This window comes from Pongo abelii, chromosome 14 (genome assembly GCF_028885655.2).
Source record: "Pongo abelii isolate AG06213 chromosome 14, NHGRI_mPonAbe1-v2.0_pri, whole genome shotgun sequence".
Lineage (NCBI taxonomy): Eukaryota > Metazoa > Chordata > Mammalia > Primates > Hominidae > Pongo > Pongo abelii.
In genome coordinates this window covers 67,509,474-67,653,652 of record NC_071999.2, presented here as the reverse complement: position 1 = coordinate 67,653,652, position 144,179 = coordinate 67,509,474, and the positions used below count along the sequence as shown (strand labels likewise).

At 35.8% G+C, this 144,179-nt stretch overlaps 1 long non-coding RNA gene across 2 annotated transcripts; it reads left to right on the top strand.

The window, feature by feature from the left end:
• Positions 1–75,568: 75,568 nt before the first annotated feature.
• On the top strand, positions 75,569–129,960 carry LOC129049549 (uncharacterized). 2 transcript variants are annotated; one of them, XR_008512719.2, is made up of 4 exons: positions 75,569–75,833; positions 94,172–94,236; positions 97,362–97,404; positions 129,563–129,960. It is a non-coding gene; the product is annotated as an uncharacterized LOC129049549 (long non-coding RNA). The 2 variants fall into 2 exon arrangements; XR_008512718.2 differs by lacking the exon at positions 129,563–129,960 and adding an exon at positions 122,148–122,436.
• Positions 129,961–144,179: the final 14,219 nt, after the last annotated feature.

Below are 144,179 nucleotides of genomic sequence, written 5' to 3'. Positions count from 1 at the left end.
AGAAAGTGATAGGCAATTTAAATATCTTACAAAAATGTACTCAATTGTTTCTCAAAATAAATTTAGGGGATAGGTACTCATGGTGTTTTTATTTTAAGATATAAACTGAGTAACACACACTTTAGATAACTTGCCCAAGATCACACAGAAAAAAACATAATAAAATGAAAATTTAAACTCCAGATAAGTAGTTCACAACTCCAGAGCCCAATCTCTTCATTAACACTATGAATGGAATGATACAGGTAAGTAAGTGTCAGATACCTGTAATCCCATATGAAAGGATACATGCTTCAGACACTGGGCATCAGGGATCTTTTTTGGAGACTCTAATGCAGCATTGTGGTTGAAATAACAACTAAGTAAAAAAGAGGAAGTCATTACAGTCCAAGGGACAGTGTGGCCCAAGTCATTGAGTCTTAAAAGAACTTAGAATGTAAAAAATATGTATGTGTTTAATACTACAAGCTTAGAATACAAGAATAGCAATATGTTATTAACACAACAAACCAAGAACAAATAAACTATGGATTCTGGAAATAAAAGTTCTCAACTGTACCCAATCGACTCTGAGCTGTGTCAATTATTTATTTGTTTTTAGGATTTATTTAACTAATATTTATAATTAAATTATACATCAATGCTAATGAGTATGCTAATAGATATATCTAATTTACGAGTTTTCTTAATTGAATATAATAAAAAATGATGCTTGGGAAATTTAGTTTTATGCAATAGTCATGATTCAAAACCTAGTACCTAAAGTGTTTAACCCCCCAAAATAAAACAGCTTTGAAAATAAAATGACAAATTGAGGATTTCAGGAATTCATAAATTTATGCATGAATGTTGGTGTGACTATTTGAATAAGTAATCAAGAATAAAATATTATAAAGATCATTTTCCTAAATTTATATTAACACCACATATTTTTATACATTTATTTTATAAATTTATATAAAGAAAATGGAATAAAACAAATTTATAAAATTCAACAAAACCTCCTCAGGTAAAATGTGTGTTAGTTTAATTCCATTTAAAATGCTATTTGAAACTGTGCCAACCTTACTTAGTGAAAAAATTGGCATGTAGTTATAAAAGGGTTTGTATATTGAAAATTGTTCTTAAAATGACATTGCATCTACAAGTGCACATTCTTGGTTTTTGTTAGTTTGCTTGTTTTGTTGTTTTTTTTTAATTGAGATGGAGTTTCACTCTGTCTCTGTTGCCCAGGCTGGAGTGCACTGGCTTGATATCAGCTCACTGCCACCTCCACCTCCAGCGTTCAAGCGACTCTCCCCACCTCAGCCTCCCAAGTAGCTGGGTTTACAGGCACGCACCACCACACCTGGCTAATTTTTCTATTTTTGGTAGAGACAGGGTTTTGCCATGTTATCCAGTCTGGTCTTGACCTCCTGACCTCAGATGATCTGCCCACCTTGGCCTCCCAATGTGCTGTGATTACAAACCTGAGGTACCACTCTTGGCCCACAAGTTCGCATTCTCTACATAGTTACTCACCTCCTGACTTTGCTTTTGTGTATATAAAATAAACATTTAAAAAATATAGCTATTCTATTCTGGATATCAAAACTTTTCAACTTTAAACTTTCTGCTGCAAAAGTATCACTTCAATTTTTATAAATTATTTCTCTATAATTTTAAAATGTTGCAATGTCATCAACTGATTATAAATGGGTAACTGATAAAATAGGTTGAATCAACTGTAAGATTTGAGGGAGCTAATATTTTACTATAGCTTATTCAGTATACACAAACACAGGCATGCAAGCACATAGAACTTAAGTTCAGTAGTACTGTTTTTATTTATGTTTTGTTTGTTCTCCTCATTATTTGAATTGTTGCCATAGCTTTCCTAGGTAAATCAATGGTTTTTAAAACTAAAGCATCGATTCCCTAATTTCAATGCTGTTTTTTTACCTTTTCATCACACAGAGTATTTGATTTTTAAAGGCTTTTATGACTACATTGTTTTTTCTCCACACTTTCTTCTTCTGTTTGATTTTATCTGTAAAGTCATCTTTCTCATGCTTAACTGATGGCGTACCTGCCGAATATGATTCTTTTCACATTGATATGTAACTGAAGGTGTGCATTTTCACATACACATAAGGATAACTAAAATATCATATGGTTTCTGACATATCTGGGATGGCTTCCTTGAAGAAAAAAGTATATAATTCATGAATTTAGAATAACACATATTTTAAGAGTTATTTTCAGTTATTTATTTTTAAATTTAGAGCATTCTATAAAACATAGTATGAGATTTATATTATTGAAATAGCAATGAGGATGGAAGGGAATTACTACGATCAGATGACTGAACCCAAAATCCAGAAAAAAATGACAAAAGGGGGAGTCATGGAACACCAGGAAGAAGAAACTATATATAAAGAGTCAGGAATATGAGTATATCAATATATAATATAGTATCTTTTTTCTCATGAGTTTATATATCATATTTATTAATTGAAACAGAATGTATAATACTATCTGATACTCAAGACAATGATATTTAAATATGAGGAAGATAAAAACTAAATGGAAGTGAGTTTTCTGCACATTACTTAGAGTGGTAAAATGCATATGTATATTGTAATACCCAGAGCCACCACTATAAAAACTGTACAAAGAGATACACAACGGTCCCTTTGTATTTATGAGAGATTGATTTCAGACCCTCCCTTGAATCTCAGAATCTAGGGATCCTCAAGTCCTTAATATAAAATGACATAGTGTTTGCATATAACTTACACACATTCTCCTATATACTTTAAATCATCTCTAGATTACTTACCATACCTAATAAATTGAAAATGTCATGTAAATAGTTGTTACACTACATTGTTTGGAGAATGACAAAAGAAAAATGTCTATAGGTGTTCAGTACAAGTGCAATTTTTAAAAAATATTTTCCATTAATGCTTGGTTGAATCCAGGAATGTGCAACCCACACATACGAAGGCTGACTGTACTCAAAAACACCATAAATAAATGAAGATAGAATCATGAACAAAAGATAAGTTCAATGACCTCAGTAGCATTGATATATTAACATCTAAATGTGCCACTTTTTTATTATATATTGAGATCCAGAGTAAACAAATATATAATAAGAAAGTGGCACATTTAGGTGCTAATATATCAATAGTTACTTTAAATGTAAGTGGTCTAAATACACTAATCAAGAGACAGAGATTAGCAAAATGAATATTAAAGAATGACCAAACTGTATGTTGCTTACAAGAATTTTACTTCAAACTCAATGGCAAAGGTACCATACAAGTGAAATAATGGAAAAATATACAGCAAGCTGTATACAATATAACATAATGCATTATATATATAATATAACATTAATGCATTAACAAATGAGGCAAATTGTTAGGCAAAACAATCCCAAATGTGTACCTATGAATAAAACAGATCCACAGAATATATAAAGAAAAGCTGATAGAACCGATAGCAGAAACAGAGGAATTCACAGTTACAGCTGGAGGACTTCAAAGACCCCCTGTCAGCAATTAAAAGAACTATTAGACGGAAATTCTACAGATATAGAAGAGTTAAATCACACAATCTACCAACAGGATCTAATTGACCTGTATAAAATAACCCATCCAATAACAGCAGATTTGTTTTTAAGAGCCCTGTATTATGGGTTGAAATGTAACACTTCCCTTTACCCCACCAAAAAAAAAAAAAAGAGTTGAAATCTTTTCCCCCAGTACCTCTGAACTTTCAAATGTGACTTTATTTGAAAATCGGACCATTGCGTAGATAAAAGTAGCTAAAATTAAGCCACAATGGAGTAGGCTATGTTCCTGATCCAATATGATTGATATCTTTATGAGAGAAGTGACATAGACAGGAACACAGGGAGAATGCCACATGAAGACAGAGGATAAGAGTGATACATCCACAAACCAAGGAAGGCCAAAGATTGCTGATCAACCATCAGAAGCTAGGAAGAGCCAAGAAAAGATTCTCTTAGAGATTTTGGTTGGAGCATTGTACTGCTATTCTAATTTTAGACTTCTAGCGTTCAGCACTTTCAGATGATACATTACTGATGTTTTAAGACACTCAGTTTTGTAGTAATTGTAAAATAATTACTGTTAGGAAATGAATGTACCTTGAAACATTAAACAATATTAAGCATATCTTAGGTCTTAAAACAAACATTATAATGAAATTTAAAAGAACTGAAATTATACAGTGTGTTCACTGATAATAATGGAATTAAATTATAAATTGATACCAGAAAAACAATAGGGAATTTTTAACCTCGTAGGAGTTTTAGAAACACACTTTTAAATAATATATGGGTCATAGGAAAAGTCTTCATTAAAAGAAAATATCAGAACAAAAGTCAAAACAAGACTTATAAAATACATGAGATTTACATAAAGGAGTGTTAAGAGGGAACTTTACAGCACCAAAGACTTACATTAGAAATGTGATATTTGGGAGACTGAGGCAGGAGTATCCCTTGAACCCTGCAGTTTGAGGTTACAGTGAGCTATGATCATGCCACTATACCCCAGACAAAAATTGCAGAATGAGACAAAAAAGAAGTGAATTCTCAAATTAATACCTTCAGTAACTTAAGTTCTTACTTCAAAAAACTACAAAAAGAAAATTGTAATAAACCCAAGTAAGCAGAAGAGAACAACAAAGATAAGAGTGTGAAAGGAAAATAAACCTTGGGGCCCCAAAATCAGGAAGCTAAAGGGAAAAGTCAAGCTGCGAACTGCTTAGGACAAACCTGTTTCCCATTGTATTTAAAGTCACCCCTCTGCTCACTGAGATAAATGCATATCTGATTGCCTCCTTTGGAGAGGCTGGTCAGAAACTCAAAAGAATGCAATCTTTGTCTCTTATCTACCTATGACCTGGAAGCCTCCTCCCCGCTTTGAGTTGTCCTGTCTTTGCTTCTAGTTGTCCTGCTTTTCCAGACAGAACCAATGTTCATCTTACATATATGTATTGATATCTCATGTCTCCCTAAAATGTATAAAACCAAACTGTGCTCTGACCACCCTGGATACATGTTGTCAGGACTTCCTGAGGATGTGTCATGGGCATGCGTCCTCAACCTTGGCAAAATAAAATTTCTAAATTAACTGAGATCTGTATCAAATGTTTGGAGTTCACAAGAGCAGAATTCAAAGAAACTGAAAATAGAAAACAATCAAGAAAAGTAAATAAGCAAAAGCACAAATGTACAAAACAAATCAATAAAACTGATAAACTTCCAACAAGAATAATAAACATACAGTTAGTAAACACAAATGTCTATATTAGGAATAAAACAACCATATTAATACAGGTTCTACAGCTATTAAAAGAAAAATAAGTGGATATCTGAATAATTTTACACTCACAAATTTGATAATTAAATAAATTGTACCAATTTCTTGAAAACTATAAGCAACAAAATTCAACCACGATGAAATACATAATATGACTAGAGTTGTAACCATTTAAAAATATATTTGTAGCCTGGTGTGCTGGCAAATGCCTGTAGTCCCAACTACTCAGGAGGCTGAGGCAGAAGGATTCCTTGAGCCTGGGAGATCAAGACCAGCCTGCACAACATAGCTAGACTCCACCTTAAAATAAAAAAGAATTTGTTATTTAAAAGATCTCAAATAAAGAGACCTACAGGCTGAATGAGTTCACAGGACAATTCTACCACACATTTAAAGGAAAATTGACAGCAATTTTACACAATTTTTTCAAAAAATATTACACTGTAAACCAAAAATAAAATTCTAAGCCCCCAACCAACTGAATGGACCCTTCCTCTGGGCCAAAGGTGTTACAAAGTAAACCTGAAACAACAGTTCAGGCCATGATGGGAATGGGTAGTTGGACATGCCTCATTATATCCTTCTCCCTCTGGAATTCTGACCGGCACAACTGACCAGGATTAACACTAAAACAGAGACCTCTGACAGAGAAGTCTCTTTGTAACAATAAGATACCAACATGACAGAAGGTCCTAAAAGAAATCAAATGATTTTACCCCAAAATATATTTCTTTGACATGTTTTGAAATGGTCCTGAAAAGCTATCTCTTGTGCACAAAGTGTACATTCTGTGGGTAATCCCCTTCCCCTTACAGGTATTTTCCCTGATCTAGGAGAGAATTAACTAAGAATCTGGAACCTTTTTAAGTCCGATAAGAAATACTTACCATCTATTCCCTATGAAGCCTGCTATCTGGAGGTTTCATCTGCATAATAATGAGAGGTGAAGCCAGCTGGACTTCCTGGATAGAGTGAGGACTTGAAGAACTTTTCCTTCTAGCTAAAGGATTGTAAATGCACCAATATGCACTCTGTAAAAATGCACCAATCAGCACTCTGTAAAAATGCACCAGTCAGTGCTGTGTGTCTAGCTAAAGGATTGTAACCGCACCAATCAGCACTCTGTAAAAATGCACCAATCAGTGCTCTGTGTCTAGCTAAATGATTGTAAAAGCACCAATCAGCACTCTGTAAAATGGACCAATCAGCACTGTGTAAAATGGACCAATCAGCAGGACAAGGGCAGGGCCAAATAAGGGGATAAAAGCTGGCCACCCCAGCCAGCAGCAGCAACCTGCTCAGGTCACCTTCCATGCTGTGAAAGTTTTGTTCTTTCGCTTTTCACAATAAATCTTGCTATTCCTCACTCTTTGGGTCTGCACCACCTTTAAGAGCTGTAACACTTGTGCAAAGTCCGTGGCTTTATTCTTGAAGTCAGCAAGACCACAAACCCACAGGAAGGAAGAAACTCTGGACACATATGAACATCTGAAGGAAGAAACTCCAGACATACCATTTTTAAGAGCTGTAACACTCACTGCGAAGGTCTGCAGCTTCATTTTTGAAGTCAATGAGACCAAAAACCCACCGGAAGGAATAAATTCCGGACACAATAAGAACCTTGGTCTCCACAACTCCTTATCTTGGCATTCCCTTGCATTGATTGCAGGACTTTAGATAAACACTTTCAACCAACTGTCATTGAGAAAATCTTTGAATACACCTGTGACCTGGAAGCAGCTCCTTCCCACCCTGCACAATCCCACTGTTAGTTGTTTCACCTTTCCAGAACTAACCAATGTATATCTTACAGGTATTGATTGATATCTTATATCTCCTTAAAACATATAAAACCAAGCTGTAGGCCAACCACCTTGGGAACATTCTTAGGATGTTCGTTCTGAGGTTGTGTCATTCATACAAAATATAAAATGGCTCAGAATAAATCTCTTCAGATATTTTAGAGATTGACTCTTTTCATCAACAACAAAGTTGAACACTTCACCATTTTTTTGAAGACAGTATTACCGTCATATCAAAAGTAGGGGGAGAGAGTACAAAATAGAAATTAAAAACCAATATCTCTCATAAATTTCAACATAAAAACCCTCAACAACATATTACCAGACTCAATTTGACAATATATAAAAAGAATTATACACCATGACAAAGGACAGTTTATCCCAGATTTTCAAGACTGATCTAGCATATTAAAATTAACCAATGGGCCAGACACAGTGGCCCATGCCTGTAATCCCAGCACTTCAGGAGGCCGAGGTAGGTGGATCACCTGAGGTCAGGAATTCAAGACCAGCCTGACCAACATGGTGAAACCCCATCTCTACTAAAAATATAAAAAATTAGCTGGGCTTGGTGGCATATGCCTGTAATCCCAGCTACTTGGGAGGCTGAGACAGAATTGCTTCAACCCAGGAGGCAGAGGTGGCAGTAAGCCGAGATCACACCATTGCACTCCAGCCTGGGCGACCAGAGCAAAACTCCGTCTCAAAAAAAAATAAAAATTAACCAATGGACTCCATTATATTGGCATAGTAAAAAGAAAAGTTGTATGACTATATTAATATATTCAGGATATAATTTGAGAAAATCCAACACCCATTCATTATGTAAATTGTAAGCAGGTTAAGAATAAAGGGAGATTACCTCCATTTAATAAAATGTGTCCAAAAAAAACCTTCAGATAAAACCACACAATAATGAAAGACTGAATGTTTTTCCTCTAAGAATGAGAACAAGGCAAGGATGATAACGCTCATCATCACTCTTTCTCAACTTATCGCAAAACATTCTAATCAAGGTGTAGGGAAAGATACAGATTTAAAAGGAAGAAATAAAGCTCTATGTGTTTGCAGATGACATGATTGTCTGCATAAATAATCCCAATAAATTTTCAAAAACTCAGAGAACTAATAAGTGATTTTAGCTGTGTTGCAGGACATGAGACCACACCCCCAAATTAAACAGCTTGCCAAGAATGAAATTAAAAACACAATGCTTCTACAGTCATTCCAAATAAAATTAAATACTTAGGTTTGCATTTAGCAATACATATATAGGATTGCGTGAAAGGAAAATATCTTGGCCCCCCAAAATCACCAAGCTAAAGGGAAAATTCAAAGCTGGGAACTGCTTAAGGCAGACTGGCCTCCCATTTTATTCTAAGTTATCCCTCTGCTCACTGAGATAAATGCATATTTGATTGTCTCCTTTGGAAAGGCTAATTAGAAACACAGAAGAATGCAACCATTTGTCTCTCACCTGTCTGTGACCTGGAAGCCTCCTCCTTGCTTTGAGTCTTCCTGCCTTTGCTTTGAGTTGCCCCGCCTTTTCACACCAAACCAATGTACTTCTTACATTTATTGATTGATGTCTCATGTCTCCTTAAAATATATACAACCAGGCTGTGTCCCGACGACCTTGGGCACATGTCATCAGGACTTCCTAAGGCTGTGTCATGGATGTGCATCTTCAAACATGGCAAAATAAACTTTTCTTTTTTTGTTGTTTTTTTGAGATGGAGTCTTGCTCTGTCGCCCAGGCCGGAGTGCAGTGGCGGGATCTGGGCTCACTGCAAGCTCCACCTCCCGGGTTCATGCCATTCTCCTGCCTCAGCCTCCCGAGTAGCTGGGACTACAGGCATCCACCACCACACCAGGCTAATTTTTTGTATTTTTAGTAGAGACGGAGTTTCACCACGTTAGCCAGGATGGTCTTGATCTCCTGACTTCGTGATCCACCCACTTCAGCTTCCCAAAGTGCTGGGATTACAGGCGTCAGCCACCACGCCTGGGCCAAAATAAACTTTTCTAAATTAACTGAGACCTGTCTCAGGTTTTCTGAGTCCAGAGTTGTCAAGCTTACAATTACAAAATGTTCATGAAACAAATCAAAGAATATTTAAATAAATGGAGATACAGATCATGTGTATGGATTGGAAAGCTCAACAAAGTAAAAGTCAATTTCCTTAAACTAATCTATAGGTTGAATGCAATTCTTGTAAAAATTTCATCAAAGTTTTCGTAGACATTTACAAGTTTTTTAAAAAAATCTATTTGAAAAGGCAAGGGTCCTTGCGCAAAAACTCTTGGCAGAGAAAAATAGAGTAGGAGTAATCACTGTACCTGATACCGGGGCTTGTTATATAGCTACACTAATCAAAACAGTGTAGTATTGGCAGAGGAATAGGCACACAGATTGGTAGAACCGAATAGAGATCCTGGAAAGAGATCCACACAAATACGCTAAACTGATTTTTGATAAAGGTGCAGAAAGAACTCAATGGATAAAGAATGGTCTTTTCAACAAATAATACTGGAGCAATTTGATATCAATAAGGGAGGAAAATAAAATGTGACCTAAACTTTACATCTTATACAAAATGTTAATTGAAAATTAATCACAGAACTAAATGTAAAATGTAAAACTTTGAAATTTTGAAAAAATGGAGAATACCTTTATGTTATAGCGCTAAGTGAAGTATTCTTACTTGATATCAAAAGCATGATCCATAAACAACAGACATTTGATAACATGGATGACATTTCATAACATGGATGACATTTCATAACGTGGACCTCATCAAAAATGAAAATTTTGCTCGGAAAGCTCATGTGAAGAGAATGAAAAAACAATCTACAAAGTTAGATAAAGTATTTGCAAACTACTTATCTAATAAAGAACTAGTTCTAGAATATATATTGAGAAGTATCGAAACTCAACAGTAAAACAATTTTAAAAAGTTCAACAAGAAATACTCAAAAGATAGAACAGACATTTCACTGAGAATGGTATATGGATGTCAAATGAGCATATGAAAAATGTTCAATTATTTTACAAATCAACAAATGCAAATTAAAACCAAAATGAGAACCCTATTAAATATCACACCTATCAGAGTCACTGAAGTATAAAAGCAAAAAAAATAATAATGACACCACCGTATGCTTGTGAGAATACAGAGAAATTGGATCATTGATACATCATTGGTGGAAATGTAAAATGGTATTGTCTCTCAGGAAATGTTTGTCTGCATAAAACTAAATATGCAATTACTATGTAACTTAGAAATTGCAGTCCTGAACATTTATCTCAGAAGAATGAAAACTCATTTTTTACACAAAAACTCGGACACAATTGTTAATAGGAGCTTTATTTATAATAGTCTAAAACTGGAAAACAAAACAAAACAAAAAACGTGTCCTTCAACAAACCATGGTACATTCATATCACGGAATATTGCTCAGAAATAAAAAGGAACAATCTATTGACATACACAAAAACTTTCATTAATCTCCAAGGAATTATGCAAAATTAAAAAGTCAGTCCCTGAGGGTTACATAATGCATGATTCCATTTATGTAATATTCTTGAAATGACAATTATAAAACTAGAGAAGAATATAACTGTTAAAATATTTTAGATTACTAACCTCGGATAGGCAAATAAATTAGCAAACTGGCAAAATAAGTATACAAGGTCCTACAGAATAAATAGAATATAATATGCTTCAAGATAATTCCAATAGCTCAAATAAAGCCAAAAATAAACAGAATTTATTTGAGATAATTATGTAAATACAACCCTTTGTATGATTGGTTTAAACTATTAATATTTCTATTTAACTCCAGGTATTTTTCTTTTATATAATTTGCTTTCATACCTTGAAAATGCAATGAATATAATCATTACTATTACCTGCAAATAGAACTATATAGCTTGTGTATTCAATAAATCTTGAATAAACTGTGATTAAATATATAGCAAATGACATTTGTTATAGAATCCATTAACTTAATAACTAGCATCTTTAACCAACACAATAGATCACTCTATTCTCTAAGGAAAATGAGAATTTTTTTGTATCTTTAATTGACTCTTATAATCCTAACTGTTCTTCATCTGAGAGTAAAAATAGGTCAGGAAAACACAAAATCTTTTAACATTTGAGTGAGGAATACTAAATAATTTTGGAAAATGATGATTTTCTACACCACACTGTGAAATTATGTGAAAAATAAGTATAGGAAAACAAACATTTAAAAAAAACTTACAATTACAAACTTTAATTGAAATAGGTGATTTCAAACATATATTGCTTAGTGGAAATAGCAAAATGCAAATAATAGATTTATTATGAAAGCTGTTGTTAAAAGGGAAAATTATAAATATATCATCACATGTTTATGGAAAGAAACACAGGAAACATAAAACAAAACAATAAATTGGATACTAATGTGAGACATGGGGATATAGTGGAAGGGAAAAAGGGAAGGATGAATGATTTCTTTCTAAGTACAGCTTTTTATGTTGTTTTGACTTTTTGAAGCATGCTAATGTGTACATCAACAAGAATGGAAAACAGAAAAAAAGAGAACTAAAACCAAGCAAGTCAACCTGAACCCAACAGTTTTACAAATGAATAGCACGACCACACTAAAAGGGTGGTGGTCAGGGAAACAATCCAATAGCTTTTAAACACATTAATTTCATGTTTAAACTCAGTTTTTGTTTTTGATATTGGTTATTTCTTGAGGGGGTGGCCACTGCAATCAAATTCTAAAACATTTAAAAAAATTTTTTGTGGTTGTATGGGTAAAGCAATTCTGACGTTATTTTAGGTGTGTTATATCGAATTGAACAGATGATAAAATGGGTTGATGTTTGAAAGAAGAGTTCACACAGTGGAAGAAAGGAAACTATGGAATTGTGAGCATGGAGTGTGTGTGTGTGTGTGTTTGTATGCATATGTGTGGGTGTACACACATACATTTGTACAATTATATCTGTACACATATCTATTAAAATTTATGTATAGTATATACATATATATTTCTTAGCTCTTTCTAAGAAAGGATCCTTGATGTTAGGACAGGGGAGATACAGGAAGACTTTGGAATATCATTTTATGCCAGAAATCAGAAATTAAGGGAGTTAAAAAAAAATGTTGGGGAATGCGTGTGAACCACCTAGAAGATGCTTCCACTATCCAAACCTGGGAAACATTTAACATCATAATGATGTGGACAATAATAAGCTATAAATGTTTCAAAAATAAGAATTCTTGTGGACATATCAAGACAGATATAGATAGATAGATAGATAGATAGATAGATGATAGATAATAGATAGATGACAAAATTTTTTAAAAATTAGATTATAGAATGCTGATTGCTGACTACTGAATGTGATAGCAATGCTGTAATTGGAAGATCATTAATTTGTAAGCACTACTGTAAAGACTGGTATAGGTAAGAATCATCAGTAATTGCTAAATCCATGGGAGTGATGGTGAAGATAATTGGATAATATTAAAATGTCTACTCAAACACCGCTTTTACTACCCAGTGTATACCTGGGATAACACCTAGACCATGTGGTCTAAATAAACATCACCAACAAGGGTAATATGGATACTGTGTGCCTTCCTTCAATTTCTCACTTCTTTCAATTCTCCAAAATTCAGGTAGCATAATATATCAGCACAAAATATTATTTGACAATATTGCATTCTTTTAATGGGATTCAGTGCATTTAGAATCACGTTCAGATTCCTTAATAAAGCATACAAGATATTTCAGGATCTAGAATATTTCTGAATTGCTTCAGATCTGTTTTCTACCTTGGTGTATACTGCAATAAACACTGAATGTCTTTTTGTTTCTAGAATCTGTCATGTTTTTCTCTTTTGCATTTTCTCATATAGATGTCTCATATAGTATTTTTCTCACATTGCGTCTTAGTTCATTTGAGCCTCTACAACAAAATGCCATATACTGGGTAGCTTATACACAAGAAAAGTTTATTTCTCAGAATTCTGGACGTTGGGAAATCCAAGATTATATTGCCAGCAGATTCAGTGGCTGAGGACAGCCTGGTTTTTGGTTCTTAGATGGTGTTTTCTTCTTCTTCTTCTTATTATTATTATATTTTAAGTTTTAGGGTACATGTGAACAATGTGCAGGTTTGTTACATATGTATACATGTGCCATGTTGGTGTGCTGCACCCATTAACTTGTCATTTAGCATTAGGTATATCTCCTAATGCTATCCCTCCCGCCTCCCTCCACCCCACAACAGTCCCCGGAGTGTGATGTTCCCCTTCCTGTGTCCATGTGTTCTCATTGTTCAATTTCCACCTATGAGTGAGAACATGCGGTGTTTGGTTTTTTGTCCTTGCAATAGTTTGCTGAGAATGATGGTTTCCAGTTTCATCCATGTCCCTACAAAGGACATGAACTCTTCATTTTTTATGGCTGCATAGCATTCCATATTGTATATGTGCCACATTTTCTTAATCCAGTCTATCATTGTTGGACATTTGGGTTGATTCCAAGTCTTTGCTATTGTGAATAGTGCTGCTATAAACATACGTGTGCATGTGTCTTTATAGCAGCATGATTTGTAATCCTTTGGGTATATACCCAGTAATGGGATGGCTGGGTCAGGTGGTATTTCTAGTTCTAGATCCCTGAGGAATCGCCACACTGACTTCCACAATGGTTGAACTAGTTTACAGTTGCACCAACGGTGTTTTCTAGCTGTGTCCTCTCATGGTAGAAGGGGCAAGGCAGCTATCTGAGGACTTTTTAATAAGGGCACTAATCCCATTTATGAAGAGTTCACCCTCAGGATTTAATCCCCTCCCAAATATCCTATCTTCTAAAACCATCACATTGGCATTCAAGATATGAGTTTTGGGGAGACACAACATTCAGACCTTAGCCTGTAGAATATTCTCAAACAGTATTCTTCTGTCAAAAAAAAATCTTTCCCATACTCTTCTGGGGCTTATCATTTGTCTAAAATTACTTTTTTATTCCATTCCCTTTTTTATTTTTTATAACTTCTCTGCAATGAAAACCTACATACTTTCCCCAAATACATTTATAAAATTTTATTTTTAAGTTGACAAATCAAATTGGATTTATCACATACAACATGATGTTTTGAGGTATATAGAAGTTGTAGAATGGCTAAATCTACCTAATTAACATGCATTACCTCACATAATTATCACCCCTCTTTAACCTATCAGTGAGGGATGTGTAAGCTTGAACACACAACACCCAAACTGGAAAAAAATGAAATTGACAGAAGTTAATTTGTCATATATACTCACAGCCCAGAGGCAGAGGACACTGCACACCAGGTGGATTGCATTTGAGAACAGAGCAAACAAGAGGAGATATATGAGGCAGACATTATGGCATTAAGTAGTTGAATTTTCCTTGGTCCTATGGGAGAATGTGATTGGTTTGTTTGAATAGCTCTGCATCCTGGTGGGAAACAGAAATACAATACTCAGGACTAAGTAGGAACGTCATCTGGTCTGTTTGAAAAAGAGTGTGGTTTGGTCATGGGACCTTATCTGCAGAGGCAAAGTGGGGAGAAAAACCTGCAGTTACAACATTCAAGGTCCTACCAGTTCTACCATGTGAACTCAGCCCCAATCATTACCCATTTGTATTAGTCCATTTTCACGCTGCTGATATAGACATATCCAAGGCTGGGAAGAAAAAGAGATGTAATGGACTTACAGTTCCACATGGCTGGAGAGGCCTCAAAATCACGGTGGAAGGCAAAGAAGAGCAAGTCACGTCTTACATGGATGGAGGCCGGCAAAAAGAGCTTGTGCAGGGAAATTCCCCTTTTTAAATCATCAGATCTCGTGAGACTTATTTACTATCAGGAGAACAGCACAGGAAAGACTTGACTCCATAATTCAATTACCTCCTACTGGGACCCTCCCATAACATGCGGGAATTCAAGATGAGATTTGGGTGAGGACACAGACAAACTGTATCACTATTCAATAAACATTTGTAAATTTTTACTTTCCTTTCTCTCCAAATCATATTACCCCTTTGAAAATGCTACTGCTAGCCAACTAAGCTATCCCCTGGACTCCTAAATCTCTCTGTGACCCCACTCTCCCATGCTTCATAAAAATAGTATTTTGGACTTTTCATTATAGAAAATACATAAAGTCAAAATCTATGTTGAATTTACCAGTACTTTCAAATTAAATATTATTCTATTTACCACAATATTGTCCAAGACATACTGATGAGTCATTTAACACAGACAACCTATAATGTTTGAGATAAATTTATTAAGTAATAACACTATCAGTACCTAGGGTTTCAGTTACTTTAGCTTCCTGAGGATTTTTTTTTCTTAATCTCTAAAAATGTTAACCTTTAATAAATGTTTCAAAGCATACAACCACCCATTCATCCAACCAACCAAGAACAATAACAAAAGAGGCAAATTTGCTAGTAGTTTAAGAAATAAAATACCTGGGAATGAATAAAATCCATTATCCATCTAGAGAATTGGTAGATACTGATCTAGAATAATGTCTTAGTATATACATTAAAAAGATATACAGAAAATCCTGATGAAACAAATATTATATGGAAACATATTTTAATTTGTGTACAAGCAGTTCTGTATTTTTAAATAATGAAATAGTGAGAGTTATTGACTCCGAACAGGATGTTATTGATAAACACATTCAGTGAACCTTTTTAGGAGAGAAAAATATTTGTGTTACAAACAAAGTTTTTGCTTTCTTTTGTTTCTAAATTCTTTAATTCTATTTTCATCTTTTGATACTGGTGTTTCAAAATTTGTGTTAAATGCTGCAACATGTAACAATATATTTGTCCTTGCAACATGTATGTAAATCATACGTGAAAACTTTATCATGGCGCTTTCTATTGCTATCTTAATTGATAATAATTAACAGATAACTGCTTTCTTTCCTCAAGAACATGTCTAATGGATTTTGATTTTCTATTATTTGAAAAATTCACTTCAATTTTTCAACTCTACAGAAGTTCTGAGTATGAGTTGAAAACTATTGGCAATACTACATTTGATTTGTGTATTATTTATGGTGTTTGAAACCTCAGATGTGACATTCACAGCTTTTCTCAGTATGATCACTTTTTAATAAAGACTTGAAACACATTTGATTTGTGCTTTGAGGGAAAAAATTAAAATATATTTTTTTCAGATTAAGTTTATTGACATTTCAAAGACGACATCTTAGAAAAAACTTTCCTTTCAAGTGTTTTTTAAATGACATATCTTCCACTTTAATTTGTCTTTGAAGTGATCCTCAAATGTACTGTTATTAAATCAAGAATATTATCATAACTTGACCAATTGACTCCTTCAAAAATGCCCCAAATTCTATCTCTCTCTCATTCACTAATATTTCATTAAATAATCAATTAAAACATTTCTATCTGGACATAATATTATATTAATTGTTGAGAACAGAGTGGCAAATAAGTAGGCATAATCCATTTCTTGAGTAAAATCACTTGAAATATTAGCTCAAAGATAAATTTCATAGGAAGCAATCAATCAGCTTTGAATTTTTTTATTAATACATCCTAATTGTACATATTTATGGAGTACATGTGATATTTTGACACATTTATACAATGTACAATGATCAAAGCAGGGTAATTAGGACATACATCACCTCTTACTATCATTATTTTGTATTGATGACATTCCTAAATATTTATTCTAGCTATTTTCAAATATACATAAACGATTATTAATTATCATAACCTCACTGTAGTATTGAACAATAGAATTTTCCTTCTATCTAATTGTATTTTTGTATCTATTTACCAAACTCTCTTCATTGCTCTCTCTCCTCCACCCTTCTCATCATTCTTTACTCTCTACCTTCACAAAAATAAGTTTTTTTTTTTTTGGTTGGCTGGGTCTCACACCGTGAGCTGGAACATGTGATATTTGTATTTCTGTACCTAGCTTGTTTCATTTAACATAATGCCCTCCAGTTCTGTCTATGTTGTTGCAAATAATATTCATTCTTTTTATGGCTGAACAATATTCCAATGCGTGTGTGTGTGTGTGTGTGTGTGTGTGTGTGTGTGTGTCTAGAGGTATCCCTCATTTTCTTCATCCATTCATCCACTGAACACTTAGGTTGTTTCCATCTTTCGGCTATTGTGAATAGTGCTACAATCAACATGACAGTACATATACTTCTTTGATATAATGATTTCATTACTTTTGGATATATTCCTAGCAACGTGATTATTGGATCACGTCATAGATCTATTTTTAGTGCTCTGAGAAACCCCATACTGTTTTCAATTGTGGCTACTCTAACTTACAGTCCCACCAACAATGTACTAGCATTTCCCTTTCTCTGCATTCTTGCCAGAATTTGTGATTTATTTTATATTTTATTTTATTTTATTTTATTTTATTTTATTTTATTTTATTTTTTTCTGAGATGGAGTCTTGCTCTGTCACCCAGGCTGGAATGCAGTGGCACAAGTTCGGCTCACTGCAGCCTCCACCTCCCAGGTTCAAGCAATTCTCCTGTCTCAGCCTCCCATGTAGCTGGGATTACAAGTGCATACCACCACATCTGGCTAATTTTTGTATTTTTAGTAGAGACAGGGTTTCACCATGTTGGCCAGGCTGCTCTCAAACTCCTGACTTCAGGTGATCTGCCCGCCTCAGCCTCCCAAAATGCTGGGATTACAGCCGTGAGCCACCACGCCAGTCTTGATTTTTTAAATCTTTTTGACAATGGCCATTTTTACTGGGATAAGATTATATCTCATTTTGGTTTTGATTTGCATTTTCCTGATGATTATTTATGTTGCGCATTTTTTGTACACTTGTTGGACAATTCTATGTCTTCTCTTGGAAAATGTCTATTTAGATCATGTGCCCATTGTCTACTCAGATTATTTGATTATTTGCTATTGAGTGTTTGAATTCCTTACACATTCTGGACACTGATCCCTTCTCAGATGGATAGTGTATAAACATTTTCTCCCATTTTATAGGTTATCTCTTTATTGATTGTTTCATTTGCTATGTAGAAGCTTTTTAGCTTGATGTTCTTCCATTTCTCTATTTTTGCTTCTGCTGCATGTGATTTTGAGGTCTTACTATAAAATTATTGCCCAGATGAATTTCCTAAATTGTTTTCTCAATATTTTCTCCTAGAAGCATCAGGCTTTAAGTATTTAACCCATTTTGAGTTGATTTTTGCATATGATAAGAGATAGGGGTCCAGTTTCATTCTTCTGCATACGGATATTCAGTTTTCCTTGCAACCCCTAATTAGACTATCCTTTCCCAGGTGTGTGTTCTTGGCACCTTTGTCAAAAATGAGTTAGCTGTAAAGTCATGAATTTATTTATGGTTCTCTATTCTGATCCATCAGTCTATGTATCTGTTTTTACAACAATACCATGCTATTTTAATTACTAAAACTTTGTACTATATTTTGAAGTCTGGTAGTGTGATGTCTCCAGCTTTGTTCTTTTGCTCAGGATTGCTTTTTCTATTTGGGGTCTTTTGTGATTCCACATGAATTTTAGGATTGTTTTTCCTATTTCTATGAGGAATATCATTGGCATTTTGATAGGAATTACACTGCATCTGTAGATTGTGTATTATGGATATTTTAACAATATTAAATATTCTAATCCAGTAGCATGGGATATCTGTCTATTTCCACAGTGTGTTCTTTTTCATTTCTTTCATCAGAAATTTTTAGTTCTCATTATAGAGATCCTTCACTTCTTTGATTAAATTTATTCCTAAGTGTTTTATTTTTTGTTGTTATAATAACTGATTTCATTATTGATTTCTTTTTCAGATTGTTCATTGTTGGTGTATAGAAATGTTATTGATTTTTGCAAACTGATTTTGTATCCTGCAAATTTACTGAATTATTTAACAGTTCTGACATGTCTTTGATGGAGTCTTTAGGTTTTCCTAAATATAGGATCATGTCATCTTTGAACAAGGATAACTTGACCTTGACTTTTTCCTATCCAATTTGGATATCCTTTTCTTTTATTGTTTTGGTTAGGACTTCTAGTACTATATTGAATAAAAGTAGTGAAAGTGGTCATCTTTGTCTCCTGCCAGAAGTTAGGGGCTCTTCATTTTTCCCCCATATTAGCTTTGGGTTTGTCATAGTTAGCCTTGGTTGTTTTGAGGTATGTTTCTTCTATAACCACTTTGTTGAGAGTTTTTATCATAAAGGGATATTGAATTTTATTCAAAGCTTTTTTCAGCATGTATTGAATTAGTTGTATTTTTAAAAATTCTGTTAATGTGATATATTTTGGTTATTGAATTGCATATGTTGAGCCATCCTTACATTACTGGGATGAATCCTACTTGATTATGATGAATGATTCTTTTATTGTGTTGAATTTGTTTTGGTATTATTTGGTTGAGGAGTTTCGCATCTAGTCATCAGTGATATTGGCCTGTAGATTGTTTTTGTGTGTGCTTGTCCTTGTTTTATTTTGGCATCAGAGTAATGCTGGCCTCAAAGAATGAGTTTTGGTTTTCCCTCCTGTGTAATTTGTTTGAAGAGTTTGAGTAATATTAGTGTTATTTCTTGTTTAAATGTTTGGTAGAATTCAGCAGTGAATCCATTAGATCGTCGGGTTTTCCTTTGATGGGAGACTTTTTAATATTGCTTCATCTTATTACTCATTAATGGTCTCTTCATGTTTTCTATTTTTTTTCATGATTCAATCTTCATAGATTGTATGTGTCTAGGAACTTGTCCATTTCTTCTAAGTTTTTCAATATAGTTGTTTATAATAGTCTGTAATGATCATTTTTATCTTTTTGATATAATTTGTAATGTTTTCTTTTATGCCTCTGAATTTATGTCTTCTCTTATTTTCCTAATGTAATAAAGATTTGTCCATTTTTTAAACCTTTTCAAAAAAACGGAACTTTTTTTTTATTCTTTTGTATTTTGCCATCTCAATTTCATTTATTTCTACTTTGATCTTTATTATTTCTTTTCTTCTATTAATTTTGGGGTTTTTTTCAAGCTTTTCTATTTTCTTGAAGCACGTCATTGGTTGTTTATTTGAAATCTTTCTACTTTTTTGATGTAGGTGTTTATTGCTATGAACTTCCCTCTTAGACCTGCTTTTGCTATATCTCGTTTGGTATGTCATGTTCTCATTTTAATTTGTTTTGTGGAATTTTTAAATCTTCTTTTAAATTTCTTTCATGATCTATTTATTGTTTGGGAACAAGTTTCATTTTCACAAATTTTTATATTTTTTCAATGTCCCTTTGGTTATAGATTTCTAGTTTTATTCCATCAAGGTCAGAGAACATACTTGATATAATTTTGATTTTTAAAAAATTTGTAGGAGTTGTTCTTTACCTAGCATATGGCCTACATTAGGGACTATTTCACATGATGTTGAGAAAAAAGGTGTATTATACAGCTGGTGGATGGAATCTTCAGTAAATGCCTGTTAGGTCCATTTTGTCTATAGTGCAGTTTAACTCTAGTTTTTTTGGTTATTGTTGATTTTATGTCTGGATGGTATGCCCATTGCTGAAAGTTGGGTATTGAAGTTTCCTACTATTATGATATTGCAGTCAACATTTTTCTTTAGGTCTATTAATATTTGTTTTATATATTTGAGTGCTCTGGTGTTGGATATATATAAAATGAACAATTGTTAATCCTCTGGCTGAATTGACAACTTTATCATTATAAAATGGGATTCTTTGTATATTTTACTCTTCTTGACTTACAATCTATTTTATCTGATATAGGTTTTACTACTCCTGCTCTTTTATGTTTTCATTTGCATGAAATATCTTTTTTGATTCTTCACCTTCAGTCTGTGCATGTCTATACAGGTGAAGTGAGTTTCCTGTAGACAGTATGTATTTGTGCCTTGTTTCTCTTTATTTATTCAGTCACTCTATACCTTTTAATTGATAATTTTAATCTATTTACATGCACGATTATTATTAATGGGTAATGGTACAATATTGCCATTTTGGTTTTTGTTTTCTGGTTGTCTTGTAGCTCTTTCATTTCTTTTTTCCTCTGAGATTAAGTGATTTTTCTCTAGTAGTACATTTTGATTTTATGCTAGTGCTATTTATTTTTAGTGTATCTATTATAAGTTTTAGCTTTGTGGTTACAATGAAACTTACAAAACATCTTTTAATTATAACAGGTTATTTTAAACTGATCGGCATAACTTTGATCACAAAGAAAAGTAACAAAAAAATCTACATTTAACACAGCCTTTCCTGCACATTTTGACTTATTGTTTCAATTTAAATTTTATATTTCTTATCTTATAGCCAATTGAAGTTATTGTTAATTTTAATTGTTTAATCTTTGCACTTAAGACACAAGTGGTTCAATTCCTCCAATTAAAGTATTAGAATATGCTAAATTAGTCTGTTTTATTTCTTTTACTAGTGAGTTTAATACCTTCAGATTTCTTTTTGGTACATATTAGCGTCCATTTCTTCCCGATTGATGAACTCCTGTTAGTATTTTCTGTAAGAGAAATCTGGTGTTGTAGAATTCCCTCAGTTTTGTTTGTCTGAGAAAGTTTTTATCTTGCCTTCGTGTTTGAAGGATAACTCTGCTAAATATTATATTTTTGGTTGGCAGTTTTTGCCTTCAATACTTTGAGTATAGCATTCGATTTTCTCCTGACCTGCCAGGCTTTTGCTGAGAAATTGCTGAAAGCCATATTGGAGTTTCATTGAATGTAATATGTTTCTTTTCTCTTGCTAATTTGAGTACTCTTTCTTTGCTTTTGAATTTTGCTAATTTGATTATGATATACCTTGGGGATTTCCTCTTTGGGTTGAATTTTATTGGTGGCCTTTATGCTTCCTGTACCTGCATGATGAAGTCTGTCTCCAGATTTGGGGATTTTTCAGGCATTATTTCTTTAAATATGCTTTCTAGGCTCTTTTCTCTCTTGTCTCCTTTGGGGATTGTTATGTGGAGATTAGTTTGCCTGATGGTGTCCATGATTCTTACAGGGCTTCTTTATTCTCTTGTTCTTTTTTCTTTTTGCTTCTCTGATTGGATAATTTCATATGTTTTAAGATCATGAATTATTTCCTGTGTTTGATCAATTCTGCTGTTGAGGCTTTCTAATAAGTTTTTCTATTCAATTATTGTATTATTTATTTATAGGATTTATATATATTTGTTCCTGTTTATTTCTCAAATTTATCATTTTGTTCCTAGATTGTTTTCTAAATTTTATTTAATATTTTATTTAATTTCTTCTCTGCATTTTCTTGCGATGTCCTGAACTTCTTTAAGAGGTTAATTCTGAATTCTCTTTCCAGTGTTTGACAGATCTTCAATTCTTCTGGGTCCCTTGCTGGAGCTCTGTTAGTTTACATATTCTTTGTTTTTTTACACTGATGCCTGCAATATAAGGAGACTGCCACCTCTTCCAGGTTTTGCAGGTGTTCATTGGTGGTGGTAGACCTTAATTACTTAATATTGGAACTTAAACAGTAGCCTGCTGTTTCTCCTTGTTCTAGGGAGGACTTATAGTGAAGATTAGAACTGAAACATTGCACTAGAGCAAATCATTGCCCTGCTACTGTTTTCTGGTCTGGGAAGACTTATGGTAAGCAATGGAACTTGAACACTGCTCTGGAACTAAATTGCTGCCCTGATATTTTTTTTTTCCAGTTTGGAGAACACTTAAGCAGCCACCAAAACTTAATTCAAACCTTTTAGTTGTTTCCAGCCCAGGGCAAGGCTCCATGCAATCATTTTGGCTGTGTGAAAAATTATGCCAGGGATTCAGGCCTTTCCACAGATTGTGCCCCCTGCAGGACTATGGCATCAGCCAGTCCCTTCAATGTGGTGCCCCTGTTGATCAGAATTCAGAGTAGCTACCAATATCTCTGCACCAGTTGCTGCACTCAGTGCCCTGTTCTTTGTCCTTCATACAGTGCAAGAGGTTCAGCTTTCCTGGTACTCCGAATGGCTCCTGTGAGATAGGGCTGGTGTGGGTTCCCCGTGAAGATTTTCAGACTGAGGCAGAGATCAGGTGTTCATATCAAATTCCTTTTTCTCATCTTTGAAACCATGGGATTAGGGAAATTGTGAGTGGTAATATGCTGGCTTGGAGGAGGGTCAGCACCAAATTAAATCATCTTTTGTTTTACTGATTATGGTTTCTCTTGATGCTGTGGGCCCAGGAGGTCTCCCCTGAGTTCTGATTAACTTATGGTGGTATTCTTGTATTTGAATAGTTTCTAGCTTATTTTTGTTGAGTACGTGCATCTCCTATTCTGCCATCTTGTGAATGTCACTCTGAATTATTTACTTTACATGGGGAAGACACAATATTGAGTAAGAGAAAGCATACAGTTTGTAGAAATTTCAATAATACTTAGGAGGACATGAATTGGATACATTCAAATATTCACAACATTGGGATACATAGATCTCACATAAATATCCGGTTCTCTTCTTATCTCTATTAGTATTAATTGGGGCTCTTTAAAGTCAAGAATATCATAAAATTATTTAATTGTAAGGTATGCCACTTTATGTAATTTGTATCTTGCAATATTTCGCTAGAAACACTTTAAGAATGAGCAGAACTCACCACATTTTGAATAACTTTAATTTTCTCATGCTGCCATTATGATGATGATGATGTCCTGAAAGTTTGCATAGTGTTTTCAATAATAGGCTGGAATTATAGTTGCTCTGATACTCAGCAGAAAACAAAGAATTTTAAGGAATTTGCAGTATTTTAAATTTCCCTAGTGAGGTCAGTCAGCAGAAAGCAACGTAAGCAAAAGTAAACAAAAACATAAAATAAAATAAAGAGTAACCAATGAAACAAAAAACACGTGAACATGTCTTTTAAAAGAACATGTCAAAATGGTAGTCTATTTTCAACAAATACTATCTATTTCTGCTTATATAAGGCTTTTAACAGTTGTGGAAATTACTCTGATTATGGCAGCATCAATTCCACCGGGATAAGAGGGGAAATGGAATAGTTGGATAGTTGGTAGATCACATAGAAACCATCTAATCATATGGCTAACTTCAGGGACTACCAAAAGGTGATTGTTTAAATATGATTACAGCATTTTCTTACACAATTATATAGGGATATTTTATTTCAGCTTGAAGTTACTTTTTTATTCTTTTTACAGTGGCTTAATTCACTAAAAAATGAATTCAGAAGACAAAGAAACTAATTGAAAAGTGCAAATGTAATTTAGAGGGCTGAAATAATATTTTGGCAGGCTAAATATAACTCTCACAGTGATTTGAATGAAGAGCTCCAAGAGAAATTGTCTGGGTGCAAAGTAACCCCAAACAAATTTTGTGAATGCATTAGTCAAGCAACATAAATGCAAAATGAAATTGACAAATTCAATACGGACTTATTCCCCAAGCATATTGGAAAGTAGATACTGTGGGTTAGCTTTAAGTGACTTATGAGATAGGGATTCCATCTATTTTTCCTATATTCTCCATTTTATGGAATATTTTAAGGCAATTCTACAAATGCTACAGATTTATATTGTCTTTTCTCAATACACGAAGCTTATATTTATTTTTAAATACAATTATGATGGTTGCTCTGGAGAACCTCATAACAGTTATTTTGCAAAATAGTATTTAAATAGGACCTAAAATAACCATATTGTCTGGTGGTTTCACAATTAAGATAGTTTTATAATATGTAAAATACAAGTGGAAGTGTATCAGAATCACCTTGTCTTTTACATAGCACATATGATTTCCATTCTCAAACCAATTCTAGGTTTGGCGCACTAAGAATTAATGACCTCCCCCTACCAGCACATCTTCCTTCTTTCCTATAACAACTCAGGCTGTATATAATTTACTTTTCCTAATGTATAATGGCCAGGGAAAAATAAGTTGTGAACAAGTTGTGTAGATCTTTTAAGTCTGTATTTAATGAAATGTAATCAAATAATTAGGTTGTATTTTCAAATTCCTTCCTGTAGAATTTATTCATCTAATAAGAACTGTACAAAGTAGTAACTGATAAGATTGTTGGATTGAAATATTAGGAATGATTCATTTTCAAAAAATTTGTTATTCTCACCATTTTTTCAATATCTCCAGTGTCCACGTTTTTGTACATGATCTATTTTTTGGCTTATAGCCAGAATTCAAATACTCTCTTCTGACAAAGATGCTTTGTTGATTCAAACTTTAGTTAAGCTCCTGAAACTTCTCCTGGGCCCATCTGTGCACATCCTCGTAAAATCCAAACTTACCAAGAATCTCCTATCCTATTTATCTGATCGTCCTGACATCTGATGGGCTCCTCATCCTCCACCATCACCCAGATGATATCTAATCACCCTGGCCTGTCTTCAATCAGAATCTTATTAACGGTTTAGCTAGAATCCTCCCTTACGTCTAACACTTCCTTTTAGAAATTTTCTATCCATCAACCCTCTCCTTGCTATGAATTCCCATTTGTGCATGCTGTATTCAGAATTATATCTACTTCTATACTGAGGTGTCTTTTCCCTTCTTGCAATAGCTCTGAATAATATCTGCTTCAACTGCTTTAACTACTATCCAGCTGTAGTTTCTCTTGAAAACTTCATAACATATAAGCTGAGTAAAATCAAGTCAGTTAGCAAAATATAGAGAATCTCAGTTTTCTCATGTATTAAAAATAAAAAAGAATAATTGCAAAGCATTATAGTGTAGTTTAAATGCCATTAAATATATGGAAATAACTATTAGAGTTAAATTTATATCATCCATTAAAATAGTTTCCTTACTTTGTTTTTACCATCTAACATTTCTTAAAAATTCTGCTCAAATATCACACCTCCCTATCCTGATTTAGCATCACCTCATTAGCACTGTCAAAGTATTCCTTATAAATATAATCTTATAAAAACATACCATCATTGTTTTATGTTCTCCTCTCTATAACTAGACTAGAAGGATTTAAGGGAAGAAATATGAATTATCTATCTTCCTTTCTCCAATTACTGGTAGGATATCTGACATATTTTTAGGATTCAATTCAGATTTTTAAGGTTGAGTAAATGAATAAATAAATAAAATGACTTGAACTAAAGGAGTTGTCATGTATACTTAAATTCTGGAATTATTTCAGTTAAGAGGAAGCATACACAATAACTAACGAGATCACATCCAGAAATTTAAGACCCAATTCGTGTATTCCAGAAGGTTTCATGGGGTATACACAAGGATGGAAATACAACACTGAAGCCCCAGGAAAGACTATCATCATGGAAATGGAAAGTTGTGGGGTGGGGGGAGGGGGGAGGGATAGCTTTAGGAGATATACCTAATGCTAAATGGTGAGTTAATGGGTGCAGCACACCAGCATGGCACATGTATACATATGTAACTAACCTGCACATTGTGCACATGTACCCTAAAACTTAAAGTATAATAATAATAAAATTAAAAAAAGAATTATATTGGAAAAAATTTGACAAGAATAAATCATTCATAACTTCCAGTTATTTAGAAGTCATATATGTCCAAATAGAATCCATGTGTGTAGTAACAAGTAAACTTTGGTGTTATATTTAATAATGCCTTTTATAAAATTAAGTCTAAAATATTTTTTATTGCTTTCCAATGAGAAAAAAACTTGTATCTACAAATTTTGAAAAAAAATCAGAATTGCCACTAGTGGATTGCAAATTCATCAAATATTGTGTTAACCTTAGTTCATAGAAATTAAAGTGAAATAAAACAGTTTTCTACTTTCAAGGAATGTCTTAGCAGTAAGTCTTTCTCCTCTATCAGCTGACCATGGGAAACACTACATGAGGAGTGGTTGATGGAAAAGTATAGATGCAACCTGGTGTGGAACTCTGGGGAAACCTGTTCATCTAACCTACTTGCATCCTCAGGACCTTCTAGTTGTAATCTTGTACTTTAATTATGTCTCATGGTGGGGTACTATATTAAGGCCCGATAGCAGACCAACTGCTGCTTTCAAAAGGCAAAACCTTCTCAAAAATCCTAGGGTTGTGCTCTGTACCTGTCCTATCAGGATTTGTCCCAGGTTTCACATATCCTTCCTGTCACAATGAATACCATTGCATTTGCAAGTTCAGAGGCACAATTGCATAAGAAGCTTAGAATGCAACTGAACCCCTCTTTCTCTGAGCCATAGTAAAAACTGGCATCCTTCTAAATCACAAAACAAATGGAACAGAAAAACATTGCCATAGGCAGGCTATGATGCCTCAAAAATCCACAAAGCCCCGACAAATGCTATACTTTTTAAAAATTCCAGGTAAAAAGAGGTTTAATAATTTTCCTTAACCTATAATGCCATATGACCAAGACTATTATATTCGTAAAGTTTAATTCAGTTGCCCATAATTTTTATCTTCCATTCTCTGGCATACAAATTTGCTACTTCCCTTTGCCATAATTTATTAATATAGTGCAATTATAATTAATTACAGTGCTATCTAAAACAATGGAATTTATTTAGCTGGCTAAAGGATGTCCTGCAAAACATGAAAATAATCAGTTTCTAGGGATTATACAGTGACATGGAACAAAAGAGTTAGACTAGGCACCTGTCAGAAATGTAAACCCACACTATTGTCCTTCTCATGTAATTGCAAGCTTCTTTGATCCTCTTCATTGATGGTGATTGAATTTTTTTTTCAACAGTGGTTATATTGGTCTGTTTCAGTAAAGATACCAAGTTCAGCTTAAACAGCTACCATTGAGGTTGACCTCGGATTCCATGGATAGTAGTCCATTGTCATCTTGTATAAGCCATCCATTTTTGCAGAGAAAAGTAAATTGAATATAGGTAAGCCACTCATGTGGTCTTCAAATTTTTTATGCTGGAGCTAATTTCTGCAATTCTACCTAGGATGTGGTATTGCTTCAGCTTTATGATGTTGAGCATGGTGGGGAGTATTTTTTTAGGGACTTCCTGTCGGTGTTTCCTACCATAATTGTTTTAAGTAAAAAAAGAGAGAGATACAATTATGTGAGTGCCATAAGCTATTAAGATTACCTGTCCCAAGCCCTAACATCCACAATCTTTACGGAACTTAAATCAATAAACAAAAAACAAATAAACCCATTAAAATGGGCATAGGACATGAACGGATACTGCTGAAAAGAAGACATCCAAGTGGCCAACAAACATATGAAAAATGCTCAGTATCACTAATCATCAGGGAAATGCAAATCAGAACCACAATGAGGTACCATTTCATACTAGTCAAAATGGCTGTTATTAAAGAGCCAAAAACAAAAGATGCCGGCTAGACTGTGGAGAAAAGGGAATGCTTTTACACTTTTCATGTGAATGTAAATTAGTCCAGTCACTGCAGAAAGCGTTTTAAATGTTTCTCAAAGAATTTGAAACAGAGCTACCATTCTATCTAGGAATCCCATTACTGGGTATATACCTAAAAAAAATAAATTATTCTATCAAAAAGACACATGTACTCTTCATCACTGCATTATTTACAGTAGCAAAGACATGGAATCAACCTAAGTGCCCATCAGTGGTAGACTGAATTTTAAAAATGTGGTACATGGCTGGGCATGGTGGCTCACACCTGTAATCCCAGCACTTTGGGAGGAGGCTCAGGTGGGCAGATCATGAGGTCAGGAGATGCAGACCATCCTCGCTAACCTGGTGAAACCCTGTCTCTACTAAAAATACAAAAAATTAGCCAGGCGTGGTGGCAGGTGCCTGTAGTCCCAGCTACTCGGGAGGCTGAGGCAGAAGAATGGCGTGAACCTGGGAGGTGGAGCTTGCAGGGAGCCGACATCACTCCACTGCACTCCAGCCTGGGCGATAGAGCAAGACTCCATCTCAAGAAAAAAAAAAAAAAATGTGGTACATATACATCCCGGAATACTACGCAGCAATAAAAAGTAATAAAATCATGTCCTTTGCAGCAGCAACATGGAAGCAATCGGAAGCCATAATACTAAGCAAATTAATGCAAGAACAGAAAACCAAATACTGCATGTTCTTATTTATAAGTGGGAGCTAAACGTCAAACATACATGGACATAAATATGGAAACAAAAGTCACTGCAGACTACTAGGCAGAGAAAGAAGGAGGGCACAGGTTGAAAAACTACCTATTGGGTACCATGCTGACTACATGGGTGACGGGATCTGTACCCCAAACCTCAGCATCACACAATATTCCCATGTAACAGACCTGCACACATACCTCCTGTATCTAAAATAAGTTGAAATTAAGAAAAAAAAAGATTATTTGTCCCATGAATGGACTAAGAAACTATGTGAACCCTAAGTGAGGTGAACTTCAACCAGAACTCTAAACACCATCTGGCTTTTAGAAACCCCAATCTAACTGGGAACCATATGCATTGTGGGTTCCCCAATATTAGTGTGGTTACAGAACCTGTCTCCCACAGCCCTTGAAAGGTCTGGACATTCCCTTTCTTTGATTCCCTTTCTTTAACTCTGGTTGAAAGCTACAAGTATCTTTGGGAAATAGGAAACATTTACAGTATGCATTGTTTTTTTAAAATGTAGAGATTATTTTTAATGGTGGAAGCCAACACATTGACACTTGGATAGAAGAAGGCAGGATTCTGATACAGAACCAAAAGAGAAGGCCACCAGGCAAAGCCGCACAGAGTTGCACCTGAATGCAATGTAACAACAAGTTGTAATTGTACGAGACAGCTTATGAGTAAGTGACAGGGGTTTATCTAGGTTTCCAGACTTCCCTTTGGACTCGCTAATTTGAATAATTTAATAAGCCCTAGGGAAGAGAGGCTGCCCTAGTTGTCTGGCACTGGTCTTGGGATGATTAAGATAGGTGCATAGTGACCTTGGATTTGAGAGCCTGATAAGGACAGTGGTTGGGGTATGAATTTACTATTTGGAGAACTGACCAGCTTGGATGAAGACAGAATTTGTATTTATGTATTTACATATATTTATAGTTACATTTACAGTGATATTTTACAATTTTTTCTTAAAAGATCTTAGTCTCCCTCTTAATCAATGAGATCTAGGTTTAAGAACTGGCTGAGCTCTGGAAATTGAGGAGATTGGGCAAACTAAACTTCTATGGGCTTGGAGAAAGCCCTGGAAGAGAATGAGAAATGATAAAGTACTCTGGTTTAAGATAAAAAACCTGCCAGCTATGAGGGGAATCTAACATTTTATGGAATCACCTCCTACAGATTTGGTTCAAATCAGAGCAAGGTTGAAATGTGGTAAAAGCACTATGAGGCCTCTGCTACAAAGGCCTTCCTAGTCCTATCTTAAGATGGGGCAAAAATGAGAAAGAGGTTTAAGTGATAAGTGAATTTCTTTGTCTGTTATGAAATGTTGAAATGGGAGGAGTTCCCTTATCCCCCTCAGAAGGTATGCGACAAGGGTGCGGCTTGCCTCTTAGGTGCCCCCCTGCTCAAACGCCTAGGGAGAACGCCTAGGGAGAGCATGCAGATGGGCAGGTTGCGGGGGCTGTTTTGGGGGTCTGGACCCCACTGCAGAGTCTAGGATTGAGTGTTTATAGCTCCTGAAGCCCCAGTGGCCATGTGTTACAGTGTGCTGTTTCAGTTTTGCAATCCGCAGGCGGCTTGTGTTAATCAGCTCAATTAGACTCCCTCTGCTGGGGTTTCGCTGGTATGTGACCTTCCCCTAGGAACACTTGACTGGTAAGGAAAGAATGCTTCAAGTGAGCGCGCATATAACTTCAGTAAACACCCTGCACATGCGGCCCCTCTCAAGTGCTGGCAGGCCACTGAGCATGCGAAATGCTAACGTATAAAACCTCAAGTCAAAGGTCAAATCAAGTACTTGCATCACTCAAGTTGCCCTCTTGGCTCTCTTCCAAGTGTACTTCCTTTGGTTCCTGCTCTAAAACTTTTTAACAAACTTTCAATCCTGCTCTAAAGCTTGCCTCAGTCTCTCCATCTGCCTTATGCCCTTTGGTTGAATTATTTCTCCTGAGGAGGCAAGAATTGAGGTTGCCGCACATCCAAACTGATTCACCGCTGCTAACAGTTGGAGCAAATGGGATAATTCTTTCGGTTATCTTCGTTATTCATACGTATCGGGACTGGATCAGTCTGGATGCAATCATCAGTTGTTAAGAGAGCTTAAACTACAGATCAGTCATGCCATGGAATGCACTAACTTTGCACGTGTGGTTATGTCGTTAGATTAAATCTGTTAGCCTTTTAAAACAAATAAATGTTACCTTTTCAGTATACATGCTTGTTTCCAGAGCTGCATAATCTTTTTATTGTTCTTTTCCTGTTCTTGCTAAAGACTTTCTGCCTTTTAATGAGAGGAAACTCCAAGGCTGAGATGATATTTTTAGTAAAAAAACTTTTTTTCAACTAGGCTCAGCAATATAAATTCAGATCCCTTTTCTGATGGAGAACATTGAGGTCTTCCCCACTATTCTGTTTCCTAATGTGCTCCTGTGCCTCCCTGTTATTACACAAACTTGTAGGAGGCACAAAACCACAGGTTTGAAGGAAATGTATGAACAAATAAGTAGAATTTGGAGGAAAGAAGGGTGAATAAAGGAAGTTGGGGAACACATGATTCTATGACCTCTGTGAGTATTGTGAACATAATTACAGAGAATGACCAAAGCTTCTTTTCAGAAGGGTTCAGTCCCATAAAGTGTATAATTGTTAATGATAAGTCATTAGGGTAACACTCTTAATAGACTACATTCAGACCAAAGTGTGCTTCTAAACAGAGAAACTGAAATGCGATGGAATTAAACCATATATTAGAAAAAATTATTTTAGATTAATATTCATTATTCCTACACAGGACATTTTCTCCTGCGGTTGCTTGAAAGCCTTTGAGTGGAGAGAATACTCTCACTTTTTACTGAAAAAAAATTAAAAAGGAGAACATTATTAAAAGTAAAGTAATAAACATTTATTTATTTATTATTTTTTATTACACTTTAAGTGCTGGGATACATATGCAGAACATGCAGGTTTGTTACATAGGTACACATGTGCCATGACAGTTTGCTGCACCCATCTACCCATCATCTACATTTGTATTCTCCTAATGCCATCCCTCTCCTGGCCCCCCCACCCCGCTGACATGCTCTGATGTGTGATGTTCCTCACCCTGTGTCCATGTATTCTCATTGTTCAGCTCCCACTTATGAGTGAGAAAATGGGATGTTTAGTTTTCTGTTCCTGTGTTAGTTTGCTGAAAATGATGATTTCCAGCTTCATCCATGTCCCTGCAAAGAACATGCACTCATTCTTTTTTATGGCTACATAGTATTCCATGGTAGTAACCAAAACAGCATGATACTGGTATCAAAACAGATATATAGACGAATGGAACAGAACACAAGCCTCAAAAATAACACCATACATCTACAGCCATCTGATCCGTGATAAACTTGACAAAAACAAGCAATGGGGAAAGGATTACCTATTTAATAAATGGTGTTGGGAAAACTGGCTAGCCATATGCAGACAACTGAAACTGGACACCTTCTTTAAACCTTATACAAAAATTAACTCAAGATGGATTAAAGATTTAAATGTAACACCTAAATCCATAAAAACCCTAGAAGAAAACCTAGGCAATACCATTCAGGACATAGGCATGGGCAAAGACTTCATGACTAAAACACCAAAAGCAATTGCACAAAAGCCAAAATTGACAAATGGGATCTAAGTAATCTAAAGAGCTTCTGCACAGCAAAAGAAACTATCATCGAGTGAACAGGCAACTTACAGAATGGGAGAAAATTTTTGCAATCTATTTATCTGACAAAGGGCTAATATCCAGAATGTACAGGAAACTTAAACAAACTTACAAGAAAAAAAAAAAGTCAAAAAGTGGGTGAAGGATATGAACAGACACTTTTCAAAAGAAGACATTTATGTAGCCAACAAATATATTTTAAAAAGCTCATCATCACTGGTCATTAGGGAAATGCAAATCAAAACGACACTGAGATACCATCTCATGCCAGTTAGAATGGCGATCATTAAAAAGTCAGGAAACAAGCCAGGTGCGGTGGCTCAGGCCTGTAATCCCAGCACTTTGGGAGGCCCAGGCGGGCGGATCACGAGGTCAGGAGATGGAGATCATCCTGGCTAACACAGTGAAACCCCGTCTCTACTAAAAATACAAAAAATTAGCCGGGTGTGGTGGTGGACGCCTGTATTCCCAGCTGCTGGGGAGGCTGAGGCAGGAGAATGGTGTGAACCCGGGAGGCAGAGCTTGCAGTGAGCTGAGATCGCGCCACTGCACTCAAGCCTGGGCGACAGAGCGAGACTCCATCTTAAAAGAAAAAAAAAAAAAGTCAGGAAACAAATGCTGGAGAGGATATGGAGAAATAGGAACGCTTTCACACTGTTGGTGGGAGTGTAAATTAGTTCAACCATTGTGGAAGATAGTGTGGCGATTCGTCAAGGATCTAGAACTAGAAATACCATTTTACCGAGCAATCCCATTGCTGGATCTATACCCAAAGGATTATAAATCATTCTCCTATAAAGACACATGCACACGTATGTTCACTGCAGCACTATTCACAATAGCAAAGACTTGGAACCAACCCAAATGCCCATCAATATTAGACTGGATAAAGAAAATAAGCATTTGTTTTTCAAATAAATTTATAAACTGTACAGTATATGTAGTATCTAGTCTATATAGTATATAGTATAGTATATAGTGTGAACATGTATATACACACAGAGTTTTAGAAGAGCAAAACGAACATATATATATACACACAGAGTTTTAGAATTACACTAGGAAAAAAGTAATGGGCACTTAAAGAGGTACTAGCTTCTCTATGTAGCTATTATGGTAGGCTTCAGTATTTTGTGAAATAATCACATTTGTATTTTGTTTCCTTTTTAACTCAACTAATAGCTGTAGTCTGCATTTTACAAAACTTGTTAGAAAATCTACATTTTTACTTTTTTTCTTTTGAATTTTTTATCCTTTTTTTATGAAGCTTTTTATGAAGCCATGACAATCTAGAAATTCAGGGTTATTTAGTCCAAAGAGGTTAAGATCTCCTTCCAAAGTGAGGAAGACGGGAGCTGATAAAGCCAACACTATCGATACTGTTACTTTTGCCATGTAACGTTGACATTAAAAATTAATCACATCACTCATGGAAGCTTATTCAATAGTCTTTTGAGCTTTCTCTGGGCCAGGACTTAGAGCCTTCATTGGTGTTTTCTAGTTTGATTTTAAGATTAGATCTACATTAGTTCACATGTGGCCAGTTACTGTGGTCCATACACAATCTGCAAATGGTATCACCTTTTGACTTCAGCCAGAGTCTCCCACCTTAACCGGATACCAAACTAAAATAAAACAAGATTTTTCTTTTTATTTTCTGAGCCCAGGTTATCTTCTAGAATGCAGCTTCCTTTATATTGAGTTACTCTATGAGGGCTTCATAACAAGGATTCTCAACTGGGACTATTGTAATGCATTGAATGATATTGGCCATCAAAAAGGAAGTTACAGTATTGTTTTATTTTCTGTAGGGGAATTCTTGTCACCTTATATAATTTGCATCATCTGTTCACTAGAAACCAACTCTGATCTGCCAGTGTTTTGGATAAGAGATTTTGTTGGGTCACATCTCTTCTTGTGCTTGTTTTCCTTGCTTATTATAACAGGGTGTAATTAAAAATAATTTGTTCCTAGAGTGTCTCTTTTAACTTATAAAATACAAAATAAAAATAATTCTTCCTGTTTCTCTGTATGAAACTTAAGTAGATCCTATAACTTTTATGGATTCTTTTAGTTTAACCAAAATTCCTATGGTCACCACAAATTACAAAACACATACTCAATTCAGTAATTACAACTCTGTTCTAATATCTTTAATTAGCCCTTTATGCTTCAGCGAACAAGAAGTTTTCTTCTTTCCCTTAGCCAGGCCCATGGCTCGTGGGAGTCAGACTTTGCAGAAGCCATGGGATTGCTTTCCCATTTTTCGCTCACTTCTTCCACTACTTGATGACTCTTAACTGTGACTCTTCCAGGTGAAATGGAGGGCAAAGAAAGAAGAGAAATAACATTGTTGGGGAAGTATGTACCTGACTGGCTCTCTGGGTTAGGCTTGATATTGACTCTTTTTTTTTGGGGGGGGTGATTTTATGCACATCCCTTGTTGAAAACTCAACCCATGCTTCAGATGGCCGATCCCCTACAATTCCTAGATTTCCAGTGTTTATTTCCACACAGACTTTTCTGCTGTGGTGCATTGTGCAGGAACAAATATACAAATATTTTCTTTTGTGTGTGTGTGTGTGATGGAGTCTCACTCCGTCACCCAGGCAAAAGTGCAGTGGCACGATCTTGGTTCGCCGTGACCTCCGCCTCCCGGGTTCAAGTGATTCTCCTGCCTCAGCCTCCCGAGTAGCTGGGACTACAGGCTTGCACCACCATGACCGGCTAATTTGTGTATTTTTAGTAGAGACAGTGTTTCACCATGTTGGTCAGGCTGGTCTCGAACTCCTGAATTTGTGATCCACCCACCTCAACCTCCCAAAGTGCTGGGATGAGCCACCGCTCCCGGCCGCAAATATCATCTTGATGCTTGAAGAGACTTCGATGGTAAAATCACAAACATTAACATGTTGTTACACACATGCACACACGTGCACACAAACATGTCATTAATAAAAGCACCAGGGTTGATTCATCCAATAACATATAATTTGTTTTAAGGTTACAGGCTCATGGTGTTTATAGTCATGGAAACAATGGCATATTTTTTGAAGTTCTTCCTGGCTAGGCCCTCTGTTGCATAAGCTGTTTTCTGTAATCCTGCCCCTTACATTGAACTTGCTCAGTCTATGTTGATTCCTAGTTGCACCGTGAAATCTGATGAGGCTGTACAAGATCCAATTTTATTCCAGTTGTTTTGTCATTCCACTTCCTCTTCTCTTTACATTTTTCTTCCAGTCCAGTGGCTCTTAATCCTCACTACACTCTGGGATCATCTGGGGAGATTGTGGCTCAGTTTTCACCCAATGTGTTGGTAGTTAATTGTGCTGAGGTTGAACCCTGGCATAAATATGTTTTTAGAAACTCTTCGTGTGATTCCAATGTACATCCAAGGTGAGAACTACTACCTTGGTCATTCTTCCTGATTTTTGGTTTTATTCTGATTTGGCATTTGCTCTCCTGCTTCATAGTAAGAATCACTTGCTTTTAGCAAAAAATTTCACCCTGATGTTGTATTTCTCAAAAAGTAAAGATTCGTAGAAATATTATGTGTTATACATCTATCTATCTATCTATCTATCTGTCTGTCTGTCTGTCTGTCTGTCTATCTACCTACCAATCAAGAGAGAGAGAAATGTGGTTGCAATAATGACATTTTTATATGTCCAGACTCAAACCATTACTCCATCTTCCCTTAATTCCTTTAAGTATTCACTAAATTAATTCTTTTTCATATATTAGGGACTTAATTGTGTCCCTCCAAAGTTCCTATGGTGACTTCCGTCCCCATTTTCTTAGAATGTGACCATATTTGGAGACATGGTTTTTAAAGAAGTAAGTAGGTTAAATTGGGTCTTTGAGATGAGCCAGATTCTACTATGACTAGTGTCCTTATGGAAAGAAGGGATTTAGGACAGTTATATGCACAAGTAAGCACCATGTGAAGACATGGGAAGAAGGTGGCTATCTTCAAGCCAAGCAGAGAGAATTAAACCACTACAGTCAACACCGTGATACTGGACTTCTAACCTCCAGAATTGTGAGAAAATTAATTTCTATTGTTTAAGCTACCCAATCTTTAGTACTTTGTTATGGCAACCCTAGAAATCTAACACATCATATATCTCAACTACTATTTACCTAATTCAGGCCTTAACCATTTCAACCAGGATGATTGTATTTGACTCTGTATTCTACCCCTAGTCCCAAGGATACTTTGAATTCAGTCTCCAAAATACAGTCAGAATGATCTATTGAAAATACAACCACAACTGCTATATCATTCCTACTTAAATTATTTGAGTGACCTATCTTCCAGTCCATATATTGCTATCTTGATTTTAAAATTCATTCTCAGCTGTTTGCATATGTGTATGATAAGCATGTTTATAAAAATTTTTATAGTAATTATTCTAAACTCTCTGTACATTATTCTCCTTTATATTTTTTTAAAATTAAGTTTATTGAAGAATTATGTCAGAAAAACTTAATATCACTCTCTGCAATGGTCCTAGTTGAGTCAATATAGTCACCATGGTACTAAAATATCCTGTGTATAAATCAGTTATTATATATATTTAATAATTAGAGTTATATGTTTCTATGTCTATTTTGACTTGCAGATTATACAATTTTTAAGGAATCAATTATTTTAAATTCATTTTTATAGTACCCAGTAGACCCCAGAGTTTAATGCAGTATTTACAGTAAAAGCATTTACTATTTGTTAAAGAAATTTTGGGCTCATTTGTACAGTGTATGTTTAATTGCTAATGTCACAGATTACATACAACTCCTAACAGATAATACAACCCCGAGGTGACTGCTGAAAAACTTTCTTTACATTTTACTTTGAGAGCACATGACCTTTACTAGGGATAACATAAACTAATATGGAGTTTATTCTGTTAGATGTTATCATTCAGTGAAAGAAGATAATAAATGTATGTTACATAGAATGTAAGCCTGCTGAAATTGGATGAAAATTTGAGCACACACTGCATTTGAGTATGTATTTTTGCTGAAGGACTTTTCATCTAGTTGTCATGTTTATTGATTACAAACTTTTAAAAAGATTGATTATATATTTTAAGTCTTGTATTTTACATTAATCCAGGCTAACAGTAACCAATAACATAAATCATATTATCTTGAGTCTTTCTGGAGTATTTTGGTATTTATTCCTCCACTTCTATTGAGGATTGCTGTCTTAAAAGCAAACAAACACAATAAGACAAAATAGCAAATGAAAAAGCCTTTTGAAAGCTTTTTTTCCTGAGGGAGTTTTGATGAAAACACTGCCCATTACAACACAGTGCTCTATTAAGTTTCCCTATAAAGAATGATTTATGCACATCCACTTTCATCAATTTGGCAAATATTTATTGTTTCCTGTAGACTTGGCACTTTGTTTTACATCTCAAATACATTGATAAATTAGATAGTTTCTACTCTTTGAAGCCAAAATTATAGAGAAGGGAACAAATATATGAACTAATAATATGTAAGGAGAAAATATGTAAATATTTACAGTGAGAAGAGATAACCACTGAGTAATACTTTATATTGGGTATTAAAGATGATATCTCTAAGTAGATTTAAAGATTATATTTAAACTGAGGCCTAAATGTCATGAAGGAGGCAGACATACAAAGGTTACATAAAACTCATTATTGACAAATGGAGTTATTAGTGCAAGGTCACTAAAATGGAAAAGAGTTTGGCATAACTCATGACAAGTTAGAAGACCAGAATGTGTGGCTCTAAGTGGGAGAAAGGAAGAGTGGCAGAAGTTCAGATCTCAGAGATCAGCTGAGAGAAGGTCAGGTTTGACATTATAGACCTTGGTAAAGAGTTGGGAAGTTATTCTAAATGGGATGGGAAACCATTGTGGGATTTTCAGCAAGAGACATGACAAGATCTGATTTCCAATTTTAACAGAACTCATTGGTTTCTCTGTGAATAACAGATCTTATACAAGCAAAAATAAAAGAGAAACCATGATGGCTCATTTGTGGTTAGCACTGGATAATATTCCATTGCCTGGATGTACTACAGTGTATTCATCTTATTTATCTACTTAATGAATAAGATAATACAATCAATATATTATTTCTAAGTTTGAGTAGCTATGAAAAAAGATGCTATAATCACCCAAATGCAGATTTCTGCCTTTGTAAGTTTTCAATTTACTTGAGTAAATGCCAGAGAGGTTACTGGGAGTCACGCACAGCATAATGACGTTTGAGTTGATGATAGAGCATATATAGAATGATGGTCCTTAGATTATAATGGAGCTGAAAAACTCACATCATTTAGTGATGATATAGCCATTGTAAAATCATAGTGAAATATGTTACTCAAGTGTATGTGATGATTCTGGTGTCAATGGACCCACTAAATTGGGACTCAAATAAAAGTGTAGCACATGCAATTATATACTGTACATAATACTCAGTAATGATCGCAAACAACTATTCTACTGATTTGTGTATTTACCATACTAAAATTTTTATAATTAATTTACTGTGTACTCCTTCTACTTATTAAAAAGAAGTTAACTGTAAAACAGCCTCAGGCAGGTCCTTCAGGAGGTATTCCAGAATAAGGCATGGTTATCATAGGAGATGACAGTTCCATGCATGTTATTGCCCCTAAAGACCTTTCAGCTGGACAAGCTGTGGAGGTGAAAAGGAGTGATATTGATGATCCTGACCCTATACAGGCCTAGGTTAATGTGTGTTTTTGTGCCTTAGTTTTTAACAAAAAATTTTATTAAAAAAACTAAAAATAGAAGAAAAGCTTATAGGCCAGGAGTGGTGGGTCCCGCTTGTAATCCCAGCACTTTGGGAGGGCAAACAGGTGGATCACCTGAGGTCAAGAGTTTGAGACCAGCTGGCCAACATGGTGAGACCCCATCTCTACTAAAAATACAAAAATTAGCTGGGCGTGGTGGTGTGTGCCTGTAATCTTAGCTACTCGAGAGGCTGAGGCAAGAGAATTGCTTGAACCTGGGAGGTGGAGGTTGCACTGAGCTGAGATTGCGCCATTGCACTCCAGCCTGGGCAACAAGAGCAAAGCTCGATCTTAAAAAAAAAAAAAAAAAAAAAAAAAAAGAAAAAAAAGAAAGAAAAAAGCTTATAGAATAAGAATATAAAGAAAGAAAAATTTTGTACTGCTGTGCAATGTGTTTGTGTTTTAAGCTAAATGTTATTACAAAAGAGTAAAAAATTTTAGAAAATTTTAAAAGTTTATAAAATACATTTAGTATAGTCTAATTGTGCAGTGTTTACAGAGTCCACAGTAGTTTACAGTAATGTTCTTGGCCTTTGCATTCACTCACCACTCACTCACTGACACCCAGAGCAACTTCCAGTACTGCAAGCTCCATTCATTATAAATGTCCTTTTCAGGTATACTATTTTTTAATACATTATACCTTATTTCTACTGCAAAATGTTTACGTTTTGATATGTTTAGATATACAAATACTTATTGTGTCACATTTGCCTACAGTATTTGGTACAGTAACATGTTGTACAAGTTTGTAGCCTAGGAGCAATAGGCTATATCATATAGTCTAGGTGTGTAGTAGGCTATACCATCTAGGTTTCTGTAAGTACCTCCTATGATGTTCACACAACACATTCCTAAGAACAGAGTTACATCATTAAGCAATACATCGTTCTATTTATTTTTTAAAAATATTATTTGAGAAAATTCTACAGGATCAACTGTGTTTGTTTCTACTATGCAAGAAATATTTTGTGTTCATGAAAGATGTAAATTTTTATCCTTTTAGTGATATTCCTAGTATATGTATTTTTTATTTCCCTTTCTTTTTTCCTTAAAAGTGCTATAAAATCCTGAAGCTGGTTTTATTTATCACATGACTACTATAATGAACTATCCATTTTTCAGAAATTTTAAATAAAATTAAATAAAAGGATGATTTTGACATTGTCAAAACCTAAAAACAAAGGGCATCTTAATGTTAAGCCTATGACTCTGACGAAATTAACTTGACATAAATGATAGGATGAAAGCCCAACTGGAGGGAGTGAAGGGGGCCTGAGAAAGCGTTGTTCTTAGACAACCCAAGACAATTTGCACTGAAATGAAAAGGAAAGAATTCAGAAGATAATTATCTTGATTATCCTTTTCTTTTTTTCCTCTTTTTTTTTTTTCAGATAAGAGATACCAGAGAACAGTATTTGTTGTTATAACTACATGGCAAGCCTTTTTTTTTTTTTTCTGGAGAGCTGACGCAACACCTCTTTATTAACAATGAGAACTATCAAAAAGATTGTTTATTATTTTCATTTTGACTACCAAAATAACCAAAGCCTATTTTAAGCTGCATTTTATAGCAATTGAATTCAAAATTGTTTTTCCTATAATTGTGATCAAGTTTATCTCTAAGTTAAAAACTTACTCTTTTTTTTTTTAATGAAAAATGTTTTGTTTTAGGGACATGGACTTGCTATGTTGCTCAGACTGATCTCAAACTCCTGGCATCAAGTGATCCCCCCACCTAAACCTGTGGAGTAGCTGGGATTAGGTGCAAGCCACTGTGCCTGGTCAAGAAATTATTCTTTAATTCATGTTATTTTCTGATCATTTTCCTTTAAATTTATATTTTATCATTTTGCCATATGTCTATCTATAATAGATGGACATATAATATGCCATTCCACATATTTTAAGAAACATGACAGAGCATAAATAAATTAATGTATCTTGAAATGTGATCCTTTCTAACATGTAATGAGGTAGAAAAATGGAAGGCATCTGGAGGTCATTTCAGGGGCTGATCATCTAGGTGTCCCTTGATATTGGTGACTGTACTTTGTAATTTACTGAAAGGGATTGTTGCACACTAGTCTCTTTTCAACTGTACCTTCTGAAATATAACTGGATGCTAAAAGAGTTTCCATTTCTTCCTCGTTTGCTTTTCTGTCCTACCAGTCTCACCCAGTCTAAACACATATGAGGTTGAGACGAAGGTTTAAAAATGTTTATTTCTCTTGTTTACCTATGCTGGCTAAGACTTCCAATATTATGTTGAATAAAAGTGGTAAAAATTGTTAAAAAAAAAAGTCTTTTACAGAGGGTCCATCCATATCTCAACACATAACAGAATAAAGTAAGAACAGAGATTTTTTTTTTGTCCCAAGCGTGATAGTTCTCTTTCATGAAACTGTGATGCAGATCTACTTCTTAAACATAAGAGTGATCCATGTGAATACTTCTTTTGTTCAATCTCTCACTCTCTCCCTTTCCTCTCCCTGCAAGGACAGGTAAAATGAGAATCCCTTAGTATAACTTTGATGTGGAAGCAATAAACCTGCAATTTCTGTGCTAAGCAATATTTAACTCTTTCTTGGCTTTTAAAAAAATATCCAAGGTGAGCAGTGCACAGTATTAATGGTATTATTTTAGACACTCAATATGGTGGTTAGATAGTTGATAGATAGAGAGATCGATCGTTAGATAGATAGATAGATGTACACACTATTTATCACTCAAATCATATACTTTGTCATATTACTTAAGCCAGTGAGGTGAGATTATTCAACACAGACCAGACAACAAATTGTGCTTTTTCATTTGATCTTTCCTATGGAAATGTCACCATTTAGCCATCCAGAATAATTAAGCTTAACATGACACTTCTGCTTAAAATATTTCTGCTGTGCTGCTTTTAGGATAAAGAAAAAAGCCTTTGGCCATGTGTGGTGGCTCATGTCTGTAATCCCAGCACTCTGGGAGGCTGAAGCAGGAGGATTGCTTAAACCCAGAAGCTTGAGGCCATTCTGAGCAACATAATCAGTTTCCATCTCTACAAAAAGTAAAACAATTAGCCAGGCGTGATGCCATGTGCCTGTCCTCCTAAATACTTGGGAGGCTGAGGTGGGAGGATTGCTTAAACCTGAAAGTTGAGGCTACAGTGAGCTGTGATTGCTACTGCACTCCACCCTGAGCAGCAGAGCTAGACCCTGTCTCAAAAAAATTTTTTTAACCTGATGTAACAAGGATACCTTTAATCATCTTCATCCTGCTTATTATTCCCACCTTAATACTTACTACTAGGTTCTTTCAAATGATAGGCTACAGTAATATTCAGTTACATTTCATTCCCTTAAAGGGCCATGCTCTATCTCAGTCCTAAACATTCAAACATACACTTGCCTTGGACTTCTAGTTTCTTGTTCTTGAGGTCTCGGCCAAGTCATCTCTTTACATGGGAAGACTTTTCATAATGTATCTCCCCATGACTCCTCACCCATCATCTGAATTACATACCCCACCTTTATGCATATTCCTATTACACTACTTCATGTACTGTATTGTAAATCTACTTTTTACTTAAAAATATTTTCATTCCCAATATATTTTGAGGGACAAAACTGTTTCCTTTATGGTTGTATCCCACATCATCCAGCAACCAGAAAATGAATATTAAAAGAAAAATTAGATGAATAAATAGCTTCAAAATTTATTGAGTAAAATCATGTAGAGAACCAAGACAAGCAAATTCAGTAGTACATTCCAGGCATACTGCTAAGAAAATAGACATATAATTTAGAAAAATACCTATTTCTCTTTCTAACCAAAGCCTTTTTTTCTTCCCACAGGCTGAAATTCTTTCATTTTTCTATGGCCTAAGTTTCTATCTGTAAAAAATCTATTAGTAATTCATTTAGAAGGAAACAGTAATATCTTTCAACATTCAAATTCCCATAGAATGATTAGGCTTAGTATTTATTCACTGCCTGTTTTCAATTGCTTGTCCTGTTGCTTTTCTTATAATAAAGGGATTAGGAAGTTTAAGACGGCTCAGTATTATGATATAAACTGAAATCTATAGCAACTTAAAAGGAAATATTAGAAAACTATCTTTCTGTTATTGAGATTCAAATATGTTAAAGATATTAAATATTTCATGTTAATAAAGTTATACAAATTTTCTCATTGGGATATTTTTCCCAATTTATAAAATGTGTATAGATATCGATTTTTTTCCTTGGAACAAAATAAAACTAATTTTATAAACTTGATATTTGTCAAATAATGACTTAACTTGAAACGTATTTATTTACCCTAAATTAACACTTATTAAAACATAGGCTGGGTGCAGTGGCTCACACCTATAATACCAGCAGTTTGGAAAGCCAAGGCTGGAGTATCACTTGAGGCCAGGAGTTCAAGACCAGCCTGAGCAACATAACAAGACCCTGCCATCTCCACAAGACACAAAATAATAACAGCAATAATAATAATTATCACCAAACTTCTAGCAATGAATTGAAATCAGCTGCAATGCAATTTTGATGAGCAAGAATGCATATAGGCAAGAAAAGATGATCAATGAACATTTTCAGGCATATAATATTATAGTAGGAGAATGACCTAAGGAACTCTGGACTTGTAAATTTTGAGAAGCCTAGGAAGGCAGCATGATGTCAGGCTCCTATTACCCACCTCGAAAATTTTAAAAGGTTGTATAAACTCTCCTCCTTGATCATTTTCAATCCCTACTATATGAAAACCACTGAATATCAGAGCATGAATTCACCAATTAAAAGACCACAGTAAAAATAACCTTGGGGCTGGGCGCGGTGGCTCACGCCTGTAATCCCAGCACTTTGAGAGGCCGAGGTGGTTGGATCACCTGAGGTCAGGAATTTGAGATCAGCCTGGCCAACATGGCAAAAAACCCATCTCTACTAAAAATAAAAAAAATTAGCCAGGTATGATGGCACGTGCCTGTAGTCCCAGCTACTTGGGAGGCTGAGGTAGGAGAATCGCTTGAACCCAGCTGGTGGAGGTTGCAGTGAGTGGAGATCACGCCATTGCGCTCCAGCCTGGGTGACACAGCAAAGCTTCCTCTCAAGAAAAAACAAAACAAAACAAAACAAACAAAAAAAACACCTCTGGATCTAAGCTCTAACAATTCAAAAAATGTTGAATCATCTACTCCAGCTTCAGAAGCACTTAACTTGTATCTAGTATGTCTACTCATACAATGGACTAATTAGTTGAAATATAATTCTCTTTCTGTCAAAGGAAATGAAGAAAGGAAATGAAGAAAAGGAATGACTTTTTCTTTTCTTAACATTTTAATTCAAAACTTTGTGTTTCTATGTCCAGATTTGTAAACTATTCTTGGCTAATGAGAGTTTTAAAAAGAAAAGTCCTATAATAGATTTGGCCTTTTAACCTTCAATCAGGCAGCTTTATTTTCAGATAATTCTTCTTAAAATATCAGAATTACTCTGAACAAGTCTTTTGATTGAATATTTCATAATGTATTACCACTTCCTATATCAGGATATAATTCTAACTTCTTTTTGAACTTGTTTAGTTTCTCCACATGTGGATAATACCTCTAGATTATCACATCTAAATGTTCTATAATGAACAAGACAATGGGAAAACTTCCTTTGTGATGGTATGCTATTAAAAATTTACAAATCTGCTTCAGGGCATCAGCAGAAACTGCGAAATTCTTTCTTAATGCTGTAGATAGAAGAGTGGTCAAAATACAGCATTTCAAGTTTTTGTCTTTTAATTCTGAGTGAATGAACTGGAGCCAGATTTTTGTCTCCCCATTCCACTAAAATGGCTCTCTCAAGAATGCGGGTAACTTTGACATTGCTTTAGCCAATGGTCCATCCTTAATCCTCATTTTATTTGAGTAGTCACCCATATTTGACCAGAATTTCAGCATCAAATGTCCAAAAGCCTAGTATTGTTGGCAATTTCTATTAAAAATCTAGTAAGAATTAGAAGCTTAACGTATCAAAAACTTATACTTTAATCTTTTAACCAAAACTTGTTTACCCTGCAGATTTTCTCCCAAGTCAGTTAATGACAACCCACTCTTCAAATTCATCATGGAAAAATTATTGGTGTCATTTTTCCTTGATCTCTTCCTCTCCCTTGTCCCATGCTATCTATCAGAAAATTTGTGGACAGTATTTTCAAAAATGTTCAGAATTTCATCACTTCTTACTCTGCCAAGTTTATCCTCTGGTCTAAGCCACGAATGTTTCTCATCTAGATTATTGAAAGGCCTTAAAAATTTTCCTACTTCTGTCACTTTCCAATTTCTGCATGGCTTGCTATCTCACTTCCTTCAACTCTATACTCAAAATTTACCCTGATGGTCAAACTTTTCGTTTAACTTTGTTTAAAAAATTCATCCAGCTGCTCCATACCAGGCACACATACACACACACACACACACACACACACACACACAGACAAACACAAATACATATACATATACATCACATTATATCACATTTATCTGCATTTATTATTCTCTGCAGCATTAACTAATATCAACAGGCAGAGGAGAAATAGCTGTTGAATGTCTGCCAACAAAGAAGGAAGTACAAAACTCCAAATCCTATATTTATTTTAATAGTTAAAACTATCTGCTAGTAAATTTGCCGTTTAGGATGAAAATAATACATTACTTTAAGTCATGTGCACACACATGGAATGACCTTGCAGAGCCTCCTCCATGCCTAATTAAATTTAGATAACAAGAATCTAGACTTGGATCTAGACTGAACTTTCATATTGTAATGAGAAGAGACTATTAGGGTTTGGATAAGAATGAATGTATTTTACATGCGTGAAGATTATAAACAAATTTTAAGCCAAGAGTGAACCTGTGTTGAAATAAAGATGACTAGAACTTCTTTGACACATTCCCACTGAAATATGAGGTGTATTTTTCCTCCTCTTGAACCTGGTCTTGCTCAATGACTTGTTTTGACTAATAAAATGAGCAGTCATAATGTTTACAATGTGAGGTAGGGATTTAAGAGTGTGCAGCTTCTGTCCCTGCCATCAAGTTCTTGTTTTGAGAACCCAGACACGGAAGACGTGAGGAAGTCCAAGCTCCAACATGTAAAGGCCCATGTGGAGGAAAACTGAGCCCTTTGGTCTATAGGCCCAACTGAGTTCCTAGCTGGTGTCTGGCTGCAAATGCCAGCTCTGGAATTTAGGACATTTTGGAGAATTTGGAGAGTTTAGAGAGTTTAGCCATCCCATCCCTTTAGCTAACACCACATACAGCAAAAGCATTGCCAAGTCAACTCAGAAATATGAGATAAAATAAAATGTTGCTGTTTGGAGCCACTATTTAAAATGAATATTTATTACACGGTAGTGCATAACAACAACAAGAAAGCAAAATGTGTTGTTTCAAAAACCCAGCACCCATTCTTTGGTTTCTCTGCTATCTTCTAGAAACATGGTATCTTTTGGTAGATCCTCTACAGCCAGGTTAGAGATGAGAGAATAGAGACATATAATATTGTAAGGTATTTATTTTAGGAACCATACTTTAATGTAACATATATCTCTTCTTCCCAAATTTATTGACCAGAAATGTACAAGGCCACACACAACTACTAAGAAGTTCAGCTATTTAGTCTAGCAGTATGCCTGAAGAAGCAAAGAAACATCAGCATCCTCCAATAGGATAGAAACACAAGGAATTATACTACATTCTTTTTCATATCTACAGGAAGCAAGAGTGTTTGCAAAATATGATGGTGTAAATATTAAAGTAGGAATCTTAAGGAAATTATTATTAATTTGAAATAAATCCTTATTAGAATGAATGAGAAATGACTTTGGAGGCTTTTGTGGAATCCAGTTGTTATTATAGATTTTGCAATGGCACTGATATGAATAGTTCTCACTTAATAAATATTCTACTTTGTCACAAACAATTTGAGAAAAAATAAGAATCTGACATGGAAATTGAATCAAGGTTTTGGAAAAAGATATGGGGATATTTAAGGAACAGATGAGAGAATTTTATTAGCTAGAAAGTTAACAGGTCATGCCTATTATAATATGACCTTTCAGAAAAGATAATAGAGACAAGGGACACAGAGATTAGTAACACAGACTAATACAAATGAGATAAGTTAAGTGATAACAAATAAAAGAGATACATATTTGAGGGCACAGTTAATTATTTTAGAAGTATAAAAGTATAGTGGATGACCAGGTCTTGCAAGTATCTATATCCACAGGTGCCTGAACTGGACTGCAGTGGAGTGCAGAGAAAGATCATATACATGAAGACATTGCAAAAGTGTAAGCTTAGTTGTTTTATAGATTTTGTATATATATATATATATATAGAGAGAGAGAGAGAGAGAGAGAGAATTCAAGATTATTCCAAGACGTATGAAGAGTTTTGTTACATATAGTTTCAATTTTAATAGAAGTAGAAAAGGTAAGCATATAGGTAACTATTTTTAATGTGGTGAAATGTCTATGAAGAAAGAGATGCTTGATATGACCCTCCAAGGAAGAAATTGTTTATCTTTAGGTGGTTTAATGATGATCTAGAAATTATAGCAGGAAATCAGGGCATGGTAACCTAATAAAAATGGCAACTTCCAAGCCTCAATATAAAGTAACATTGGAATTGTGAAGTGTGTGTGTATGCCGGTGGGTGTGCATATGTGTGTTTGTGTTCCTGCATTGCATTATTAGTGCTTTCTTAATAATATTTAATGAAACTTGAAATCAGAATTAGAAGAATGAGCCTTGGAATGGAATTTATGACAGATTAAACAGAGAGAACTCCATGTAGATTCACCTCTTCAGAGCTATATTTTAAATTTCAAGGAGAGGTATGAGTCCTGGGATTTACCTTTCCCATGGATATACTTATTTACACTCTAAATTAGAATAAGAACTCATGATTCTTCTTTTGGAGGAAAGATTTTTCTCCCTTTCTTTAGGGGCAAGGGGAGCAGCACTTATCTAAGCAAAAAGATTTCATATTTTCATGTTCTTCATCTGTGGTACAGACTCTGACATGTGTAGGATGCCATGGTTATCAGCACCTTGCCCAAGTAATAAGAACTGAAGGCAAAAGGAGATGGCACAAGTTTTATGTAAGAATCAATAATTAATATATCTAATACAGAAACCTTATATCTACATTCACAATAATAATCATAAAGTAGACCTTAAAACCTAATAATACAACAGCAGAATACTAAGTTTTATTTATGACCTATAGGAGGTGGGAGAATCCTGTAATATGAAGTCAGGAATATACAAGAATGTAACTAAGGAATAGGAACTCTGAAGATTAGTATGAAATGTTTTGAAATGGATGAAAAAATAGATAAAGATAGATGTAACACAGAAGTGTGCAGACGTAAGACTCTAAGGTGGAATAATCTTAGGAGTGTTTAAATATTGATGGCTTTTGAAAGTGTCCAAGGTATGATATAGAATCAAATAAGCTGTATTCAAATTTTCAACAAAAACCGATTCATAAACTTGCTAAAAATCAATTGTAGCAAACTGAATGTTTTTAAGAAATTATGCTCCTAAACATGACTTAGACAGTGGCACAGAGGTTTAGACTCTGTATCCTGACCTTGTAGTGAAACAAACACTGATTTCTACGGTGGAACAATAGGTTTTGCCTGAACTTCGTTATTCTTCAAAGGAAATCCTAGTCAGATACTAACATATTTTGAGAAAATAAAGTTCATGTTCAAAACTGGATTAGTAAATTTTTGCAATAGTGAAGAAGGGTGGGAGCAGTATCACAGACTGGGAACCTGGAGAATGACATGTACTATTGTACCTCTAACTTTGAGCACAAGATTTCTATTACAAATATGGCAATTTTATAGCCTGAACCCACTAGTTATTTTCAGAAAATTATATTTGTATAGAGTAAGATTCCTTTATTTGGATTTCACTTATTCAGAACACCACATCCTTCCATTCTGCCAGTAAACTAAGTACATGAAACTCTCCAATCAGGAAAAACTAAAGAGACTAAGTTCCTCAAGCCAGCTTCACTCTGTACTACAATCATCAAGCAAATGGGGGGGATGTTTAAAAATGAAACAAGAACTGCATTTTCTTAAAAATCACTCTAAACTAATTCTATAAGGTTGTTATAATGAACTAATGAGCCAACTTGTTGAGGTGCTTGGAACCATTCTGGCACAATGTTGTGCTATGTGTTTGTTGAATGAATACAACCATGATGAGAAGTTTGAATTTTTCATCTGAAAAGTCAGAGGCAACTGTTAAGTTCATAGCCCATGGCTTTGAGAGGAAGATGCTCCTGAGGTTTCAGTTTGTAATTGTGAGTTCTCTATGAGAGTAGCTGTGTATGTGGTGTGTGTGTGTGTGTGTGTGTGTTTTGTTTCTTTAGATTTAATTTTTCTAAATAATTTTTTAGTTTCATACCAAAGTCTCATTATTTAAAACAATACATCAGAGAATACATTCCAGTTTCTGAAATTACTGAGTTCAATGTCACAATTAGCATCTGTGATAAAGTTTTATATGCTATTATTTTAAATTAATAGAATTCTATATTTAATACCCTGCTATAGCTATTTAAAGGATTTATAATGTACTTCAAATTGTTTTAAAATTTGAATTAATTACCAATATAATAATTATAAAGAAACACAGGGAAATATATTTAGAATGTTTTATGTATTTTATGTTAAACTAAATACAGACATTATAATATAAATGAACTTTAGCCTTTCTTTGGAGAAGAGATGTGAACACTAACTTTGTTAACTGTAGTCACATGTTGTACGATAGACTTCTTGAATGTACAGTTAATAATATATTAACTATATATAAACTAATATATTCTTGAAAAATGTTGAGACTGGATATAAAATGTTTTTACCTCAAAAAAATGATAATTATGTTAGGGAAAGCTAATTAGCTAGATTTAGTCATTCCCCAATGTATATATACTTGAAAATATTATGTTGTACATGGTATGTACATATACTTTTCTCTGTCTTTTCTTTAGAAAGTAATTTTATTAATTAAATTTTGTATATGTTAATCAGAATTTTAATATAGTTTCAAATAATGGTAATCAATGTTTCTTAGGCAGGAAAAAAGAGAAGTCTTTAATATGTTATATGTCCTTCAACAAAAAGCATGAAGTCATTAAGAACCCCAGTGATTCAATTTTCAGTGTAGTGCACTGTGGTTTAGTTCCATAATTCTCATTATGGCTAATTGGCATCAGGCAGCTAAACTTGCTATACTACACTAAAAATGAAATGAGTACAATAGCAAGCTGTGCATATACTTCAAATATGTTTAATATCCTGTTGCTGTACTTAAGGTTTACTCACCAGGGAGGTTGTTGTCTTCTAAATAGTCAGAAAGAAGAAAATAACTTTGAACTTTCTAATTTGAACAGTAAATGTGCACAGAGGAAAATAGGCTATGTGGACGAATGACTTAAATGTCCCCACAAACTAACCATCTACACGAAAATACCATATTATCTTTCAATTGCTGTATAATTACCATAAACTTAATGATTTAATGATTTAGTAATACACAATTATTATGTCAGTTTCTGTGGGTAAGGAGTCTAGGCATGGTTTTGCTAGGTCTGCTGCAGAGGGTCTCACAAGGTTGAAATTAAGGAGTCAGAGAGGCTACATGTTCACTTCGAGGTTTAACTGAGACAAATATCCCTCCAAGCTCATTTAGACTACTGGCAACATTTATTTCCTTGTTCTACAACTCAGGACCTGGCCTCTTGCTGGCTTCTTCAGGAAGCACCCTCATGTCCCAGAAGCCATGAACAGTTTCCTCTCATGGGTGAGTCTCACCCAAGCCTCTCAAAACATGACAGCTTGCTTCTTAAAGGCTAAAAAGAGAATAGCTGTCTTCAGTATTCTAAAATGAAATCTTCTAATTACAAAATGTGACATAACCTAACCCTGGAACTGGCATTCCCATTATCATTGTCATCTATTAGCTAGAATCTAATTTCAGGTCCCACCACAATTAAGGGGAGAGGATTATACAATGATTCATTGGAGTTCATCCTATGGAATGCCCACCACAAATGTCAACCTGCTTAAGACTACTTCTTTACTTCTTTATTCCATATTAAATATAGACTCATCATTTCATTTAAAACTTTTCTAGCCGGGCACTCTGGCTCACGCCTGTAATCCCAACACTTCAGAAGTCCGAGGCAGGAAGATTACCTGAGCTCAGGGATTTTAGACCAGCCTGGGCAAGGCTGGGCGCAGTGGCTCACGCCTGTAATCCCAAAGCTTTGGGAGGCCGAGGCAGGTGGATCATGAGGTCAGGAGATTGAGACCATCCTGGTTAACACGGTGAAACCCCATCTCTACTGAAAATACAAAACATTAGCTGGGCATGGTGGCGGGCGCCTGTAGTCCCAGCTACTGGGGAGGTTGAGGCAGGAGAATGGCATGAATCCAGGAGGCGGAGCTTGCAGTGAGCCGAGATCGCACCACTGCACTCCAGCCTGGGCAACAGAGCCAGACGGCGTCTCAAAAAAAAAAAAAAAAGAAAAGAAAAAAAAAAAAGAAAAAGAAAGATCAGCCTGGGCCACATGGCAAAACCCGTCTCAACAAAAATACAAAACAATTAGCCAGGCGTAGTGACCTGTGCCTGTAATCCCAGCTATTCCGGAGGCTAAGGTAGGAGAATTGCTTGAGCCAGGGAGGTCAAGGCTACACTAAGCGGTGGTTGTGCCACTGCACTCTAGCCTGGGTGACAGAGACTCTAGCCTGTCTCAAAAAAATAAAATAAAATAAAATTCAATTATTTCACTTCTTTCCTTGAACTTCCTGTTTTATTTCCTTATAATTTTCATCTTTTTTCTCATTATGATTTTTCATCTTACTTTCTTGACATAAATGCATGAATTATTTCTCTTAAAAGGCTTATTAGAGAAAATATTTCTTCTTAATCCAGCTATCTTTCCTTGTATGAAATTATTTCTATAAATCACCACAACACATTGGATAATTGGATAAATTACCACCTCTCTTTGTCAAACACACCATGTCTCTAAAACAACCAAGACTATTCTCTTTCAATTATTTGCTAAACAGGTCAGTGTTATGTGATGATACCTGGCCAATACGACAAGGTTTCTGTGATTATTTATTACAGTTAACACTTAATACATTGGATGGTATTTTAATATGAAGAAGTCGTATGAACACCACTAGGTAAATGGTTAGCTGGGTAAAAAGCGTTTTTTTAATTTACAAAAATTACGTATGGATATCATATCATTATGAAACATGGATACTATGGAAAATTGTGTATGAAAGAATGAATTGACTGACACATGCTTACTTTTAGTATAAACATGGATTTATATTCAGAGACATCAATATTTTTGTTATATATATAAATCATTATTGTCAACATATGGTTTAACTTTCATTTCTAGAATCAACAACACTAAATTGAACACAGTTTTATTTAAATCAAAGTGTTGTGGGAATCAACAGCCAGTTTCTTTAGTTGTATGGTTGTTGGAATATTTACCCGTTGGTGTCATTTCTTATGGAAATTATCAACATCAGAATTTGACAGATTTTTTTGTATTTAGAAAAGATTACTTCATAAATTAATATGTCCTAGTTATTGCTACAAATAGTGCAGTTTCACTTGAGTTCTTTATCACAATCTTGTTGCAAAGTTATTATCCCAATCCTGCAACCCTATATGTCACTGTTGCTTTTAAGGCCTTCTTTTTATGATCAAGTCATATCTAAAACAGTACTTAACAATATATTGTAGTAATTAGACATTCTACAATCTATCATTTTTAAAACATTCAATATTTTTCCTCTAAATAATTGGGTCTTATGATGAATAATTTCCTTATTTTGAAAAAGATTTCAATGTTTAACAACTGGGCTTACTTTGATAACCATAAATAATAAATAATAGATAATGATATAAAAGTAGGCACTATGCGATCTTTATATTCAGATGATAATAGATAATAAATATATTTAAGTGATTTAGTTCAAATAGCAATTTGATTCATTAGAATTTCATTGTTAGTTTATTCTATTTTGCATTCATAACAGATATTTCATTGTTATATATATATATAACAGATATTTCATTGCATTCATAACAGATATTTCAAAGCTGGTCCATAACTGGCCAGCTTTGGAATTTAGTGACAGAATTTAGTCACAGAAATTCTAATTACTTCAAAATAACTTTTCAAAGACAAACATGTGCTAATGACCAAAAATAAATTTCTTAAAATACAGAAATTTTTTTTCTCTTTTATGACAGAGAAAATTATTTCCTTCTTTTTAAATTAATGAATAACAAAATTTTAGACTAACATAAAATTGATAATATATATGTTTACATGGTAAATTATTGCTACAAGACATATTTCCATCTAAAGATCTGTATACTATTTCCCAAAACATTATAAATTAATTTCCAACTTACCTATATACTTAGATGTTTTAGGGAAATGAAGTAAATTCACTATGATATTATTTTTTCAGAGAATAGTTATTCATAGCCCTGGAACTCTTGTAATAGTAAATATTAAAAAGAAAAGCATATACAAATATTACCATGCTTAAATAACTCTAGGCATTCTATGCAATTGTAGTAAACAGTGAGGCTGGAAAACTGCTTATTTCAAGAGTCATACTCCTTTTATTTTAAGTAAGCCTTTGGCTTTGAACTTCTAGAGAAGCTAGAGTTTATCTCATGCAAGAGGAATCAAGGATTTAATCTTCACTATAGGATTTAAAACACTTTCAAGGGAAAACATGAACTTCAAAAATGCATCACGCTGCCTGAACTACCCAGGAGTGGTTTTCTTAAGTTATATGAACACCCATACAGTGAAAGTAAATACTAAAAAAAATCTGCTATTCTCATATACTCCTGACTTTAAGTAGAAGTTTGTTTTTTAACATTGCATAAACTGCATGGATAGGTCATTTGATTCTGCCAAAATTATTATAAGAACTGGATTAGCTTGGGGATTCTTAAGCAGTGCCTCAAGAAGAAACTTACAGTTTTTTTTCCTTATAAAACAGTTTAAAAAATCTATTCTGCTATGACTGAGATGGAAACTTTTATCTAACCAGTGTTTTAAAACTTTAAAACCAAATATATTTTTAAAATAGCATAACAACTAATTCTGAAAACAAAGTGAATATTACCTCATCTGAAAATTGTCTCATCAAAATATTGTATAACATTTGTTGCATGTTGAGGAGGAGCCAAGATGGCCGAATAGGAACAGCTCCAGTCTACAGCTCCCAGCATGAGCGACGCAGAAGACGGGTGATTTCTGCATTTCCATCTGAGGTACCGTGTTCATCTCACTAGGGAGTGCCAGACAGTGGGCGCAGGTCAGTGGGTGAGTGCACCGTGCACCAGCCAAAGCAGGGCGAGGCATTGCCTCACTCGGGAAGCGCAAGGGGTCAGGGAGTTCCCTTTCCAGGGGTGACAGACTGCACCTGGAAAATCGGGCCACTCCCACCCGAATACTGTGCTTTTCCGACGGGCTTAGGAAACGGTGCCCCAGGAGAGTATAGCCCATACCTGGCTGAGAGGGTCCTACGCCCACAGAGTCTCGCTGATTGCTAGCACAGCAGTCTGAGATCAAACAGCAAGTCAGCAGCGAGGCTGGGGGAGGGGCGCCCGCCATTGCCCAAGCTCGCTTAGGTAAACAAAGCAGCCTGGAAGCTTGAACTGGGTGGAGCCCACCACAGCTCAAGGAGGCCTGCCTGCCTCTGTAGGCTCCACCTCTGGGGGCAGGGCACAGACAAACAAAAAGACAGCAGTAACCTCTGCAGACTTAAAATGTCCCTGTCTGACAGCTTTGAGGAGAGCAGTGGTTCTCCCAGCATGCAGCTGGAGATCTGAGAACGGGCAGACTGCCTCCTCAAGTGGGTCCCTGACCCCTGACCCCCGAGCAGCCTAACTGGGAGGCACCCCCCAGCAGGGGCAGACCGACACCTCACACGGCCTGCCAGGTACTCCAACAGACCTGAAGCTGAGGGTCCTGTCTGTTAGAAGGAAAACTAACAGAAAGGACATCCACACCAAAAACCCATCTGTACATCACCATCATCAAAGACCAAAAGTAGATAAAACCACAAAGATGGGGAAAAAACAGAGCAGAAAAACTGGAAACTCTAAAAAGCAGAGTACCTCTCCTCCTCCAAAGGAACGCAGTTCCTCACCAGCAACGGAACAAAGCTGGACGGAGAATGACTTTGACGAGCTGAGAGAAGAAGGCTTCAGACGATCAAATTACTCTGAGCTACGGGAGGATATTCAAACCAAAGGCAAAGAAGTTGAAAACTTTGAAAAAAATTTAGAAGAATGTATAACTAGAATAACCAATACAGAGAAGTGCTTAAAGGAGCTGATGTAGCTGAAAACCAAGGCTCGAGAACTACGTGAAGAATGCAGAAGCCTCAGGAGCCGATGCGATCAAATGGAAGAAAGGATATCAGCCCTGGAAGATGAAATGAATGAAATGAAGCGAGAAGGGAAGTTTAGAGAAAAAAAGAATAAAAAGAAACGAGCAAAGCCTCCAAGAAATGTGGGACTATGTGAAAAGACCAAATCTACGTCTGATTGGTGTACCTGAAAGTGACAGGGAGAATGGAAACAAGTTGGAAAACACTCTGCAGGATATTATCCAGGAGAACTTCCCCAATCTAGCAAGGCAGGCCAACATTCAGATTCAGGAAATACAGAGAACGCCACAAAGACACTCCTCCAGAAGAGCAACTCCAAGACACATAATTGTCAGATTCACCAAAGTTGAAATGAAGGACAAAATGTTAAGGGCAGCCAGAGAGAAAGGTCGGGTTACCATCAAAGGGAAGCCCATCAGACTAACAGCGGATCTCTCAGCAGAAACCCTACAAGCCAGAAGAGAGTGGGGGCCAATATTCAACATTCTTAAAGAAAAGAATTTTCAACCCAGAATTTCATATCCAGCCAAACTAAGCTTCATAAGTGAAGGAGAAATAAAATACTTTACAGACAAGCAAATGCTGAGAGATTTTGTCACCACCAGGCCTGCCCTAAAAGAGCTCCTGAAGGAAGTGCTAAACATGGAAAGGTACAACCAGTACCAGCCACTGCAAAATCATGCCAAAATGTAAAGACCATCGAGACTAGGAAGAAACTGCATCAACTAACGAGCAAAATAACCAGCTAACATCATAATGACAGGATCAAATTCACACATAACAATATTAACTTTAAATGTAAATTGACTAAATGCTCCAATTAAAAGACACAGACTGGAAAATTGGATAAAGACTCAAGACCCATCAGTGTGCTGTATTCAGGAAACCCATCTCACATGCAGAGACACACATAGGCTCAAAATAAAAGGATGGAGGAAGATCTACCAAGCAAATGGAAAACAAAAAAAGGCAGGGGTTCAATCCTAGTCTCTGATAAAACAGACTTTAAACCAACAAAGATCAAAAGAGACAAAGAAGGCCATTACATAATGGTAAAGGGATTAATTCAATGAGAAGAGCTAACTATCCTAAATATATATGCACCCAATACAGGAGCACCCAGATTCATAAAGCAAGTCCTGAGTGACCTACAAAGAGACTTAGACTCCCACACGTTAATAATGGGAGACTTTAACACCCCACTGTCAACATTAGACAGATCAACGAGACAGAAAGTCAACAAGCATACCCAGGAATTGAACTCAGCTCTGCACCAAGCAGACCTAATAGACATCTACAGAACTCTCCACCCCAAATCAACAGAATATACGTTTTTACAAGCACCACACCACACCTATTCCAAAATTGACCACATACTTGGAAGTAAAGCTCTCCTCAATAAATGTAAAAGAACAGAAATTATAATAAACTATCTCTCAGATCACAGTGCAATCAAGCTAGAACTCAGGATTAAGAATCTCACTCAAAACCGCTCAGCTACGTGGAAACTGAACAACCTGCTCCTGAATGACTACTGGGTACATAACGAAATGAAGGCAGAAATAAAGATGTTCTTTGAAACCAACGAGAACCAAGACACAACATACCAGAATCTCTGGGAGGCATTCAAAGCAGTGTGTAGAGGGAAATTTATAGCACTAAATGCCCACAAGAGAAAGCAGGAAAGATCCAAAATTGACACCCTAACATCACAATTAAAAGAACTAGAAAAGCAAGCGCAAACACATTCAAAAGCTAGCAGAAGGCAAGAAATAACTAAAATCAGAGCAGAACTGAAGGAAATAGAGACACAAAAAACCCTTCAAAAAATAAATGAATCCAGGAGCTGGTTTTTTGAAAGGATCAACAAAATTGATAGACCGCTAGCAAGATTAATAAAGAAAAAAAGAGAGAAGAATCAAATAGATGCAATAAAAAATGATAAAGGGGATATCACCACCGATCCTGCAGAAATACAAACTACCATCAGAGAATATTACAAACACCTCTACGCAAATAAACTAGAAAATCTAGAAGAAATGGACAAATTCCTGGACACATACACCCTCCCAAGACTAAACCAGGAAGAAGTTGAATCTCTGAATAGACCAATAACAGGAGCTGAAATTGTGGCAATAATCAATAGCTTACCAACGAAAAAAAGTCCAGGACCAGATGGGTTCACAGCCGAATTCTACCAGAGGTACAAGGAGGAGCTGGTACCATTCCTTCTGAAACTATTCCAATCAATAGAAAAAGAGGGAATCCTCCCTAACTCATTTTATGAGGCCAGCATCATCCTGATACCAAAGCCTGGCAGAGACACAACCAAAAAAGAGAATTTTAGACCAATATCCTTGATGAACATTGATGCAAAAATCCTCAATAAAATACTGGCAAACAGAATCCAGCAGCACATCAAAAAGCTTATCCACCATGATCAAGTGGGCTTCATCCCTGGGATGCAAGGCTGGTTCAATATACGCAAATCAATAAATGTAATCCAGCATATAAACAGAACCAAAGACAAAAAACACATGATTATCTCAATAGATGCAGAAAAGGCCTTTGACAAAATTCAACAACCCTTCATGCTAAAAACTCTCAATAAATTAGGTATTAATGGGACGTATCTCAAAATAATAAGAGCTATCTATGACAAACCCACAGCCAATATCATACTGAATGGGCAAAAACTGGAAGCATTCCCTTTGAAAACTGGCACAAGACAGGGATGCCCTCTCTCACCACTTCTATTCAACATAGTGTTGGAAGTTCTGGCCAGGGCAATTAGGCAGGAGAAGGAAATCAAGGGTATTCAATTAGGAAAAGAGGAAGTCAAATTGTCCCTGTTTGCAGATGATATGATTGTAGATCTAGAAAACCCCATTGTCTCAGCCCAAAATCTCCTTAAGCTGATAAGCAACTTCAGCAAAGTCTCAGGATACAAAATCAATGTGCAAAAATCACAAGCATTCCTATACATCAATAACAGACAAACAGAGAGCCAAATCATGAGTGAACTCCCATTCACAATTGCTTCAAAGAGAATAAAATACCTAGGAATCCAACTTAAAAGGGATGTGAAGGACCTCTTCAAGGAGAACTACAAACCACTGCTCAAGGAAATAAAAGAGGATACAAACAAATGGAAGAACATTCCATGCTCATGGGTAGGAAGAATCAATATCGTGAAAATGGCCATCCTTCCCAAGGTAATTTACAGATTCAATGCCATCCCCACCAAGCTACCAATGACTTTCTTCACAGAATTGGAAAAAACTACTTTAAAGTTCATATGGAACCAAAAAAGAGCCCGCATCGCCAAGTCAATCCTAAGCCAAAAGAACAAAGCTGGAGGCATCACACTACCTGACTTCAAACTATACTACAAGGCTACAGTAACCAAAACAGCATGGTACTGGTACCAAAACAGAGATATAGATCAATGGAACAGAACAGAGTCGTCAGAAATAATGCCACATATCTACAACTATCTGATCTTTGACAAACCTGAGAAAAACAAGCAATGAGGAAAGGATTCCCTATTTAATAAATGGTGCTGGGAAAACTGGCTAGCCATATGTAGAAAGCTGAAACTGGATCCCTTCCTTACACCTTATACAAAAATCAATTCAAGATGGATTAAAGACTTAAATGTTAGACCTAAAACCATAAAAACCCTAGAAGAAAACCTAGGCATTACCATTCAGGACATAGGCATGGGCAAGGACTTCATGTCTAAAACACCAAAAGCAATGGCAACAAAAGCCAAAATTGACAAATGGGATCTAATTAAACTAAAGAGCTTCTGCACAGCAAAGGAAACTACCATCAGAGTGAACAGGCAACCTACAAAATGGGAGAAAATTTTCGCAACCTACTCATCTGACAAAGGGCTAATATCCAGAATCTACAATGAACTCCAACAAATTTACAAGAAAAAAACAAACAACCCCATCAAAAAGTGGGCAAAGGACATGAACAGACACTTCTCAAAAGAAGACATTTATGCAGCCAAAAAACACATGAAAAAATGCTCACCATCACTGGCCATCAGAGAAATGCAAATCAAAACCACAATGAGATACCATCTCACACCAGTTAGAATGGCAATCATTAAAAAGTCAGGAAACAACAGGTGCTGGAGAGGATGTGGAGAAATAGGAACACTTTTACACTGTTGGTGGGACTGTAAACTAGTTCAGCCCTTGTGGAAGTCAGTGTGGCGATTCCTCAGGGATCTAGAACTAGAAATTCCATTTGACCCAGCCATCCCATTACTGGGTATATACCCAAAGGACTATAAATCATGCTGCTATAAAGACACATGCACACGTATGTTTATTGCAGCATTATTCACAATAGCAAAGACTTGGAACCAACCCAAATGTCCAACAATGATAGACTGGATTAAGAAAATGTGGCACATATACACCATGGAATATTATGCAGCCATAAAAAATGATGAGTTCATGTCCTTTGTAGGGACATGGATGAAATTGGAAATCATCATTCTCAGTAAACTATCGCAAGAACAAAAAACCAAACACCGCATATTCTCACTCATAGGTGGGAATTGAACAATGAGAACACATGGACACAGGAAGGGGAACATCACACTTCGGGGACTGTTGTGGGGTGGGGGGAGGGGGGAGGGATAGCATTGGGAGATATACCTAATGCTAGATGACGAGTTAGTGGGTGCAGCGCACCAGCATGGCACATGTATACATATGTAACTTACCTGCACATTGCGCACATGTACCATAAAACGTGAAGTATAATAATAATAATAATAATAAAAATAAAACAAACAAACAAAAGAAACATTTGTTGCATGTTAAATATTTAGCTTTTACTAAAATAGAAAAATAAGAAAGCGAACTTTCCTGAAAATATATGTTCTCCACTCTCAATCACATTTCATACCTTTGCATGCCTGTATTTCAAAAATTCTATTGAGATAAAAGTACGTTTTCTTGTGTATTCCTTGGTTTGTTTGCACTGTTATATTAGGGGTTGTGGATAGAAATCAACCTATAGTGTTGGATTTCTGATGCAACTTTGTCCAAGCTTCCATAACAAACTTCATTTTTTTTAAGTGTTTCCTGTATATAAGGTATAGAATTTATAAGTTATAGCCAATATATTTATGAATATGAACAAGTACAGTTAATTGAAAATTTACTAATTTCATAGTTTATATAATCAATATATTTCTATTAAAAAGTTGATCACTTAAAAGTAGATATGAATCAAGTGAATAAGATAATACATGCTAAAAGTTACTGATGTCTAAATTATGTACAAATCAGTATATTATAATAAGGAGAATTTATTATTTCAGAGTTCTTACGTGAAAAAAGATAAAATTGAAAGAACAGAAAATTGTCTTGAAAAGAACGGAGAGAATACAGCCTAGATGATAAGATGACTAGCATCTGACCTCTACTGTAAGGAAAAATTCAGTAAAATATCTTCTTTTAGTTTTCTCACCTGTAAAATTAAAATATGAAATTAAAAAGCTTTTCTAGATTTGTGATCATCAATGTACTAATAGATGTTAACTTCAAATAACATTCTATGGTCAAATAAATCTTGTGATAATTGCCTTAAACCAAGTTCAACATATTTCTTTATAATGTTTTCTTAAATGCTAATTGCATTGTAGATAAGGGTCACCTGATTTAGCAAATAAAATACGGAAGTGTCTGTTACATTTAAATTTTAGATAAACAATTAATAATTATATGACCTATAGTAAGTATGTTCTTTGCAATATCTGGGTCATACTAAAATATTATTTCTTGTTTTTCTGATATTGAAATTTAACTGGATGTATTTTATCTGGGAAATTTAATTGTAAATATTCAAATTTAACTGGGCATATTTCATCTGTCAACCCTATTTGTGAATATCAAATAAAGAGGTGGGGAAGTTCTGGAAGACATCTATCTTGTAAACAAATCTAAACTCTGTTAAGTCTCTTCAGTTGTAAAGAAAAGTTGAACTGAGATTATTTTAAAAAAGGAAAATAATATCAACAGCTAATATTTATTCAGTACTTACCCAAGAAAGAAACTGTCCTTGAATTTTTTCATTAACTCTACATGACAATTGTTGTAATTCTTGCTTTTCCAATGGGGAACTTTAGGGCCTTGAGGCTTTAAGACTGCAGAGTTTATAAGTGGTGGAGCTGAGGTTTAAAACAACGGCTATTTATGACAGACTTCTACCACTATCAAAGCTTAGTCACTACTATGTACCTCCTCTTTACTGTGTATTTCATAATTTAAAAATATTTTCAAATATAACTGAGTAGACTGTATTTTATTTAGAGAATTAGTTTCATTTTGGTTTTATTTTTTGAGATTTTTTCTTTCAATATTGAATTTGTAAGAGTCAGGTTAGCACATAATGGTGTTTTGTTAGCAAATCCTTGGCAGGAATAGACATGTGACTATGTGTTTAGAAGCCTTAAGAAAAATAACCAATTCATCTTTTCACTAACTTAATGGAAAAAACAAACTTCCAAGTCATCCCAAATGCAGTTTCTTTTTAAAAGTAAGTAAATTTTTTCATTTAAAAAACTTTATGTGAATATATATTAAAGGTTGTAAAACATAGGGGCAATAGAATAGATTATGCAAAAACTATACATGTACCTTATGTAGTAACATTGATGTTGCATTGCAAAACGGGAATACACAAATTTGGGGTTGGAAGGATTGTAATTCTAATTTTTCCTTTTTTCTTTTATGGTAACAAGGATATGTGGCATTTTATTATATCTATTTTTTTATTTGCAAGAACAAATTGCCTTTTTGTTTAAAATATGCTTTTTAAAGCTTCTTGTTTATTAGTCATTTTAAACTGCTTTATGAATAGGAAAGAAGAAGCGTTGCTGTATCATTGGATCCTGGATGACTAGGTCTACATCAGCACCTACCAGATGCAACTGGGGCCTGAGAGGCATTGCTCCTGACATTTTGGAGGTATGGAGATATAACAGCAGATGTGACAGGCATAATAAGAAAGTCTGCAGGCTTCTTCTTTAAATTACAGGAAATGAGGAGCCAGAAATACTTAGCGTTACTGAGATAGGACTTTTTATAGCTGAATTGTCCTTTAGCCTGCACACATTTTGCATCCATGTTCAAATTAACATCACTATCTAGACACTGCAGAGAAGTTGAATTCATATAAATTCAAACATTGTGGAAAAACTTACCAGATTAATTTTCTTTCTTAATGATATTCAGGAACTAAAGGGAGACTATAATAATTCTGGCATTTTTGTCACACGTTTTCTGTTGTCACAGAACTTCTAGAAGAAACAAAGTTGGTGTTTTATTCAAAAAAGTAAATGTTAAAAAATTAAATACTGCATGTTTTTATATGATAATTTAGATGGAATTATTATGGAATATTAGGAACAGATAGGAATAAAATACTCTGTTTAATAAAAAAAAAAACAGAGGTACATGGATGCTTTTAGATTAAAAAAAAATGCTTTTAGACCGGGCTCAGTGGCTAATGTCTGTAATCCCAGCACTTTGGGAGGTCGAGGTGGGTGGATCACATCTGAGGTCAGGAGTTTGAGACCAGCCTGACCAATGTAGTGAAACCCCATCTCTACTAAAAATACAAAAAAATTAGTTGGGTGTGGTCATGCACCTGTAGTCTCAGCTACTCTGGAAGGTGAGACAGGAGAATCGCTTGGACCTGGGAGGCAGAGGTCATGCCACTGCACTCCAGCCTGGGTAACAGAGTGAAACTCTGTCTCAAAAAGAAAAAAAAAATGCTTTAAACTAATGAGAACAAGGCTTGTAAGTGACTTAAAGATCACAAAGATCAACCATCCACCAATAATCCAAATGAGTATATATCTATCATATTTTATGTATCAACTAAACCTTTTAAATATTCAAAATTTGAATGATAATTTTATGTAATATATGTTACATTCAGTCCACAGAACCAACAGGTTTCATATGTACTTAATGAGATATAAACATATTAAAGCAAAGCAAGTAAATGAGTTTTTATTCATAAGTAACTTGTTAATATGATAGTAAAATAATTTAAAACATACCATTACATGGATATCATATAAATAAGAGATTATGTCCATCTAAACAAGCAGGTATATCAAATATATGTTGCAACTGCCATGTTTTAAATAAATCAACTGTATTCTGCAAGTCTAGATCACATTTCTAAAAAAGAGCTTTTATTATTCGAATTATTTTTCTAAAAATCTTTCCCTCAATAACAATGATAATAATGATAATAATGTATAAATGACTAAATTGTTATGTTGTTTTATTTTTCTCCTTCCCTCTCTCCCACGTAGAATGTTTTGAGTGTGGTTTGTGAAAGATTGCGAGTGTTTGAAAGAAGGTACAAGCCCAGTAAAAATAGTAGAAAAATTATTCCTAGAAAATTGACAAGTCTAAGTGATTCACCTATCATAAAAGAAACTCTGAAAGGGATCATATTATTGTGGCAGGCTTGTGTCAAATTATAAAATGTTTTTAAAAAGCCAAAAAAATTATACCCTGATTTTTCCAACATTACTGCAGAATTGAATGAAAGCAGTAAGTAATTGCTCAATTTAGGAAAGGTCCTCCTATTTATGGAGTATATCATTTAATGTTAATTGCATTTTTACAGCAAACAGAGAACACTCTATAATAGCATAAATAATTAGAAATTTTCAAAAATCTAAACTTTAGGTAAGGTTTAGGTGCTAAAGCAGTAGGCTCACAGATATGCTGCCCAAGACTCAAATGGATCACAAAGGGCACATATTCTTTTATTTTTCATTTCTGCTCTTTTGTCATTAATCTGTGGCTTTCCAATCACAAACAGGATATGTGTTGTAACTCTTCATTTGGGTCTGAGTTCCAGGAAAGAAAAAGAACATTTTCTCTTAATAAAAATGTATCTTTATTATTTTTGGTAGAAGCATTTTGAACAATCTCCTACTAAAGCACTTTTACCTTTTCTTTTTTGACTAGATTTCTTTTATATGACCATCATATGTGCACATGTGAGAAGGTAGATATATTAATTTTGCCACCTAAAAGGTAGGGGAAAAAAGGAGTGAAAAAGATTGTGAATGGCTTTAAAGTAACAAATTTATACTGTCTTCTAAAGGGATATTGTCAGGATATAAAACTATTTTATATTAAACTAGTCTATTAATATATTAAAGTAGTCATTTTTGTCAGTACTGTCATTTAATCATTTAAAGGTAAGTAATGACTACAGATTTGCTATTTCTCAAATTAAACAGAATAAAAGAAAGAAATTTAGCATGGACTTAAATTTTTTTTTGTTTCCTCATTTTTAGAGCAATCTCTTCCCTTTCCCAGGGAAAAGATAGTGAGAAAGATGGTGGCTTAAAGAAGTTTGTGTGTGTGTATGTGTGTATGTGTGCATAATGATAATTTTGTTTTTCCTGAAAAGAAAGTGCAGTCAATTAACATTTATTCTGAGATTAAGCTTTGCTGCTGATTGCTTGTATAATGTGTTCATCTTACAATTCATTTCCAGATAACAATTGCATGTAGAGTCCTGGGTTTGTATTAAAAATATTAAAGTTCTCATCATTTGAGCAAGCCTGCACTGAGTTTTTATTTTATTTTTTTTACAATTTCATTACATAAGAAATCAAACACTCCTTTTCAAGTAGTTTGAATTTCTTGAACTTGGCTTCATAATTTATAGATGAAAGAGAATTCTTTGCCTATTCCTCTATTTGATTTTTAAGGGGAATATGTGTTTGCTTAAAGACTCTGGGCTATACTGCATCCTTAATGAAATCAATAGTCTAGTGCAGAGATCAAGGATGGGTGAGAGCCCTACCTACATATTTAACCTGTGAACATTTTTTTTCTGCAGAGACCTGTGATCACTGTAGCCACCTTGTATCTAAAAGATTTCCATGCAAGTTCTTAAACATGAATCTTTTTCATCATGCTGAGATATTACTTGAATATTAGCAGAAATAATTTGTTCACTCACTTGTTAGAAATGCCAAGGTAAGCATTGTCAAGAAAAAGAGTACTGTTAGTGCTGAAGTGCTCAACTGCTCTAAAATTGCCTTTAAAAATATGTGCAGACTACAAAAAAAAGCAAAATCTTAATTACCCTATATAGACTTAGAATTGACGCGTCGTTGAAGACTGAATCAATTGGAAATATCTGGCACTAATTTTTCCTCATACTTATTCAAATATACAAAGAGGTGTAATTAGATAACATGGTTGTTTGGTTGGCAGGTTGGTTTTTTTGAGACAGGGTCTCACGGTCGCCCAGGCTGGAGTGCAGTGGCGAGATCTGGGCTCTCTGCAACCTCTGCCTCCCGAATTCAAGCAATTCTCCCACCTCGGCCTCCTGAGTATCTGGGACTGCAGGTGCATGCCACCATGTCTGTCTAAGTTTGTATTTTTTGGTAGAGATGGGGTTTCACCATGTTGACCAGGCTGTTCTCAAACTCCCGACCTCTGGTGATCTGCCTGCCTCGGCCTCCCAAAGTGCTGGGATTACAGGTGTGAGCCACCGCACCCGGCCAGCTACACATATTTGATAGACCAGAATGAGGCATATTTTTAGATACCCAGATTGGGTGTTCGAGAATAGAGAAAGAGTATTGGATATTTATGGAAAAATAAAGTATTTGAATATGGGTTCAATTTAAAAGAATTTAAAAGAAATACGAACGGTCCTGCAGATTCCCTTTGATGGTAGTCTTCTAAAATGTGGCTCTAGGGGTTGTATTTGAACCTCTTTCGGGCAAAAATAAACCAAACAACAGAAAACTACTTTCTACAAGTCCAAATAAAAAGTAAATAATTTCTCCTACACTAATATGATTTTGATTATATTTGAGATTTATTGGAAGAAGCTTTTCTGTTTTTATTTCTTAGCAGGTGGATAGATCTCTAGAGATTAAAAACAATATTTCACATTTTTAGGAAAAACTATCAAGAAACCCTGAAGATCTTTAGTATGAGAGTAAATTTCTGGCTAGTCATTAGGTACACCATTAGTTAAGCATGTTGAAGTTACTTTCCTTTTAGATTGCAATTCCAAAGGTGGCATTTGATTGCTTCAGACATTGAGCACATAGCCATTAGCTTCTGCTCTTAAACTATTGCTGGTATTGCTTATTTCAATCCATCAAAGCCTCTTCTTGTGATAAGTATAGTATTTCAATCTAACTTCTCCCTTTGAGTCGTGCTGAACATCTGCATATCTTTTCAATAAAATGGCCAGGACTCAAACTGGCTTTTCCCTGAGGACATTTGATCCTTCTGTTGCTAGTACAATCCTAAGGCTGGATGTGCTGGGTCAGGCTGGGAGGCAGGGGCTCAGGGGTTATGTTCTTTTTGATACACTCCAGTGCAATTTCTTGTTCTTGTTTTAGCTTCTTGCAAATTAATTAATTCATTAATTCATTCTACTTTGGGGCTTAGGCCATCTGACCTTATCATTATTATGTAACTATTATTTCATATTGTTATATGCAGTCTTCTGGGTCATTTCCTTGCATTTTTTTCCAAAAAAGTGATATATACAGTGCAAACCAAAGGATTTTCACTCATCCCTCCTCATCTAAAAATGCATCAATGCCACACTCATTCTTTCTTCCTTCTAGTACTAGTGAATAAGGTATCCATCTAATTAAAGCAATTTCGAACAACATTCTCTGGATCCTTCCTATTTGTCTTCTCTTTCCCCCAAAGTTCCCAAGGAAACTTGCTTGATTTCAAGACAATTGAAGTGTCACCTTCTCTGTGAAGCTAGCGCTGCCTATACCAGGTTTAAATCAGCGTCCTTTTAAGCTTTACTTCTTTGTCTCTCTCTCTCTGCTTTCATCTATTACATTTATTACACTACATTGTAATTTTTCTTCCAGCTTTTTAAACACACCATAAGGGAGAGACATGCGTCTTTTTCAACCATTTATCCCTCAGATGCAGCAAAAAATCTACTCAGTAAATTCTTGTAGAATGTTAGAGAAAAATAAGTAAATGGTGATTTCAATTAATTGTTCTCTTTTTCTCATTGATGGGTAAACTAATAATATTTAAACTTTAGTAGTAAAATGTGGCAAGCAGAATATGCATATCCAAAAAGACATTGCAATTATCTGTTACCAAAAATTTTCCATTTGCTATGCCAAATACAAGAATTTACAAAAACATACAGAAACTGAAAATTAACCAATTTTGTCAGATCATGTTACCTGTACAGAAAGATGTGTATCTGTATTTAAATTATTGACTGAAATTGTATTGGAAAGTCCTGGAAATTGTCTGTAACATATTATCTTCAAGATCCAAATATCCTAAAATATACCACATCTCTTTTATTGATATATAATTAACAGATAACAAAATACAAATTGTACTTTTCTACTGATATTTCTGCCTTAACTGTAAATGAAGTTCACATTTATTGTTTGACTTTCAATTCCTCTACTATTAAAATAAGCATATTGTTTCCTGTCACCAATTTTCTACATGAATTATAAAGTTAATATGTATCTAATGAAAATCTTTCTTATAGTTTTACATGGTTAAAATTTATACATGGGTGAGTAAAAAAATAAGTCAGTTATGAAATACCTTGCAAATTGACACAAATATTTAATTATCAACTTGGTGGTGGGGGAAGATGACTAGCTGTTGGTTTTTATTACAAAAAACACAATTCTATTTTAAAATGTTAGTTTTTATTATTTGAAAAAAACTATAGTGGGTGGCAACATCAGCAATTATTATCTATCAGTGAATTGTGTTACACGGCACCCTAAAAAATGTTTATTGGGACAAGACAATACAATTTGCGGACTTTAATTACAAAAGACAAATACAGTATTAAAAAATATTAGAAAAGTACTCCCATAAGATCTGGAGACATCTTTATCAGCTCTCTTTTTTTCTCTTTTTGATAATAAAAAGAAGCACAACTCAGCCGGGTGCAATGGCACACACCTGTAATCCCAGCACTTTAAGAGGCCGAGGTGGGTGGATTGCTTGGGCTCAGGAGTTTGAAAGCAGCCTGGGCAACACGGCAAAACCCCATCTCTACAAAAAATACAAAAATTAGCCAGGCATGGTGGTGCACACCTGTAGTTCAGCTACTCAGGAGACTAAGACTGGAGGATGGCTTGAGCCTGGGAGGGGGAGGTTTCAGTAAGCCATGATCACGCCACTGCACTCCAGCCTGGGAGACAGAGTGATAACCTATCTCAAACTCTTTGCCAGTGCAAAATTGAAGATATGTTGGCTTATGTAAAAAGGCAGTAAGAATAATTTATTGGCTCACGTAACTAAACCACAGGAAGGACAATGTAGCAACTAAGACTCCAAAACACCTCAGTCCCAACTCTGATTCCTGACAGCAATTTTTTTTTCCATTTTTGACTATTCTGCTTCTTTCTGCTCTTTTGTTGTCTCAAATTATCTTTCACCACATGACTAGAAACATATGACAGGCTAGTTCAGACATATTAAATCTTGCAAATTGAATTCAGAAAAGGCCTCGATCCTTCTTTTCCCTCCTGAATCACAGTTCACAAATATTGGCCCAGCTGGCAAACAATGCGGTCTCTATAATGAGTTGAAAGAAGGATTCTTTGGGATTCTAATATACTTTCCCATCTCTTTGTGTTTGTAAGAATGGTTAGCTAACATCAACTCATGCAAAAAGATGTATTAGGTTTTATATAAATTTAGGATAACAAATAATTAGCAATCATTCATTGATTTAATCTTTTAATCAATACGTGACATGAAAGCAATCAAATTTAACATTACTAAGGCTAACTGCCATAATAGAAGGTAAGTGCTTATCAGAATGCCTGCAATATGATTAGAATTTAAAATATAAACATTTCTGTTATCATTTAGTATTCCATCATGAAAAGAGAATGAGAAGAAATAAAATTGAGAAAAGACTTCATGTAAAAAGTAATTATTAAATTGTATTTTGAAGGGCAGGAAAGAATAGCTATGGTTAAAGCTAAACCTTAATTTATGTTAGAAGTAACATTATATTGTAGAACATAAGTATTTGATGCTATCTGAACCTTAGTTTCCTCATCCGTAAGGTGGCTTTTGATTTTTTAGTGTTAAAAACACTTTATAGTATTAAAAACACTTTTCCCACTGTGAAAAGTACCTTTTAAAATATTAGCAAATTGTGTGTAGTTTAAGAGGCAGGAGAATCTCTTGTACCTGGGGGACGGAGATTGTGGTGAGCCAAGATCGTGCCACTGCACTCCAGCCTGGGCAACAGAGCAAGACTCCATCTCAAAAAAAAAAAAATTGCAATCTATCCATCTAACAAAGAGCTAATATCCAGAATCTACAAGGAACTTAAACAAATGTACAAGAAAAAAACAAACAAGACCATCAAAAAGTGGGCAAAGGATATGAACAGACACTTCTCAAAAGAAGGCATTTATGTGGCCAATGAACATATGAAAAAAGCTCATTATCACTGGTCATTAGAGAAATGTAAATCAAAACCACAATGATACCATCTCAGGCCAGTTAGAATGGTGACCGTTAAAAAGTCAGGAAACAACAGATGCTTGAGAGGACGTGGAAAAATAGGAATGCTTTTATGCTGTTGGTGGGAGTGTAAATTAGTTCAACCATTGTGGAGGACAGTGTGGCGATTCCTCAAGGATCTGGAACCAGAAATACCAGTTGACCCAGCAATCTCATTACTGGGTATTTACTCAAAGGATTATAAATCATTCTACTATAAAGACACATGCACATGTGTATTTATTGCAGCACTATTCACAACAGCAAAGACTTGGAACCAACCCAAATGCCCATCAGTGATAGACTGGATAAAGAAAATGTGGTACATATACACCATGGAATACTATGCAGCCATAAAAAGATGAGTTCATGTCCTTTTCATGGACATGGATGAAGCTGGAAACCATCATTCTAAGCAAACTAACCCAGGAACAGAAAACCAAACACCACATGTTCTCACTCATAAGTGGGAGTTGAACAATGAGAATACATGGACACATGGAGGGGAACATCACACACTGGGGCCTGTCGGGGGGCAGGGGGGCTAGCAGAGGGATAGCATTAGGAAAAATACCTAATGTAAATGACGGGTTGATGGGTGCAGCAAACCACCATGGCACATGTATACCTGTGTAACAAACCTGCATGTTCTGCACATGTATCCCAGAACTTAGAGTATAATTTTAAAAAATTAAAAAAAGGAATAAAATATTACCAAGACAAAAAAGAGTAGTTATTTTATTTATAGAGATTTACTCCGTGTATAAAATTAGAAAAAAAGTTTTCCACCATGCCTAAATATACCGGTTATTGCAATGGTCAAGTAAGATATTGTTATGAAAGACCTTTCTAAAATACACATTTCTATAAATAGTGGGTGTAATATATAGTTATAAATGCATATGCAAACTTGGTGATAGTTTAAAATTTTTAAGCTTTTCTGTTTTAATGTATATTTTACTATTTTTCTTGCAATAAATGTTTCATATATTTGTATGATAAAGGCAAACTTGGACACTGTTTATAAAATTTTGATACATTTTGTTTTATCTGATATAATTAATATTTACCCATAGGACCAAATTACTCATGAATCACTGCTGCTTTGAAAACATAAAAGTTAGAGCCTGCTATAAAATGAATCAACTCAGTTTTGTTCTGAAACTGCAGGTTTTTCAAAGTTAGCTATTATGTTTCATAAAATATGTCTGTTAAAATATTAATGTTGAATTTCTAAATTCATTCATGTTGACAAATAGCAAAACACCATTACAATTCACCTAGGAATTCTAGTTAATTAAATACCAGTTGATCTGTTCATGCTTCTATTATGTTTTCTATGATAACTTAGAATAAAAAATTCATTGAAAAGATGGAAACACTTCATGGCAAATATTGGATGTTGTGTTAGAAAAAAGTTGAAGCTTTTTGTTCTACTTTAGAAAATCAGGTGTTTATTAAAAGTTTTTGAATTAATAATTTAGCCAATGATTTTTATTTAAACAGCTACCAATAATCACACAGGGACACAGCATACTGTCACAAAATTTAATTTATTAAAAGAAACCATAAGGCTTCCTTGAGAAGCACTTACTTTGGGAGCCTCATGGCTTAGCAGAAGTATTAGAGTACCAGAATTGTAAGTTTTATTTCTGATATCACGTTTACTGTTTATTAAATGTAAGAACCTAGATATTGATATTTTCTCTCTATACCTCAAATTCTTTCTTTGTAAAAAAACACACAACTGATCTATATGATATTTATAATTTCTTTTTGCTCCAAAAAGAAACAAGTTCATGAGATACATGCAAATTATTGTTAAATTTAAATAAAATATTTAAAAATATTTAAATTTTGTTATATTTAAACAGTGTTATTAACCTCATTTTTAGAAAACTATCCCCATAAATATTATAACATATAAGTAGAATAATACAATAATAGAAAGGGATAATATTTTGCATTCCTCCTAACCCAAAACAAAACCAAAAAAATCTGTTTTAAAAAAAGACAACATAGCAGGATAATAAATTCCAAATCTGGAATAACATATTTGCAAAATCCAATAACACATTTATTTCAGTTTTTCAGTTTTATTAATTTCCTTTTAAATTTTTAAAAATAATAATATCACTATAAATTTGTATTCTGCTGTACTTCTGAGAGTTGATCATGAGTTGGTTCACTCTTGTCCTACCCAACTAAAACACAGTCAAGATGCTTGAGGCAATGAAGTACTGAGCACATAACATTGCTCTAAGAATGTAATTTTGGGTGAGCCTTGCTGCTAGAACTGTCTGCTGTAACCTAAAACCAGCTGTATCTAATGGATCTGCTGTAACTGTAATAGTTTTACTTATTGTCTTTTATTAATCAAAACTTACCAGCTCTCCACAACCTTACTATGCCAATTAACTTTCTCAAAGAGTAATACATGTTTCTTTTTTTGCATAAACCCTCTAACCTTCTCTTTGTTCTTTGGACCCACCAAAAACAACCCGATCTAGGTGTGTGCCCCAAGTTGCAATTCTTTCTTCTTAAATAAAATGTTTAACTTCAGAGATTTGTCTCTGTATATTTTATTTAACTTCACTATACGTTATGATACAAAAGAAATTATAACATATGAGTGTAAAGTGAATTTTGATTGTTTACATCCCTTATTGGTATGAATAGCAAAAACATAAGTTGTTGTCTCATTAGAATTTGAGACCCTTAATTCTACATACAGTAGAATAAAGACTTTGATGGTTCATTGAGTAAAACGTTCATAAGTGTTTTATATGTGTATCAGAATATACTGGGGAACTTTTCTTGTTGCTTCAAAATTTTACTAGAGCTTCAAAACGGAGGATAAAGCACACTACTGTGATCAGGTTTTAAGTAATGGTGCTAAACAAAATTTGGTGAGTCAAAAAATGTAAAAGATTGCCATTGCCATTCCTCTATAGCTCTATCACACATCTACTGTTCATTAGATTTATGAGGAGATTCTTTAAGGAAATTATAGATGCAAAGGGATCTGGCATTTATTAGGAAAAGACTGGATATTTCTCCCCATTCTTTTCCTTAACCTAAGGTGGGCATTCCTGGGAAGTCTCCCATAGACATTGGGGTTGCCATATAAGAGGACATTTTATCTCACACTCTTCCCATATATGTGCAACATTGTTGATACCTATATACACATTCATTGGGTGAGGAGGCAAGATCTGGTATTTATTTCTCAACTGGGAAAGTCTGAAGACAGTAGGTGACTCGATGATAACAAGGCACTGTGAGAGGGGATCCATTAGCCAAGCTGCGTTTTCACTATTTACTAACGTCGAGGGTACATTTTATTTTATTGGGGAAAAGACGGACAGAGAAAGATGAGGAAACTGAAGTTGTGATAAAAGAAATCTACCTAAGTTGGCAGCCAGCTAGAGTGAGGAAATTTCTACCGAAAGAAGCTATGATTGAAGTTCTAGAAGCAGGAATTGAGAAAAGGGTTTAAGAGACTGTATCACCTATCACATCAGCCAAGTAAAAGGAAAATTGCACTTTTACTTATCCCCCTTCTCTCTTCTTTAAACCTGGAGTAACCACAAATGTCCACTGTGGGGAAGAGAGAGAACAAAATTTGAAAGAATCCACATTTCTGCAACTCCCCACATCCACCTCTGCAACTGCTAGTCTCTAGGCCACTGGTCAGGCTTCTACTTAGAGAATGAAAGGAGACTCAAAGTGAACATGAGTTTTAAGTTTTGATGTAGTCTGTTCTTAAATAAGTCTATTCTACTTTGGGAGGCCAAGGCAGGTGGCTCACTTGAGGCCAAGAGTTTGAGACCAGCCTGGCCAACATGGTGAAACCTCATCTCTACTACAAATACAAAAATCAGGGAGGTGTAGTGGCAGATGTCTGTAATCCCAGGTACTCCGGAGGCTGAGGCAAGAGAATCACTTGAACCCGGGAAGTGGAGGTTGCAGTGAGTCGAGATCACACCAACTTATTCCAGCCTGGGGGACAGAGCGAGACACAGGAAAGGGAAGGGAAGGGAACGGAAGGGAAGAGGAGAGGAGGGGAGGGGAGGGGAAGGGAAGGGAAAAAGAAAGGAAAAAGAAAGAAAAGAAAGAAAGAATCTATTCTAATAGCTATATGTTAATAAGCACCTTTAAGATTTGCTTGAGATGGGCTGGGCACGGTGGCTTACTACTGTAATCCCAGCGAGAGGTGACAATGTGCTAGCAGCCCTGGCTCCCTCTCAGCGCCTCCTTGGCCTCAGCCTCTGCTCTGGCCCCGCTCAAATAGCTCTTCAGCCCGGCACTGCGCTGTGGGGGCCCCTCTCTGGGGCTGGCCAAGGCCAGAACCAGCTCCCTCTGCTGGCTGGGAGGTGTGGACAGGGAGGCACGGGTGCTCCTGGGCCAGCGATGGTTCCTGGTGAGCACAGGTTTGCCAAGCCCCAGGCTGTGGGAGTGCCCTGGCTAGGTGCAAAGTCCAGGGGCAAGTGCCAATGGGAAAAGAAGCTGGCTGGACTTCTGGGAGGGGTGGGGTGGGGACTTGGAGAACTTTTGTGTCTAGTTAAAAGATTGTAAACGCACCAATCAGCACTCTGTGTCTAGCTAAAGTTTTGTAAATGCACCAATCAGCACTCTGTCAAAACGGACCAATCTGGTCTCTCTGAAATGGACCAATCAGCTCTCTGCAAAATGGACCAATCAGCAGGATGTGGTTGGGGCCAGATAAGGGAATAAAAGCCAGCCACTGGAGCCAACTGTGGCAACCAATTAGGGTCCACTTCTGGGCTGCTCTGGGTTTGATTTTTTGCTTTTCACAATAAGTCTTAAGGCTGCTCACTGTTTGGGTCTGCGCTGCCTTTATGAGTATAACACTCACCTCGAAGGTCTGCAGCTTCACTGCTGAAGCCAGTGAGACCATGAACCCACTTGAAGGAAGAAACTCCAGACCTATGTGAACATCTGAAGGAACAAACTCTGGACACACCATCTGTAAGAACTGTAGTCCTAACTGCAAGGGTCCGTGGCTTCATTCTTGAAGTCAGTGAAACCAAGAACCCACCAATTCTGGACACACCAGCACGTTGGGAGGCTGAGGCAGGCAGAGCACCTGAGATCAGGAGTTCGAGACCAGCCTGATCAACATGGTTTGAAACCCCGTCTCTACTAAAAATAAAAAATTAGCTGAGCGTAGTGGCACATGCCTGTAATCCAGCTACTCGGGAGGCTGAGGTAGGAGAATCGCTTGAACCCAGGAGCCAGAGATTACAGTGAGCCGAGATGGTGCCATTGCACTCCAGCCTGGGAAACAAAAGCGAAACTCCATCTCAAAAAAATAAATAAATAAATTGATTGTGATGTCATGAAGGTGCAAAGACTGTTAAAGATTACTGATATTGTTACAACACTGTGTTGAATGTAGTAGTGGGAGAAAATACTGTTTTCTGATTAGTTTATCAGATATAGCTCATTATATATGTGGTAAGAGGTATGAGTGTCCTCATTTTCAAATCATAAAACATAACTGTAGGGAATTTACCAAGACTTAAAACTTGTTAGTGTTTAAAGCCTTTGCTATATTTTACTACTCATTTTATGGTTCCTTTAAGAATTTTATAACTTATCATTTTAATTTTATTTAGTTTTTACCATATCAAGTGCAAGCTCAGATAAATTTTCCAGATCTTTCATTAGCGTCATTTTAGCTAAAATGCACTTCAAAGTAGTTTCTAACATTCATATATACTTTTCAGCAAGGCCAGACTTCTGACTACCTCATGATATACCTTCCCTATTCCTGTTTTTAATTTTGCATCGGCTGGTTTTTTCTCTAATAGCAATTTGTCCCTTCTTGTCTGCCTATTTTGAAGGTATACAATTTTAAAATTCAGATCAAGCCAGGTTTCCCAACATAACAGAGCTTAACATGACTTGTTCTTTTCCACGTAATGTAACTGTAGTATTAACAAGCTAGCCTTTGAAAGAAAGGTAAAAGAAAATTTAAACGTTGTTAAAACATGACCACACCATTACACAAACTCATTTAAAACAATTTACTTACCAGTGAGACATAAATTGGTTTTGTTGATTGCTATTTTGTAGTATAAGTTTGGATTGTCTAAGTATTGCAAGAAAGAGAAAGCTGATCTGGGAAAGACATCAAAATAAAGAGGAGTTGTATGCTTTAAATATAAAAATATAATATAAAGCATTAACTATATTAGAATATATTTTACAAGTTCTTAACAATCATAAAATTCTAGAAATGGAAATTGGGAAGATAAATATATTATTATTAGTGGTTAGAGGATAATGAAAAATCTGCCTAATTTCTAGGTGGCAGTTATTAATTTTATTTCCCTGTGTCTATAAAATAACGGTATTATTAGATTACACACATATTTATATGTACATAGCTGTACTATATATAGTGACAAATATATTTATAATTATATATATTACTATCACTAGGTATAATGATTAATGACTACTAATTAAGAACTGATGTGTGTAGATCATTTACATGAAAAACACAAAGAAATGTATGCTAAAATTACATCATGAGAAAAAAAGTCCCAATGTCAATGAATACATTTTATTTCTTAGTTTAATGATGCAATGTTATCAGTAAAAGAATATTCAAGGTAGTAAACAACTTGGATGTGAATTTGATTTCCATAAACATTTTATTTAGGCTTCTAAATTTACTCATCAACTTTACACAACCCATGCTCTGAATCTACCATGTTGTTCCCTTGATTTTCTTTGTGTTTTAGGAGACATATAGAAACTCCTAAGAATCTAGTAAAAGTACAAAGAGAAGAGAGAGAGAGAGAGAGATCCCCAAAGAAATTAACAGCCCCCTAATTGCTAATTAAAAGCTCTTTGCTTTCTCTTCACATGGCCAGTACAGCTGCTTCACATCCTATCACTGGAAAAAAACACATAAATTCAAAGACAATATTGAGAGCAGCACCTGGTTCTGAGTGCACCTGTCATATTGAGAGTATATTTCATACTGTCAGTAAATTAACATTTTCTAGGGCCCCAAAAGATGATTCTTTTCCCTCATTCAACTTCTTCCATTGTCCCCAGTGTAAAGAATCAGTAGTTTCGCTTCCATTTTCGATACTAAATATATCATATTGTTGTTTGCTTCACTGGTGCAGACACCTGCCTCCTGCTGTAAACGCTGTGTTCCCGCTCTAAAAGATTTCCCCAGGGCTTCCCATTCAAGTATTGGCTTGTAACTATGGCTTAATATCATGTCAAAATCTCTTAAGGAAGATACAGCCTGTCACGTCATTTAAAGATTGAACCTTCATCTACTGAGATTCTGAAAATGTCCTTTGAGTGTTTGAAGCATGAGCAGACAAATAAAAGGCTAACAAGTCATTTGTAAAGATAATAGCTAACAGCAAGCATTCTCCTTTCCCTACCCCCTTTCCATTAAATGTTGATAAAGAAAAAAGAGAGCAGACTGCAGGGCCCTAGTTTTCGTTATTTGTAAACAGGTCAGAGGAAGCTTAAAACTCTAGTGTTTTAGACATGGAAAAAAAATATCTCCAACATCCTGCAAGGATTCAAGCATCACTGAAACATGGATGAGATGTCAGTTTTCTGAAGGAAATAATTTTACAGACTCAGGATAGAGATGTAGTTGCTAAAATGCTTTTAATGATTTTTTTTAATTCACTATATTATAGAAAATAAACTAGGTCTACTTTTACCTCATAGTGGCTTTAATGCTTGGTTTGAAGAGTAGTAGAAAAATCTTTACAAGTTGGGAAGAAAATCAGGAACCCCTGTGGAATTTGGTAAGTGGAATAGTCAGTTCTACATTTTTGAATTGCCAAAATTCATATAAATCTCATAGGTGGCAAATAAATAACTTTAATCTTTGTCATTTAGGAGAATCAAACTTCTCAATATACAGATGCTCCTTGAGTTACGATGAGATTACATACAATAAAGCCATTATAAATAAAATATATTGTAAATAAAAAATGCATTTAATACCCCAACACATTCTAAAGCTTAGAGGGAAAGAGAGCCATCAGGTCAGGTTTGTATTTCTCAAATTCACAGTCATTGCCACCTTTGTTGCAGAAGTGGTTTGGCCTGAGTTTGAAATTCAGTCCTCCGGAAAATCAGAATGAGATGTTCCTAAAGAGCATTAACAGCATTTTTCAAAGAGAAATAAACAGGGCAACAGAAAATAATGTCTCGAATAGAACATAGCAAAACCTACACTAAAGCTGAAAATAACAAAGAAACCATTCTTGGAGAACAGTGTTGATGTCCTACAGGTAGTATCCCCGGCCCTACTTCTTCCCTTCTACATCTTGAACTAAGATTAGTGAAATACGAAACTCCTGAACTGCCCTTCTTTTGGAACAACATCGAGTGTATTAGGTTGGAGCAAAAGTAATTGCGATTTTTGCAATAAAAAAACTGCAAAAAATTATTTTTGGGTACAAAAATAAAATGGACTTTGCTTCTCTGATCCTTGATTGGAATCACTCGCCACAAGTCCAAACTCTGTGAGAATACCTCCCCACTCAGCCTTTCTGAAATATACCATGGTTACTCTAGTGTGCATTCTTCTTTGCTGCATTAAGCTATTCTGTTTGAATACAAGTATGCTCCTGGTAGATCTGGCATGTTGGTGTTTTTTAGTGAGAATTTCACTATGACTTGATTGATATCCTTGCTGACGCAGACTAGGACTCAGTTGCAGAATGAGATTCACTGAGTCTCTGCTTGCTCAAGACCACCTTGCTTAAAATGGTGAGGCAATTCTTGCACTGAATCTGAACTCTGAATACTTTCTTGAGTCCTTTAGTATTAGTGCTATTTTATTTGTCATAAGAATAAAATCTTTTAAGGAATTTTTGGTTATATTGTCAAATTTGTGCTTTTTTTTTTAATGACAATTTTGTTACTGAAATTCTAGGGCTTTAGTCTATGTCCTGTTAGCTTGCCACACAGAAAGCCAATCACTGAGACAATGAGTATTGCCAGGGATGGAGGCTTTATTCAGGTGATGTAGCCCAGGAGATGGGCAATTAGTCTCAACTCCATCTCCTCAACAGACTAAAATTAGAGGTTTATATAGCTAGAAAGAAATGTAACCATGTGTGGGAAAACAGGAATTAGGGAGGGGTAAGGAAGAGAGCTGGTCAATAGGAAGTAGGTGGTTGGTTAGGCAGTCATGATGAATGAGGGATCTGGTATCTTATTGTCCAGATGTGGTGACTTGGTAAGTTTCAGTTCCTTTACACTATCTGGGAGGCCTGATGGTTTGTTTTCCGAGAAAGAACTCAGATAAGACAGATGTAACTTTCTCAAGTTTTAAGACTAGGGAGGTCAACTTCGATGTTTATTCAAAAGAAACCACAAACATCAATTCTATGGGACAACTGGGACAGTTTCAGTTTGACAAAGCATGAATTTGTTCCCAGTCTTTCTGTTTGTCTAGTTATTATCTGAACAATTGTCTGTATATAAGGATAGGTTTATATAGAGTAGAATATATATATGGGTTGTATGAGCCTGTATTCCTTTGCTTTGCTTTTCAAAATTTAATAGGGATTTCTTCAGTTTTGGATCTGTGAAATTTGCTTTGAGATTTATCTCCTGGCCACACATTTGCTGGCTAAGGGACTGCTATCTGACCCAAAATAAGCCCATTAAGTAATATTGCTTTGGTTCGTCCACTAATAAGCTTGTGCTACCTCTGGAAGAATGCTGGGTTCTTTTATTATTGTTGTTGTTATTATTATTATTATTGTATTTATCTTTTTAAATGGCCTAACACTGACTTAACCATTTCAAATTGCAGTGGTTATTTAGAAAATTTTTGACACTTAGAAGATTGTTCATTTGAGAGTCACCTTAGAATAACAACAATAAAAAGACTCATTCACAGGGAAATCCTGTGTCTTATCTATGTAAAAGAGGCGTTAATTTGTTTAGCATAAGAGACATCCTTTCTTTCCTTCCACATTTGAGCATTGATAAGAATGACTATTTTAATCATATACTCTTAAAAGAATTTTGTTCTTGATTAAATTTTCTGTATATGCTGAATTATTGAATATACACAAACATAAAAGTTTTTCTTCCTAATTGATAAGGAAATTCATAATTAACCTCCTATAATAGTAAGTCCATATATAGTAATATTTGTGTTTGAGTATCTGGCTTCTTCTAATTTCTTCCATTTGCTTTTCCCCAATTTTTTTCTTCTTGTCTCTCACACTTTTCTAGGAAACTTTAATAATTAACTAATAAAAATAAAATTCCACTCACTATACTATTTCAGAATCATACATTTTAATGTGCTAGGGCTATCTCAATATTGACTCATTGTGAAATTTGTTCAGAATAATTCATGGAATACAACAATGTATAGCTATGATTAATCCACACTACAGCCTGTGAATACAATACATCTGATTATTGAGTTTGCACGTATTTATTTCCTTTTGTGGTTTGCATAATTCCCTTTGGAGGTAATTACAAAAATGACTACCAACAGAATTACTGGCATATTTCACCTTTACTACAAAGGTGTATGATTTATTTCTAACTTAACTAGCCTTAGAAGCATCATCTTCAGCAGAATCCATGATAGCAGTTTTAAAATACTCAGGTGTAAGCATGGACCCTGGGTGGCCTTCAAGATGGAAATTAAATGCATAAAAGTGTATCAGTTACAACACAAAAACAGAACAGAGTTTTCTTACATTATATAAGTGATGCTTGTCTTCAAGATAGTTACTGATATCACCTAGGGTACCTTTAGATCAATCAGTTTTCCCATTCAAAAAGTGAAATATTGAAATAACTACATCCAAGAAAGAAAAACGCTTGAGCCCCAACTTGAGTCTCCCTTTTTATAAAGGGAGTGTGCCACATAAAAATCAATTAAATCACAAATCATTAAATCATTCAATCAAAGGCCCTGCTCTGAAGTAGATACTTGACAAATAGATGCTAATATTCCAATATTCCACAAATATCCACAGTAAAATAATCTGAGATTTAAACTCACATTTTTTAAGCACCACTCTGTTCTGTTCTTACAATACTTTTTCAATTTTAGTTCTTATTTTTGAAACTTGACAGCATGTTTCTTGGTTGAATGGTCACTGAGCAAAAAGAGACCAAATCCACTTTCAAACCTTAACATAGGCACTATCTCTAAATGCAACATAATGCATAATAACGTATTTTTGTCTACTCTCTGATCTGTATCTGAAACCAGACCAATTATATCATAGATTTTTTTTTGGATAAACATAGAAATCGACCCTCCTGGTCTTAAAGCTTGAAACTTACATTTGTCTTATCTGAGTTCCTTTCTCAGGAAACTGACCCTCAAGCCTCCTAGATAGTATCCAGGAACTGAAATTACTTTTTCCTTACCCTCCCTAATTCCTGTTTTCCTAACTGACTGCTTGCTTCCTGTTGACAAACTCTTCTTCCTTACTTCTCTCCAATTCCTGTTTTCCCTCAGGTAGCTACATTCCTTCCCCACTAGAAAAGGCCCCAGTTTTAATCAGTTGGGGAGAAAGATTTAAGATTTACCTCCCATCTCCTCAGCTGCAGCATCCAAATACAGCCTTTTTCCTTGGGAATACTCATTGTCTCAGTGACTGGCTTTCTTTGTGGTGAGCAACGGGACTTAGATCAAACTCCTGGCATTTCAGTAACATATCAATTACATTGTGTGCTTATAATTTAGATTCTATTGACATGTAAAATTTTGCCTGAATAAGTAAGGGAAGTTAGTATATTTTGGAATATGCAGGTATATATGTATGGATTTATTTACATACTCTTTATACTCACATTCCTTCTGGAATAAATACACACATATAATATGTATTTATACTCACTTTCCTTATATTTTTTATTCAAAATGATAAGTAACAGTGGATCTTTAAACAATATATTTGGATTTAATATAGATCAAATATATAAGGCATGTACTATTAAGTACATCAAATAATAGTAGATTATAATGTAAACAATGAATTCTTGATTTAATGAGATTATGTATCTTCTCAAGACATGATGGAATTGAGGAAATTAATAAGGATTCATCTAATTTTAAATAGCATGAACACTATTTGTCCTTCAAATCAGCTTTTGTCTTTTTCCTATGTGCTGCAAGATAGAGAAATCATCATGAGAAAAATTTTGAGACTTTGGAAGTATGGGAAAGGAGAAAAAACAGAAATAAGAAGTTGGAAAAGAAATAAATGTAGTTTGTAAAAAAATCTCAAATGTTATTGACTTCAAGAATCCATTGTGGATTGAAAAACATTTTCATCTTTTCTGTAAATGGTCTTTTATCCAATAAGAGCATGTTCTTTCTTTTCTTTCTTTTTCATCTTCTCTCTCAAGATCTTGAAATTATTTCTTTCAAAGAATCTGTTTCTTTTTATTCTTCCCTCCCCTTCTTGCAATCCATTTACCAATTTCTGAAACATTCTCAAAATTTGTGTAAAAGATAATATAAAGAAATATTTTTATTATCCACCAGCTTCCTCTGGTTTCTTCATCACAGTACTATATATATAAATAGACCATATGTAAATATTACAGTACTATTTAGCAAAATGAGTACTGAGGTAGGGTTTAGCTCCTCCATTTATAATTTCTTTTACTGACAATAAAAGAATTAGTTTTTCTTATGACTCACCTATGAATACAAATTTCTGAAAACATACTGAGATATACTCATATTGATCCCTTTCTAAAAAGGTGGGCTTTCTAAGTTCTCTGAACCAGTACAAGAACATTTCTACTCTTAACATTTGTGCTCTTATTTCCCAGCAGATTCGGTCACATATTTATTTTGTTGTTTTGGGTAGAAATCCAATAATAAGCATGTATAAACTATATTCAGTAGAATCAATTATTCACCTACACACCATAAAGGAAAACAAGAGAAGATATTCATAGTATCTATTTTTATGGAAATTTTTGGCATACATTATAGTATCTATCTAGTTATCATAATTTATTTTTATCTGTTTTCTTGGTAAATAAACGTAATTTTCTCACCTTTAGTTTTGTTTACACAATGAAGTCTTAATTATTATGAGCTTTGGTCTCTGTTGTTGTTGAAGTGTGTATTATTTAAAATAGTGTATTATTTTTTATTAAAAAGACTGCCGGTAATATTCATAAAGGATATTATAAGAAACATCAGATTGTTGCTGTATTTGGATTTTATTTCTGGATTAAAATAACCATTTTAATTACATCATTTCAAGCAGAATACCACTTGCTTATCAAAATCCCACTTGCTGAGATATAAATTATAGTCAACAAAAAAATTGAAAGAATAATTTAAAGAAAATGTTCAGTTTACTCTATTTCTATCATCTGCACTCCACACCCACTCTTTCAATACATCACCAAACAACTCTGTTGGTTTGCAGGGGTGGCAGAGATGGACAGTGGATAATATAAATCCCCAACTCTGTACTACCCTCAAACATCTTTCTCTTTAGATTTTCAGTGATTATTCTCTAATAATCTACAGCAATAACCTGTAAGAATTTCTAATAATTGAAAATACCAATCACACACACACACACACACACACACACACACACACACACTTCTGTCTTCCCACGGGGGTTCTTACGAATGCAATAGTAATACAGTTTTATTGAGAGCAAACAATTAGTGTTGTTAACAGCCACTTTAAGTACTACTTATCCATGCTTGTATTTTCTTTATATTTAGTAAATCAGAAATGAAAGCACACCATAAAACCACCACCAGGTTTTGTGGTTTACCCAAATGCTGTGTCTTCTACCAATCTATCTTGATATTCATAAGTTAAGCCAGTAGTTAATGTAAGTAAAGATTTAAATATTATATAAAACATTTCCAGAAATACAGAGACATACAAACGTGTGTTCCATTGCTAAAAAAGAAAAATAAGCACACAAGACACCTTAACTAGCTATACTTTTATTGTGGAGTAAATGTTAATAGTTTACAATTACATTGAAAATCTCTTATTTTATTAGTGCTTTTCTATAAATTGCATGGTTTTTATTTTAGCTTCCACCTGCCTGTTAAGTTCAACATGTAAGTATCTTTGTGTCTCTGTTAAGTTTTGCTGTAAAGTTAGGTGGTTGAGCTGGAGCATCACCATGTGACCTTTAGTTCTGGAATACAATTATTTTGTGATAAAGATATATGTTACACAAGTTTACATTTTGTTTGTCTTTGACACCTTCATTAATGTCATGCTGTATTGATTTTTTAATATTTGTCCTTCATGTGTCTATGTGATTTGTGTTCAAAATTGAATGATAAATTTTAATGTACAGTGCTAATTCAACAAATAGTAGATGTGACTGTTTCATTTAGCCATAATACCTATCTATCTATTTATCTGTCTATTTGTCATCTATCATTGGTAAATACGTCTTAGGAAGAATTAATCTTGCTGCCTATAGCTGGGTATAAGGACAAAAATCTTCAGTTGGAAAATATGTTAAGTTATTGGTTCATTCTTTGTTTTCTATTCAAATTGTTCCAAGTCATTCTACTACCACTTTTTCTTCTTGAACATTATTGCTTTAAATGTCTACTCTAAGCATGTGTGGAATAGCTTCCTTCTGATTGCTAAGCAGAATAATTTTGTCTTTCTTAAAAACAGCCACAGAAAGGAGGCTAAGTAATTGCATAATTGTGATTATATTGGTAATGTTGAAAATGTTACAATAACTTACAAAAAAATTCAGAGAGCTTATACAACAGTCACTTACCCATCTTTTTTGGCAGGTATATTTTATGGTTGAATTGCTTTATTGCAAATATCTATTATAAATCCCTAGAGTAAAGGCCAAATTGCCTTTTATCACTCTGAGGCAAAAACACAATAGAAACTCTCAATAGAAAAAATTGTGAAAGCGATTTTTAAACTGACACCTCATAGTGGCATGAAGAAAGTATTTCTACTTTTTAAAATATTTTTTCATTATTTACATGAGATTAAAATAGTACATTTATAGATATGCAAATACTTCTTATCCTACATATCTTTTGAAATAGGCTTACTTGTCATGTTTAAGACTCAATAATTAGATTCTCAGGCCATGGAAAGTAAAGTTGTGTAAATTATTAAAAAAAGGTTTTTATTGTGAATTTAAAGCAAAATGTAAACCACTTTTCTATTGTCTATAAAATTTAATCTAAATTATCTTATCTAATTTTTCAGAAAACTCATAATCAGCTTACTATCTGTCTATATGTAGTATCATACTTGAACTCATCACTTCAACTAGTATCAATCATGTACCGAGATTCCTTAAACCTGGTATGCTTATTTTTCATCTCTAACTGGATTAATATATATAGATAAAGTTCTTGCTTTCATGGAATTTATAATGAAATGGGATATTCAGTTAATACACAAACACACAGGCAAGATAATTTCAGATAATGATGACTTCCAGGAAGAAAACTAACTCAATTGGTGACATGATAAACAATTACATGTGGGAGAGATTGGTTGAGGGATATTTTTGATTGTGTTATGAAATATCCTTTCAGAATTAGATGTTGGAATTTTTTAATGATTTCAAGGAGTTTCCCAATGAAGATCTGAAAGAAAAGTTTTCAAGTGCAAAGGATGGGTTTATGTCTCATGTCAAGTTCAAATTTTACTTTCTATGCAATAAATGGAAATTTACTGTGGCTAAGTATTAGGAGTTGGGGCAATGCTATTTGGAATGAAGTCAGAGAAGCATATAGATGCTGTCAGATGTAGAGGCTTGTAGTGCATGGTAAAGAGCCTAGTTGTACTCTAAGAATAAAGAAAAGTCATTGGAGAGCTTTAAGAAGCAGAATGGCCTAATTTTACCTAAGTTTTGTTTTGTTTTGTTTTTTTAGATGGAGTCTTGCTCTGTTGCTCAGGCTGGAGTGCAGTGGCACAATCTCGGCTCACTGCAACCTCCACCTCCCAAGTTCAAGGATTCTCCTGCCTCAGCTTCCCAAGTGCCTGGGACTACAGGCGCACATCACCACGTCCAGCACTGTTTTTTTTTTTTTTTTTTGAGATGGAATCTGGCTCTGCCGCCCATGCTGGAGTGCAGTGGCGCGATCTCAGCTCACTGCAACCACCATGTCCCGGGTTCAAGTGATTCTCCCGTCGCAGCCTCCCGAGTAGCTGGGATTATAGGCACCTGCCATCGTGCCTGGCTGATTTTTGTATTTTAGTAGAGACGGGGTTTCACCATGTTGGCCAGGCTGGTATTGAACGCCTGACCTCAGGTGATCCGCCCACCTTGACCTCTCAAAGTGCCAGGATTACAGGCATGAGCCACTGCGCCCGGCCCAAGATTTTTGTAAAGATTAATCTATCAGGAAATTAAAAGCTAAATCCAACAAATAACAACAACAAAAAAGAGGATGGATTGTAGCAAGGCAAGGCTGTATGTAGAAAGGGCAGTCTGAAACTATTACAGTTTTCCAAGTGAGAAATGATGGTAGTTTGAATTCAAATGAGCACGGTTGGGGGAGCGAGACAAACAGATTGTAAATATAATTCAAACATAGAGTCAACAGTGATTACTTTTGGACTGCAAGTGATGGGATAGTGAAAGAAAAGAAACCTAGATCTTTGGTTTGAAATATTTTATTAATGGTTTTCCCATTCATTCACATACACTATCATAACTAGGGGTGTTAAATGTTAAGTATGGGGTTTTAACCAGACCCTAGAGATCACTCCAGGCAAGGACACTCTTAAAAATGATGTTTGAGGCCGGGCGCAGTGGCTTACGCCTGTAATCCCAGCACTTTGGGAGGCCGAGGCGGGCGGATCACCTGAGGTTGGGAGTTTGAGATGAGCCTGGCCAATATGGTGAAACCTCGTCTCTACTAAAAATACAAAATTAGCTGAGCGTGGTGGCACATGCCTGTAATCCCAGCTGTTCGCGAGGCTGAGACAGGAGAATCGCATGAACCCAGGAGGCAGAGGTTGCAGTGAGCCGAGATCGCGCCATTGCACTCCAGCCTGGGGGACAAGAGCGAGACTTCGTCTCAAAAACAAACAAACAAAAATGACGTTTGAAAATCTGCATAAATGTTATTTGTAGCTACAGCACTTTACTAATTAACTTAGGAAAGAATTACTATTAAAGATCAGAGGCCCAAAGATCAAATTGTGTAGGCTGTTGGACATTGGAGGCGTAAAGTCCAACTTCAATATCCATGGGAATTGGTTCCAGGGCCTCTGCAAATACAAAAATCTGTAGAAAGTTCAACCTCTTTTTATAAAACGGCATAGTATTGCATAGTACTTATGCATATCTTCCGGTATACTTTAAATCATCTCCGAAGTACTTACAATAACTAATACAATGTAAACGCTACAGAAATCATTGTTACATTATATTGTTTTTATTTGTATTATTTTTATTGTGTTTTTTTTTAAAAAGAAGATATTGAACCCACACCGCCGACAATGATCACTTCAGCATAATGCGAAAAAAAAAAAAAAAAATTATCGGGCCAGGCGCGGTGGCTCACGGCTGTAATCCCAGCACTTTGGGAGGCAGAGGCAGAGGCAGGTGGATCACCTAAGGTCAGGAGTTGGAGACCAGCCTGACCAACATGTGAAACCCCGTCTCTACTAAAAAAAATACAAAAATTAGCCGGGCATGGTGGCGGGTGCCTATAATCCCAGCTACTCGGGAGGCTGAGGCAAGAGAATCTCTTGAACCCAGGAGGCAGAGGTTGCAGTGAGCCAAGATTGTGCCACTGCACTCCAGCCTGGGTGACAGAGCAAGACTATGTCTCAAAAAAAAAAAAAAGTATCAGAGCTTGTTAACGAACAACAGCTGCACCCTTTATATGTTTGTTAAAGAAACATACTTTTCCTTGGGTTAGAAATGAATTACAAATTTTATTTCTCACATAAATTTGTAGAGAAAATGTTAGGATTAACTTTTTAAATGTTTCTGCTTAGAATATTTATTTTAATTAATATGAAATTTGATTACACAATAAACAATTAATGAGGTCTTAAGTAGTAAGTTAATTATCCCTATGTTTGTTTATTGATAATCAGGTCATTAACTGAATTGCCTACAACAAACATTCTAACAAATTGAACTTCCATTAACAATCATATTGTTAGTAAATTCAGTTACCATTCATGCTTATGTAAAGGAAGCTTTTCAGTAGATAGAGCCTCAAGGCCAAGATTACATTAAATAGATAACAAAAATGAAACTTTAATAATTTAAAGAAGAAATAAAATCTTTTATCTTTAGTAATATTGTGCATATACTATGTTGAAAAAATTATCAGAAGTCATACTAATAATTGAATAAAATTAAGTTAAAAATGCACAGTAAAATTGAAAGAATTTTTTAATAGTTTCAGGGTGAAAGAGAGAGAAAGAATAACAAGAGGGTTAGATAAGGCTGACTGTATGGCCCTTCTGGAAGTGTTTGTTGATTTCAAAAACCAAAAGGTTGGCATTTTATAGTGAAGATGGGACAAACAGAAAATGAGGTCTTGGGTGAAAGGCAGAATATTAGACCTGAAGGCTCTTCCTTTTTTTTTTTTGAGTCGGAGTCTCACTGTCGCCATGCTGGAGTGCAGAGGTGCAATCTGCAATCTCGGCTCACTTCAACCTCTGCCTCCCGGGTTCAAGCAATTCTCCTGCCTCAGCCTCCCAAGTGGCCAGGACTGCAGGCACACACCACCATGCCCAGCTAATTTTGTTGTTGTTGTATTATTAGTAGAGATGGGGTTTCACCATATTGTCCAGGCTGATCTCGAACTCTTGACCTTATGATCCACCTGTCTCAGCCTCCCAAAGTGGGGAGAGATTACAGGTATGAGCTAGTGCGCCTGGACCTGAAGCTCTTTTAAACTTCAGAAAATTTTATAGAAGAAAAAATATCAATAAATGGCAGAGGGTGTGACTGTGTCCCCTCCAAATTCATGTTGAAACTTAATTGCCAATGAGAGAGTTTGAAGAAGTGAGGCCTATAAGACATAATTAGGTCATGAGGGCTTCACTGCCATTCATGGATTAGTGCCTTATAAAAGGGCCTGAGAGGCCATGTTCACTCCTTCCATCACTTCTGCATTGTGAAGACAGCATTCATCCCCTCTGAAGGATGCAGCAATGAAGCGTCCTGTTGGAAGGAGAATGTAGCTCTCACCAGACTCTGAATCTGGCAGCACTTTGATCTTAGACTTTCCAGCCTCAAGAACCATAAACAATACATTTATATTATTTATTAGCTACTCAGTCTCAGTATCAGATATTTTTTATAGCAGCACAAAGGGACTAAGACAGGGAGACAAAAACAAAGCTTTCTGTCTTGTCCAGGGCTTTTTCCAAAAAAAAAGTTTCACACACACACACACACACACACACACACATCACAGGATAAGAAAATAGTCTAAACACACCAGCTGAAAAGATGTGACTCATTGTAAAGAAAACATTAGCGAGGTCCCATGCTTTAGCCATGTGTTAAACAGGAAACCTAGTAGAGGTTTTAAACTACAGTTTGATCCTTCATCTTTTGTTTCTCCAAAACTAATGGAAATCTCTGAGAGTGAGTCAAAGAAAAGTACAATGACCTGAAACCAGAACATAGAACAATAAACAGTATATAAATGCAAAAGCAGGGTGGCCTAAAAGGCAAATGGTAATATAAGGATTGGGATCTCAACTCTAAAATTCAATCTTCTACAAAGTAGAAGGATATGGATCTGAGTACTCAATTTAAATCTTAGATGTTAGAATGGATCTAACATAGTCCCAGATCAGCAACAGCTCTTGGTAATGGGCAGAATCAAATGGAAATTCATCCTGAACAAAGTTTTTCCAATGAAACCTTTTAAATATATAAGGATGAACTCTTATCAAAATATATCTCAGAAAATTATAAAAAGTGGAAATAAGCCACAATGAGTTAGAAATAACAAAATCAATCATAAAAATATATTAAATTGGAAATAGATCTAAAAAACAATTGTTTGAAATATTAAAGAAATTAAATGTGAAAAAAATCGTGAAAGGAAAAAGAGATTTACCAAAGATGCCAAACTGATGTAGTAAAAGCTCTAAATAGAAATTTTATAAATGAAGAATAAATTTGTTGAAATTATAATATAATTCAAATATAACAAATTTGAATAAATTTGTTAGATTGATCACCTAAACAGCAGACTAAAAACTGATAAAAGGATATTAGTAAACTGGAAAGTATATTTAAGAAAATTATCTTAAGAAAAATATGGTATAAAAGTTCAAATTGTGAAGGTTAGAATAAGAATATATAGCTTAGATCTAGTGAGCTTTCGAGACCTAGAACTATAAAAAATGAAAAATGTAGTATTTGCTGGAAAATGACTGAGAAATTTCCAGAATTGATCAAATGAATTAATAAATATAGAAGGCACAATATATCAAAAGTGAAATATAAAGAAAATTGCAAATAGATAATTATAGTAAAGCTTTAGTGCATTAGCAACAAAGAAAAGTTCTTAACAGAAATAAAAAATTGAAAAAATCCACAAAGTAATAACAATTTGGTCTATAACCAAATTTCTCAAAACTGATAATGGAAGTCAAAAAAGAGAATGATACTCTCATATTACTAAAAAGAAAAAATAGTCAATCCAGAATTAGCTATCTAGAAAATCTATTTCATGCTTGAGTGTAAAATAAAGATATTTATGTGCAATGAGAGAAAAGGAAATGATTATTAAGAGACAATTTTTAAGTAAATTTCTAAAAGACATGCTGCATGAAAAATCAAAATGAACCTGGAAATAATTTTGATATAAAAGAAAAACTCTGAACAATAAACTAAGCAATTCTGAACAGTATGCCTCTAGAGAACAAATAAGATATTATCAGTTTATTAGGTTAAAAAGAGAAATGATGTATAAACTGGACACAACAATATGTAAATTAACATGTAAATGGAAGGACATGCTTTTCCCGAAGAATGTCTTTTACATTGAAGTCACTTTCATTCTTTTTTAAAGGTATTTTACAGGCATATATTTCTTAATGTTCCCTACTTTCAGGAAGTGAAAAATGAGCAAGTCTCACAATAGACATGTAAATTAGGATGGAGATATTCTCCCTTCTTGTATTTTCAGGAAAGCATTAAAATATTGATTTCATACTTTGCGAAACATACAAAGTTAAACTAAAAAGTAAATCATTAAAAAGAAAAGGGAGGAATAATTGTGAAATCAGTAGAACAAAACAGTTGAATATTCAAAATAAAGAAAAATACAATATAAATAATAGAAATAATAATACAAATAAAAAGCATAAATTAAGAAAATAGGAATTAGTAGAAAATTTATTAATGATTATATCACATGTAAAAGGAATAAAAAAACTCTTTATAAACAGAAACAAACAAAAAAACTCCAGATTTTACAATTTAAAAAGACATAAAGCAAAAGGGCACAGCCAGACTTATTCAAAAGTAAAAAAAATGATAATCTATACACTAGTAAGATGCTTTCCAAAAAAGATTTTAAAAAGATGATTGCAAAATAAAAGACATTTTAAGAAAAATCACATCCTTCAAAACATCAAAAGTTTCAATACAAGAAAAATAATAATAACTAATTTGCATGTATCTAATAAAATAATCTCAAAATATATAAAACTTGTAGATCTTGTAGATCTTGTAGATCTCATGGAACTACAAGAAGAAATTGTTAAATTCACCATTAATGTGGAAGATTTCAATACACTATTCAAAATTATGAATAGATAAACTGCAGAATTATTAAACTGCTTTAGAAAATACACATTCTTATTAATTTCACTTTTTTTTACAAGAGTAAACAGCATTTTAAGACATTAAACAAGTTTCACATTTCAATGAAATGGTGTCATGCAAACCACATCTTCTAACTGCAATAATATCAAATTAGAAATCATTAACAAATAAGAAAAACATATTTAAAATTAGTAATTATGAGGCTAAACAACGTGTAGGTTTTAAAAAACAATATAGGATCAGCTCCTTGATATGTTGGCCATTTTGGTGACTTCCCAGAAAAGCCAGAAAGAAATCAGTGGAAAAGAATGAATGAGTGCTGGGCCAGAGTATATAGCTCTGAGTAGGCCAGAGAAGGTGAAGAGATCACCTGGAGCAATGAGATGACCTTATGTTGTGGTGTCTAGGTGCACATGGGTGTGTGTCTGTCCAGTGAGAGGGACATAGAGGATGGAGTTTCTCATCAAGTGTTGAACTCTCATTTTCCTCACCTTTAAATCAGTTCCTCATATAATGATTTTCCTCTTGATAAACATTGTCAGCATCACCCAGTCAGGGAGGCTTCAAACCCTGGAAGCATTTTGACTCCTCTCTTGTTTTCACACCCCACATTTGATCCATCAGTCAACCTGTTAACACCCCCTTCTAAATGTAGACAGAGTCTGACAGTTCTCACAACTACCCTATTAGCTCAAACCAATATGATCTGTTGCCTGGACCACTGTAGCCCCATCCTAATTAGTCTCTTTGCTCACACAGTCTTTACATACACCAGCTATGAACAAACTTTTTTTTTTTTTTCTTAGACAATGTCTTGCTCTGTCACAGGCTGGAATGCAGTGGTGTAATCATGACTCACTGCAGACTGTACCTCCAGGGATCGAGCTATCTTCCTGCCTCAGACTCCCAAGTAGCGGAGACTACTGGTGTATGCCACCATGCCTAGCTGATTTTTTGAAGAGATGGACTGTGTTACCCAGGCTGGTCTCAAACTCCTACCTTCAAGCAATCCTCTTGCCTTGGTATCCCAAATTCCTGGGATTACAGGAGTGAGCCACTGTGCCCAACCTGAACAAATCTTCTTTTAAAGGAAAGAGATACTTTTCATAGATAAGGTCAGACTCTTTTTTTTTTTTTTTTTTGAGACGGAGTCTCGCTCTGTCGCCCAGGCTGTAGTGCAGTGGCGCAATCTCGGCTCACTGCAAGCTCCACCTCCCGAGTAGCTGGGACTACAGGCGCCCACCACCACGCCCGGCTAATTGTTTGTATTTTCAGTAGAGACGGGGTTTCACCGTGTTATCCAGGATGGTCTCGATCTCGTGACCTCGTGATCCGCCCGCCTTGGCCCCCCAGATGGCTCACGCCTGTAATCTCCTCGGCTGGGATTACAGGCATGAGCCACCATGCCCAGCCAAGGTCAGGCTCTTTTAATGACTTCTCATCACACTTCAATCTCTTCTATACTCAATCTACTCTAGTCATACTGGCCTCTCTGTTTTTTTGCAGGAACACCAGATATGATTCAAGTCTTTGCATTTGAAGTTCTCTTTGCCTGAAACACCCTTCACCATGTAGGTGCAAGTAGAGGAGGGTCTATTTAACCTATTTAAGCTTAAAACTAAGATCAAAGATTAGGCAAGATTCTAATGATTAGAATCATTACATTAAAAACTATACCATGCTATTTGAGTATTTTAGGCAAAAACGATTTGTTTGTAATATGTGTGATTTTAGAAAATGATGCTGTATTGATGTAAGGGAAAAAAGTGGAGGGGAGTTTTGCAGTAATCTAGGAAAGAAGCTAATGTGTCTTTAACGAATTGTTGGGAAGAAAAATTAAGAAATGTAAAAAGAATGTATTAAGCAAGAAAAACTCCAATATATGATTACTGACTTGTAATATGAATATGATTTCAAGTTTTAACTTAGTCAACAAATTGGTCGGTGGAATTATTCATGAAGATAGGCAACAAAGAAAAGTAATTGGCTCTAAAGTCTGCAAAAATATTTCTGCAAATGGACAAGAAGTAAAAGAAGCCAGGTGCAGAAAGACAAATATTGCATATTTTCACTCACACATGGGAGTTAAAATAGTCGATTTCACAGAAGCAGAGGGTAGAATAATAGATACCAGAGGCTGGAAAGGATGTGGGGCAGAGGGTGAAAAAAGGTTAATTAATGGGTACAAGCACACAGTTAGATAAAAGGAAAAGGTTGGGATGTGTGATAGCAAAGTAAGGTGACTTTTTAACAACAGCGTATTGCATATTTCAAAATAGAAGAGAGGACTTGAAATGTTCCCAACATACAGAAATGACAAATACTTGAGGTGTTGATTACCCCAAATACCCTGATTTGATCACTGCATATTCGATTCATGTAAGTAAATATCACATTTACCCTACACATATGTACAAATATTATGCATCAATTTAAAAAATGCAAAGACAAGTTTAAATGTATAAAATTATCAACACTAAAACGATGGTTAATAAAGCTTCCAATTCACATCAAATTTTAAGATCCAAGATTTCCAGTAGTATACAGATTTATCTTATTTGTTAGATGTTAATATTTACACATTGTACAGAAGAGATTATTAAGGTTTGAGTAATTAACAGTTGAAATTACACCATGATACACATTACTTAAATCTACTAAATACGCTCAGAAATACATCCAAAAATCGAAGATATTAAAACATGTTCTTATATTTCTAAAATTTTAAAGTTTTGATTTTTATGTCTACAATTATTTCACCAAAAGTTTAAATTTTGGTGTGCGTGTATGTATGTGCGTGGATTGAGTCAACTTTTGAAATGTAAATGACCATTTATAATTATCTAAATGCACAGGATACTAAGTGATATTATAATTTATGAACACAAGATGAAATAATTATATCAAGTTAGATAACCTATTCATCACCTCAAATACTTCACATTTTTTTTTTGTGGTGAGAACATTTAAAATGTACACATTTAGCTATTTTGAAATGTACAATACTCTGTTACTAATTATATTCACCATGCAGTGCAATAGAACTTAAAAGACAAAAATTCTCTTGTCTGAGATTTTATACCCTTTGACCATCATCTCCCTTTCCCCCATCCCCATTTCTCTAACCACCATTCTGCTCTCTGCTTCTATGAGCTTGATTGTCTTAGATTCCACATACAAGTGAAAGCATGTAGTATTTTTCTTTCTGTGCCTGGCTTGTTTCACTTAGCATAATGGTCTCAGTTCTATCCATGTTATTGCAAATTACAGAATTACCTTGTTTTTTACAGGTTAAATAGTATTGCATTGTGTGTGTGTGCGTGTGTGTGTATATATATTGTGTATATATATTACCAAACAAATTGTGTGTGTGTGTATGTATATATACACTATATATATATTTTATATACACTATATATACACAATATATATATACACAATATATACACACACACACACAATTTATTTTGTATACATATATATGTATAAACCTTTTCTTCATCGATTTCTCTGTTGATGGACACTCAAGTTGATTCCATAACTTGGCTATTGTAAATATTGCTGTGATGAATATGGGAGTGGCAGAAATACCCAGAAGTTGAATTGTTAGGTAATATAACAATTCTATTTTTAGTTTTTTAAGGACCCTCTATACTATTTCCATGATGAATGTACTAATTTACATTCCCTCCAACAATGTATGAGAGTTCCCTTTGCTCCACATTCTTGCCAACATGTATCTTTCATGTTTTTGATAAAGGCCATTCTGACAAGCGTGAGATGATATCTCATTGTGGTTTTTATTTGCATTTCCCTAATGATTAGTGATGTTGAGCACTTTTTCTTATATTTATTGGCAATTCATATGTCTTCTGAGAAATGTCTATTCAGGTTCTTTGGCCATTTTAATTAGGATTTTTTTTTTTTTGCTTGCTATTAAGTTGTTTGGGTATTAACCTCTTATCAGATATATGGCCGGCAAATATTTCCCCCATTTCAGAATAGATTGTCTCTATATACTGTTAGTTGTTTCATTTGCTGTATAGAAGATTTTTAGGTTGATGCAATCCCACTTGTCTAATTTTGCTTTTGTTGCCTGCACTTTTGGGGTCAAATACAAGAAAACATTGTCCAATCCAATGTCATGTAATTTTTCCCCTATGTTTTCTTCTAGTAATTTTAGAGTTTCCAGTCTATGTTTAATCCGTAATCCATTTTCAGTTGATTTTTGTGTATGGTATAAAATAAGGTTCCAATTCTGCATGTGGAAATCCAGTTTTCCCGGCACTTTTATTGAAGAGACTATCCCTTTCCTATTGCATATTTTTGGCACCTTTGTCAAAATCAGTTGACCAATGCTAATGAATGACTGGGTTCATTTCTATTATGTTCCATTGATTGATGAGTCTATTTCTTTTTGCCAATACCATGCTGTTTTAATTATTTTGCAGTATATTAGGTAGTGTGATACCTCCAGCTTTGTTCTTTCTATTCATAATAACTATAACTAGTAGGGGTTTTTTGTGGTTCTATATACGTCTTATTTTTATGAAACATTGGAATTTTGATTAGGTATTGCATTGAATCTGTAGATCACTTTGGGTAGTGTGTACATTTCAGTAATATTAATTCTTCCAATCCATGAACATTCCATTTATTTATGTCTTCTTCAATTTCTTCTATTAATATTTTACAGTTGTCAATGTACAAGCCTTTCACCTCGTTGGATAAATTTATTTGTAAGTATTCTATTTTGCAGCTATTGTAAATAGGATTGTTTTCTTGAATATATTTTTAGGTAGTTTGTTGTTGGTGAATAGAAACACTACTGATTTATATGCGTCAATTTTGCATCCTGCAACTTTACTGTATTTATTTATTTATTCTAACAATTTTTTTGGTGGAGTGTGAGGGCATTCTATATATAAAATCATGCCATCAATAAGCAGTGGCGATTCTTCTTTTCTCATTTAGGTGCCTTTTATTTCTTTCTCTTGACCCATTGTTCTAGAGAGGACCTCCAATACTATGTTGAATAGAAGTACTAATAACGCATATCCTTGTCTTGTTCCAGATCTTAGAGAAAAGGCTTTCAAATGTCACCATTGAGTATAATATTACTTATGGGCTTCTCATATATTGCCTTTATTATGTTGAAGTTTATTTTTTCTGTACCTAGTTTGGTAAAAGTTTTTATCATAAAATAATATATTCAGTTTTATCAAATGTTTTTCTGCATTGTATGAAATGATCATATTTTAAAAAACTATTCTGTTAAGATGATATGTCACATTTATTAATTTGTATATATTGAGCCATCCTTGCATCACAATGATAAATCTTACCTGAACATGGTGGATGATCCTTTAATGTGTTGTTGAATTCAGTTGGCTAGTATTTTTGTGAAAGATTTTTGAATCTATGCTCATCAAGGATATTTCCTTGTAATTTCCTTGTCTGGTTATATTTTAGGGTAATGATGGCTTCATGAAAAGAGGTTGAAAGTAATTCCTCCTCTTTGTTTTTTTTTTTGGAAAAGTGTGAGAAGTGTTTTATTAGTTTTTCTTTAAATGTTTGGTAGAACTCAGCTGTGAAGCCGTGAGATCCTAGGCTTTTCATTGATGGAGTACTTTTTATTACTGATTCAATCCCCTTACTCATTATTAGTGTGTTCAGATTTTCTATTTCTTCATGAGTCTGTCTTGAATGGTTGTATTAGTCTAGAAATTTATCCATTTCTTCTAGATTGTCTAATTTGATAACATATAATGGTACACAGTGGTCTCTTATGATCCTTTGTGTTTCTCTGGTATCAGCTGTAATGTCTCCTCTTTCATTTTTTATTTTATTTATCTGTATTATCTCTCTTTTTTTCAGTCAAGCTAAAGTTTGTCTATTTTATTTATCTTTTTAAAAACCATCTCTCAGTTTTCTTGATCTTTGTATTGTTTTCCTAGTCTCTAATTCATTTGTTTCTACTCTTGTCTTTATTATTTTCTTCCTTCTTCTAACTTTGAGTTTAGCTTGTTCTTTTACTTTCTGGTTCCTTGAGGGAATGTTAGTTTAATTAATTGAGCTGTTTCTTCTTTTTCCAGGTAGGCATATATTGCTATAAAATTTTCTCCTATAAGTGTTTTTGATATATACAATAATTTTTGGTATTTCGTGTTTCTGCTATCGTTTGTCTTGAGATATTCTTTAATTTTCATTTTATTCTCTTCAGGGATTCGTTGGTTGTTCAGGAGCATGTTGTTTAATTTCTATATATTCATGAGCTTTCAAAATTTCTAGTTTTATACCATCGTGATCAAAAAGATATTTTATATAAATTAAACCTTCTTAAATTTGCTGAGGATTATTTTGTGTCCTAACCTTTGATCTATCCTGAAGAATGTTTTGTAGGTGCTTGAGAAAAATGTTTGTTTTGTTGCTATTGGGTGGAATGTTCTGTATATGTATGTAAGATCCATTTGGCCTAGAGTGTTGTTCAGTCTAATATTTTTAAATTAATTTTCTGTCGAGTTAATTTTTCTGTTGTTGAAAGTGAGGTTTTGAAGTTCCTTACTATTATTATATTGTAGTCTATCTCTTTAGATCCTTTAATATTTGTTTTGTATATTTAGTTGCCTCAGTGACAGGTGCATATAGTTTTATAATTACATCATCTTGATAAATGACTTATTTATGATTATTTCTCAAAGATTTTTCTACTCATATTTTCTATATCTTTTAACAAAGAATGGGAATGTGAAGCTAGAAACAGAGAGAAATTATGGCTTAAGTTTTTACATAATTTTAATTAATCTACTAGTTTTAGATAAGTTTATATGTAGACATAAATATTAGGGCATACTGATTATATAAAATTAGAGAAACCAAATATGGACCTATTATCAAGATTTCAGCTGTTTTCAGTTTCTTAAACATGCCAAACCTGTTATAAATTCAGGGGATTTTGCACTGGCTCTTTTCTATACCTGGAGGGCTTTTCCACCAGGATTTTTCAGTCTCTTATTTTTATTAGGTCTCTCCCCGAATATTTCCTCCTTATGTAAATCATCTCTAAACAGCCTATTAGAAGAAAAAAAAAAAAACCTCTGTAGTTATCTAATATTTTGCTCGTCTTTAGTTTATCTTAAAATTACATTGCATATCTTTTTTTTTCTTTGAGACGGACTTTCACTCTTTTAACCCATGCTGGAGTGCAGTGGCAAAATCTCGGCTCACTGCAACCTCCGCCTTCCAGGTTCAAGTGATTCTCCTGCCTCAGCCTCCCGAATAGCTGGGATTACACACACCTGCCACGATGTCCCGCTAATTTTTGTATTTTTAGTAAGACGGGGTTTCACCATGTTGGCAAGGCTGGTCTCTAACTCCTGACCTCAGGTGATCCGCCCGCCTTGGCCTCCCAAAGTGCTGTGATTACAGGCATGAGCCACTGTGCCCTGTCTTTCCAGCTATTTAAACTATATAACTCTAAAAAATTGGTTCCTGTTACATAAAAAGACAGAATATACATTGATCATATCATATTCAATTTCAGGAAAGTGTGAGTGTGAATTTGATGGCCAGCCTTTGATTTGGGTATGTTGATAAGACTTGCATTATTTTTCCAATAATTAGAGATAGGAAAAAGAATCACTATAAGGTAGATGTTAGCATGAACAAATCTAGGCAATTCCTTCTCTGCTTTATCTCTCTCAGTTTGAAAAACCAATCAGAGAAACCTATCATATACAAAAGAAAATGCTGAAAATACATGAAATACACAGTCTGATTTCTGCATTTTATTTGGGAACCTTAGAATTCTAGTGACACTCTTGTCAGCATCCGTTTGTAATAAACTCTGTGATATTTAAAACGAACAGAAAATGTGTTGAGACTGTGCACACAGAAACTTCTAGGTCACACTTTGCTGTGCTGTATGGTATCACCAAGAAGCAGCAGTGAAATAGGGCCACACTGATTAAGGAAATGAATTTCTCATCTGCATTTTGTTATTTTTAATGTTAATTTTAGTACCTCTTTGTTTAAGCCACTGCAACTTATTTTATTAGTTTTAGCTCACAAAGTCCTAAAACATGATAACTTCCTTGTTATGAAAGTTACATTTGCTTTGCATTATTCATCAGTTTAGTTAGTTCCTGTATCTCTGAATCCTTGAGTAGGAACACAAACACTTCCAAATATCTGCAAAAGTAGCTTTGTATCAGAAATTCAATGTAACATACTCAGTGTTCTGAGCTCAACTGATTATGGAAAATTGCCTTTTTCTGATGAAGTAATCTGCATCTAGATTTTTGTCACCATGGTGAAAGCAGCTTCCTCCAAATTCGTTTTACAAGGAAGTTTGTAGTTTGGAAATAATTTTCACTTCTTTTTAGAGAGAAAAACATTTTTGAAAAATTCTTTTTCTTTCAAAAAGACCCTGATGCTCAAAATGTCTTAAAATATACTTAATTGACTTTTTTCAAAATTTCCTTTTTCAATTATTGGCATGAAAAGACATTTTAAAGTCATAAGTAATCTATAATAAAATGAACACAGACCATAATATAAATCACTAGTAAGTAAATTTTGTATTAAAATATCAATTTTGCATATTTATACTAAAATGAGTCCTTGAAAATGAAAAGTTGTATTGATTAAACTGAACAATAAAATATGATAGGTATATCATAAAATATAAAACTTCCATATAATAAATGTTCACTTTTTTAGAGAGTTTTATCATGTATTTAGCTTGAAATTGTCAGACAGCTTAAGCACCCAAAGAGCTTTTGATTTGGCCAAAGATGCATGGCCACGTAGGGACAGCATCTGGCCTCCAGAGACACTTGCCTGTTGTTCCCCTGCTCCTTTCATTACAATAAGTACTATGAGTCATTCTGAGGGTTACAACCAAGTGAACAATGGATCTACAAGTAATTGTTATACCTTAATTTTTAGTCATTTTGCAGCTGAAACATAAGGCAGGGCAGTATAGTAAATACTTAACAAATCTAAGAAAAGATTTTCTGAAGTCTTTTCTTAGATTTGCATAATGGCTCTACCTCCCATTGACTTTGAGATTTTAGTATTTAATTAACTTTTGGGTCTTTGTTTTCTCATAATAGTCATTCTGTAAAAGGTAGTTATTATTATCTCTGACCACAGTAAATGTATAAAACAGTTGAAAGACTGGCATACAATTTCTTATCTATGAAAAAAAACACTTGTGAAATGTGAAACAGTGAGTGAAGATAAAGGTATTGTGAATATTAAACAAGGACAAGACAAAGATTTTTTTAAAGTAGAAGGTGACATTCCAAAAAGAATCACAGACATCATTAGAGTCTTCTGGATTATCTGATACTTGAATCTGCAGCACATTAAATATTGGATAACAGTATCCTCATTATACTGACTATGAGGTATGCGCTAGGCATAAGGTTCAAAGTTAAACCAAATATAATCCTTGTCCTCAATGGAAGTTACTAAAAGTAAATCAGCTAGTATACTGTAATGAAAGACATCATAGATGTGAAATATGTTGCTAAGTGAGTAGAGAAGAAAGATTTGGTTAACATTGTGCTTGTGTGTGTTGGGGGTTGGTGGGCACTGAGTATGTGCAATGTAGCAAGAGTTAAAGACCAATGAATGAAGAGATAACAGAGGAGTTGCTTGAGAAGTGAATTAAAATTTGCTTTTACCATCCTATAATTTTATCTTGTAACATTTTATGCAATCTGTCATTTTATCAGTATGCAATTGTGAATTTAATGCCTAAATTTCCCACTGAAGTGTAAGGTCCATTAGGTCATGTCTCTTTTGCCTACTATTTTTTAAAAATAAATTTTATATTGTATTGAAGCTACAAGATATATAACATCATGTGGGATACAAAATAAAATTTATTTAAATAAAGTGTTTATTATAGTGGAACACATTTAACACATCGATCAATTCACATAGTTACCCATTTTACCCCTGTGGCAAGAGCAGCTATAATCTACTCATTTAGCAAAAATTTTGAATATACTATTATTAGTGATAGTCCTCATGTTGTACATTAGATCTTTTGACTTGGTTATCCTAGAGATCTGCTGCTTTGTATTTTTTTAAGTGTATTTTCCCATTTCATCCCCCCTTGACAACCCCAACCCTGGTAACCACTGTTTTATTCTGTATCTCCATATATTAACCTTTTTTAAAGATTCAACAAATGAGATCACGCAATATTTTTCTTTCTGTGTCTGACTTATTTCATTTAGCATAATGTCCTCCAGTTTCATCTAAATGGTAGAAAGTCCTTCTTTTTTAGGGCTGAATAATATTTCATTGTATGTATATATACCAAAGTTTCTTTATCCATTTGTTCATAGATGGACACTTAGGTTGTGTCAAAGTTTATTTGGTTGCAATCGACAGGACCTAACCTTGGTTAACTATAGCAAAATTGGAAGGATGAGGATAGTTCAGTAATCCAAAGGAAAGGCTACATAGTAAGGACTAAGATATAAGTGGATTTAGGGCCATCCTTTAAACTTAAATATATATGAGTATATTAGAAATTATTTTCAAATAGACAGATATTATTAGTTTACTTTTAGAAATTATTTTCAAATAGAGATATTATTAGTTTACATTTAGAATTATTTTAAAATAGAGATATTATTAGTTTACTTTTTATTACAGTGGTAACACCTTGGAACATTGAATTTTAAGTAATTTGATCATATTTTTAAAAATTATGTTCCTCTGTTAATAATATCTATATTTTAAATCCACTTATGTTTTGAATAAAATAATCATGAAAAGCAACATCATGATAAATGTGCAACCTATATGATCTCTAATACAGGGTGTTTAGATGTATGTAACAAAATGAAATAAATGAAGAGCAAATTACTACGTAATAGAAAACAGTGATGCAGCTGTGATAAATTCAGTTTACAGATAGTAACAATCAATAGCTTAATGGAGCCATTAATTAGCATGCAGCAGAAGAAAAATATTAGATGATGAAATTACAAACAATAACTTACCACTTCCCAAATGGATTATAGAAAGACAATTTATCAAAAATAAAACCTCAATCATCACTGTTGTTTCCTTAAGTGTACAGTTAACAAGGGCACATATATAAAAGAAAAAGGACCAAAAATAATATGTGTAAGAAACAGTTACAAAAATAATATTTTAATAACAAATTAACCTATGAGAATTTCCAAAACATGTTACAATAAACACTATATTACATGAGAGATTTTAAGTCGAGATTGAAAATCTGAAACTTGATTACTGAAAACTACATATTCTAAATATTCTAAATGTTGCTATGGCAATAATTTATGTAGAAAACTAAATGCAACAGCATCATAGATACTGTCTGGCTCCAAAGCATAGCTATATATACAAGGGATATTAGCCAGCATATGGCTTATTGCTGTCATTTCTCAACTTTCTTTTGGTTTATTTTTCTCATCATGTTGGGTCATATTTTTGTCCCTCTTTTCTTTCCTGTTAATTTTTGATTGAAGGCCAGACACAATAATTTTACCTTATTGAGCACTGGATATTTTTACATACTATAAATATTCTTGAGTTTTGTTTTAAAATACAATCAGCTTGCCTGAAAATAGTTTGATGACAGGTTTGATGGCAGGTAGTGCCAGAACAGTATGTATCCGGGACTAATTTTTAAAAATAAATTGTATTACATATGTTTGACGTTTACAACATGATGGTATGTGATACTTGCAAGTTATAAAATGATTAGTATAGTGAAGCAGATTAAAATATCTCTCATACTTTTTCTTTGTGACAAGAGCAGCTAAAATTTACTTATTTAGCAAAAAAATCCCAATGCAACTGTATTAATTTTAGTCCTCATCTTGTACATTAAATGTCCAAACAGGTATCCTTTGACCTACATCTCACCATTTTCTTTCCCCCTATTCTTTCTGACCCGTCATAACCACCGTTTAAATTCTTTACCTCTATGGATTTGAACTTTTTTTTTTTCTATTCCACACATTCGTGAGATCATAGAGTATTTTTCTTTCTGTGTCTGGCTTATTTTACTTGGCATAATGTCCTCTAGGTTCATGCATGTTGTGGCAAATGACTAAATCTCCTTCTTTATTAAGGCTGAATAATATTCCATTGTATATCCATACTATATTCTCTTTATTCATTAATCAGCGACATTTTGTTTTCATATGTTAGCTATTATAAATAATGCTGCAATGAACATAGGAGCACAGATATCTCTTTGAGGTGGTGATTTCATCTCTATTTGGTATCTATCTAAAATACGATCTGCCACATTGCTTTCCATATGGCTGTACCGGTCTACATTCCCACCAACAGTGTATTAGGGTTCCCTTAACTCCACACTCTAGCCAACATATCTTGTCTCTTTTATTTTTCATAATAAACATCCTTACAGGTATGAAGTGACTCTTTGTAGTGGTTTTAATTGGCATTTCCCTGATGATTAGTGATGTTGAGCACCTTTTCATATTATTGTTAGTAGAAACATGGTTTTGCCATGTTGGCCAGGCTGGTCTCGAGCTCCCAACCTCAGGTGATCTGCCCTCCTTGGCCTCCCAAAGTGCTAGGATTACAGGTGTGAGCCACTGCACCCAGCCATTTTTATATCTTCTTTAGAGAAATGTCTGTTCAGGACCTTTACCCATTTTTAAATTAGGCTATTTGTTTTTCTACTATTGAGTTGTAATGATTCTTTATAAATTTTGATGCTAACCCCTTATCAGATACATGGCTTGCAAATATTTTTTCACACTCTGTAGTTTGCCTTGTTTTGTTTATTTTTGTTTGGGTGTGCAGAAGCTTTTATTTTGATATAGTGTTATTTATTTTTGCTATTGTAGCCTGAGCTTTTTCTTTGATATTTAGAAAGTAATTGCCAAGACCAAATGTTGAGATGCTTTTCTCCTATGTTTTACTTGAATACTTATGTGGTTTCATTTTTTACATTTAGGTCTTTTCTCCATTTTGAGTTGATTGCTGTGTGTGACATGACTCCGATTTCACTCATTTCATGAAGAAATTCAGTCTTCCTAGTAAAGACTATCCTTTCCCCATCGTTTCTTTTTGGTTGTCTTGTCAAAATTTAGTTGTATTTATTTCTTGGCTCTATATTTGGGCTAATTTTTTTCACCTCTGAGGCCATACCTCTCTGAGTTGTCTGCTCAATGGTCCACAAATTGCATATTTACTATTCGTATTAAAGTGATTATAAATTATTCATGTTGGAGAAATCTGTTCTAGCAGGAAAGTAGCTGGTAGCAGGAGGAGGGTTGACGTTTTATAACCTTATTGCACTTTATGTCAGAAGGCTTAGTACCTAGGCCTGTCAATGTAATGATGTTATCATCTCACTCGTACTTTAATGTAATGGTGACATAACACAAAGCATACCTCCTGTCATGTTTTTCGATTTTCCACCAGACCGTATATGTACTCTCCACATTGTACCTTTGGGCCTTTCAGAGTGTTCTCCTCATACCTCCCATGCACATTGCACACTTACTGTCTATGTCTAGTCATCTCCACATATTTCTTGTAAACATTTCTCTTATATCATTGCCTAAGACCCTGGTGCCTTTTGTCAGGGATTGTGTTAGATCTCTTCCCTTCAGTTGATTATTTTCAGATTCTTTCCCATTTAAGCAAGGAGGAGAATTTAGCCCCTTATCAACTATTTTATGCTTCATTTGTGATTCTCATCACTGAATTTTAGTTCAGCCAGCGGAGTATACGTTATATCTAAAGTTGAAGCTATTTTTCAACCTCTCAGCTACTGATAATGTGCTACCAGTTCTCTAGTGGCAAACTCATCAATTTTCTCTTTTGTTTGTAATTCCGTTTTTCGGTAGTTATGTAAACAATTTCACTTGGTTTTGTTCTTCCACCTTTTCTTCATCTTCACTTTAATGACCTTTTAATTGGAAGGAAGTTGTTCAAGGGGAGATAGTATCAAGTTTTTATGCTTATCTAACACATATATGGTAACTACCCTCTGCATATTTTCTTCCCCCAAAGTCAGGTTACAAATAACACCGAAGATAAGAAGATACATGATTTGTATCAATAATATCAAATTCTGGGTGATCTCTTATTCTCACATTGCTGATCTAGATTTGTCTGTTTCCTTTACATTACTATTGTTTTGGAAAGAGTATACCATTTGTTATCTTGGAAGGGAGTAGAGCAGTTTGGCTTTCTCAGTGTATGTTTGCTAAATTTCCACCTTCACCCACTGCCATCAGTTAATTATATTATAATCTGCAAGTGTCTAGTCACAAAAGTTTGTAGCCACATTGGGTATAGAATTATTTCTTTCATTTAGGAATTATCTAAATCGGTGGTACACTTCTCTGACCATTTATTCTAAAAATCCATGCTAGCAGGATGCACTGGTCTTCTAACACTTCTGTTTATATTGTTCTAACTCTTTAACATAACACAGTTTAAATTTCACTATTATCTTGATAGGGCCTCTATCTACTTGTAGATTCTTTTGGATAATTAATAGCTGTGAAGTAGCTTATGGATAAATATCATGTCTTCCAAGACAGCATCAACAATAGCAGCATCAGAAGATTTTTTCAAAATTGCAAGGCAGTACTACTTACTTTATTTTGTTTTAGTTTCTATATTTATTCCACCTTTAGAGTTTTTTTGGTTTAATTATTATTATTATTGTTATTTAATTTACAAGTACTGTCATAATAGTAAGGGAATGGTCTAGCTCTTTTTTGCTCTATTTGGTAAACCATGCTTTATACATTAACCAATTTTCAATTCTATGTTATACAAATTTTATTAAGACTTCTGTAAAATGATTTGTTGGCCTTTGACAAACCTGACAAAAACAAGCAATGGGGAAAGGATTCCCTATTTAATAAATGGTGTTGGGAAAACTGGCTAGCCATATGCAGAAAACTGAAACTGGACCCCTTGCTTACACCTTATACAAAATTTAACTCAAGATGGATTAGAGGCTTAAAGGTAAGACCTAAAAACCATAAAAACCCTAGAAGAAAACCTAGGCAATACCATTCAGGACATAAGCATGGGCAAAGACTTCATGACTAAAACACCAAAAGTAACTGCAACAAAAGCCAAAATTGACAAATGGGAACTAATTAAAATAAAGAGCTTCTGCATGGCAAAAGAAACTACCATCAGAGTGAACAGGCAACCTACAGAATGGGAGAAATATTTTGCAATCTATCCATCTGAAAAAAGTATAATATCCAGAATCTGCAAGGAACTTAAACATATTTACAAGAAAAAAACAAACAACCCCATCAAAAAATGGGTGAAGGATATGAACAGACACTTCTCAAAGAATACATTTATGCAACCAACAAATATGAAAAAAAGCTCATCATCACTGGTCATTAGACAAATGCAAATCAAAACAACAATGAGGTACCATCTCAGGCCAGTTAGAATGGCAATCATGAAAAAGTCAGGAAACAACAGATGCTGGAGAGGATGTGGAGAAATAGGAACTCTTTTACACTGTTGATGGGAGTGTAAATTAGTTCAACCATTGTGGAAGACAGTGTGGCGATTCCTCAAGGATCTAGAACGAGAAATACCATTTGACTCAGCAGTCCCATTACTGGGTATATACCCAAAGGATTATAAATCATTCTACTATAAAGACACATGCACACATATGTTTACTGCAGCACTATTCACAATAGCAAAGACTTGGAACCAACCCCAATGCCCATCAATGATAGACTGGATAAAGAAAATGTGGCACATATACACCATGAAATACTATGCAGCATTTAAAAAGAATGAGTTCATGTCCTTTGCAGGGACATGGATGAAGCTGGAAGCCATCATTCTCAGCAAACTAACACAGGAACAGAAAACCAAACACCGCATAGTCTCACTCATAAGTGGGAGTTGAACAATGAGAACACATGGACAAAGGGAGGGGAATATCACACATTGGGGCCTGTTGGAGAGTGGGCAACAAGGGAAGGGATAGCATTAGGAGAAATACCTAATGTACATGATGGGTTGATGGGTGCAGCAAACCACTGTAGCACACTTACACCTATGTAACAAACTTGCACGTTCTGCACATGTATTAAAGTATAATAAACTTTAATTTATTTAAATAAATTATACTTTAAGAACTTGAAGTATAATTTTAAAAAATAACAATTTGCTGGGAGGATTTTCCATTATCTAACTGGGGTTGCATAGGCAGATATTCTGGAATCAAAACATCATATTGCTTTTTTAAATCCTCTTTCATTTTTTTGACAAAAAGTTCATTAGAAATTTTTTTGACACAAAGTTCATTAGAAATTTTGATTCATATATTCAAAAAATTCTACTTCTATAACCAATTGGTATCATCAAAAATGTTAAATTGTAAAACAAATAAAATGAAAGAAGAAAGGGAAAGAAGGAAGGTGGGGGAGGGAGGGACGGACAGAGGAAGGAAGGAAGGAAGGAAGATGTTTTACTCAACATCAATAAAGTAATCTTTATTATTGATTAGTAAAGGATACAATCATAAGGAAAAGCATTAGTTCTGGTAGCCGAAAAATCAGATGTAGCTCCCTAAATTTACCATTTTCTTCACTTGCATGCATTTTGAGTGTAGTCATCAGACCCCTGTCTGGAAAGGAAAATCACTTAGATAAGGATTCTCTCAATTTTAAAAATACCTCAACAGTCACTAGCCACATTTATTTGCTGTTTATTCCCCATCCTCACTTCTCTTTCATTTTCACTTTATATGCAACTGTTCTAATGAATTTGATGAGGGCCATTTTATTTTTATGTGTTTATTTTGTGGTCATTTATTTTTATGTGTTCTGTAAACCTATGTACTGTTGTTTATGTATATTTTAGGTTAGTTGTACTGTGCAATAGATTTTATAACTTATATTTAGTTTTACACTCAAATATTTTTAAAAAATATTCATGTTACTTATGAATATTGATAACATTCAACCACATTCTTTGAGAAATTTTTCCTAATCCATTGCTTTAGAAATGGAAAACCAGATTTTTCTCATTCCTCACTACTGCAATCTCTAATAATATATGCATTATATATAATATATGTGTGTGTGTATATATATACACACACACCCATATTAACGTGTGAGCATATCTCTGTATACACAACAAAAAATAAGATTTCTGGATCACAGTGTTTATATGATCAGTTTGATCAAATACTGCCTGATTGCTTACCAGAATGGCTGCATCAGCTTTGTTCGTTGCCAGTTGTGCATGAAGCTTCCATATCCCTGACAACACATGGCATTACCTATCTTTATAATTTTTGGAATCCGATGAATGCAAAGTGTAGAGCAACACTGTTTTAAAATTGCATTAATTAATGTATACATTTGAACACATATTTATGTGTTTGATACTTTTTGACTTGCTTCTTTTATAAACTGCATTTTCCCTATTATTCTGTTTTAATCCCTTCATTTCGTTATTGGTATTTAGGAGTTCCTTACATATTTTAGATATTAGTAATGATTAGATTTTAGATGCTGTACATATTTTCTCTAAATAGGGTATTTATCTGTTAAATCTGTCTGTTAATTCTTAATTTTCACTTTAGTCTTTATGGTTCGTGTTCTTGATGTCTTGTTTAAAAAATCACACTTCAAAAGAGTTGAACTTGGGTGTTTGTGAACTATTTATCTTATAAATATTATTAAAATTTTAGGAGCTCTTCATTTCCAGCTTGAATTTGGATTGAGATTACAATGAATGTACAAATTTATCTTAGAAAATTAATGTCTTTATACATTTAAGTCATCCAAGCCAATAGCATGGAAAATCTCTCCAAGTCTTCTCCATTTAGTTCCTGTGTGATCCTTTTGTTTGTTTGTTTGTTTGTTTGTTTTTGAGACGGAGTCTTGCTCTGTCGCCCAGGCTGGAGTGCAGTGGCGTGATCTTGGCTCACTGCAAGCTCCTCCTCCCAGGTTCATGCTATTCTCCTGCCTCAGCCTCCAGAGTAGCTGGGACTACAGGTGCCCACTACCATGCCTGGCTAATTTTTTTGTATTTTTAGTAGAGATGGGGTTTCACCGTGTTAGCCAGGATGGTTTCAATCTCCTGACCTCGTAATCTGCCCACCTCGGCCTCCCAAAGTGCTGGGATTACAGGCGTGAGCCACCGTGCCTGGCCCTGTGTGATCCTTTTTAAGTTAATTTCTAAAATGTGTTTTTTATTGTAAGTATGTTATTTATATTTTCTAGTAGAGTATTGCTGATTTTGAAAATATAATTGATTTTTTAAACTGGTTTTTAGTCATCAATCTTTTTCAATAGTTTGCTGATCTTGTTGGTTTTCCTTGTTGAAGAAGAAGGCCAATGAACCCCAGGACTAAGAGCCCCAGATACTAGAAAACTATAATCAACCGTCTCTGTTTGCTCACTCCCCAACAGCCTATGTCTATGGGCAAGGACTCAACCGTACATCTTTATTTAAAAATCAGAACTGGAAGTATTATACAGTAATCCATCAGTTTACAAGGTTTGCAGGGATAGAGGTTGGAGAGATGCTTAAATGAGGTTTCATCAGGTTCTCTGCACCAAATGCTTTTATTCTGCTCTGAAATTTTTATGCCAACACTGACATTGGATGGTTTGTGCCTATAGCAGATAAATAAAGACAGAACTTAAAAAATCATATCCTCACTGCTGATCTTGGTGTGTTGTCACAAGCTGGCCATCACTCCATGTAAGTCTGGAATATCCTTAGATCTACCTTGCAATTTATCAGTGTTTTATTTGTTATTGATATACATTCTTCCCTCTCTTTTCTGTAGTTTCTAGGGCTGCTATTGAGGGGAAAAGCCAACAGTTGGTGCTAATTTCTCATTTTATCAACAGAAAGACTGCGTTTGATCTTTCGACTTATTATTTTTATTTGTATAAACATTTATACTTTGCTGAAGTTAAAATTCATTACTGATATAATAACAAAGTTTTAGGATAACATTCAATTAAAAGTAATCAAAGTTATTGAAGTTGAAATATCAGGCAAAATGAAATGAATAACAATTTCTTCTCCTGTAAAAAATTATACCAGGTTTTAAATTCTGAAACAAGCTGCTCCAATCGAACATCATATTTAGCTCAGTTATATGTCTCTAATCTTGGATTTGGATTATCCCTTATTTATTTATTTTTACATATATCTATCCTATTTTATTCAGCTTTCTGATTTTTTAGTTTTTAAATTCTTAAGTAATGTTAACCTTTATTTTAGATTCAGGGGTATATATGCAGGTTGGTTACATAGATATATTCTGTGATACTGACGACAGGGGTACAAATGATCCCATCACCCAGGTTGTAAGCATAGCACCCCATAGGTTTTTCAGCCCTTGTTCCTTTCACTCTTTCCCTCCTCTAATACTCCCCAGTATCTATGTTTTCCATATTTATGTTCATGTAGGATAGTCTATTTTTTATCACTCATTTCAATATTCCTTTAGAACAGTGATTTAATTTTATGTATCTCTGTGTACTGAGGTCTGAGAGCAGAGCTAGGCAGGTGGAACTGCACGACATATGCATTAATAACATAAATCGTGGCCGCCAAGTTGTTGATGAATAAACACAGAACAAGAAAGGTACATATTTTGGGTATTTTAGAAATTATTAAAGCATAGTTTTACAATAATTAAGAGTGATAGATCTTACAATTTGGATCAGTTACTAGCTCTGCTAGTTATTCAGAAACTATGTGATTAGCATCAATAGAATTAATTTTCCTTTTAGTTTCTCCATTTATAAAAAAGAGATAAGGATAATACCTATTGTTGTATTATATATATACTAACATTATAAAACATCTCAATATAAATGGACCTTTCTAAAACAATGGGCCTGTATTCTTCAATACCTTAACATCACAGAAAAATAAAGCTGAAGCATTTTTCTCTATTTAAGGAGACTAAAGACAAATGAAAACAAAATGCAATTCATGTTCACTCCTTGAGTGCCAGATTTTTTTGATAGCTATAAAGTACAACTTGGGTACACTTGAATTTAATATTGGTTTTATATTAGCTAATAATTGTTCAATTATTAATATTGTATTCTCCACAACTGCCACCTTAACATTTCCTTTAGTTTAACCAAACTTCAGATAGGCTTCTGCCTGCCTCCTCTAACCTCCCTTTTACCTTTAGTCCTTAGAAAATCAGATTGGCATAAGCAAAGAGCTTCCTCTCCTCTCTTTTTTTAGAGTATTTACTTTAGGTAACTTATAATTTAAAAATATTCTTCTGCCTCTTTAAGATCTAAAGCTTTTAAAAGCCTCTAGTCAGTTTTTGCAAACCACAACGTTTTAATTTTATTTTATTGTATTTAAGTTCTGGGATACATGTGCAGGATGTGCAGCTTCATTACATAGATAAACATGTGCCATGGTGGTTTGCTGAACCTATCAACTCATCCCCCAGGTTTAAGCCCAGCATGCATTAGCTATTTTTCCTGATGCTCTCCCTCCCCCACTCCCAGCAGGTGAACCCCAGTGTGTGTTGTTCCCCTCCCTATGCCCATGTGTTCTCATTGTTCAGCTCCCAATTATAAGGGAGAACATGTGGTGTTTGGTTTTCTGTTCCTGTGTTAATTTGCAGAGCATAGTGGCTTCCAGCTCCAACCATGTCCCTGCAAAACACATGATCCCACTCCTTTTCATGGCTTCATAGTATTCCATCGTGTATATGTACCACATTTTCTTTATCCAGGCTAGCATTGATGGGCATTTGGGTTGACTCCATGTTATTGCTATTGTGAATAGTGCTGCAATGAACATACACATGCATGTATCTTTATAAAAGAATTATTTATATTCCTTTGGGTATATATGCAGTATTGGGATTGCTCGGTTGTATTAGTTCATTTTCATGCTGCTGATAAAGACATACACAGACTGAGTAATTTATAAAGGAAAAGAGGTTTAATGGACTCAGTCCCACGTGGCTGGGGAGGCCTCACAATCATGGCAGAAGGCAAAAGTCACATCTTACATGGTGGCAGGCAAGAAAGAAATGGGAACTAAGTGAAAGGGATTTCCCCTTATAAAACCATCAGATCTAATGAGACTTCTTCACTACCATGAGAACAGTATGAAGGAAACCGCCTGAAGGATTCAATTATCTCCCACTGGGTCCCTGCCACAACATGTGGGAATTATGGGAGCAGCAATTCAAGATGAGATTTGGGTGGGGACACAGCCAAACCATATCATGGATCAAATGGTATTTCTGCTTCCAGGACTTTGAAAAATTGCCACACTGTCTTCTACAATAGTTAAACTAATTTACATTTCTGCCATCAGTGTAAAAGCATTCCTATTTCTCCACAGCCTTGTCAGTATCAATTGTTTCTTGACTTTTTAATAATCGCCATTCTAACTGGCATGTGATGGTATCTCCTGGTGTTTTTGATTTGCATTTCTCTAATGATCAGTGATGTTGAGCTTTTTCTCATATATTTGTTGGGCACATAAATGTCTTCTTCTGAGAATTGTCTGTTCATTTCTTTGCCCAGTTTTTAATGGGATTGTTTGCTTTTACCTTGTAAATTTGTCTAAGTTCTATGTAGATTCTGGATATTAGATCTTTGCCAGATAGATAGGTTAAATAATTTTTCTCTCATTGTATAGGTTGTCTATTCACTCTGATAATAGTTTCCTTTGCTGTGCAGAAACTCTTTAGTTTAATTAGATCCCATTTGTCAATTTCTTCTTTTGTTGCAATTCCTTTGATGTTTTTGTCATTAAACCTTTGCCCATGACTATGTCCTAAATGGTATTGCCTGGATTTTATTCTAGGGTTTTATAGTGTTGGGTTTTACATTTAAGAATTTAATCAATTTTGAGTTTAATTTTTGTATAATGTATAAGTAAGAGGTCCAGTTTTAATTCTCTGCAAATGGCTAGCCAGTTTTCCCAGCACCATTTATTAAACAGGAAATCCTTTCCGCATTGCTTGTTTCTGTCAGGTTTGTCGAAGATTGGATGTTTGTAGCTGTGCAGTATTATTTCTGAGTTCTTTATTCCGTTCCATTGATCTATGTGTCTGTTCTTGTACCAGTGCCATGCTATTTTGGTTACAATAGCCTTGTAATATAGTTTGAAGTCAGGTAGCATGATGCCTCCAGCTTTGTTGTTTTTGCTTAGGATTGTCTTGGATATGGGAGCTCTTTTTTGTTCCACATAAAATTTAAAGTAGTTTTATTCTAATTCTTTGAAAAATGTCAATGGTAATTTTATGGGAATATCATTGAATCTGTAAATTACTCTGGGCAGTATGGCCATTTTCATGATATTGATTCTTCCTATCCATGAGTATGTAATGTTTTTCCTTTTGTTTATGTCTTCTCTGATTTCCTTGAACAGTGGTTTATAGTATTCCTAGAAGAAGTCCTTCACTTCCCTTGTTAGCTGTATTCACTGGTATTCTGTTATCTTAGTAGCAGTTGTGAATGGAAGTTCATTCCTGATTTGGCTCTCTGCTTATCTATTGTTGGTGTATAGGAATGCTTGTGATTTTTGCACATTGATTTTGTATCCTGAGACTCTGCTGAAGTTGCTTATCAGCTTAAGAAGCTTTTGGGCTGAGACCATAAGCTTTTCTAGATATAGAATCATGTCATCTGAAAACAAAGACAGTTTGATTTCCTCACTTTCTATTTGAATATCCTTTAATTCTTTCTCTTGCCTGATTGTTTTGGCCAGAACTTCCAATACTATGCTGAATAGGAGTGTTGAGAGAGGGCATCCTTGTCTTGTGCCAGTTTTCAAAAGGAATGCTTCCAGCTTTTGCCCATTCAATATAGTATTGGCTGTGGGTTTGTCATATATGGCTCTTATTATTTTGAGTTGTGTTCCATCAATACCTAGTTTATTGAAAGTTTTTAACATGAAGGGATTTTATTGAAGGCTTTTGTGTGTGTGTCTGTTGAGATAACCATGTGGTTTTTGTGTTTAGTTTTGTTTTTGTGATGAATTTCATTTATTGATTTGCATACTTACATCTCAGGGATAAAGCCAACTTGATTTTGATGTGCTACTGGATTTGGTTTGCCAATATTTCACTGAGAATTTTTGCATCGATGTTCAGGAACATTGGCCTGAAGTTTTCTTTTTTTGGTGTATCTCGGCCAGGTTTGGGTGTCAGGATGATGCTGGCCTCATACAATGAGTTATGGAAGAGTCCCTCCTTTTTAATGGTTTTGAATACTTTCAGAAGTAATGGTACCAGCTCCTCTTTTTATCTCTGATAGAATTCAGCTGAAAATTCATCTTGTCCTGGCCTCTTTTTTGTTGGTAGGCTACTTATTACTGTCTTAATTTCAGAACTTCTTTTTTGTCTATTTAGAGATTCAACTTTTTCCTGGTTCAGTCTTGGGAGGGTGTATGTTTCCAAGAATTTATCTATTTCTTCTTCTAAATTTTCTAGTTTATTTGCATAGAGGTGTTTATAGTATTCTCTGATGGTTGTTTGTGTTCCTATAAGGTCAGCAGTGATACCCCTTTATCATTTTCATTGTGTCTATTTTATTTCTCTCTCTTTTCTTCTTTATAAGTCTAGCTAGTGGCATATCTATTTTATTATTTTTTCAAAAAAACAACTCCTGGATTCATTTATTTGTTTGAAGGGTTTTTAATTTTTTTTCATCTCTATCTCCTTCAGTTCCACTCTGATCTTTGTTATTTCTTGTCTTCTGCTAGCTTTGGGGTTTGTTTGCTCTTGTTTCTCTAGTTCTTTTGTGTATGATTCGGTTTGCAAAATTAGGATGTAGGTTTGAGATTTTTCTAGCTTTGATGAAACCACAATTTTTTTAAGGACCTGGGAGCCATTCCTTTGCAAGGAATATAGTGTTCCTATCTCTGAATTTTTGTAGGAGAGTAGACACCTAATTTTTATGTGTTTTGCTCCAAGCAGTAAAACCACCTTCTGTCACAAAGATAAAAGAAAGTTGACTTTTACTTTGGTTAAGAATAATCAGCAAACACAGAAAGTCGACCCCAGCTTTTAAAAACCCTGCCATCGCTTCGGTGGAGGTGAATTCAGTCTATGTTCTGATCTCTCTCCAGGATTGCAATAGAAATTGAGTAGAGTTTTTCTTAACTATTTACCTTAGACTGGTGAAATTTTTCCTTTGGCAGTATTAATGTTAACTTTTCTGAGTTTGGTAATTATATTTTGATATGTAGGGCAATGTCCATGTTATTAAGACATACTTAAGTGTTTAGGGGTGAAGCATCAGATAATAACAACTATCCAATGATTTAGCAAAATCTCTCTCTCACACACACACACACACACACACACACACTCTGTGAAAGCAAAGTGAGAATGAGAGTGAGAGAGAGAGAGAAGAGAGATACTGGTGAATAATCAGATGGTGAAATGGAATGAATGGACATGGCCTTATGAGACAGTATATACAACATATTACCACATCTGTTATAGCGATTCTGGGGGCATGGTCCTCTTCATCCCTTAATTATAAGAAAATCTTTGTCTCTGTTTAGGACTTGATTTTCTTTTCTGATGGAAAAAAATGATTAAAAATGCTTATGTCTAAGCATTATATTCTATGATTGTATTATCTTTAATTTACACCTGGAGGTGATTAATTAACATTTGAAATACATTAACAGAATCAGTGTAACAGATGTGCTTTCCTGTACCTATTAAATATCATTATTGATACCTGTACCAGAGGGCGTTTCAATTAACCAGAGAAATATTAAAAATCAGTTTTATTCACGAAATGAATGGTGTTCAAGAAAAATGCTTGGGACACACTGTCTTTGTTTTTATTGGTCTCACAGTTTTATGGAGCTCACTTTTGTTATGAGAATGAGTTACAAGAAACTGGAAAGCTGATCTTTGAATACCTGCTAAGCAGTGCTCAGACTCTAATTTCCATTAGTCCTGTTTTTCCCCTACTTCATAGAAGACACTGTCTCCTCATGTAATTTCTGCTTCTGGATAGATGAAGTGCCAGCCTTTCAGTGAACCTATTAAAAACAGGACTAGTGCATTTTTGGCAGAATTTACTCTAATACTTGTTTTCATAATTATATTCTACATATTAGTGAAGTTAGAAAATACCTCTGGATAGTCCACCACTCAAGTTAATTAATATTTACCAAAAGAATTTTGCAATTAAGAACCACTACTAGATTGGCTTTGATTAGTTTGCAACATTAGTTTTTAGGACTGTTGTGAGAATTGAAAGAGATAATACATATATGTTGCTTATAATATTACCTATTATATTCTAAAATTCAATAAATTTCAGATATTATTTTATACTAACATTAAAACATGTGCTACTTCTATTTTTTATTTTTAAATGTTTGGTTGAGACAAGGTCTTGTTTTATTGCCCAGGGTTGTCTTGAGCTCCTAGTCTCAAACTATTCTCTACCTCCCAAAGTGCTGAGATTACAGGAATGAGTCACCACTCCTGGCTAGTATATATGCAACTTAATAAAAAATGTCGATATTTATTTTTTAAAATTACAACAGTCCTGCCATAAAATCACGCTTATTTAGTAATACACTTTATCAGACAGGATTGCTGCAGTAAACAGGATTCTCCTAATGGTTCAAATGAAGGGAATATTTACAGATTTACGAGCAGGTTTAGCAGAATATAGAAGAGATGATGAGCTATTCAGAGAAAAGCAACTGCGAGGAGCTATTATAACACCTACGTCTGTGTTGTTAAGGGTAGAAAATGGTGTTAGAAAAATCTGAGAAGTGTACTCAGAAATGCTGTAGTCCAGGAAGGGAACAACTATTCTCTGACAGGCAGTGCTAAAACATGAAGAGAATGGGAACGAATGGCTGACCTTCCTCTTTCTCTGATCTGTCAGTAACTTGCATTGCACATATAACAGAAAGCCAGAGAGCAACGGAGCCCAGATGATGTAAACCACAGGCTCAGCCTCCAGGACGTCCAGGAAGGCACAGAGAGTCGGATAATTTAAGGCAATCAGGAAATAAGCTGTCCACATTCTTTTATTGTCATATGCAAATTTTATAGTGTTAAAAATATTTGCAACAGATGGCAAACTATATAAACCATTCTCCGTTTTTTTTTGTTGTTTAAAACTGACACAGACACAATGAAACCCTTATGTCTGTCGGTTAATGCTTTGTGAGGCATAGGTTAGTTCAAACCTCAATCCAAACTGTTGAGCACCTCTCCTATCTGTAAATAATGTCTTCGTGCACTAAGGCTTTAAATTTCTATGACTATATAAGCATCTTCACTGACATGAACTTTTTTTCTTTGGTTTCTCATTCTACAATGTTTGGTATTTCTCTCTTTAAAACAAATGATTTCTCATTTGACACGTGATAAAAATAAATGTTTCATTTACCACCACATTAAAATAAGTTGACAAAAGTTCTTTATTGTTATTTCCTGTCACTGTTTCTTCATCAGGCTTTTTTTTTTTTTTCCTTTCACATTCAGTGTAATAGTAATCAATATGCCCTCGGAATGTATTATGTTTTATGGTTATATTTTCTCCAAATTCAAGCTATGGAAGTTAATATTTTATATAGATCTGTATACGTTACAGAAAAATAAGTGATAGTGCACTTAGGGAAGGTACACTAACTACAGATAGACATCACATTCCACCAAATGGCACATCTATTCTGTACTGAATCTTGCTAACTGTATTTTTAGAGTGTTTTAAACATTTTAGAGTAATGTACCCGTTTGAGTCTAATTGAATGTTAAAAAAGGCAAAGGGAAAAAAAAAACATGTCTACATTAAAAGGCTGAGATACAGTGTTTTTACTTTAAGAAAGAAAATAAACTTTAGGCATTTAAGAAATCAGTTTTTTGTTACTGAAAGTGATCAAAATAGGCATTTAGAAAGTTAATTAAGAAGCATATTCTAAGCATCCATGTGTTAAAAATAGTACACTTTTAACGTTTAGACTTTTGTTGTGGTATTAGTCATGCAACTTGGTGCTTATTTCCAAATACGGTTTGGCTGTTATAGAATCTTTGCATGTGGATATGAATTTTTGAATTAGCTTTTGAAGTTCTTCAAAAATTCTACTGGGATTTTGATAGGGATGCATGAATATATAGATAAGTTTGAGAAAGACTGATGTATTAACAATATCAAGTTTTGCAAACTAACAATAATATGTATTTCTCAATTTTTTATTTTATAACTACATTATTTTGTATTTTTATTGATTTATTTTTTTTTAATTGTAACTTTTATTTCAGCTACAAAGGGTACACGGGTATATTGCCCCAGGTGGTGAACATAGTACATTATAGGTAGTTTTTAAATCCATGCCCCACCCCCTCCATCCCCCACTAGCAGTCTACAGTGTCTACTGTTCTCATGTTTATGTCTGTGTGTACTCAAGGTTTAGCTCCCACTTACAAGTAAGAACATGTTGTATTTGGGTTCCTCTTCCTGCAGTAACTCTCTTAGGATTATGACCCCCAGCTCCACTCCAGTTGCTGCAAATAACATGATTTCTTTCTTTTTTTTTCTTTTTTTTTTTTTGAGACGGAGTCTCGCTCTGTCGTCCAGGCTGGAGTGCAGTGGCGCGGTCTCGGTTCACTGCAAGCTCCGCCTCCCGGGTTCACGCCATTCTCCTGCCTCAGCCTGCTGAGTAGCTGGTACTACAGGCACCCGCCACTACACCAGCTAATTTTTTATATTTTTAGTAGAGACGGGGTTTCACCTGTGTTAGCCAGGATGATCTCGATCTCCTGACCTCGTGATCTGCCTGTCTCGGCCTCCCAAAGTGCTGGGATTACAGGCGTGAGCCACCGCACCAGGCCGATTTCATTCTTGTCATGGCTGCATAATATTCGATGGTGTGTATGCACTACATATACTCTGCAGATTATCCAATCCACCACTGAGAGACACCTAGGATGATTCTGTCTTCTCTATTGTTAGTGCAGTGATGAACACCTGAGTTCATGTGTCCTTTTGGTATAATGATCTATTTTATTTTGGGCGTATACCAGTAATCCCAGTACTGGGATTGCTGGGTTGAATGGTAGTTTGTTTTAAGGTCATTGAGAAATCTCCAAACTGCTTTCCACAGTGCCGGAACTAATTTACATTGTCACCAAAAGCATATGTGTTCTCTTTTCTTTGCAGCCTCACCAGCAGCATCGGTTGTTTTGTAACTTTTTGATAATAAACATTCTAACTGGTGTGAGATGTTATCTCTTTGTGGTTTTAATCTGCATTTCTGGGATGATTAGTGATGATGTACGTTTTTCAAATATTTGTTAGCTGCTTGTATGTCTTCTTTTGAAATGTGTCTGTTTATGCGTTTTGTACATTTTTTAATGGAGTTATTTGGTTTTGGCTTTTTGATTTGTTAAAGTTCCTTATAGATTTTGGATATTAGACCTTTGTTGGATGCATAGTTCATGAATATTTTCTCCCATTCTGTAGGTTGTCTGGTTCTTTTTTTTTTTTTTTGGAGACAAAGTGTCACTCACTCTGTCGCACAGTCTGAAGCGTAGTGGCACAATCTCGGGTCACTGTAACCTCCACCTGCCGGGTTCAAGCAATTCTCCTGCCTCATCCTCCTGAGTAGCTGGGATTATAGGTGCCTGCCATTATGCCCTGCTAATTTTTGTATTTTTAGTAGAGATGGGGTTTTACCATGTTGGTCAGGCTGGTCTTGAACTCCTGACCTTAAGTGATCTGCCCACCGCGGCCTTCCAAAGTGCTGGGATTACAGGCGTGAGCCACTGTGCCAGGCATAGGTTGTCTGTTTATTCTGTTGATACAGTTTATTTTGCTGTGCAGAACTTAAATCTTTAATTTATTTTAGTAATATTTAGGTTATTTGTAATGTGATTACTTAGTTAGCTTAAAATTTATCAACTTGCTATTATTTTCTGTTTGTTCCATCTGTTCTTGTCTCCTTCTTTCCCTCTGCCTCTGCCATTTTTTGATTGAGTGATGCTTTCTATTAACTCTGTCTTCCAGAACACTCATTAGCTATAACTCTGGTTTTTTATGTTAGTGTTTGCTTTAGTGTTCATAGTGCACATCTTTAATTTATTATCCTTTTCCTTCATACTGTGATGATCCACTACATTCTTAAAATAAACCTTCAAAATTTTATTCAGTTACCCTACTCCTAGCCCTTGCGTTATTTTTGTCATATAATATTTAAATATATTACCTTTATTTACATCTTGGAGTGTTTAGTTAACATTTTAAATAGAGTAATTAGACTCAATGTAACAAATGGGCCTACATGAGCATCAAATACTATGTCACTATTAAGGACACTATATTGTTACTATGTTTAACTAAAGTCAATTGTCCTCTAAAGGTATTTAATAATAAGAAAAGTCTTATATATTTAATTATGTTTTTACCATTTCTAATATTCTTCCTTCCATTAGGTATATCTGAATACCCATCTGGTATCATTTTGCTTCTGTGGCAGGCAGTCCTCAAGATTGTCCCATGATCCCCAATTCTTGATATCTACAACATACGTATTTTCCTCTTACATTGTACTCCAGCTATATGATGAATCCTGAGCCAGTGCTATGCAGATAACCTACTCATAAATTCTTCACAATATGAAGCTTTCTGAATTAATAAATATCTATTGCTTTAAATTGCTAAGCATTGTATGGATTGTTATGCCACAGTATATAAATAATAAAGATTTTGATAACTGGAAGTAAAGCGTTGTGATCTAGGAGTGGCTTTGAAATGACAGTAGGTATTAGTGAGGATCTAAAATGACTTGAAGAGAGTGACATAAATGTTATTTTAAAAATCTGGGCAGAGATAGCCATCTAGTTTCATTTTTCTGCATATGGTTAACCAGTTTTCCCAGTACCATTTACTGAAGAGACTGTCCTTTTCCCAGTGTATGTTCTTGGTGCTGTTGGTGAAATTTGTTGGTTTATAAAAAAAAAAGAATGTACGTTTTGGTGCTCTATTGGTTCTCTATTCTGTCTTATTGTTTATGTGTCTGTTTTTATTCTAATATCATGCTGTTTTGAGTTAGTATAGCTTTGTAGTATATTTTGAAGTCAGATAATGTGATGCCTCCAGCTTTGTTCTTTTTGCTCAGGATTCCTTTGGCTATTCAGAATCTTTTGTGGTTTCATATGAATTTCAGGACTGTTTTATCTATTACTGTGAAGAACATCACTGGTATTTGGAGACTGATTTCATTGAATCTGTACATTGTTTAAGGTAGTTTTGGCATTTTCACAATATTAATTCTTCCAATCAATAAGCATGGAATATCTTTCCATTTTTTGTGTCCTTTTTAATTTTCTTCATCAGTGTTGGGAAAAATAGATAATAACCATATGCAGAAAAGTAAAACTACACTTCTATCTCACATCATATACAAAAAGCAAATCAGAATTAACCAAAGATTTAAATCTAAGACCTGAAACTATAAAACTAACAGAAGAAAATGTTGGGAAAATGCTCAAGGACATTGGTCTGGGCAACGATCTTTTGAGTAAGATCTCAAAAGCATAGGCAACAAAAGCAAAAATAGACAAATGAGATCACATCAAGCTGAAAAGATTTTACAGACCAAAGGAAACAATCAACAAAGTGAAGAGACAACGCACAGAATTGGAGAAAATATTTGCAATTTATTTATCTGACAAGGGATTCATAACCAGAATAGACAAGAAACTCAAACAACTCAATAGCAATATTGTAGGAACATTGGGGTGTTGCTTTTCTAGCCAGAAACCTCTGTGGCCAGTGGTGCCTTTGCCTGAGTTTTGCTCAGGCCCACTGGGCTCATTCAGCCCACTCAGCCTGGCAGGCTGTGATCGGGTCATGATACAGGCCTGGATTCCATGCCTACCAAGGGCAAGCCAGGTGTGGAGTGGCAAGGGATATGTGAGCCAGCAAGTGTGGGGTCTGCCCACTGAGCACAGTCAGACATGCTGGCTGCTGCAACGGGGAGGGCAGCCCCAAGTACCCGCATGGGCACCAGTTCTCTGTGAGGCTGCAGCTGGACCTGGCACACTGCAAACAGCTTCCACAGCTGCCACTGGGAAATGCAGTGGTGCCCAGAAGCTTGGAGATTCCAGGAACTGCAAGGCCCCAAAGAAGGAGTCACATCCCTGGCTTGGGGAGCTCCCAGGTCTGGGTCCCCAAAGGATTACAGCTCTTCTCTCCTTCTCTTTACCCACAATGTGATAATAAAGGGTGTGTTTAGCCGTGTTTGTGTCACAGCTCTTACAGCCATGCCATTCAGCCAGTCCCAAGTCCTTGTCCTGCATGCAGGAAGAATGAGGTATGTGGATAAGTGGAGGGAGAGCAAGGTGAAGAGGAGCTTTATTAAGTGACAGAATAGCTCAGAGGAGGCCCTGGAGAAGGTGGCTCCTCTCTGTAGGCAGGTCTTCACATGGAGTGTTCAGTTCTCAGCAGACAGGAGGCCCTGGAGCCTGGTAACTCCTCCATGCCGCTGATCATCCCAATGTCTGCTCAGCTCTGGCTGAGCCCAGGCTTTTATAGGTCTCAGAGGGTAGGAAGTGCACACTGATTCGTCCACGAGTGGCTATGAGTGGGCCCCAAAAAGGCACCACAAGTTCCCACTCCTGTCTGTGGGACTGGCAGCCTGGCCCCCAGCATTCAGGACCTCCCTGGTCTGAAGGTAGAGCCTCACCAGGGACCCATCCCCTTCCACCCAAGAACCTGTCTGCCTCCTGGTGCCATTCATGGTGTCCAGTCTGTAGGTGCCAAGAGGCACCTGCAGGCCAGTGAAGAGCTGCCCTCAGCCCCCCATTAGCTTCCGTCCTGTGCTCAGTGGCACCCAAAGTTTGGAGGGAGCTGAGGTGGCAGGGGGCTGGAATGTCAGCACTTCCCCAAGCATGTGCACACCTGTCCAGGCTGTGACAGCACCCAGGCTTGGCCCCAACTTTGTTCTGAGATCAGAGTGGGCACTGACAGCAGGGAGAAGCCAGGCAGTGGGAGCAAACATTTCCAGGCCTTCAAGGGTGGGGGGGACTTTCCTAGGCCCCCAAGAGTGCGGGGATGCCTGGGTCCACAGCTGCAGTTTGGGTGGCTCCAGCTGTGGTGGGGGCGGGGCGCGGACATCAGAGCTCCTTCCTGCTCCATGGCGCAGGAGGCCCAGGTCTGCCGGTTAGGCAGCGGCAACTGACCCTGGAGAGCAGGGCTCCTGCCTGCTCCTGGTCCCCTCAAGTGTACAGGGAGGCCCAGGAGGGTGGGGCTCCTGCCAGCTCCATGGAGCAGGAAGCCTGGGTTCACAGCCATGATTTGGGCAGCTGTTGCAGCACCCGGAGACTTCCTGCCCCACCAATACAGGAGAAGTGGGACTCTCATTTGTCCCCAGCTCCTGGCTCCACGGATGTGCAGCAGTGTGCAGCCCCAGTCGTGCCTCCCTGCTGCAGCCAGCGTGGTGGCAGCAGCTGCTCTAGTTGGGCCTCTGCTGCCATCAGCAATAAACCCAAATAATCTGATTGAAAATAGGCAAAGTATCTGAATAGACATTTTTCAAAAGAAGACACACAACTAAGCATATGAAAAAATATTCAACAGGCCGGGGCACAGTGGCGCACACCTGTAATCCCAGCACTTTGGGAGGCCGAAGAGGGTGGATCACCTGAGGCCAGAAGTTTGAGACCAGCCTGGCCAATGTGGTGAAAACTCTTCTCTACTAAAAATACAAAAAAATTAGCCGGACGTCGTGGCTGGTGCCTGTAATCCCAGCTTCTCGCAAGACTGAGGCAGGAGAATCACTTTAACCCAGGAGGCGGAGGTTTCGGTGAGCCGAGATCGCGCCATTGCACTCCAGCATGGGCAACAAGAGTTGGCAACTCCAACTCAAAAAAAAAAAAAAAAAAAAGTTAAGCACCACTAATCATCAGAGAAATGCAAATCAAAACCATAGTGGAATATCATCTCACTGAAGGTGAAATGACTAGTAAAAAAGGGAATAACTGATGCTGAAAGGGATGTGGAGAAGGGGGAACCCTTATACACTGTCGGTACCAATGTAAATTAGTACAGCCACTATGGAGGTCCTCAAAAAACTGAACCTAGAACTACAACATGATCCAGCAATCCCACTACTGTGTATATATCTACAGGAATAGAAATCAGTATATTGAAGAGTTTTATGGACTCCCGTGTTTACTGCAGCATTATTCACAGTAGTCAAAATATAGAATCAACCTAAGTGCCCATCAATGGATGAATGAAGAAAGAAAATGTGATATATATGCACAGTGGAATATTATTTAGCCCTGAAAAAGAATGAAATTCTATCATTTGTAGCAACATAGATGGAACTGGAAGGCACTATATATTAAGTGAGTTAATCCAGTCACAGAAAGACAATCATCGTATATTCTCACTCATATTTAGGAGCTAAGAAAGTGAATACATGAAAGTAGAAAGTAGATTGGTGGTTACCACCTAGCATAAAGAAAAGATAATAGTTTAAGGTGATAGATATCATAATTACCCTGATTTGATCATTATACTTAATATAAACGTGTCAAATTATCACATGTAGCCCAAAATATGTACATATGTTAAATAAATACTGGGGTGGGTTCCTGTGATGTAGTGGCAGAAATTAAGCAAGACTGTCATTTGCAGTTACGTGGAAGTTAGAAGTGCCTTGATAAACTGGATTTATAAGCTAGGGAGAATTCCAAACAGATTATCAAAAGAGCTAGTTAATTACTTTCTATTTCTTATTGTAAGATATGAGAAACAAACAAACTGAAGAAATAATTTTTCAAAACACCCCCACATATTTGAAAGTTTTAAAAATCCTTAGCCTTTTTAGGTGTCAAAAGGTACAAAATTAATGAATGGCTTCCGATCAAAGATCAAATCCAGGGCACTGCAGTTAGAAAATAGTGGCACCTAAGGTGTGATTGTAAAAATCTTTTGTTCAAATCTCATAAACATCCACATTGGTACCTCATAATGCTATACGGTTAGAAAAGGCTCTAAAAAAATATTAAGGATGTGTTTCACATATTCTCTCAATCCATTATTATGGCTTCTAGGAAGATGACAGTGTTGTGCCCAGGCAGAGGCCCATTTAAAGTTAAGAATATCTTACTTTGAAAAGACTTGTTGGTGTGACTTTTGTTTTTTATTATTATTTTTTGAGACAAAGTCTTGCTATGCTGTCTAGGCTGGAGTGCAGTGGTGTGATCTCGCCTCATTGTAACCTCCACCTCCTGGATTCAGGTGATTCTCCTGCCTCAGCCTACCGAGTAGCTGGGATTACAAGCATGTGCCACCACACCTGGCTAATTTTTGTACTTTTATTAGAGATGGGATTTTGCCATGTTGGCCAGGCTGGTCTTAAACTCCTGGCCTCAAGTAATACTCCTGCCTAGGCCTCCCAAAGTGCTGGGATTACAGACATTAGCCGCTGCACCTGGCCTGTTGGTGTGAATTTTGTTGAACTGAGTGAACTGCAGTAAGATTCACAGAAGATTTGCAAATATTTTAAAATAATCATATATGAAGAAATATTGCCAATGTGAACTGAAAGAGGCACAGACCAGACAAATAGAAAGAAGCCTTTGCATTCCTCTCCCAACCTGTTCTGCTTTTGAGAAGCAGGCTGAGAAAATTATTCTGCTGCAAACATGTCCTAACTTTCAAGGAAAAGAAGAATGAGAAGGTAGAACCTGGAGCCCAGATGGTAGAGCTGAGAGCCACGGAGAATTTTTTTGTTTTTTTTTTTTGAGATGGAATCTCACTCTGTTGACCAGTCTGGAGTGCAGTGGTGCAATCTTGGCTTACTGCAACCTCTGCCTCCTAGGTTCAAGTAATTCTCCTGCCTCAGCCTCCTGAGTAGCTGGGATTACAGGAGTACACCCACCACGCCTGGCTAATTTTTGTATTTTTTTTAGTAGAGACGGGGTTTCACCATGTTGGTCAGGCTGGTCTCAAATTCCTGATCTCGTGATCTGCCAGCCTCGGCCTCCCAAAGTGCTGGGATTATAGGCATGAGCCAACGTGACCGTCCTGCCATGGAGAATTTTCTCAGGCATTGAGAGCTAATCAAGGAACTTCCAACATTTACCTGGCAGGATTTCAGAATTGACATGAATGAGGGCTTGCTTTTGCCTTTTATTTTATCCCCTTTTGAATGTGAGGATCTATAGTGGATTTTCTATGTATATCCCATGATTAAATTTTGTGTGGGTGAGGGTTGAATAAATTGTAAAATGTCATAGGTTATGAGAAGCATATAGCTGAGGGGCTGTACTAAATAAAACAAACCTCAGGAGCAAAATCCAGCCTTAGACGTAATTCAGATGACAAGATTCTGTATTTTGAGGTGATGTTTTAATGAGATGAGATTTTGTAGGCCTTGAGAAAGTATGCATATATTTTGCAGGTTGGAGTTATATTAATCCTTGGGGTCCAAAGGGCCGACTGTGGTAGTTAACCTCAAGGTGGCCCCAGTGATTCCCAAGTCCTATAATCATACCTTTGTGTAGTATCCTACCTCACAATGCCAGGGTTTGTATGTGAGACTAACATACAGTCTAAGTGATGGACGACACTTCCAAGGTGAGGTTATAAAAGATTATAGACTTCATAATGACCACTGGATCTCTCGCTCTGTTTCTGATCACTTGTTCTGTGGTAACTCAGTCAACATGTCATTAGGACAGTGATGCACCCTTTAGAGAAACCCATTATGACAAGGAATGGAAACCTCTGGCTAGTAGCCACTAGGGATTGAAGTTTGCTAGCAATCAATTGCATGACCATGTTAGCAGATTCTCAAGCCCCCACTGAGTGTTAAAATAACCAAAATCGGCCAGGCACGGTGGCTCATTCCTGTAATCTCAGCACTTTGGGAGGCCGAGCTGGCGGATCACGAGGTCAGGAGATGGAGACCGTACTGGATAACACGGTGAAACCCTGTCTCTAATAAAAAATAGAAAAAAATAGCCGGGTGTGGTGGCGGGTGCCTGTAGTCCCAGCTACACTGGAGGCTGAGGCGGGAGAATGGCGTGAACCCGGGAGGCGGAGCTTGCAGTGAGCCAAGAGCGTGCCACTGCACTCCAGCCTGGGCGGCAGAGTGAAACTCTGTCACAAAAAAATAAAAAATAAAAAATAAAAATAAAAAATAAAATAAAATAAAATAATAACCAAAACCCCAGCATGACTAAATATCTGTGTAAGTCTTTGTCCCAGAGCCCCCCAGCTAACCCATTCTTGGACTCTGAAGTCTCAGAAAGTTTATTAGATAATAAATCCTTATGGTTTTAAGATGCTATGTTTTGGGGTAATGATTTATACATGAATAGACATGCAATACATCATCTACCTGAGGAAATTCCTTTAATATTTCTTGTAGTGCAGTTGTGCTGGTGATTAATATTTTCTGTTTTTATATTTATAAAAAAACTTCATTAACATTTTGAAAGACATTATTAATAAATATAGACGTCTTGGTTAACAGCCTCTTTTCCTTTCAGTATTTTAAAGATGGCTTCTTTCTCTTCTGCATTGTTTTTAATAAGAAGTGTCCTATTATTCCTACCTTTGTTCCTCTACATTTAATGTACTTCTATCTCTGACAGCTCTATTTTTTTACTTTTAAACACCAAGTTTGAAGCGTTTGATTATTATGATAGGTAACTTCTAAGATGACCCCAACATTCTTTACTTTCTGGTATTTAAGTGCTTGTGTAATTCCCTATACTTAAATTTGTGGGTTGGACTTGGCTTCAAATCAAATAAATATCAAAAATGTAATGGGATATCACTTTTATGATTAGGTTATATAAGATGGTGACTTCTATCTTGCTTACAGAATCTCTCTTTTGTTGGATTGATGAAACAAGTTGCTATGTTAGAGAGTCCCATCTGGCAAGGAACTGAAGATGTCCTCCAGTCAACAGACAGCAAGGAATTAAGCCTTTTACATCAACAATCCTTGAAGAAATGAATCCTGCAAACAACACCTAAGTGGGCTTGGATCTGGATCCTTCCCCAGTCAATTCTTCAGATGAGACTTAAGCACCAGTTGGTATTTTGATTGAAGCCTTGTGAGACACCCTGAAGCAAAAAACCCACATAAGAAACCAACAGAAACTGTGAAATAATAGATGTGTGTTGCTTTGAGCAACAAAGTTTTAGGGTAATTTGTTATGGAAAAATAAATATTATAATGTGCATGAATAAACTTTTGTTATTCAAACTAACCATTATAATCATTGTCTATAATGAAGTCTTAAATGGGAGAGGCCTTTGAATTGACTTACTTTGAATAATCTTTTGCTGACATATGTTTTCCATGCTGGCAGAATTAATACTTAATGTATAGTAATTCCTTTACTTGTAATAGTCATACACATTTCCAAATGACATGTATTTATTGGAATATTTTGAATCAATAAAGTTAATATGAAGAATATTTGGGTTTTAACTACTTGATTGCTCTATTTGAAAAAGTTATTACAATTTAATGAATCTCATATTGTATATTTGCATAGGATTTTCAATTCAGATTTCTTTGTAAAAAAATATTGTAAATGAAGTAACCCTCTGACAAATAAATGTGGATTTTGTCTGAAAGCAGATCAAATAAATGCGTTTGGTTATATGGACCCCTAAGAACAATTCCAAGCACCTTTGGAGGATGTGGCTCATTTCTATATAAACATATAAATTTGTAGCTATATAAGAACATACCATGCACACTAATCTCAGATGTATAAAAAGTAGTTAAGAATCTTTAAAGTATACTGGGTACCATACAGCAAAAAAACCTTTTAAAGTGGTTCAGAATGTAACTTTTTCATGTTGGGTTGTGGAAATTAAAAAACTGTTTTAGAAATGTCTTTGATAACAAGAGTAGTTCCCAAGGCTTGTCTATCAGAAACAGCTGATATTAAGATATCTACATAGTAATTTTTCCTAACTTTAGTAATCTGTCATTTTTTAGTTATGATAATCTTACAGGCCGACTCTGAATCACAATTACTCTTTATTAACATGGCCTAGGCTGATCTATATTCCAACAACTAGTTGTCTTTGTATATAAATATAGGTATACATAGATATATACATATACAGATATAGATATATGGCTACATATCCTCGATTCCTACTACATTGAAGTAATTATTTACCTTTCCCACTGGGGAGTCTGGATTTATTCCTCTCTTGACTGGAGTTAGTGGCCAAACGGGCTTATTTACCATCTTTTGCTTGGGAAAATTTCTAATCAGCTTATTTTGGCAATAAGCAAATTCTGCACCTGAAGTCTGGAAATCAAACTCCAATTTAAGATAACTGCCAAATCATAGTAATAATTGAAGTAACTGAAAAACTGCAATCTAAAAGCTAGCATGGTATACCAAAAGTGTATTACCTCAGCCTGTGAGGCAATCTGCTCATGAACACTTTGGGTTACATCCTGAAACCATTTTTTATTTTGAGTTCTCACTCATTTTGAGCCACAAGTTTCTTAGAAATTATGGGGAAGATAATGAGATTGTAATATGAGGATATATTTGAAGATTATTCAAATTTTATTAAAAAATCTATTGCTTATTGAAAGTCAGCAGAAGGTACTTTAAAAAAAATAGACCCTTATAGTTTTAAAAAGATATTATTATAGAAATATTTTAAAAGTATTTCTTTTTCTCAGAATTTCTTTTATATAAGAAATCTAGTAGTAATCTCTTATATAAGGGCATTTATGACTCAAATATTTTACAAGACTTCCTTGATGTTCTAGGTTATGATTTATCCAGAAAGAAATCCAGCCCATGCTTAATCTGCTGAGTGGTGTGTTCTTCAGTGTTCATATCAAATAGTTGGGCTTGGCTGGGTGCTGTGGCTCACGCCTGTAATCCTAGCACTTTGGGAGGCCAAGGTGGGCGGATCACGAGGTCAGGAGATCGAGAACATCCTGGCTAGCATGGTGAAACCCTGTGTCTACTAAAAATACAAAAAATTAGCCAGGCGTGGTGGTGGGCACCTGTAGTCCCAGCTACTCGGGAGGCTGAGGCAGGAGAATGGTGTGAACCCAGGAGGCGGAGCTTGCAGTGAGTCGAGATAGTGCCACTGCACTGGGTGACAGAGCGAGACTCAGTCTAAAAAAAAAAGAAAAAAAAAAAGGTGGGCTTTAGCCAGGGCTTTGTCAAACACTAATGAAAAAGGCGACCTGCAAGTCAACCTCCTGGCCCAATAGGAATCTGGGCAGTTGGATTTTAGTTTTTATTCAGGACAATCAGGAAAGAGGAGAAAAAATTAAAAATATTAGTTTCGAGGAATGTAGTTACATATTGAAGAAACCAGAGAAAATTGAAAATCTGGTACGGATTGACAACTGGGGGAAAGGTAACAAGATCTAGTCTAATATTTAACTTCGTACCAAAGCTTCCTCCCCTCCAGAATGGTGTGTAGTAAATGATGCATAGTTTTATATTGAAAGATGAAGTTTCTCTCTACAGTCACAATTCCACATTTAAATGAAAATAATCTAAAAGAAATTACATTTAAAAATTGTATACATGATGTGCAAAGGGATGTATCAATATGTACTTAAATAGTAAAATGATTACTACAGTCAAGTAAATGAACATATCTATCACCTTCCATAGTTACCTTTTTTTGTGCTAACAAAACCTAAAATCTACTCTCTTAGCAAATTTTTAGTATACTATACTTTGTTATTAACTGTAGTAGCCACACTGTACATTTGATATATGGACTTATTCGTCCTATATAACTGCAAGTTTGTACCCTTTGACCTACTTCCCTATATTACCTCCCCATCCCTGCGCCTGGTAACCTATGTTGTACTCTCCATTATATGTTCTACTTTTTAAACAAAACCATGTATAATTGAGATCATGTGGTATTTTTTTCTATGTCTTATTACCCTAAGTGTAATTCTGATTACAAAATGATGCTAGTCTTATCAGATTTTGGCTTGATTATTTACATAGGTGTAGCAATAATGGTAACTCACCAGACTGGGGAATGACTTTTTTAATAAGTTGTAAGGTTTTAAACACATAAATCTAGGAACACTGTAAACCAAATATCTGACCAGGTTTCCCAAAAGGACCTTGTAAAAATTGGCTCCATTAAGCAAAGATTGATTGCATAAAAGTGTCTATTTATACCTTATTAAATAAGCATTATTCTCAGGTATGATATTTCTGGTGAGACCTTGGTTATGTGTCTAATATTTATAATCAAATACTGCTAACAAGGAGGACAGATTCTTACTGAACCTATGTAATAAAACTTAAAAGTCACCAAGTTCTAGAGGCTCAGACAGGGAGAAAAATATAGAATTTGCAAATGTTTAATTTCTGTTTATAATAACATACATTGCTAAATTTTTATAATTTATAGGTAGCTTAAGGGAAAAGAGAAACAACTCGTTTATATTTCTGGAAATTATAAGTTTACCAGAATGGTCGCAAGGTCGTATAAGTGATGTCAACTTACAGATTATTCATAGAAGACTGCACCCAAAAGTATATGGCATAATCCTGTTTTGGGGGATTCCAAGATAGTCCTTACTTCTTTTAAAAACAAAACACTCAGGCCAGTAGTTGAATGCAAGGACTTTTAGGGAAGAATCAGAGGTAAATAGTAGCATACATTGAGAATTATTTATTGCTAAAAACATCTAAGAATGGTTGTCAATAAATGCACTAATCTTGATTCAACTCTTTATATGCCAAGGTATGGATAGGTTGACTATTAGCTTCTCTAGGCTTGCCTAGGCTTACATTTCAGACTATGTAATGGGTGACGCTAGACATATGGAATATAGCCAAGGCACCCACTCATCCTATTGATGGTGGAAGATGCAAAGCCATGTGGGTGATAAAAGATGAGGGTGCAGGAATGGATGAAGCATTAATGCAATCAGTCTATCACAAAGAAAACCAAGTAATTTATTACAGGTAGAGAAAGTAATAATATCTTTATCATTAAATTAGTACATGGAGTACAATTTATTTTTTTCTTGAATTGCATGGGAGATGTGAAATTTTTCAGTTTTACCCACACTTATTTATCAACTATTTGCTGGTTACCTAAAGCTCTTCAATGTGTTTTGGCCGACAATCAGTAATATATATCCTCAAATAACACAATTTTTATGGGTTCTTCATGATTAAAATGCATGATAACCTGTTTATTAGTGTCATAACGATACTACATGAGTTCAGAGAAGGAAGCAATCCACGCTAACTACTGGGGGATGGATAATGTACAATGCTTCGTTGCAGGTAACATGTTAGCTGAAGCTTGACAGATAAATAGGATTTCAATAGGTAGAAATGACAGGGTTTAGCTATTGCACAAAAAATAGTGTAAGTAAATGAAGGCAATAAACTATAGGACATCCTTTGGAGAAAATCAATGACTATATGAAACTATACATGTAGGTGAAAGAGTTGGATTAGATCTGCACTAACTTCATATAAACCCTAAAATTTTCTTTTTAAGGGTCTATCATTTTTACATGTCTGCTGTATTTTTCTCATAAAATTTGAGGATGAAAGAAAACACAGTCTGGTTTTTTCAAAGCTCTAACTGTTAAAATCCCTGAAAATTTTTGAGTTTACAGTGTTTGTTTTATTCCTTTAGTTGACCTTTATATTTAACATGTCAAACATAGCATATACCATATCTGCACGACTATTTTAAAAGATTGCATGACCCAAAATTTGCATTGTCAAGAAAGACTTAATTGTTAACATTCAAACTGTGTCCAGAGTTGGTTTCTGCCAGTGGGTTTGGGGTCTCAGTGACTTCAAGAATGAAGCTGCGGACCTTTGCAATGAATGTTACAGCTCTTAAAAGTGGCACAGACCCAAAGATTGAGCAACAGCAAGGTTTATTGTGAAGAGTGAAAGAACAAAGCTTCCACAGCATGGAAGGGGACCCAAGTGGGTTGCCGCTGCTGGCTGGGGTGGCCAGCTTTTATTTCCTTATTTGTCCCCTCCCATGTTCCATTTCTGTCCTATCAGAATGCCCTTTTCTCAATCCTCCCCGAGATTGGCTACTTTTAGAATCCTGCTGATTGGTGCACTTTTGAGAGTGCTGTTTGGTGCATTTTACAGAGTGCTGATTGGTGCGTTTTACAAACTCTTGTAAGACAGGAAAGCTCCACAAGTCCCCACTTGACCCAGGAAGTCCAGCTGGCTTCACCTCTCAATCCCCCCTCTAAACAGGACACTCCAACAGTTGCTGGGAATTGGGCAATGACCACTCCAGCTACTTCCTGCTGGATAGGGGCAAAGAAGGGGCCCTGCAGTTGTAGTGTCCTCCAGAGGGGAACTCTCTAGGCTACTTGAAGGGGCAGTGGGTCGGTCCAGGGGTCCTCGGTAGAAGTTGTGAGTTGAGCTCATTTGGGGTTCCATTTGTAAAACCATGTGTAGCTTGATGGCCTCGTTCCTGGAGGAAACAAATTTGACAAGGCGGTTAAAAATACAGGACCTGAAGGCGAGTAATAGCAAGATGGCTGTCACGGGACCTAGAAAGGGGAGAAGCCATGTCACTGAGCTCCAGAGGTTGGTATATGACTTTGAGAGGTGTTGTCTAATTTCAGAAGGCTTTTCCTGTAAATGCCAGGTGGCATCTCATATTATCCCTGACTGGTTAGTGTGAAAACAACACTCTTTCCCTAAGAAGGTGCAAAGTCCTCCTTTCTCAGCAGTGAGGATGTCTAGGCCTCGGAAGTTTTGGAGAGTCACTGCTGCCAAAGAGTCTATTTGGGATTGTGGAGTAAGGATAGATTTTGTTATTTCTTGCAGCCTGTCTGAGAAATCCTTTGAGAGTGTGTGGTAATAGGATAATGAAGTAGATAAACTGGCTATTCCAGTTCCTGCAGCAGTGGCCATTCCTAACCCTGTAAGTAGGGATATTAGTTTTATGGCCCTGTGCTGACAGACTTGAGCTTTGAGGGGCACTGATAGAGTCTGATTTCCTGGGGCAATGTCAATATTGGGACTTAGGAAGACTAAGGTGCAGGTGCCTGTCCATTTGCTGGGGAGGCAGATACAGGATGAAGTTCCATATAAGAAGAATATGCCTTGGCTGGGTAGACAGAACTGGTTGTGTATGTTAAAAACATGTGTGAGTTTGTTGTTTTCATTTTCCCATACTCCTAGAGTACTTGCCAAGGTAGCTCCAGCGAGTGGCTGGAAATGGGTGTTGGGAGTAAACTGAGTGGCTCCCTGTGTTCTATTTTCCCACTGGAGAAGAAACTGTTTTGTATCTACTAAGAACCAATCAAGAGAGTAATTGAAAGAGGGGATGGAAAGGCATTCACTAGTGGTGGGGGTGCTGCTGCAGGGGTTCCAGGGGTGAATGGTCATACAGGGCTTATGTTTGCCATCACAAAACCCAGGACTGTTTGTTAAGCAGGGAAGAGCTGATAATTTTTGGGGGCCCTGAGAAGTGGACAAGCAGTCTGAATGGAGCTGTTTGGGTGACTCAGAAGTTACTATGATCAATTGGGGCTTGAAATTGTAGGGTGTAATTACACTGACGGGATAGTAGGTGTCCAAGAGGAAGGCCTGATAACAGGTTGCATTGAATGCATAACGGGTCTTGGAAAGTTAAGACAGTATTTGTGGTTACAGGGCTGTGTATGGGCTTTTCATTGCTCGTGTAATAGGTGAGGTTAGAAATGTAAGAACATAAAAGCTGGATTGCTCATCCTGTTAGGGTATTTTTGGTTCTATCGGAGATGGGGAAGTCAGCTAATGATTGCATATTTAGACGTTGGAAAAGGTCTTTTCCTTCATAATGGGGGTGGTAGGTTAAATTAGCAAAGAAATCCCCTTGACTTAGGCCTATGGGTAAAGTCTAACTGCCAGTCCTCTCCGGGATAGTGCCCTATTCTTTGTTCCCTGAGAGGGGACTTACGATGGACCAAAGGATTATTCCTTTGGCATACCTTACAGGCTTTGACTACTTGCTGGATGGTCCAAAGGAGATGTGGCCCTGTAAATAGGGCTTTGGCCATTTGATGAGTGTTCTCAATACCCATATGAAAAGTTTGGTTGAGGGTCTTAAGTATTTTCCACTGGCTGGCTTCATGTATGAGTACATTTCCCTCTTCTGTTGTTAACTACCCCAAGGGGAGAAAACTATGGCCCTGTGAAAGTCCCCATTCTGTTTTGGCTGTGGAATACTGGGGCTTAATCTCTTGGAGAGGGTTGTTCCATACCAAGAATCCTTCCATAGGTATTTCTAATGGGAAGTTCCACCTGGCAGCAATTTTTGCCTCAGCATCTGCCCGACAGTTTCCTTCTGCCTTTTCTCCTTCACCTTTGTGATGGCTTTGGCAGTGTAAGACTGCTACATCCTTGGGTTTTCGCACTGTATACAATAACTCCATTATTTCCTTGTGGTATTTAACGGGGTTTCCCCTGGAGGTTAGGAACTCCCTTTCTTTCCATATTACAGCATGGACATGTAGGATTAGATAAGCATACTTTCTATCTGTATACAAATTTATTCTTTTTCCTTTCCAAGTTCTAAGGCTCGGGTAAGTGCCACTAGATCTACTAACTGGGCGCTGGCGCCTGGGGGAAGAGGCTTACTTTCAAGTACTGTTACATCACTAACTATGGCATAACCTGCTCTTCATATCCCATTCTTCACAAATGAACTTCCACTGGTATATAGGTTAAGGTCAGGATTAGCGAAGAGGACTTCTAAGAGATGCTCTCAGGTGGCATAAGTCTGGGCTACAATTTGTTGGCAGTTATTCTCAATTGGTTCCCCATCCTCTGGGAGAAAAGTGGCAGGGTTGAGAGCCGCACACATGCATATTTGAAGCACCAGTCCCTTAAGGAGTAGCGCCTGGTATCTAAGCAGGTGGTTGTCTGATAGCCATAAACTTCCTTTGGCACCTACTATGCCATTTACATCATGAGTAGTCCAGACAGTGAGATCCTTTCCTTGTATTTTTTTGATAGCCTCAGAAACTAAGAGGGCCACTGCTGCAACTACCCATAAACAGTGAGGCCAACCTCTTGCTACTATATCAATTTCCTTACTTAGGTATGCCACTGGTTGTGGGGTTGTCCCACGAGTCTGAGTAAGGACTCCAAGAGCTATTCTTCCTCTCTCTGTGACTTATAAAGAGGAGTTTTGTCCTGTGGGAAGGCTGAAGGCTGGAGCTTGTACTAGGGACTGCTTTAAGATTTCAAAGGCTGTTTCTGTCTCTAGCTCCCATTCTACTAGATGAGTATTTGCCCTCTGGTCTCCTCGATTAAAGTATAGAGTGGCCTGGCCATCTCGTTCTATCTGGGGATCCATAGTTTGGAAAAGCCAGTGATTCCAAGGAATACCCACAACAGTTTTAATGTCTTAGAGGGAGGATAAACCAGTATAGGCTGCATTCATTCTTTGCTGAGGGGTCTAGTTCCTCTGGCTAAGATTAGGCCTAGATATTTGACTTGTTGTAGGCAGAGCTAGGCCTTTGATTTAGATGCCTTGTATCCTTGATTAGCTAGAAAGTTCAAGAGATCTAGAGTAGCCTGCTGGCATGAGGCTTCTGAACTGGTAGCCAAAAGTAAATCATCCACATCCTGAAGGGCCAGAGTGCCTGGACTTGAGAAGTGGCCTAGATCTTGGGCCAGTGCCTAACCAAACAGATGAGGACTATCCCTAAACCCTTGAGGCAAGACCATCCATGTAAGTTGGGACATGTGGTCTGTGGGATCCTCAAAAGCAAAGAGAAACTGGTAGTCAGAGTGCAGGGGAATGCAGAAGGAAGCATCCTTGAGGTCCAGAACAGTGAACCATTCTGCTTCCTCCGGTATTTCAGAGAGCAGGGTATAGGGGTTGGGTACAGCTGGATATAGAGGAATTACTGCCTCATTGATGAGTCTAAGATCTTGCACTAGTCTCCACTGACCATTTGGTTTTTGTACCGAATTGGGGTGTTGCAGGGACTGTTGCATTTTCTTACTAAGGCTTGAGCTTTTAAATGTCTTGTTTTTTTTTGTTGTTGTTTTATGTGGTTTTTGGTTTGTTGTTTTTTTTCTTGAGACAGAGTTTTGTGCTGTCACCCAAGCTAGAGTGCAGTGGTGCAATCTCTGCTTGCTGCAAACTCCACCTCCCAGGTTCACACCATTCTCCTGCCTCAGCCTTCCGAGTAGCTGGAACTACAGGCACCTGCCACCGCACCTGGCTAATTTTTTGTATTTTTAGGAGAGACGGGGTTTCACTGTGTTAGCCAGGATGGTCTTGATCTCCTGACCTCGTGATCCACCTGCCTTGGCCTGCCAAAGTGCTGGGATTACAGATGTGAGCCACCATGCTGAGCCGAGCTTTTAAATGTCTAACAATATTCTGTAATCTTTTATGAGCTTCAGGCCTTAAACGATATTGCCTTTGATAACGAAAAGTGGTGGGGTCTTTCAGCCTGATTTAAACTGGGTAGGCATTTTTTGCCCTTCTGAATTGTCCTTCCAATGCCAAGACTCCATGGTTGATTCTCTCCTCAAGTAGGGAACAACAAATGTGTAACTTGTCCCTGTATTCATGTACACAACAGCTCCAGCTTTGGTTAATATGTCCCTCCCTAATAAGGGTGTGGGACTTTCAGATATAACAAGAAAGGCATGTGAAAAGAGCAAAGTCTCCCAATTACAACTGAGTGGGTGGGAGAAATACCTGATTACAGGCTGTCCCAGGATTCCTCAGATGGTAACGGACCTTGAGGACAGCTGTCTGGGGCAGAAGATTAACACTGAGAAGGTTGTGCCAGTGTCCAGGAGGAAGTCAATTTCCTGGCCCTCAATGGTTAAACTTACCTGGGGCTCAGTGAAGGTGAGGACATGAGCTGGCACTTGCCACAGGCACCCTCAGTCCTGTTGTTGGATCATCTGATTGGGGACTTCTGGCCCAGAGAACCTTTGTCCTCTGGAGCAGTGCACCTTCCAGTGATTGCCTTGGCATTGTGGACTTGAGCGAGGGTTGGCTTGTTTCTTGTTGGACAATCTTTTTTAAAGTGTCCTTTCAAACCACATTGATAGCAAGCCCTACCAGGTGATTGGCCTGCTCCATTTTCTGTCTTCTCTGAACCACCAAGGTTTGTTTGTCTGAGGGCCATGACTAAGGCTGCGGCCTTTCTCTGATCTCGCTTTTCCTTTTGGACCTGTTCCTCTTGGTCCCTATTATAGAACACCAAGGTTGCCAGATCTAATGATGCCTACAGATTTTGTACAGGGCCCAGGGCTCACTTTTGGAGCTTTCTCCTGATATTTGCAGCTGATTGGGTAATAAACTTATCTTTGAGGATAAATTGACCCTGGAGGGAATCAGGTCACAGCAGAATATATTTTCTTAAGGCCTCCCATAGCCGCTCGAGGAAGGCAAAAGGATTTTCTCCCTTTCCCTGAGTTATGCTGGATATCTTTGAATAATTCATGGACTTTTTCCTAATTCTCCTTAGTCCTTCTAGAAAACAGATCAAAAGATGTTTGCCATTCCAGTCCCCATGATCTGAGCCGAGGTCCCAGTGGGGATCCACACTGGGGATGGCTTGCTGACCAGTTGGGAATTTGTCCCTTTCTTTGGCTGTCATTCTATCATTTACTTGACTAAGATACCAGGTATCTCCAAACTCTTCGGCTGCAGCTAAAGCTGCATTCTTTTAGTATTGGGCAAAATTGAGCCCCAATATTTCACATAGGTTCTTTTCTATTTTCCCTAAGGGTTGGCAGGTCTGAGAAATAAAGGGACAGAGTACAAAAGACAGAAATTTTAAAGCTGGGTGTCTGGGGGAGACATCACATGTTCCATGATGTCCCATTGACAGGTTCCATGATGCCCCACAAGCCACAAAACTAGCAAGTTCTTATTAGTGATTTTCAAAAGGGGAGGGAGTCTACAAACAGGGTGTGGGTCACAGAGATCACGTGCTTCACAAGGTAATAGAATATCACAAGGCAAATGGAGGCAGGGCAATATCACAGGACCACAGGATTGGGGTGAAATTAAAATTGCTAATGAAGTTTCGGGCATGCATTGTCATTGATAACATCTTATCAGGAGACAGGGTTTGAGAGCAGACAACAGGTCTGACCAAATTTATTAGTTGAGAATTTCCTCATCCTAATAAGCCCGGGAGTGCTATGGGAGACTGGGGCTTATTTCATCCCTACAGCTGCAACCATAAAAGACGGCCACCCCTGAAGTGGCCATTTCAGAGGCCTACCCTCAGGGACGCATTCTCTTTCTCAGCAGTGTTCCTTGCTGAGAAAAAGAATTCAGCGATATTTCTCCCATTTGCTTTTGAAAGAAGAGAAATATGTCTCTGTTCCACCCGGCTCACTGGCAGTCAGAGTTTAAAGTTATCTCTCTTGTTCCCTGAATGTTGTTGTTATCCTGTTCTTTTTTCAAGGTGCCCAGATTTCATATTGTTCAAACACACATGCTCTACAAACAATTTGTGCAGTTAACGCAATCATCACAGGGTCCTGAGGTGACATACAACCTCCTCAGCTTATGAAGATGATGGGATTAAGAGATTAAAGTAAAGACAGGCATAGGAAATCCCAAGGGTATTGATTTGGGAAGTGATAAGTGTCCATGAAATAGTCACAATTTATGTTCAGAGAGTGCAGTAAAGACAGGTGTAAGAAATTATAAAGGTATTAATTTGGGGAACTAATAAATGTCCATGAAATCTTCACAATCCATGTTCTTTTGCCATGGCTTCAGCCGGTCCCTCTGTCTGGGGTCCCTGACTTCCCACAACATTTCAGTAAAGGCCAGGGTTTGATCTAAGAGTAGCATGACATCTCTCCAGGTGAGGTCAAAGGCTTGCCCTAGACCCTGTAGGACATCTATATACCTAGCAGGATCATATGAAAACTTCTCCAGGTCTACCTTGATCTGTTTTAAGTCAAAGAAGGAGAAGGGGACATGTATGCAGGTTAGGCCAAATTCCCCTCCCCCTACAGCTTGAAGGGGACATAACCAATAGCCTTGGGGTTTTTATGGTCCCTTGGATATTTCTTTGCTTGTTTCCTTCTGGGTTGGGGAGATTAGAGGAGGCTTATCATTAATAGGAAGGGGAGCTGTAGGAAGGCTAGGATCTGGATTGTAAGCTGAGAGGTCCTCCTATGGAATGTAAATTGCAAGCTTTGCATACTTGTGGATTATCCTTCAATGAAAAGAAAGCTTGGACATAAGGTATTTCGCTCCATTTGCCTTCCCTCTTACAGAAAAGGTCAATCTGCAGGATAGTATTGTAATTTATACTTCCCTCAGGTGGCCATTTTTCCCCTTCAGAGAGAGAATATTGGGGCCAGGCTATAGTGCAGAAAAAAATGAGCCACTTCTTTTTCAGGGTTTGTGGGTCAAATTGGTCCCAATGGCTTAGGATGCATTTAAAGGGTGAGCCTGCTGATGCCTGAGTGTTTCCCACCTGAAAGAAAAAACTGCCCATTTATCCCCCCTGCCCAAGAACCTACAACAGTCCCTGGACCCTGTGTTTGGAATAGCTGTGCTCACTGAAGCAGCAGCGGAAACACTAGTTTTCCTCCTAGACCACAAACAGGACCGAGGAAGGTTGGATTTAGTGGCCCTTACTGAAGCATTCTCGAAACCTGTTAGTTAGAGTCCTAAGCATTTTCTCCTGTGGGTAATGAGACCTTACCCTTGTCCTATAAAGTTATGCCTCAAAATGGAGTGGAGGGCCAAACCCTGAGGGAGGGAAGGGATCTCCAGTGTTGGAAGAGTGACAACTTTTATCCTCACTTCTCATCATATGAATAGGAAGGATATAATTTCTGAGGCTCCCCATATCCTAGCTTCAGGAATAGCCTTTGTTAGGCCTGCTAGTCTGAGGATGGATCCTAAAATTCCAGATAATGTCCCCCTGAATGGGAGTTTGGGCAAAAATTATGTCTTTCTGATTGGTGAGCCCAGGTGCCTAAAGAAGGGAACAGAGTCCCAAAATTTATACTAGAAATCATCCTTATAGGAGAAACTAGAAGACCACCAGGGACAGGGAGTGGTTTTTAGAAGTGGGACTAGCCTTGGAGAAGAGAGGCGGGAGGGTTTGTCTGACAGCATTAGGAACCAGGAAGCAAGGGTCAGGATAGATAGGATAGATCGGCGAGTCTCTCATGGGTGACATAACTTTGAGAGTTCTGCTCATGGCTGCAGGGTCAACCAAATTTTTATTGGGACCCTGGAGCTGAATGGCTTTCCTCTGTTGACCCTTGGCTCAGCCTGGAAGTGCAGGAAAAGCAGAAGCTCTTTCCAGGCAAACCAACGCTCCTGACTCTGAAGAGTCAGTGGTTGTTAGAGAACCATTTCCCAGAAAGCCTGACACCCATGTCTTTATTCCAGCAGCCATGCTAGCCACTTTTAACTGGCCAACAGGTGACCAGTGTTTAGCCCCCAAATTCTAAGGAAAAATAGGACAGAATAGCAAGTGAAAGGGGTCCAGTGGTACTCATCATGTGGTGCTGTCCCAGATAAACCCCCAAGATGTGTCCGGAGTTGGTTCCTGCCAGTGGGTTCGTGATCTCACTGACTTCAATAATGAAGCTGCAGACCTTTGCGGTGAGTGTTACAGCTCTTAAAGGTGGCACAGACCCAAAGAGTGAGCAGCAGCAAGGTTTATTGTGAAGAGCGAAAGAACAAAGCTTCCACAGCATGGAAGGGGACCCAAGTGGGTTGCTGCTGCTGGCTTGGGTGGCCAGTTTTTATTCCCTTATTTGTCCTCTCCCATATTCTGTTTCTGTCATATCAGAATGCCCTTTTCTCAATCCTCCCCATGATTGGCTACTTTTAAAATCCTGCTGATTGGTGCATTTTACAGAGCGCTGATTGGTGCATTTTACAGAGTGCTGATTGGTGCATTTTACAAACCTTTTGTAAGACAGGAAAGATCCTGATTGGTGAATTTTACAAACCTCTTGTAAGACAGGAGAGTTCCCAAAGTCCCCACTTGACCCAGGAAGTCCAGCTGGCTTCACCTCTCAAAATCATTTCCTCTAAAATTATGAGCACTGAAAAGTCAACAAATAGATAATAAATTGTGGAAAATATAGCTTAACTTTTTCTCAAAGGAGCTGAAAACTTTGGGTTGGTATATAAGAATTGACTATGCCAGTAAACTTTCTGAGGACCCTTCCAAAAGTATGAGTGAGATGCAAATTAAAAGTATGAGCACGTTAGAATCAAAGCTTATTTTTCTTGGACTACTGACATAGATATGCCAAAATACGCCCTTCAACAATATGTATTAAAGACAATGGATATCAGCCAGGCTGTGATTATTCTTACACCAATAGCTTGAAACGCAACTCTCTTAAAGTTATAAAACTCTTCCCAGGTTTCAGTCTTATTTTGATGGCCTATTTTCATGTTTGTTGTTGTTATTTTATTTGAGTTTGTTTATTTATTTTCAG